At 44.9% G+C, this 144,179-nt stretch overlaps 4 protein-coding genes and 2 pseudogenes across 6 annotated transcripts; 3 read left to right on the top strand and 3 right to left on the bottom strand.

Moving 5' to 3' along the window:
- Positions 1-36,002: 36,002 nt before the first annotated feature.
- Positions 36,003-66,981, bottom strand: nuak1b (NUAK family, SNF1-like kinase, 1b). The gene is made up of 7 exons (XM_055934514.1): positions 65,629-66,981; positions 49,768-49,888; positions 45,746-45,897; positions 44,422-44,487; positions 44,079-44,198; positions 42,408-42,540; positions 36,003-41,001 (listed from the first exon to the last, which is right to left on the bottom strand). The coding sequence occupies exons 1-7, from the start codon at positions 65,917-65,919 to the stop codon at positions 39,893-39,895; spliced, it is 1,992 nt and encodes a 663-aa protein (XP_055790489.1). The 5' UTR covers positions 65,920-66,981; the 3' UTR covers positions 36,003-39,892.
- Positions 66,982-87,479: 20,498 nt separating this feature from the next.
- On the top strand, positions 87,480-110,844 carry mov10l1 (Mov10 like RISC complex RNA helicase 1). Of its 3 annotated transcripts, XM_055934511.1 has the most exons (25): positions 87,480-87,690; positions 88,022-88,149; positions 90,517-90,704; positions 93,146-93,308; positions 93,460-93,572; positions 93,989-94,176; positions 94,951-95,094; positions 103,438-103,842; positions 103,987-104,181; positions 104,478-104,592; positions 104,782-104,959; positions 105,109-105,179; positions 105,286-105,377; positions 106,523-106,581; positions 106,734-106,886; positions 107,081-107,262; positions 107,717-107,863; positions 107,960-108,081; positions 108,190-108,289; positions 108,463-108,609; positions 108,925-109,098; positions 109,484-109,633; positions 109,861-109,968; positions 110,207-110,439; positions 110,559-110,844. In XM_055934511.1, the coding sequence occupies exons 2-25, from the start codon at positions 88,056-88,058 to the stop codon at positions 110,581-110,583; spliced, it is 3,546 nt and encodes a 1,181-aa protein (XP_055790486.1). In that variant the 5' UTR covers positions 87,480-87,690; positions 88,022-88,055; the 3' UTR covers positions 110,584-110,844. The 3 variants fall into 3 exon arrangements, with proteins under 3 accessions (XP_055790486.1, XP_055790488.1, XP_055790487.1); XM_055934513.1 differs by lacking the exon at positions 88,022-88,149; XM_055934512.1 differs by lacking the exon at positions 87,480-87,690 and having other exon boundaries at positions 87,701-88,149.
- Positions 110,845-118,650: 7,806 nt separating this feature from the next.
- Positions 118,651-120,525, top strand: szl (sizzled). Its single transcript, XM_055932940.1, has 3 exons — positions 118,651-118,991; positions 119,371-119,636; positions 119,812-120,525. Exons 1-3 carry the CDS (start codon positions 118,708-118,710, stop codon positions 120,120-120,122), a joined length of 861 nt encoding a protein of 286 aa, XP_055788915.1. The 5' UTR covers positions 118,651-118,707; the 3' UTR covers positions 120,123-120,525.
- Positions 120,526-120,641: 116 nt separating this feature from the next.
- On the top strand, positions 120,642-129,205 carry LOC129861835 (prolactin-like; annotated as a pseudogene).
- A 293-nt stretch (positions 129,206-129,498) lies between these two features.
- On the bottom strand, positions 129,499-134,822 carry LOC129861789 (homeobox protein DBX2-like). The gene is made up of 4 exons (XM_055932939.1): positions 134,332-134,822; positions 133,039-133,128; positions 130,770-130,954; positions 129,499-130,433 (listed from the first exon to the last, which is right to left on the bottom strand). Exons 1-4 carry the CDS (start codon positions 134,639-134,641, stop codon positions 130,158-130,160), a joined length of 861 nt encoding a protein of 286 aa, XP_055788914.1. The 5' UTR covers positions 134,642-134,822; the 3' UTR covers positions 129,499-130,157.
- Positions 134,823-139,691: 4,869 nt separating this feature from the next.
- LOC129861834 (collagen alpha-1(VIII) chain-like) lies at positions 139,692-142,765 on the bottom strand (annotated as a pseudogene).
- Positions 142,766-144,179: the final 1,414 nt, after the last annotated feature.

Raw genomic sequence — 144,179 nt, 5'->3', positions numbered from 1 at the left:
ACTAACATAACAAGAGCAAAACTTGTGATGCAGAGCCAAATTTTGAAATTCCACCTTGTGTATTCTACTATTCTAACGCTCAACAGTATTTTCTTATTTTAAAAAAATGGTCAGTGTCCCCCTAGTGGCACCTATGTTGCTTAGGCCTGAGGAGACCACCACCCACAGGGCTCTGTTTATAAACACACATACTATACATTAAATTAGATCATTCTCCATCCATCTGGCATCATTGGAGTCAAAAATATCCAGTATCATCTGCGTTATGCAACTCAGTCGTAGAAGATCACCTCAGAGTAACTCGCACTGTGGGAGATCTCTAGTACTGTGAGTACACCTTGGAATATTGTATTGTATCCTCATTATAGGGTTAGGGAGTAAACCTAGTTATAATGTATCCTCATTACAGGGCTAGGATGTACACCTAGTTACATTGTATCCTCATTACAGGGTAAGCTCCAAGGTCAGACATCACACAGTCAACAACATCCCTATTGTCAAGCAGTGAGGTGGCTGAGATAGCTGTATCGTGTTATAGGAATGCTTAAGATCAGCAAAGACTGGGGAGTTCTTCAGACTCAAGATCAAGTGGGGAAAGGGTGTGTGTGGGACTGGAGAGGTCTGGGGGTCTCAAATCTACCAGGTTTCCCCATGGTCAAGTCCACAGGACATGGTCAGAGGTTAGGGGTCCGGTTGGGTCCGGGGTCCAGGATCCATCCCAGTGTCTGGGCTCTGCTCTGCGTTTGGCTACGCTCCTTCTCCCTGGGCCTCAGGAAACGGCAGAAGAGGGAGTTTTGTTTTCGGTCTGAAATTAGCTCTTCCTGAGCTGCAGTGGGTTTATTGTTATAGGGAAAGGGAAGAAGGTTGATGCCTATAGGTAGCTGGGGAGGGCGGTGTGCGGCTGAAAGGTCTGGAATGCATTACACGTCCATCTCCCATTCGAAAATACCTCACCTCATAACATCTCACTCCCCATGTGGCCCGGCAGCTAAACCAGCCTCATGTTTCAAGCATTGCACGCTAACAGACACAGTCCCTCACAGTGCCCAAGGCAGTGCCCAATTTGGCTCTGCTCAACTCTGTGGTGGTATATTTAAACAATAAGGCCCGAGGGGGGCGTGGTACTGTATATGGCCAATATACCACGGCTAAGGGCTGTTCTTTGCACGATGTAACGTGTAGTGCCTAGAAACAGCTAATAGCCATGGCATATTGGCCATATTCCACAAACCCGTGAGGTACCTTATTGCTGTTATAAACTGGCTACCAACGTAATTAGAAGAGTAAAAATACATGTTTTGTCATACCTGTGGTATAGGGTCTGATATACCATGGTTTCAGCAAATCAGCATTCCTGGCTAGATCCATCCGGTTTATAATATACTGTACATTTTTGAGACTGTTCCATTGGTTCCATTGCACCAGGCTAGCTCAATCAAGTACAGGTCAAGTATTTGAAAGAAAACCAATTCAATTTGAACTCTAGTATGTCAATATGGTCTGCGGTGGTGCTGATGCTCCCCAGGCCAGGCTGGTTGTGTGTGTCAGTAATTCTGAAAGGAGAGCTGGAGGAGAGGATCAGCCAGGTCCACTGTCTGATATATGCAGCCATATAGGAGAATGAAAAGTGAAGAGAAGGAGAAGGAGAAGGAGACGGAGAGGAGAAGGAGAAGGAGGAGAAGGAGAAGGAGGAGGAGGAGGAGGAGGAGAAGGAGAAGGAGGAGGAGGAGGAGAAGGAGAAGGAGGAGGAGGAGGAGGAGGAGGAGGAGGAGGAGGAGGAGGAGGAGAAGAAGGAGGAGGGGAAGGAGGAGGAGAAGGAGGGGGAGGGGGGAGAAGGAGGAGGAGGAGGAGGAGAAGGAGGAGGAGAATGAGAAGGAGAAGGAGGAGGTGGAGGAGGAGAAGGAGAAGAAGGCGAAGGAGGAGGAGAAGGAGGAGATGGAGGAGAAGGAGGAGGGCCTTTAGAAATCAGATTCAGACAGCCATTTCCTCCACCATCCATCCAGCACTGTCTACCCGCAGCCCGCCTCTCTTTGCCCTCGATGCCCTGGCCCTGACCTGCTGCAGCTCTATGCTCTGGCATGGCTGGTGCCAGCGTGTACTGGAGTCTTTGATGTGGGCCGTTGACCGCTTGGCTCGCGTGAGCCGTAGTCGCCTGCTGCCTTTGATCGTTGGCCGCATGGACCTTCTTCATGTAATTGATGGAGGGAAGTCTCCTGTAGTAGCTTAGCACTCCACCCTCCACCCCCTTTCACTCACTCACAGCTGGCCAGCTAGCCCCCCACAGTTTCCTGTTTAACTCTCACACCTGGGTATGGGGCGGCTCTGTCCTCTGACAGGTAAATCAGTGCTTTGATCGCCTCGTATGGACAGCTAGCACTAAATACACTCGCTTCGCCTGTATGAAGTTCAGTCTACTGTACTGTATCCCACATATCCTCCATGTCTGTCTGTCGCCACCAGCCCATGCAGCCTGGACGAATCTAACAATACTGCTGGCGATGAAACGGACCACTTCTCCATTATACAGGCAGCTATTGGGGGAATGAGGGTGGGATGGTGTGTGTGTGCGTGTGTGTGTGTGTGTGTGTGTACGCGTGTGCGTGCATGCATGTGTCTTCGTGTGTATCTGCGTGTGTGTTTGTGTGTGTCTGCGTGTGTGTCTGTCTGCGTGTGTCAGTGTGCCTGTGTGTGTTGCCAGGAGCACACTCTATTTGCCCCCTGCCTGCCAGACAAGCTGTGTTTACATGTGGGGGACATGAAAACATACATGTGCATTGACAAGTGGGACTTTCATGTTGTGATGTGTTAATGACATAATCAAGCCATTTGGGCTACAAAGGGAGGGGACACATGCATGGCTCACTAAGCTGCCTGCCTGTCAAATGACAATGGGAAAACACACAGGCGCGTATAGGGATAGGAGTGAATCATACACACACACAGAGTTCACATGCTGACACATTCTCCAGCTATAGAGTCATGTCTTTACTGAATTAGGAGAGGTCAAGTGCACACCTGTGTTATGGCCCACTAGACTTTGCAGTCACCTTCTCATTGGTCACCCCTACCATTGCCTCTGTTGAGTGAGACAACATAGGAGATTAGATACACAGTGGGGAAGTACAAAGGTCTTGTAGGCTACAGTCAGTAGGTGGGAGGCGAAAGGCTTTTGCGTGCAAAGCTTCTATTCATCATTGTCAATAGCTTTGCGTTTTCCGGCCATAGAAGCCTGCTTTAGTTCTTCCTCTGAAAATGCTTTTGGGATGAACCGCTGGCTGGCTCCTGTAAAAGGGGTCTTTCCACTGTGCCACTCAGCCAGAGAGCCATAAAGCGGGTCAGCGCAGCTCAGAGTACTGTTAATCACCGAAGTGTAACTGGAGTGTGACCGGTGTTGGTGTTAACCCAGCTCTAATGGACTGTCACCACCACGAATACATGACAACAACGGTGTTGTTGTCCACACATTGAGATGAGGCTGAGGTTTACATCCACCTCCTTTTGAGATGAGCTCAGTTGTTTTACTTTGATAATAATGACAACAAAAACACGCTCTTGGATGGGATGTAATTACCAGACAGTCTCTTCTCCTTAAAACCTCCTCACATTCTCTCTCTAGTAACGAGGACTTGATGTTTTAACGAGTCTTCAAACAAACAAAGAGCATGAGAGTGTTTGAGAGAGTGTGTTTGTGTTTGGGTGTGCAGATGCAATTGCACGCAGCACTCATCCAGTGCTCTCTCAGGTCATATAAACACATAAACATGGTCTAAGGGCCAAACAGTCAGGCTCTGGAACTCTGACTCACTTCTGAACGAGACGTCGCCGTTGGTCATTACCTATCAAGGGCATCGGTGCACCACGTTTATAGGTCCACCTAGAGGTGTGTGTGTGTGTGTGTGTGTGTGTGTGTGTGTGTGTGTGTGTGTGTGTGTGTGTGTGTGTGTGTGTGTGTGTGTGTGTGTGTGTGTGTGTGTGTGTGTGTGTGTGTGTGCGCGCGTGCGTGCGTGCGGGGATCTGCGTGTGTGTGTTGCTGTATCAGAGACAGATGAGGAGTATTTATTGGGTAACTGAGAAAACAGTCAGTTGACGTATCTTACTTTCTGCTCAGGTGGAACGTGTGTGGCCTTGAGAATGATGTAGCGGCTAGAGTACTATTGCAGGAGAAAAATGCTGGAGTCAAATTCAATTACCTTAAGTGGACCAGACTGAAAATTAGTGGGTCTGTTTCAAATTGGGCCCATTTTTTGGCTCACAAAAACACCCATTTAACTGAACTAAACTTAATATGAGCACAATCTAAATGCCACAATGATTAAGATGTTTACAGACAAAAGGGCTATCAACAACAATGTCTATAACTCAACACAGTGTTGGAGGGAGGTTACAGCATATGGCAAATTATCACCAACTGTCAATGCCCCACATTTTTAAGGTTGATAGTTTTTATGGTAGTTAGCCTATACGGTAGTTCCATGTACAGTAGGAGATCCTTTCAACTCCATTGGACAAAGACTGTGGTATCCCCTCTGAACTCCTTAGTGTCATCGTTCCTGAATATTCAGAAACGTCTGAACTTCCTTTGTTCTGTCCTCCACCAATAGCCATCCATCTGCAACACATCGGCCAATGACAGCCATGGGAAGTACATTACTATGCACCAGTGCATAGTAATATCCTCTCTATCAGTATAATGATTCACTTCACAACGGCACTGTCTGTCTGCCAGCCAAATGATTCCCACATGAAAAACGCTCTCTGTCTCATATAAGAGCGTTTTCTAATTCCCACATCTGCAAACAGGCTTCTTCAGAAAGAGAGAGAGACAGTCCAGCCTTGTCTGATCAGTTGCCGGTGAAGATCTACCTTTGTGGCGAAGAGAGGGAGGGAGCGCGTCTAAATTGCATAATGAAATCAAGGGTTGGGTGTGTTTGAGTGACCTAGTTGGAGACAGAGCAGTAAGCAGAGCCGGCCTGAGACTCATTATACACCGACAGGTCCAAATTAATGGGCCATTTCTCAAATATGGAGCAGCGACGGGGGCCTCGGATACTTCAAATGTTTCAAATTCAGCCAAACAGTGACCTCCCTCTGGAGGTTTTCGAGAAGAAATCCCCAGTCACACAGTCAAAGCACTGGAAGAAGACGGATGGACCCTGTCTGCATGGCCCAGGCGCTCCGACTAACATGTGAGACAAAGGGATCAAGTATGTTGCATGTTTTGTGTGTGGTAGCTCAACGTGTGTGCGTGCATGTGCACTATTGTGATATGTACATGTGTGTACGGTTGTAGCCATATGTCTGTTTTCTCCATTTGCTAATTTCATATTCCTTACTGCCTCTCTATGTATTGTCTGCTTCTGTCAGTCAAAGCCTCTGGAAGAAAGCCTCAGGGGGGCCAGTCTCTGGATCCAATGTCATGCACTGACAAATCCCCACCTGACCTCGACAGACTCAACAGACGACCAAGTTCATCAAGGGAAAAAAGGAAAAAACCTTAACAGAACCGATAAGAATCATCACAACCCAAACTTATGCTAACTTCACTAAACACCGAATGACCAAATGTTTCCGAGCACATGTCACTTCTTTTCCCCATGAAGCTCCCCTGCAGATAGGAGGAAACCTGTAAAACAAGCAGTGCATTCCTTTCGTCAGACACGTTTTCTCTCAGAGAGGTTTTTATCGTTTGGAGCAGTAGTTCTGGGTCCTGGTCTGGAACGGAGGTGGCAGACAGGCAGGAGGAACTGTGGGGTGATGGAGAGGGCCACCTGAACAAACCTGCGTGCTTCTAAAGACTAAGATTTATTGATCTTTCCCCCAGGCTGGGGCCCGTCTCTGGGGCCGCTCAGTCAGGGTAAAGAGGGTTCCCTCTCTCTTGTTTTCTCTCATGTTCTCTCTCTCTCTCTCTCTCTCTCTCTCTCTCTCTCTCTCTCTCTCTCTCTCTCTCTCTCTCTCTCTCTCTCTCTCTCTCTCTCTCTCTCGCTCTCCCTTCCCAGACGGGTAGGTGGGTGTTTGCTGTCTGGCCCTTGCCTCAAGGGTGGAACTCCTGTCTTTCCCAACACTTCTTCTGTCTCCTCTTACTCACTGACTGACTGAGTCGCTGCAGCATCACTGACCTTCACGCCACCTCCGCTACTCGTAGCTACATACAGTGTACATGTCACCCACGTGTTACAGACCAGACGGACTGGCGGTCAGTTACCCATACATGATTAGTGGATTACTGCGTACCGTGTAGTGTGCTTTGTGCACCCAAACTAAAATAGACTACACTCAAACATACCCACGTCATTCAAAAGAACAGTATGCTAACAGTTCTAAACTATCGCTGGGTCGTTAAAGAGGATTTCTCCACCCTAGCAACAGGGAAATCTTGGCAGAGGCAACCATCGCCCCAAGTAAAAGTAAAATCACTGACTACAGACATTCAGTAAATGTGTAAAGAATTCCCTTGACGGTGGTAAATTCAGTTATACACCTCTTGAGATGCAAGGTAGTAAAATCAAATGAAGTGTGCGGCAAATTTGTCCTGCTTTGCTGCAGATATTGCAATAATTAATCCAGGCCTTGCACGCTTTTCTGCCATGGTATTCCACTCTACTAGCCAAGTCCATGGGGGAGTTAAAGAACTCATTCTCATTCATTTACCAGATTTCTAAGTCTTGGAGCAGCAGTTTGCTGTGAAAAAGTTTTTGATATAAAATTGTCTCGTCTCAGAGATTCAAATATCTGTTCTATTGTTTTTGCTCAAACTCAGAGGTAGTTTCCAAGTTAGTAAAAAAAAAATATTTTCAAGGCTACAAGAATGCATACTTGGATTGGTAAAATCAACAAGACGACGATTAAACCGTGAAACAAAATAAAACTCCATCTACACCTAAAGTCAAACATGCATTCAGTCACAGAATCACGTGAATAGAATGTGGTTTTATCGTCCCCTGGAGACCTGGCTATTGCTTGGGATTGAATAGAGCCTCCAGCCAGATAGTTTCTTTCTGCTGGTCATTACAGTACACGTAGTTACCAACGAGGAGAGGCTGGCTGGCCCCTGTGATGGATGTGTTTACCCTAGATCTAATCGCCATGTCTGATGCGGCTTCTCTGGACGTGTGAGGGGGAAATGCCGGCTAAATGCAGTCACCGCCGTCTAATGAGGTGGTTTAGCTAGCGGCCGCGGCTTCCCTCTTCCTTCTACCCAGCCTGTAATTCAGCCACTAGCCACCCTACCTTTCTTGGCCTGCTTGCGTCACAAGTGCGTCCGTCCATATTTTCGATCTCTGTGAAACATTTTGAAATGCTGTGCTGTACTAAAGGTTGAACCCGAAGGGCTGCCTGTCACTCAAAGCTGCATGAGTGGTTTTGTTAATGGATGAAATGGGAATGGTAAGAGGAAATTACTTTTAGATGGCAGCTAAACTGTGTGTCCTAGATCCACGGAGTCTCATACACACTCACTCGCACACACACATCCCCCCAACACACACGTAGGCCTCTCTTGGTCTCTGTGTGTCCTCGTCGCAGTGCTGCTCTTGGCAGTACTCTGTAGGTCTTCTCCTAATGGTTAAACAGCATGCTCATGCCATGCTGCCTAATGACAGACTTGGGTAATCCCACCGAAGTGGCAGTTTTCAGCGTCAGCGGGCAGAGTGATGGCACTGCACCTCCTTATGCTCAGAGGTGATGTGAGGACAACGTCTACACACTGCACGCTGGTATGTACATTTACACACAGGCACACACCATCGGCAGGCATGCAGTTACATACGCAGACACACGCACACACACACGCACACACACAGTTACGCAGGCACGCAGGCACGCAGGCACGCACACACACACACACACACACACACACACACACACACACACACACACACACACACACACACACACACACACACACACACACACACACACACACACACACACACACACACACACACACACACACACACAGCCCAGTGATACTGCACATAAAGGTCTGGAGGTTTGTTGGCTTGAGTCATCTTCCAACAGTTCCTCAAAAGATGGGAATGTTTGATAATACTGTTAGGGGGGTAATACTGTTCTCATTCCAGTTCAGAATCCTATTTTACACAAGATCAAAAAAGATTAAGCTGAGCACATTTTGCTCTCACGAGGGTTTCACATGGCTGTCACTTCCCGTTTGAAAGCATGACCATGTTTTCGCTAGCATCGGCCCCATTCAAGTCAATTGGAGATTCTGAGCACCCATCCTTGTTGCTACTGATATTATATAATGGCATTATATAAGTGGCCGTGAATGAACCATGTCTGTCTGGTAGTGATACAAAACATCCTACATCTCTGGCTATCTCTCTGTGTCTGACAGGGAAGGATGTTTAACTAAATGGAGAGGGTCTCACGCTCCTGAGACAGAGCTCCTGGCCCACTTTTGACCATGGCCCATGGTGCTCTGGTTTAAAAGTATTGCCTTATGTAGGGAATGGGGTGCCACTTGGGACGCAACCCATATCTCTAGTCTGCACTTAGACACACACTCCACCAGACAGTGTACAGAAGAGGGAGAAAGAGTGTGGGTCTTTGTCTTTGAAAACACAGGGGTGGTTATGACCGCTTCAGTTCTGCCTTGGCGTTTGTTTAGCCAAATGGCCCGTTATTAGGATAGCAAACTTCCGAGCTGCATCGGTATGTAGCCATATGTTTGTCTTTTAAATTTCGTCTGAGACAGGGTGAAAGGGGCAGACCAGTGGAGGTGAGCCGAGGGTCTTCAGAGTGGAGGAAAATCCATCATCTCAACACCACTTGGCCTGGCTCAATTAGACATTCCCGAGGGGCTGCATGGGGCTAAAGCTAGGCTAGGTCACATTCGCATGGGCCTGTATGACTTTAACGCTAGGCTACACTAGGCTACTCTATCTCACTCCCAGGGGCCTGTATGATGCTAATGCTAGGCTGCACTTTCCCTGGCTGCGTCTGCCTGCAGGCTCAAGTTCTGCCCCGTGGCTACAGCTGACTTCCACTCGCATCAGCAAGGTGGGAAAAAGAAAAAGAAGAATGGGCCTTTTCTTCAAGCGGGACTGGCGCTACATTTATATTTCAAACAGGCAACATGATTCCAGAGTGCCAACCTAGACAAAGGCGAATTAGGTGGGTGAGGAGGAGAGGTGAGGAAGCGAGGGGGTTAGAAGAGCAGGGAGCGTGGGAGACTGGGAGCTGAGGTTTCGCCTTGAGGTACCACCTACTGGAATCCACAGGCAGCCTTGTGGTTTTGGTTTGTTCAATGACAGGATTGATGGCAGATTGGTAGAACCCTATCTGACCATGTCTGCCTGTAGCGAGCGGTGCCAGCCAGCCATTAAGCTGATGAGCCAATGTCCCCTCTCCTGTGGAAAGATGAAGACCTAGAGCGAGCTCTGGCTTGCGCTCTGAGTTTTTTGTCTAGTTTTGTGGAAGTGAAGGGTGTGCCTCTGGACATACCAGGCATTCCAGGTCGGCATTAAACCCAAATTAAAGGGGGATAAAGAAGTGATGTGTTGAGTGATACCTGGGCAGCTGGGCCAGGGGGTGGGGACCAGCGTAACGGGGTGGGTTTAGCAGATGAGAGGTGCTGATGTTGCCTAGTGTGACGACTGGAGACAGATTGAGAGTGAATACTTTACTGGCTGCTCCCAGTCCCGCCCTCTACGCCAATTTGGGCGCAGGTTATAGCAAAGTGTTTTAGAGTAACACTGTGGTCTGACTAAGATGCAACGGTACTGCTGTTATTTGTTCCTATTGCCACATCATTCTGGCAGTTGATGCTGTTAGAATAGTTTACCAGACAGACATGCACCAAAAGTTTCAGTACAAAAGTTTTAGTTTTTTGTTGTATGTTAAGATTGTTTTACTATACAATACTATACACAAATACGATACAATACAATACAATACAATACAATATAAATGGCCACTCCCATCAGTGGGTGCTCTGGTCAGTGAGTATTGATTTTCATACAACAGCTCTGCCAACTACCTGTCATCTTGTTATTGTACATGTCCGTGGTGGCGACCCTCAGTGTCATAATGGTATGATAGCTTACAGTCGTTTGGGTTTACTTTAAACCTGGTCCTAACCCAGCCTAACCCAGGCTCCACAGACCCTGAACAGAGAAAAGATCCATGATGAGATAAAGGCGATGCATGATACAAAACACCAGCTTTTCAAATATCGGGTACACAATGTACTTTTCTGTTACTATATTCTACGCAGCTTTCACCACTTTCTTGTATAACAATACTTCAAAACAGCAGGTCATTTTCTTTTAAAACTTTTATAGACAATTTACCAGTTGTACATTTGAATCTTAGAAAAGCATGAAGAATATTGTAAACCTGTGGTGGTACTGTGGACTTGCACGTCACCTAACACTTGTGGAGTGTTGTCCAATTCAAATGCCTGGCTGTTAACTCAGTCAACATCACATCTTTACACATTTCTCAGAGCAGCTTGGCTATAGTACCGGTCGGTCAGTTGGGACACGTGATTGAGATTGACACGGCTTCAGAGCCTTGTGCTGCAGGGCGACAGAGCACGGAGTAGTCTCAGCCTGTCACGGCTCATTACACAGGAACACTGGACCAATTACACCCAATTAACAACCCCAATGGACCCCCCCCAGAGAGAGGGCCTGTAACATGCCACCAGGGAAAACGGAGGAGGTCGAGGACTGAACACAACCCCTGTTATCCACACATCCTCTGTTAACACTCACACTGTTAGAGAAGCATACAGAACTAACGTGGCTGAAGAACCAAAATGCGCTCCATTGTTCAGGCAATGTATTCCACCTCTCAGGCACGCAATCTCTGTTGTGGCTAGAAGACATGGGAATCAACCGAAGCCAAAAATAACCCTAACCCTAGATTTAATAACAAGACTATTTCCCGACCGAGCAGACTGAACGGCCACAGTTATAGTTGAACATGACTCTCAGACGGTCCTGTAGACATCTGGATGCTTTTTAAAAAGCCGGTTTCGTTTTTCAGAATGGCCAGCATTTTGAAATGCAACAGAGGGAGCTTTTGTCTTTGAGAGTAACTGACTTCCAGGCAACATGTGGAAAGATGGGCCAGCCATTTCATCCTGAAGGTATGTCCGTCTGGGTTGCAGCGGGTCGCAATGCAGGCAGCAGAGCTCTACCCCGTCCGGGAAAGCCTAACGCCCAGATTGCCCGTCCTTTCGGGGAGAATAATATAAATCTCATAATTAGCAACAATTGACCAATTGATTTGAGACCTCGTTTGACATTGCGTCTGCGTGTGCAGCTGCATTTGTGAGTTGTGAGTTTTATGTGTTTGTAGTCCAGATCTGTCATGGAATAATAAATCAAAGGAAGCTTGTAGCCCGTAGATCGCCTTGAGCCTCTCATTTCAGAGAAATTGGCACACAACTTGAACATTGATTGAGCGACAGCAGGGTGGAAGGCGCATGGAGACTGAGGGTTTTAATTTGAGTGAAACATAGTCCGTCCAACAGCCAGAGTATTGTAGGGCAGGGCGGTTGGTTTGTGAGTCTCACTGGCCTCAGTGGACGAGGCATAACAGCAGTGGGCCTGCCCAGCACGTGTGGACGGCTGTAATCCAAAGCAATAGGGTCAACTGGTGAACAATTAAATGCCAGGCTTGGCTGTGATCACTGAACTCTGGAATGGAAGTTTTAGCCCAGAAAGCTTTAAATGGGCCGTCATAAAGTCTTCTGAGAGAGAGAGAGAGAGAGAGAGAGAGAGAGAGAGAGAGAGAGAGATGGGGAATAGGGCAGCATTACTGGCTGCAGATGAAGTGGTTGTATACAAAGGGATTCCATGCATGCCAAGAAGGGAGATGGAGAGGAGTCTGCCCATGGCCAGGTAGCCCCCCCACAACACCCTCGTTCCCAAATAATGGAGCTTATCACAGCTGGCACACAGTTGCTTCTCCCCAGCAGAACTCTCCCTCTTTAACCCACTGGCACAGGTATTTATGATGGCCAATAAAAGCCTGTGTGTGCGTGTGTGTGTATGTGAGTGTGTGCGTTCGTGCATGCGTGCGTGCATGTGTGTATGTGAATGCAATGTGCATGTGTGTGAGCAGTATTCACAGCCTATGTGTGTACAATATCTCACTGTATTACCCTAAACAAACTACATCTTTAGATTCATTCAGCATCTGTTCAGTAACAGTTTGTCCCAAACGTATTCAACATAAACAGGGAGGTGATGGCTTGGAGTCTGTGGATGACATAACTGTTTCCCCCTTGGGTGTCACATGGTCTTGGTTAGGGAGCGGAGCGCTCATTTCCCCTGTCATCCTCCCCATCTGGTGCCCATAGGGGCTTCCGGGATCAGACCCATCCCAGGAAGGGGGCCACACGCTAGGCTATCGGACCCATCCCAGGGTGGGGACCACACGCTAGGCTATCGGAACCATCCCAGGGAGGGGGCCACACGCTAGGCTATCGGACCCATCCCAGGGTGGGGACCACACGCTAGGCTATCGGAACCATCCCAGGGAGGGGGCCACACGCTAGGCTATCGGACCCATCCCAGGGTGGGGACCACACGCTAGGCTATCGGACCCATCCCAGGGAGGGGGCCACACGCTAGGCTATCGGACCCATCCCAGGGTGGGGACCGCACGCTAGGCTATCGGACCCATCCCAGGGAGGGGGCCGCACGCTAGGCTATCGGACCCATCCCAGGGAGGGGGCCACACGGTAGGCTATCGGACTCATCCCAGGGAGGGGACCGCACGCTAGGCTATCGGACCCATCCCAGGGAGGGGGCCACACGCTAGGCTATCGGACCTATCCCAGGGAGGGGGCCACACGCATTGCTATCGGACCCATCCCAGGGAGGGGGCCGCACGCTAGGCTATCGGACCTATCCCAGGGAGGGGGCCACACGCTAGGCTATCGGACCCATCCCAGGGAGGGGGCCACACGCTAGGCTATCGGACCCATCCCAGGGAGGGGGCCACACGCATTGCTATCGGACCCATCCCAGGGAGGGGGCCACACGCTAGGCTATCGGACCCATCCCAGGGAGGGGGGCCACACGCTAGGCTATCGGACCCATCCCAGGGAGGGGACCGCACGCTAGGCTATCGGACTCATCCCAGGGTGGGGGCCACACGCATGGCTATCGGACCCATCCCAGGGTGGGGGCCACACGCATGGCTATCGGACTCATCCCAGGGTGGGGGCCACACGCATGGCTATCGGACCCATCCCAGGGTGGGGGCCACACGCTAGGCTATCGGACCCATCCCAGGGAGGGGGCCACACGCATGGCTATCGGACACATCCCAGGGTGGGGGCCGCACGCATGGCTATCGGACACATCCCAGGGTGGGGGCCGCACGCAAGGCTACAACCACCACACAAAACCCACCACAGGAAGAATGGGTGAGGAACTGGTGAATTTGGACAAAGATTAAAGCAGAGTAAAGAGGAGGAAGGCAGCATTAGAAAGAAGACGGAGGTCACATATGGTTGCGGAGGGGGAAGAAAGTTGCCCCGAGATCACAAGCAGAGAAATAATTTATCACTGTTTACCCTATCATTTCTAGTGGCAGAGACAGATGGCCTGAAGTCAGATTGGATCCGTGATGTATTACTTGGGGTTTGCAAACACATGCACGCAGGCTCGCACGCACCATATGTTGGTTTTATGTAAACATTATGGGAATGCTATATTGATGTTCTGGGAACATTATCTGAATGTTACATTGATGTTATGGGAACACTACAGGGATGTTATGGGAACGGGGGAATATTATGGGGACATTATATTTATGTTATGGGAACACTATGGGGATGTTACATTGATGATATGGGAACACTATGGGGATGTTATATTGATGTTATTGGAACACTATGGGGATGTTATATTGATGTTATGGGAACACTTTGGGCACGTTATATTGATGTTATGGAAGCATTATGGGGACGTTTTATGGGACCCTTATGGGGATGTTATGGGAACGGGGGAACGTTATGGGGACATTATATTGATGTTATGGGAACATTAAGGGGACGTTATGTTGATGTTTTGGGGACATTATTGTTGAGTGAGTGTCAGATATAAGTGACATGTTTTCATCTTTGAAGATACTAGTATTAAATGTTAATGTGTGATTTGGGAATCCGGTGAGCGAGCAGCCACCATCTCGTAAACACACAAACAGGGTGTAAATAAGACTAAAAACTTACGTAAGGTCAATTTAATTTACCGTCCTAAAGTATCCAAACGAAGCATCCATGGTATTAGCTAGGGTTGCGAAGGGAGGGTATATTACCGGAAACTATTGAAGTTTATTAGTAAACTACCAGAATGTTTTATCTTTCAAGGATTTTATGTAATCTATCACAAGACATCTAGTGGCCCTTTTGGGTACTTCAGATTATCACAGGTGTCTGTAATTATCTCCGGCCATCTGTGTGGCCTTATTACATGTAAAAGTATGCTTTATTCATTAATTAGGCTATTTTCTCTTGAACAATGTGGTTTATCTACTAGATACTCATGGACAATATGGACACAGATATAAAACAAATTCTATAATATATATGAATAAAACATAGTTATTCAAGTATAAATTACCAAAGTTAGGATAGATGTCACGGCCGTCAAAAGAAGTGGACCAAAGTGCAGCGTGGTGAGCGTACATATTCCTTTTATTTGAGAAAATGACGCCAACAAAACAACAAATGAAGAAAACAACCGTGAAGCTTACAGGGCAATAGTGCCACAAACAAAGTTAACTACAGTGGGGCAAAAAAGTATTTAGTCAGCCACCAATTGTGCAAGTTCTCCCACTTAAAAAGATGAGAGAGGCCTGTAATTTTCATCATAGGTACACTTCAACTATGACAGACAAAATGAGAAAAAAAATCCAGAAAATCACATTGCAGGATTTTTAATGAATTTATTCGCAAATTGTGGTGGAAAATAAGTATTTGGTCACCTACAAACAAGCAAGATTTCTGGCTCTCACAGACCTGTAACTTCTTCTTTAAGAGGCTCCTCTGTCCTCCACTCGTTACCTGTATTAAGGGCACCTGTTTGAACTTGTTATCAGTATAAAAGACACCTGTCCACAACCTCAAACAGTCACACTCCAAACTCCACTATGGCCAAGACCAAAGAGCTGTCAAAGGACACCAGAAGCAAAATTGTAGACCTGCACCAGGCTGGGAAGACTGAATCTGCAATAGGTAAGCAGCTTGGTTTGAAGAAATCAACTGTGGGAGCAATTATTAGGAAATGGAAGACATACAAGACCACTGATAATCTCCTTCGATCTGGGGCTCCACGCAAGATCTCACCCCGTGGGGTCAAAATGATCACAAGAACAGTGAGCAAAAATCCCAGAACCACACGGGGGGACCTAGTGAATGACCTGCAGAGAGCTGGGACCAAAGTAACAAAGCCTACCATCAGTAACACACTACGCCGCCAGGGACTCAAATCCTGCAGTGCCAGACGTGTCCCCCTGCTTAAGCCAGTACATGTCCAGGCCCGTCTGAAGTTTGCTAGAGAGCATTTGGATGATCCAGAAGAAGATTGGGAGAATGTCATATGGTCAGATGAAACCAAAATATAACTTTTTGGTACAAACTCAACCTGTCGTGTTTGGAGGACAAAGAATGCTGAGTTGCATCCAAAGAACACCATACCTACTGTGAAGCATGGGGGTGGAAACATCATGCTTTGGGGCTGTTTTTCTGCAAAGGGACCAGGACGACTGATCCGTGTAAAGGAAAGAATGAATGGGGCCATGTATCGTGAAATTTTGAGTGAAAACCTCCTTCCATCAGCAAGGGCATTGAAGATGAAACGTGGCTGGGTCTTTCAGCATGACAATGATCCCAAACACACCGCCCGGGCAACGAAGGAGTGGCTTCGTAAGAAGCATTTCAAGGTCCTGGAGTGGCCTAGCCTGTCTCCAGATCTCAACCCCATAGAAAATCTTTGGAGGGAGTTGAAAGTCCGTGTTGCCCAGCAACAGCCCCAAAACATCACTGCTCTAGAGGAGATCTGCATGGAGGAATGGGCCAAAATACCAGCAACAGTGTGTGTGAACCTTGTGAAGACTTACAGAAAACGTTTGACCTCTGTCATTGCCAACAAAGGGTATATAACAAAGTATTGAGAAACTTTTGTTATTGACCAAATACTTATTTTCCACCATAATTTGCAAATAAATTCATTAAAAATCTTACAATGTGATTTTCTGAATTTTTTTTTCTCATTTTGTCTGTCATAGTTGAAGTGTACCTATGATGAAAATTACAGGCCTCTCTCATCTTTTTAAGTGGGAGAACTTGCACAATTGGTGGCTGACTAAATACTTTTTTGCCCCACTGTACCCACCCTGAAAGGAGGGAAAAAGGGCTACCTAAGTATGATTCCCAATCAGAGACAACGATAGACACCTGTCCCTAATTGAGAACCATATCCTGCCAAAACATAGAAATAAAGAAACATAGAAAACAAAACATAGAATGCCCACCCCAAATCACACCCTGACCAAACCAACTAGAGACATAAAAAGGCTCTCTAAGGTCAGGGCGTGACAATAGATTGCTGTCGACTTTCTGTTAATGACCAAAATAACCGAAGATTTCAGTAACTTTGGTAAACTACCGGTAGCTTTGCAACCCTAGTATTAGCCTATCATTGCGGACGTGAGATTGGACCAGAGATGACGCCATTGTTCATTTGGCATTATAGCATTACTATGATTACTATTGGAAATGTGGCTTGTCAGTCCTGTGAACATTTCACATACTACCATCAGACCTGGGTTCAAATACTAAGTATTTTATATATTTTTATTTGAAAACACAAGTAGTTGAATGTTGGAATGTACAGTATTTGGAAATACATTTGGAAAGTATCAGCACGTATTTGAAATACTCAAATATACAGTATTTATACAAATATTTAAAGTTATACACATTCAAAAGGTCTGTTTGACATTTGAAATCATTTATTTGGAAATAAGTATTTAAAAATATTTTCAAATAGTAGGCTATTTGTAGTGAATTATCTGAAAATACTTTCAAATACTTTCAAATAGAAGTAGTTGATTCGGGCCACATTATTTGAAAATACTCAAATACACAGAATAATAACTATTTCAATAACAAATAATCAAATACACATGTATTTGAACCCAGGTCTGACTACCATGAACAATAACATAGTCCTTCCGATCCTTCATACATTATAAGTACAGTAGACTTTTCAGATACTGACACACAACTCCCTTCCATCACAGATACTACAGTAATGCCCTGGAGACCCAAATGACCCCCAGTGCAGGTGTCCTCTACTCTCTCCCATCGTGTATGTCAACATCAATGGTTTGACTCTCATTCTAGCGAAGCTGAGAAGGATGTTTTGGGAATGCTGGGAGGCTTGTTGTTGCCCTAATTCCTCCATGGTCTCCTGACTGTGGAGACAGGGATCTCAGGGAAGGATGTCCAGGGCCGATGCCAACAGACATTGGAGCGGGGAAGACTGGCGTGAATGAGTCGGGAATGGGTGTACGGGTGGAAAAATACCCTGGGAGAAGTCAATCAGTCATGGCTGCTGGAGCATGGATCAGGGATCAGATAGGAAGATGGGATATGAAGAGGCATGGCAGATGGTTCATTTGAGGGCCTCAAACACCTGTGCGCTCCAGTGCTTATCACGTGAGAAAGTTTTCTAAAAACAGAGTTTGTTTTGCTCATGCCTCAACAATTGACTTGTGTGCCAATATTTTTCAGTGCTTTGTTTTTGGCCATGCACACACGCATGCCCACACAACAAAATGCATGCATGCAAGTGCGTGCATACACACACACACACACACACACACACACACACACACACACACACACACACACACACACACACACACACACACACACACACACACACACACACACACACACACACACACACACACACACACACACACACACACACACACACACACACACACACACAGACACACACACACACACACACACACACACGCAGACAGTCGTCCCCTCTGTGTTGGAGTAATGAGTAGAATGTGAGATAGTCCCAGGTCTATAATCTCACTGATGACACATTACTGTAATTCTCACCTGACACACTTTACTGTCTTATCTCCGCTCTAGTGTGGCTGGTCTAGGCACGCTACGCCAATAAATATGCATTCCTATGCTCACTTTCAGAGATAGATTGAGCACCTTGTTTTTCTGTCTGTCTGTCTGTCTGTCTGTCTGTCTGTCTGTCTGTCTGTCTGTCTGTCTGTCTGTGTGTGTGTGTGTGTGTGTGTGTGTGTGTGTGTGTGTGTGTGTGTGTGTGTGTGTGTGTGTGTGTGTGTGTGTGTGTGTGTGTGTGTGTGTGTGTGTGTGTGTGTGTGTGTGTGTGTGTGTGTGTGTGTGTGTGTGTGTGTGTGTGTGTGTGTGTGTGTGTGTCAGTGAGTGCATGTGTTTGTGATTTAGTTTCCCATGGCGTTTTCTATATAGAAAAATAGTTAGTAGTGTCAGTTATGTCTACAATATATGAAACATAAAACCCACAGCAAACTGACGTAAGCCCTTCAGTTTCAATGGCGTCAGCCTATTCAGTAATGCTGTGACTGGCTTAGCTTCGTGATGCTAAGCATGCTGTGATTGTTTGCAAATGAGCCCCCTCCGTCTCTGTGTTCTTATCACAGTGATCCAGGGATGGTGCTTCCCGAAAACAGGCCAATGTGCCAGTAAGTCTCCCACCGCCTTCCACCCTTCCCCCACCCGGCTCTACGGCCCAGAAACCTTATCTGGACAGTAAATAAGGGCTCCTGTCTTCATCTGCACCGGGCTCCATCCACAACGCATCCTGGGAGGATGGTCGCAAAGAGCGGTAGGGAATATAGCACTTCATGGCAGACCCCTAACATTGTCTATGTACTGTAGGCCTATATACAGTTACATCACACATCCTTATGGATTGTGACGACTAACCAGCCAGGAGAATAGAATGAGCAGCTTCAAGTATTGTGTTGTTATTATTGTTTCATTACTCCATTCTAAGTCCTCCCATGAGACATGATTCTTGGGAGTTGATCTTGAGAAAGTCAATGCTTCAGGCAAAATTTGAGAAATTTCACACACATTTCTGTTGATACACGTTCAGCGACAGACAGTACACACATTTCTGTTGATACACGTTCACAGACAGACAGTACACACATTTCTGTTGATACACGTTCACAGACAGGCAGTACACACATTTCTGTTGATACACGTTCAGCGACAGACAGTACACACATTTCTGTTGATACACGGTCACAGACAGACAGTACACACATTTCTGTTGATACACGTTCACAAACAGGCAGTACACACATTTCTGTTGATACACGTTCAGCGACAGACAGTACACACATTTCTGTTGATACACAGTCACAGACAGACAGTACACACATTTCTGTTGATACACGTTCACAGACAGGCAGTACACACATTTCTGTTTATACACGTTCAGCGACAGACAGTACACACATTTCTGTTGATACACGTTCACAGACAGGCAGTACACACATTTCTGTTGTTACACGATCAGCGACAGACAGTACACACATTTCTGTTGATACCCGTTCACAGACAGACAGTACACACATTTCTGTTGATACACGTTCACAGACAGACAGTACACACATTTCTGTTGATACACGTTCACAGACAGACAGTACACACATTTCTGTTGATACACGTTCACAGACAGGCAGTACACACATTTCTGTTGATACACGTTCACCGACAGACAGTACACACATTTCTGTTGATACACGTTCAGAGACAGACAGTACACACTTTTCTGTTGATACACATTCACAGACAGGCAGTACACACATTTCTGTTGACACACGTTCACAGACAGAGAGTACAGACATTTCTGTTGATACACATTCACAGACAGAGTACAGACATTTCTGTTGATACACATTCACAGACAGACACTACAGACATTTCTGTCGATACACATTCACAGACAGAGAGTAAAGACATTTCTGTTGACACACATTCACAGACAGAGAGTACAGACATTTCTGTTGATACACATTCACAGACAGACAGTACAGACATTTCTGTCGATACACATTCACAGACAGAGAGTACAGACATTTCTGTTGATACACATTCACAGACAGACAGTACAGACCTTTCTGTCGATACACATTCACAGACAGAGAGTACAGACATTTCTGTCGATACACATTCACAGACAGACAGTACAGACATTTCTGTCGATATACATTCACAGACAGAGAGTACAGACATTTCTGTTGATACACATTCACAGACAGACAGTACAGACATGTCTGTTGATACACATTCACAGACAGAGAGTACAGACATTTCTGTTGATACACATTCACAGACAGAGAGTACAGACATTTCTGTTGATACACATTCACAGACAGACAGTACACACACAACAGCCACCAACGCCACAACAGGAGTTAATGAAAACAGCCCCATGTGATAATAGTCAGAGTAGTGAGACTTTGATGTGTTTGTTTTGAAGGAGCTGTTCATAGCTCCTAGACTGTAATGTCTGCTCTTTTGTTTTTCTAGCAGGGGTTGAAGAGGCAAAGCAAAACACAGAGCCTATTTGAGTTGCCAACTGGAGAAATGAACTGTAAACACTCCGCATACCTCCCATTTCTCCACATTGAGGAGAGTAAGGACACCAGAAAACGGTCCTCCGAGAGCAGAGTGGAGGGAATGAGGAGCCCTTTATAGTGCAGTACCTTTAACCAGGGCCCTATATAGTGCAGTACCTTTAACCAGGGCCCTATATAGTGCAGTACCTTTAACCAGAACACTATGTAGTGCAGTACCTTTAACTAAGGCCCTATATAGTGCAGTACCTTTAACCAGAACACTATATAGTGCAGTACCTTTAACCAGAACACTATATAGTGCAGTACCTTTAACCAGGGCCCTATATAGTGCAGTACCTTTAACCAGAACACTATATAGTGCAGTACCTTTAACCAGGGCCCTATATAGTGCAGTACCTTTAACCAGAACACTATATAGTGCAGTACCTTTAACCAGGGCCCTATATAGTGCAGTACCTTTAACCAGGGCCCTATATAGTGCAGTACCTTTAACCAGGGCCCTATATAGTGCAGTACCTTTAACCAGGGCCCTATATAGTGCAGTACCTTTAACCAGGGCCCTATATAGTGCAGTACCTTTAACCAGGGCCCTATATATTGCAGTACCTTTAACCAGGGCCCTATATAGTGCAGTACCTTTAACCAGGGCCCTATATAGTGCAGTACCTTTAACCAGGGCCCTATATAGTGCAGTACCTTTAACCAGGGCCCTATATAGTGCAGTACCTTTAACCAGGGCCCGATATAGTGCAGTACCTTTAACCAGGGCCCTATATAGTGCAGTACCTTTAACCAGGGCCCTATATAGTGCAGTATCTTTAACCAGGGCCCTATATAGTGCAGTACCTTTAACCAGGGCCCTATATAGTGCAGTACCTTTAACCAGAACACTATGTAGTGCAGTACCTTTAACTAAGGCCCTATATAGTGCAGTACCTTTAACCAGAACACTATATAGTGCAGTACCTTTAACCAGAACACTATATAGTGCAGTACCTTTAACCAGGGCCCTATATAGTGCAGTACCTTTAACCAGAACACTATATAGTGCAGTACCTTTAACCAGGGCCCTATATAGTGCAGTACCTTTAACCAGAACACTATATAGTGCAGTACCTTTAACCAGGGCCCTATATAGTGCAGTACCTTTAACCAGGGCCCTATATAGTGCAGTACCTTTAACCAGGGCCCTATATAGTGCAGTACCTTTAACCAGGGCCCTATATAGTGCAGTACCTTTAACCAGGGCCCTATATAGTGCAGTACCTTTAACCAGGGCCCTATATATTGCAGTACCTTTAACCAGGGCCCTATATAGTGCAGTACCTTTAACCAGGGCCCTATATAGTGCAGTACCTTTAACCAGGGCCCTATATAGTGCAGTACCTTTAACCAGGGCCCTATATAGTGCAGTACCTTTAACCAGGGCCCGATATAGTGCAGTACCTTTAACCAGGGCCCTATATAGTGCAGTACCTTTAACCAGGGCCCTATATAGTGCAGTATCTTTAACCAGGGCCCTATATAGTGCAGTACCTTTAACCAGGGCCCTATATAGTGCAGTACCTTTAACCAGAACACTATATAGTGCAGTACCTTTAACCAGGGCCCTATATAGTGCAGTACCTTTAACCAGGGCCCTATATAGTGCAGTACCTTTAACCAGGGCCCAGAGTGTGAAAAGTAATGTACTATATGGAGAGTACGGTGTCATTTGGGAGGTGAACACTGTTCTGCTGTTAAGAGAGAGAGGAGAAATCAGCCTGGGATACAAACATTGATACACCTACCTGTTCTCTACCTGTGTAGGATGGATGGGCTGGATGGTTGGGTTGAATGGAAACGTGCCCCAGACAGAAGCCACACTGACTGCCTACCACAGAGCAGAGCAGAGGAGAGGAGAGGAGGCTCCAAATAAACATCCTAGTGACATGCCGCAACACAGTGGCTGGCTGGCTGGCTGGCTGGCTGGCTGGCTGGCTGGCTCGCTGTTCTTTGTTGATTAATTGTAGAAAAAAGTGTCTATTAGTGAAGGAGATGGAGAGAGAGAGAGAGAGAAAGTGTGTGTGTGTGTGTGTGTGTGTGTGTGTGTGTGTGTGTGTGTGTGTGTGTGTGTGTGTGTGTGTGTGTGTGTGTGTGTGTGTGTGTGTGTGTGTGTGTGTGTGTGTGTGTGTGTGTGTGTGTGTGTGTGTGTGTGTGTGCGTGCCTGTTTGTGTGTAGAAGTTGGGGGGTGTTGGAAGTGTTGTGTCCATTTCAGATGAAAGTCCTCCTGTGTTTTGACTTGTTTCCAGATGCTGTGGGATTGGTCCTATTTGTTATAGTAGATGGGGGGGGGCCTGCCCCTTTCACCAGCCCAAACCCTGCACCAACCCAAAACCAATTTGAAATGTACTGTCAACATTTAACCATATTAAGAAGTTTGCTGAGTATCATAGGGTTCCTGTTACGAAAGTAGAAACCGGTTTTTGTTGCCGTGGTTACGGCTTGTTTTCCATCATAACAGCTTACATGTAGACTTACTTATTGTGTGTGTAAAGAGCCGTGACACTGTGATGTCACCACATCTTGGTAAATTACAAGTTGTTACAACCATAAACTAAACAGTCATACAGCCTGTCCTTCAAAATGCAATATCCACCGGCCATAATTCTCATGCTAAATTCTAAGCATTACAATGTAATAACATTTGAAAACTGATCTCCAGATGAAACGTTTAAGGCGCACCTTTCATTTCCAACGTAAAATGTTCAACTTGGATCGTTAAAAGTAAACCAAGGTAAAAATAGTACATGGTAAAAATAACACATTCCAATGGCATGATATTGTGACAGATTGACATTTACCCATTTAGTCCAAATGTTGCTGTACTCCCTGGGCTGTTTGGAGTAGAAATATGTGTGTGTGTGTGTGTGGGGTGGGGGGGGGGGGGGGGGGGGGGGGGGGGGCATGTTCCCAGAATAAAGTCTTTCTGTGTGGTGAAAAGGATAATTGCTCATCTGAACTCACCCAAGAGGACTTATTCTCTCTCTCCTTTTCCAACGGCAATATAAACTTCTGTTGCATTCTTGAGGGAAAGAGTTATGTTGACCTCTCTCTCTTTCACAGTGATAGGAGCGTCTGTACCTCAGAGAGATGGGGGGGGGGGGGGTCTGGACTGAGAGACTGAGAGCTTAGCTGGTGTGGGTGGATTGCGTGGATGGGGGTCAGGCGATGGGGGGGCGGGGGTTAGTTCTCTGGCTCTCTGGTCGTTTGAACGTTGTGAGTGAGGGCTCAGAAATGACGGAGTCGGCATGAATGGTCCTGGCTGTTTGTTATGTGGGTCAGTGGACTCCACTTTAACCTTTCAGCTTCACCTCTTTCTCTTTCCTACAGGAAGTGACCAATAGACCCGAGCCGTGCGTCTGGCCGTGCCTGAATGAAAGACAAGTAATGTGTGCAGCCGGGCCCCGGGAAAAGAAGTCAAACACAGTTACAGTGCTAGATAAATCCTTTTGTAGTGTATCAATGCAGGGGGGGGGGGGGGGGGGGTATGTAAAGAGCACCAATCATTGTGCTGTTTACCCAAGGGACACAAGGCAAGTGTTTGGTTGGATGGGGGGACGTGCTGCACCAGGGTTAAATCAGTAGGACCACAACGCAGATGTTAATGTGAGGTTATCTGCTCTCCTTCTCTCCTCGCCGTCTCTCTATCAGTGGAGGCTTCTCAGAGGAGGAAGGGGAGGACCATCCTACTCAGTGAATCTCAGAAATTTTTTAATAGTGGAACATTCAGAAATGTATCATTTTTACATAAAACTATACTAAATATATTCACGTCACCAGATTAAAACACACTGTTTTACAATGAAGGTTTACAGTGGCCTCAACAGCACCCTCTAGGGGAGCAACATGGTGTAGCCAGAGGACAGATATTTTTCGTCATCTTCTGGGTATGTTGACTTCAATACAAAACCTAGGAGGCTCATGGACTTACACAGTATTATGAGGACTTCAGGAAGGCGTCCTCCAACCTATCAGAGCTGCTAAACTGCTTGCTGTACACTGTAATACCTGATTGTACACATTGTACACCTGATTGTACACACATGGATTGTGGGTTTACTAGCACGTTAGTTCTAATTTGTTGACTATAACGTTAATATGGTGACAGTGATGTCGGCTGTGTAGCAGTTAGGGCTTATAGTGTGAAGGTCTTGCTTGAAGAGGTTTTTTTGCGACTGGTCATAGACAGCTGTTGTGCTGTGCACTGAAGTCCACAAGTGAAGGGAAAAGTTGAGAGGAGCCCGTAGATCCGAGAAGGAATTATACAACAAGCAAAGTGATGATGCTGTATGTGGCTCCTATGAAAGTGAACTGTGTGTGCGGGTGATCAGGGGTGTATTCATTCCGCCAATTCTGTTGCAAAACGTTTCTTAAACAGAATCAAATAAAACGGGGTGGGACTTACCTGAATTTGTCCAATAGAAACGCTTGCTTTGACTAATGATTACACCTCAGATCAGCTAGATGCAGGCAAGAATGTGCAAGGCGGTGTGGAATGTGTCACTGTCTGTCACCTTCGTTACCACAATTTGTCTCTCGACCTGTAAAGTTGTAGCAACCTCATGATGGTTATAGGGCAAATTAAATATATAATGCCTTAACCTATCAATGTTACATTGGGTGAATGGAATCTGAATGACAGTCATCCAATATCCAGTAACAGAAATAAGGCCATCCTCCTTAATCTTAAATGTCGCCGACCGCCACTGCTCTCTCTCCCTCTCTCCTGCTCTCTCTCCCTCTGTCCTGCTCTCTCTCCCTCCCTTCTGCTCTCTCTCTCTCTCCTGCTCTCTCTCCCTCTCTCCTACTCTCTCTCCCTCTCTCCTCCTCTCTCTCCCTCTCTCTTGCTCTCTCTCTCTCTTTCTCCTGCTCTCTCTCTCTCCTGCTCTCTCTCTCCTGCTCTTTCTCTCTCTTGCTCTCTCTCTCTCTCTTGCTCTCTCTCTCTCTCTCCTGCTCTCTCTCTCTCCTGCTGTCTCTCCCTCTCTCCTGCGCTCTCTCTCTTTCTTGCTCTCTCTCTCTCTTTCTCCTGCTCTCTCTCTCTCCTGCTCTCTCTCTCCTGCTCTTTCTCTCTCTTGCTCTCTCTCTCTCTCTCTTGCTCTCTCTCTCTCCTGCTCTCTCCTGCTCTCTCTCTCTCTTGCTCTCTCGCTCTTTCTCTCTCTCTCCTGCTCTCCCTCTCTCCTGCTATCTCTCCCTATCTCTTGCTCTCTCTCTCTCTCTAGGATGTGGGAAAGGAGAACAATCTAAAAGCACAATCCTGCAGACCACAGTAGCCTACAAAACAGTAGTTTGTTCCCCTGCTCACTCCCCCATCTCTTGCCTGTGAACTGGGTCTCTCTCTCTCCCTCTCTCTCTCGCTCTCTCTCTCAGGGTGTAAGGTGACATCTGTCCACAGCAGGCCTAAGGGACCTCACCTGACTGACTGGGGCCAGAATGTCAGGAATGCGAGTTCAATACTTGGTCAATCGGCCAGAGCGGTCGGCCAGTCTACCAGCCATCCATCGGAGGCATCCCAGGTCAGAAGAACTCACACCCTCAGTTTCTCTCGGCCCAGACTGAGGAATGTCCTGCTAGGAGTTTTGTTATTGCCCCTTGAGACCTGGTAGAGAGAAGGAGAGGGAGACAGAGGGAGACAGAGAGAGAGAGAGAGAGAGAGAGAGAGAGAGAGAGAGAGAGAGAGAGAGAGAGAGAGAGAGAGAGAGATAGGGAGACCACCCTGCTCCAACCCAACAGCCCATCTCTCACATTGTACAGAAGGTTATATTTTGGTTTGTAAGGGCATATTGAGCATACACTCCTGATACTGTGTTGACATCAGTTGTTAGGAATGTCTGTCAATGCACTAATCTTTCCCACCCGGCTCAACACATAGTTGAGTGTAGCATATCACTCTGTTTCGAAAAGGGGACATGTGTGGTAGGTGTGTATTACTTCCTTTGATGTTTGTCAGGTCCTGAATACCACTGCAGAAATATATTAGAGTGGTCAGAAAGAGAAGCAAGATATGGCAGCTCTTGACTGGCCAATCATACAGTCGTCATGTTGCCAAAGTGATGATGAGGAATTGTAGTTTTAAACACAGTGGTTTGAAGAGAAGCAACACTTCAGCAACTAGGAAATGGGATGGAATCTCTCCTCTGTGAATGTAAACACAGTCTCTCTCTCTCTCTCTCTCTGTTCTCCAATGTTTACCATTGTCTTTCTCTTCTCACTCTCCTCAAACCACATGGATGTGCCGTGCACCCCTCTCCTCTGTTGAGCTCTTCCACAACCTCTGCCTCTCTACCACCTGAAGCCCCTGGCACTCAAACGGTTTGAGCCCTCTAATATTCTTCAGCTGTCCAGAACAAAGACCCCTTTCCCCAACTCTATCCCGCTCTCTATCCCGCTCTCTACCGCTCTCTCTACCTCTCTCTATCCCGCTCTCTATCCCGCTCTCTACCGCTCTCTCTACCCCTCTCTATCCCGCTCTCTATCCCGCTCTCTATCCCGCTCTCTATCCCGCTCTCTACCGCTCTCTCTACCTCTCTCTCTACCGCTCTCTCTACCTCTCTCTATCCCGCTCTCTATCCCGCTCTCTACCGCTCTCTCTACCTCTCTCTCTACCGCTCTCTCTACCTCTCTCTATCCCGCTCTCTATCCCGCTCTCTCTACCTCTCTCTATCCCGCTCTCTATCCCGCTCTCTATCCCGCTCTCTATCCCGCTCTCTACTGCTCTCTCTATCCCGCTCTATCCCGCTCTCTCTACCTCTCTCTATCCCGCTCTCTATCCCTCTCTCTACCTCTCTCTATCCCGCTCTCTCTACCTCTCTCTATCCCGCTCTCTATCCCGCTCTCTATCCCGCTCTCTATCCCGCTCTTTATCCCGCTCTCTATCCCGCTCTCTACCGCTCTTTATCCTGCTCTCTATCCCGCTCTCTACAGCTCTTTATCCCGCTCTCTATCCCGCTCTCTATCCCGCTCTCTATCCCGCTCTTTATCGCGCTTTATCCCGCTCTCTATCCCGCTCTCTACAGCTCTTTATCCCGCTCTCTATCACGCTCTTTATCCCGCTCTCTATCACGCTCTTTATCCCGCTCTCTATCACGCTCTTTATCCCGCTCTCTATCACGCTCTTTATCCCGCTCTCTATCCCGCTCTCTATCCCGCTCTCTATCCCGCTCTCTATCCCGCTCTCTATCCCGCTCTCTATCTCGCTCTCTATCCCGCTCACTCTACCTCTCTCTATCCCGCTCTCTATCCCGCTCTCTATCCCGCTCACTCTACCTCTCTCTATCCCGCTCTCTATCCCGCTCTCTATCCCGCTCACTCTACCTCTCTCTATCCCGCTCTCTATCTTGCTCTCTACCGCTCTCTCTACCTCTCTCTATCCCGCTCTCTATCCCGCTCTCTATCCCGCTCTCTATCCCGTTCTCTACCGCTCTCTATCCCGCTCTCTATCCCGCTCTCTCTACCGCTCTCTCTACCTCTCTCTATCCCTCCATCATATGCCCCCTTTGTTTTCCCTCTGTCCCACCTCAATTTACATCCAGTCCAGACTACTCAACTGCATTTCTCCCCCTCCCCATATGCATCATCCTCTCTCGTGACATCCTTCCATTCACATCTCCTTCCCCCCTCCTACCCCAACCAATCCCCAGACCAGTTTGGAGCGTCGCGTGAGACGGGTAAAGTGTAGTCTTTCGTCAAGCCCGCCCGTGCAAGTGAAAAGAGTGGGTCAGAATGAGGGGAGGGAGGGAAAGAGGGAAAGAGGAAAGGGGGAGCAGCGGGATCGAGGGGGGGGCTGCTGGGACAGATCCATTTTCAAAGGGCTGTCTCTTCATTTGTTTTCCTTCAACATTTCACTGCTATTTAAAAGGGGAAGAAAAAAAGTGGAAAAAAACTCCCAGAAATGGTCCAGATGGCCATCAGTCATAAAAGGAATCTTTCAGGGACGACTCACCCTCTGCATTAGGAGAAGACGTTCCCCATGCATATGGCTGCCAGGGAAGGGGCAGATAGTACAGTATCTGTGCCCAAACAGCAAAGCGTCTCTCCCTTTCCAGCTGTCACCTTAAGCGAGCGTCAAACGGGCCTCACCTGAAGTTGCTGAGTGGTTGCTTTTGATTGAAACCTGACACCCCCAGAAGAACTCCTCCACCCCGTCTTGGCAGCCATTAGCAGGGCTAGATATCTGTCTGAGACACTACCTCCTTCAAATGTAACCAGAATGTATGAATAGATCACCTGAGGGCTGCTTTAATCTGCCATCATCAGAACAACCACAAAGCCACAAATATACCTTCCCACAAGCCTGCTTAGGACAAAAGGAACATTTTAATTAATTTATCTGAAGGGATCTTATATCATTTGACATTGACATACGGTCGTGGCAGAGAGAGAGAGAGAGAGAGAGAGCGAGAGAGAAAGAAACTCCACACCCCTACTATTATTATTTACTGTTGGTCCCCCCATTTATTTATATATAAATATATATACATTTTGTATATATATACATATATATTTTATTTTTATTTTTCGATATGTGTACTTTGACAATGTAAGTAATAATGAACTTGCCATGTCAATAAAGTCAATTGAATTGAATTGAATTTAGAGAGAGAGAGAGAGAGAGAGAGAGAGAGAGAGAGAGAGAGAGAGAGAGAGAGAGAGAGAGAGAGAGAGAGAGAGAGAGAGAGAGAGAGAGAGAGAGAGACAGAGAGACACACACAGAGAGAGAGAGATTGTCTCAGTGTGTAGCACTCCATTACCTTGTGTCTCACATTGTTTTATGTGAACTGCCGTGTCTTTGGTCGGCTGTAACAGGATAGTGGATGTCAGGCCCCACACATTCACTCTTGTTCCTGAGACACCGTAGACCACCCTGATGTCAGGCAACCTGGAGCCGCTAGCTCAGGCGTTTCTGCAAGCCAGCTATCTATTGTCCCCGGTTCAAAGAGGTCAGATTACAGTGTAGGCTAGAAAGTGGTCTCAGTTGCTATTCAGATGATTTGGTCTGAGTGGATTTGCAAACCTGCTCATGCTGAAGCTGACAGCCGAAGCATATCTGTTTACTTACAGACTGGTAAATTAATTTACCAGCAAGTGAAATCAAAGTCAGTGTGTTGCTAACAGTATAGGTTCCTCCACTGTCCCTGTCCCATACCGGGCTCCAACTCGTGATCCTCTGATTGCAAACACACGTACTGCACTCCTTGACAACGTACCAAACCAATTGAGCTATTGAAAATAACCCATTTTCGATAGCTCCACTGGCAACATTTTCAAGCTGTCTGTGGAGTGAGCTCGCGGCACATTATTTCCTCCGTTACACAAGCTTAACTGATGCTTTAGAGTAGACAGTTGTCTTGGAATGGACGGGTCTGGCTAACATGCTAACATGCTAACATGCTAAACTAAACCTGCGTTTCGTAGCAGCTAACAAGCAAATCATCGACACTTAGTAGGTCCTTTCATCTGCCAAAACACTAACCTGTTTGTGTCTGCTGTTATTCTCCTTCTCCAAAGCAGGAACCTCCACCTATCTCTGTCTGTCGGTGGGTCATATCAGAGCCCTGGCTGTAACCAGACCCCCCTCCGTGTGAATGGCTACTTCTGAAGAACAGAGAGGAAGAGGAAGTGAGACAAGGAGGCCACAGCCCTGGACTGGTCACATCAGTCATAATCATGTCATTTTGAAGACGTGCAGTCTGTTGCCCTGGGTGATAAGGGCATGTGACAAGAGCCATTGTGTCAGGAACAAGATGGTAAGAAAGAGTGTCAGTGATGGAGGATGGAGGAATGAGGCAATGCAGTACTGTACACCATGACATAGACACTTAAATCCTCATCTTAATGTGAATTGTGCTACAGAAAATCTAGGAACTAAAAGATGAACAAAGCTGCCACTTTTACAGATGTTTCTGATCTCCACTACTACGTAACGAGCCTATTACCAATCCGAAGTGTTGCAGGCCTGTCCTTTCTTGTCATATTTTAGGCCTATAGTATATTGAGTTTCCTTCACCAGTTTTGAGACAATTTAAACTTTATATGAAAAATGGTTCGTCAGAGAGGAAAATGTCAGCAAGCGGAAAGAGAGGGAAAAGAAGAAAAAAATTAAATAAACTTTAATCACAGAAACACTGACCCAGAAAAAAGGAGAGGAAGACACAAATGGAAACCAGAGGAATTCGATCCAGCTGGGGGATGCATCCAGCCCGTCCAGCCATCCAGCCCATTCTGCTGCATTTGTACCTAGACGGGAGGCAGGGGTGAGCTGGAGGATGGTGGTGGGGGGAAGGGAAAGGTCCGGAAACAAAAACCAAATTGAAGGAAGAGCTAAAACCAGCACCGCTAAAACCCTGTGGCCGGGACTGAGTCCCAGAGCTGCAGAGCTGCAGGTCTGCTGGCCACACATCTCTGGACCCTGGCCAAGACTCCTTCCCCTTTCTCAGCCCTCCCTCTAGTCTTCACACCCTGGGGAGAAGAGGAGAGGAGAGGAGAGGAGAGGAGAGGAGAGGAGAGGAGAGAAAAGGAGAGGAGAGGAGAAGAGAAGAGAAGAGAGGAGAAGAGAAGAGAAGAGAAGAGAAGAGAGGAGAAGAGAAGAGAAGAGAAGAGAGGAGAGGAGAGGAGAGGAGAGAAGGGAAGAGAAAAGGAGAGGAGAGGAGAAAATAAAAGGTGAGAGGAGAGGAGATGAGAGGAGAGGAGAGGAGAGAAGGGAAGAGAAAGGGAGAGGAGAGGAGAGAAAAGGAGAGGAGAGGAGAGGAGAGGAGAGAATGGAAGAGAAAAGGAGAGGAGAGGGGGGAAGAGACAAGGAGAGGAGAGGAGAGGAGAGGAGGGAAGAGAAAAGGAGAGGAGAAGAGAGGAGTGGAGAGGAGGAAAGAGAAAAGGAGAGGAGAGGAGGGAAGAGAAAAGGAGAGGAGAGGAGGGGAGATAAAAGGAGAGGAGAGGAGGGAAGAAAAAAGGAGAGGAGAGCAGAGGAGAGGAGGGAGGGAGGGAGGGAAGAGAAAAGGAGAGGAGAGAATAAAAGGTGAGAGGAGAGGAGAGGAGAGGAGAGGAGAGGAGAGGAGAGGAGAGGAGAGGAGAGGAGAGGAGAGGAGAGGAGAGGAGAGGAGAGGAGAGGAGAGGAGAGGAGAGGAGAGGAGAGGAGAGGAGAGAAGGTGAGAGGAGAGGAGAGGCGGGAACAGGCAGACAGCAGGGCTGTTTAATTATCGGCCACAGCAGCGTCTGTCTGACAGGCTTCCTCCCTCCTGGCCCAGGCCGGTCTCCACACCCCAGTTGCATACTAAATCTAACCACATCCCCTTCTGTACTGGGAGCCAGGCCCACTGATACACACACTGGAGGCTACATGCTAACAGAGCACACTATTCACATTTCATGCTCTCTTACTGTAAGCACACGCTACGTTAACAAGAGGAATATGGATGGAATTGAAAAAAGAAACCCTTTCTCTTTCTCATCAGCTTGCACAGGCCTAGAATGCATTGACACTGCAATTCAAATCAAAGTGTTCTCTGCTGCTATGTTATTCCATCGTCAGCTCCAGAAGAAGTGAAAGCTCCAGGTAACCCTTCTTTGCGAGCTTGGCTGTGTGTCACTTCATCATTGTTTTGCACGCCCAAACCACTCGCACTCGGGGGGAATCCCAATTCACTTTTCAAACCGGATTAACTTTTTCAATGCCATTCTAAAGGGCTGGTTCATGTCATTAAATACGCAAGACAAGCATGTAGTATACGCCCCTTGGCTTTTGATTTGGCCCGAGGGAGAGAGTTTCTATCAAAATGATCTGCTGTTGACACTGAGTCCTTGTGTTCTGTGAGAGCTTGTCAGATGTGCCAATGAAATGTGGAAAAATCTAAAGGAGGGACCAAAACAAATTGTCTGCTATTTTAATTTCTCCTTCAATCAACTGCTGTACATTTCTTCTTCTTGCAAAGTCCCCTTGAAACAACTGACCTACTGTCCCCAACAGAAACTGTTTGTTTAATCTGTTAATCAAGGATGCCTGCCCTACGTTCCCTATCCTTGTAGAGCACCATCCTCTATGTTTTACTAGCCTTGTGGAAAAGATTTGGTCCGATGATGTAGTTGAGTGGCATGCAGTGTGCCTCTCTGCACAGAGAGCAGCTCCAGCGGATCTGAGTAATCATGAACAACAGGTGTGCTGGATGCCGTTACTTCCACTGCAAACAATTTGCTTTGAAACCCAAAAAGCCGATCCAAGACAGGGAAAACGTCCCATTAGTGCTGCTTATTTTCTTTTCATGGACCACACAAGCGTGCGCATGTACGCATATATATACATATACACACACACACACACACACACACGCACGCACGCACGCACGCACGCACGCACGCACGCACATGGCACATCCTCTTCGGAAGTCAATCATAATAAACAACATGAAATCATACAAGCATGTGTCTCCTTAAACACACACACACAAACTGGATCCAGAGACAGAAAAACCGACTCATCTGCACTTTCTCCTTTCCTTTCTTCTGGGTCTGTAGCTCTGCTCTGGTGGAGAGAGAGGGCAGAGCAGAACAGAGCTAGGGTCTGTAATCAATGCCCCGGGCCGTCCGCCGTGCCCTGGGGCCAGACATTCCTGAAGAGATCGCCGCCCAGACATCCAGCAGCAGCCAGTCAGCACCGAATTCCAGAATAGCAGTGCCCCAGCTAAAAATGTTCCTCTAGACAGGAGAGCCAGGGTGCGAGGGGGACAGGACCGGGTGCAGGATGGGGGGACAAAAGAGGAGAGAGGAAAGGAGAGGAGAGAGGAAAGTAGAGGAGATGGAAAGGAGAGGAGATGGAAAGGAGAGAGGAAAGGAGAGGAGAGAGGAAAGGAGAGGAGATGGAAAGGAGAGGAGAGAGGAAAGGAGAGGAGATGGAAAGGAGAGGAGAGAGGAAAGGAGAGGAGAGAGGAAAGGAGAGGAGATGGAAAGGAGAGGAGATGGAAATGAGAGGAGATGGAAAAGAGAGGAGAGAGGAAAGGAGAGGAGATGGAAAAGAGAGGAAATGGAAAGGAGAGGAGAGAGGAAAGGAGAGGAGAGAGGAAAGGAGAGGAGATGGAAAGGGATGGTTTATTCCATCTCCATTCACCATGTTATCACAGTGGCTCAGAGGGAAAGGAACACTGGGGAGATCTGAACTTGTGACCGGCGTGTATACATAGTGGCCTTCACTCACACACAGCCCCTAGCTCCTTTTAAAACAACGTGTCAGCTATCTGAGGAACACACGCTCCCCTGTACTCAGGCCTGCTCTGGGCCCGACCCTGTGTTTATTTTTCCGGCTATGAACGGGCAGCTCGGTTTACAACACCCACCCTAAAACCCTCAATGTGGAATATCCTGACGGCTGCTTGCAGCAGCAGCCAAACGTGCCAAGGCAGCACTGACTAGGCCAGATCTCAACTGCTGTTCTTGCTCTATTTGCAGAAATTCTCCTAATTGGCTCTCATTTAAAACCGTTTTTTCTTCAGCCTAAAGACTAGTCATCTGAACAGAAGTATTATTTGCATTTTATATAGATTCTCTACCCCGTACGCAGCAAATTCCTCTCTACGGGTTGTCTTTTGTCCATTGCAGCTTAGTTAAATAGAATGGAAAAAGCAGAGGTCCCTTTTGACTGGACGCTCCAAGGCAAGCTGTAGTAGGATCCAAACCCTAATGTATAGTATGTCGACTTCCATGTCTCCCAGGCAGAATCAGGGTCAAAATATAGGACCGGATGGGGGATTTGAGTCTGGGTATCGGGTCTAACCCCCTCCCCTCTCCTTCCCATCTATGGATAAACTCACAGGCTTACCTTCAACAGAAAGGGGGGGGGGGGGGGGGGTGAAGGGAGGTAGTTCAGAAGGTCTGGCAGCTGCATTCTATTTGAGGGTCAAAAAGTGAAACAGTTTTTTCTGAAGAAGCCAGAAGAAAAAAACATTATTTGAAACTCGGGTCAAATCAATGTCAGGAGTGTAGTTATAGTGTGCAGTTCTGATTTGAACATAGCAGTTTTAATCCATGCTATTGCTGACTGTCTGCATTATTTGACCTAGATGATGACAGACATCAGATTTATTACATAAGTGCCGTATTATTCCTTTGTACCTAGCTGCAGTGTTTTGTAACTTCCTATCGCTGTTCTGACCTGCTATTCAGTTCGGGAAACTGTTGGCTGAAGACTGATCTTAGTGCAGCACTGAGGTAAACCTGGCTCATAGCCCAACCTCACTAAAACTACGAATCCCAAAGAGCTGCTCACTCTAGTTCCTTATTTCATCCTGTTCATTCACCTCTGATATTCTCCCTCCGAGGCTTTTCCAAACAGACGTTATGGAAACTCAATGCCAGGAATCTAGTTACAAATTAAAAAGACTGATTCATAGTGGTGTGTAATGAATGGTTGAATTGGTTAGTGTTTTCAGGACCCAACAGTTTATGAAGCACAACACGTATAACAGTAATTATGTTTGAGACTAAAAACTGCTGCAGGTGCAGTAGTTGTCCTGTAGATATAAACACGTGACAGATTATACCCTATATCATGTAGATATTGAGTAAGCTAGCTACCTAGCATGATATTTGGTGAGAAGTTTGTAGATCACTTTAGATATACCATGTTTCTCTTCCTGGGCTTGTTGCCCTGTCTGGTCTGGACAGCACGAGCCAGGGGTGCCGCCCCACACATCAGCACCAAAGCCCAAAGACTCCTTAGCTACAGCCAGACCAGCCAGCCTGCCAGCCAGACCAGCCTGCCAGCCAGCCAGCCAGCAAGCCATCCACTCCCTCTTAAAGTGGATCAAATGAACCTCACAGCAGAAATGTTCTCCAATGACAACCAACCGATTCTCAGTTCTGCTCTCACAAATAGAAACTATTCTTTCTCCAAGACACACACACTCACTCACTTTCTTGTCTGACCTTGAAGTTTCTCGGAGAGATCCCACTGGGCACAGACGTCAGTTCAACGTCTAGCTTTGATTTACATTTGGTTGAGTTGTCAGCTAATGTGAATTCAATGTGAAATCAACCACAAATGTCACCCTGTCAGTGGACTTAGGTTAGTTGGGTGAAGAAAAGATGAAATTCCCCGACGTTGATGACAGTCAGTTTCCCACGTTGATTCAACATCACCACGTTGAATGTTTTGGTTGAAATGACATGGAAACAGCGTTGTTTCAACCAGTTTTCCCCAGTCAGATTCTACCAATTCTACCAATTTGCAAGTAGATTACAGTAGGACTTAAATGCCAAGAGAAGCAAGACAGACAAAAAAAATGAACAACACATTACACAGAAAGACAGACGCGAAACACAACTTCTTTGACGTGATCCATTTATTTGAGTTGGTACAGTACTACAGTAGACGGTTTGTAGCAGAGGGACACATGAAGTTTGGTTCCTCACCAGAAAATGTCTTAAGACTTATTCATATATGATGAAATCAGATTGTAACTCCCAAAACACATACTCGACCAATGCTTTCACAATGAAATGAGACATCATCACTCCCTTAAGGCTGTATCCCAGACAATGATATCTCTCCATTTACGTTCTGAACACATCTCCAAGCAGGCCAAAGCATGGACACAGTAGCTTTATACATCACATGAAATGGCTTAATCACCAATAAATACAAGTATAAAAAACACCTTGATAATAATTAGCATTATCAACAAAGAAATACCTGGATCATAAAAGATAGAAAGGGCATTGAACTTAAACCACCTTGGCAGTCCAGGTTCACCAACTGATACCAAATCAAAATCCGAACCATGGCAAAAGCCAAGAAAAAGAATGAGCCGTAACAAAAATAATACTTAAATAACATAATAATACTATTATTATTATTGTCTTAATACCATTATCCAGTCAAGTTTTCCTATGATTAGACTTTCTGCTACTAACGGATATGCACCAGTTAATTCCAGTTTGGCAGATAGAGTTTAATCAGATTCTTTCCTTTGTTTTTCCTGATATCACTCCCTTAGTTTAGGAATTCCCTGCTTTGGCACAGATGGAGTCTTACCATGACTTGTTTGGGGTCAAACAAGTGGTTGTCAATGTGATGGCACCTACAAGTATGTGTTTATCCCTGTGTTATGCTATGTGTTAGCATTTTAGAGAGGTCACGGTCATAATAAGAGGCCATGGATTTCCCCTTTGGGGGGTGTCAATGGGCACCTCTTTCTTTGGAAGTGTACAAATGTACAAGGCCCTGTTCTCTGTGGTTGGGTCACCAGGCTCTATAACACAGTTGGTTCTCTATCTAGGTGATGTCAGTTCACAGGTACAGCACCGCAACATGACTGAACCTAGGTCAGCTGCTCTCACCCCTCAGGTGTACCAAAACAGAGGAAATATGCAGATCCCACTGATGTCAGATCAGTCCTCTGATCTCTTACGGCCAAACTCAGGGAAGAAATACTTTCTGCCATAACATAAAGCAATATAAAGTTTCTATATTTTGGAGAATCAAAAACAGAAGCGTAATGAAACAAAATACTAACATAGTATAATTTTATCACTGTAAATCCAGTTGACAATAAAAGGCAATACAAAGGGCAATAAAATGCAATATAATACAGAAGGGGTCTGTCGTTTCAATCATTACCCAGGACTTTGCACCAGCGGACCTTTGACAACATTCAACATGTTCATTCTGCTGCTTGGGGGTTGCTATAGTTTCCCATACACATGTTCTGATAATATATCGGAAGTATCAGTCACAGATCTGACGCCCCATCCCAGGGTTGAAAAGGTGTTGCACACTAAGGCCATTCTAAACACGCCACACAAACACATTCCACAGAACACACTCAGCCTATAACACAACTTGCTTTAACAGCCTCTAGCGTTTGGCTTAAAACAATTTCTTAACACTGAAGTACAAATATAACAAACGCCTGCCAGACTATTATTGTTGTAAAATGAATTCATTTTCATATGGGGTTTCCCATCTATGGTTAAAAGTTCCAGGGGCACATACAGTACCCAATCCATTTCATCCCCTGAATCATTGAAGCTTCTTCTCATCTTTGGTTTAAAAAATAATAATACAAAAAAAAGTTCAATTTCCTTTCGTTTTACTCAAACTCACTTTCTCTATGTCACTTTCACTAGTCTACATATCTGTTTCCTTCAACTCTTTCGCCCTTTCCAACAGGAAAGGCCTCTCAAATCTCATCACCAGGAACATTTCTCTTTCCTTCCAACACTTGTTCCCCACTCAAACCTCTACTACACTCTACCTCTCACTTTCACTCCACCATCCTTTTCCTCTCTGCTACACGCTACTTTCCTCTAATAGAAACAATAGCTGGCTAATTATGCTAAGTTGACATAATTGCCCTGTACACACAGCTGGAGGCCTGACAGCACACACACCACAGAATCCCCCCCTGCCAGGTGCCGATAACATCTCCCGCACCAACACGTCTCCAGCCATTGTCTGTGGAATGTGCTGTGTCATCAGAGCACTGAAACAAATCCTCCTGCTTAGCCCTTTGTGGAGTGGGAGGGGGCACCTGGGTTAAAAATGAACTAGGCTATAACATCCACAAATATCAACCTGAGCATTGTGTGGGTCTACACATGACATGTACACTCTTAGAAAAAATAAACGGTGCTATCTAGAACCTAAAAGGGTTCTTCGGCTGTCCCCATAGGAGAACCCTTTGAAGAGCCCTTTTCGGTTCCAAAAGGGTTCTACTTAGAGCCAAAAAAGGTTCTACATAGAGACAAAAACGTTTATCCTTTGGGGACAGCTGAAGAACCAATTTGGAAACCTTTTTTCTAAGAGTGTAGGGTTTCTTTGCCATTTCCAGCTGGTATGACTCTGTAGCCAAGTTATGCCAATTGAGAGAGAAGTCCTCAAACCAGAGGCAACTCCAGCACTATAAACAGACAGACAAAACAACCACAGACATGGCTGTTTATTTGCCAAGGACATTCCAGGGCTATGAGAGGGCATCTGAGCCATCTACCTTCACTAAGGTGAGCAGCTCCAGACCCCTCCAGCTCGCCTGGCCAGGCCGTGTGTTTAAACCAAATCCCCAAACTGCTGACACATCTATGGGGGAACAAAAAAACAAGCAAGCACTGCACGAAAAGGCTGGTCATCTCTCTGGGCTTGGTTCTTGTTCCTGACAGTGTTTTATGGGGGATGGAGACGGGACTGTTTCATCTCAACTGCTGTTTTAGGTCTGTGTGGCCCCTGACCTGTGACTGTGTAAGGCTATAGGCTGCTGTGGGTTCCATTAAGGTCCTGGGTCTCTCTCACCACATTCACATGTATATGAATCAAAACAGCACAACTGGTTACAGGTTGGCCTGGCAACCATCTCTCTCCACTTTCAGGAAATGACATACATAATTTTATATGGATCTAAAAGGCACTTCCTACATATTCCCTAATACCATATGCTAATTTATAGGACATGCGCTTTTATGGTGATATACATAGCTGCATGTTTTACATATGCGGCCATATTAATATATCATGTATACATGTTTCATTTTAATGGGTAACATAATAATTATATATGTCAATCCACACAAAGGGTTGGAGACAATGAGCTTTGGACTCTTCCAGTACTGCCAGAACCCACCAGTTTTCTATTCAACTAAAATCTACACAAATATGAATAAATAATTAACATTGTCAGTTATTATGGAGCAAGACCCTGGTTTGTTTTTTACAGGAAGTAAAAGATCACAAAAACATGTGCTCTGTTTGAGTTTTAAGGTGCTTTTTTAAACTCCAACTCAATTCATGGCTTCGAGAGCCAACCAGTTTCTGGTTGCTGCAATTGTGATTCTAACTTGCCTTTTGCTGAATATGTAAACATTTGAATACAGCAAAGTCTACGGGCGGATGGAGGAGGCAGGCTGGGTGGCATTCTCTCGTGCCAGTGGTTTTTCGCTCTACATCATTTGAAAACTCTGCTAACTGAATTTCCTTTGACTGAGAAGTGCATAATAGTGTATGTATGAGTGTGTGTATGATATAGTTTCTAACAAGGATTCAATTCTTGGTAAGAAAATGATAACCTCCCAAAAAGTGTAGGCAGGCTATCCCAGCCACACACTGGACAATGGTTGTCAATGACATACACATTCATGTACATACACACCAACAGAGACAGATGTTATAGCCTCAGCCTGGCCAGCTGGCTGCCTCTTCTCTTCCCCCCCGGGCCCTCCCCGGCTAGGTGAGGTTGCTGCTGATGTCCAGAGCTTGCTGGTACACCTGAGTCATGTCGTCCAGGTCCCCCAGCAGGGAGAAGCTGCCGTTGTCCCCCGGGGACCCCAGCTCTCTGGGGGTCCGGCTGAACTTTGACCCGTGGAGCGGTGGGGCCGCCTGGAAGCCCTTGAAGCTGGCCAGTTGCAGCAGGTTTTCGGCTGACACGCAGGCCCTGATGTTGGGGCGGTGTGGGGCGGTGGGGGGCCAGTCAGGGGACAGTCTGGGGGACACGACGTCGTCCTCCAACACCATGCTGGACGGACGGCTCTGGCTACGGGACAGGCCTGAGTCAACCCCCGAGGAAGGCTCCCCGAGAGCACCAGCTGAGGGAGGACCGCTGTAGGTGGAATACTTCCCGTTGCGCTTCAAGATGCCCTTCCTCCCCACCACTCTCCTAGGAGGGGAGCTGCAGGCGGTGACCAGGGACATGGTGGCGCCCCCTAGCAGCTCGGAGGACTCGCTGCGCTCCGGGGAGGAGTAGTACCCTGATTCCCGTTGTTGGTTGTTCTTCAGGATGCCCTTCTTGGGGAGGGTGGGCACCATCTTAGCTGGCGAGCCCCCTGCCAGGGCAGGCTCCTCCTCCTCCTCCTCCTCCTCCTCCTCCTCCTCCTCTCTATCGGGGCTAGAGCAGCTTCCTTCTCCCTTGGCTGGCCTGAGCCCCATCATCGCTCCACCACTCCCCAGCTCCACCTCCTCCAGGCTGGGCGAGCGCTGCTCCTCCGTCACCCTGGTCTTGAGAATCCCCTTGGGCCTCTTCAGCCCTGGCTTGTCCCCCTCCCCTCCACCGTGGGGTCCATCCCCCACTTCATTCTCCTTCTTGGACTTCTTGGGACGCTGGCGGAGGAGCAGGGGCAGCAGGGTGGTGGGTTTTCCTGGCCGGGGCTCGGTGCGGTTCTGCCAGTCAATGAAGCGGGCCAGCATGGGAGAGGAGGTGCCGCTGTCCCGCTGTGTCTCACAGTCGCACACGCTGCTCTTCCAGCCCCAGTTGACCCACCAGTGGTTGGCGATGTCTTCCACCGTGGCCCGCCGCTCTGGGTTCACCATCATCATCCAACGGATCAGACCGCGGGCATCTGGGAGGGGCAACATGAGGGGAGCATAGACTGTGATTCTGGATATGAGCACAGCAGAAGGCATGTATGAGCCGGGTTACACTTCAGTGTTTTATTGTTGCTACAGTATTATCTAATAATAGTTCTACTTAGACCAGGGACGGCAACGTTAGTGGCCTCTGTCTTTACAGCGCAGAGAAATGTACTGTACGTTTTAGAGTCTATTTTGTGCAATTCTACTCATTTTGCCATGGGGCAGAGAGGAAACTGAGTTGTTTTACAGCCAATTTCATGCAATTCTACATGTTTTGCTTTAGATGAATGCTCGCAGTTTTTAATATGATATCTGAGTGAGACTCACAATGAAAGATCAACGGGGGCCCCCCGTATTTTACCCCTTTTTTCTTCACAATTTTATGGTATCCAATTGGTAGTAGTTATTATCTTGTCTCATCGCTGCAACTCCCGTACGGACTCGGGAGAGGCGAAGGTCGAGATCCATGCGTCCTCCGAAACACAACCCAACCAAGCCGCACTGCTTCTTGACACAACGCACATCCAACACGGAAGCCAGCTGCACCAATGTGTCGGAGGAAACACCATACACCTGGCGACCTGGTCAGCGTGCACTGTGCCCGGCCTGACCCAGGAGTCGCTAGTGCGCGATGAGACAAGGATATCCCTGCCGGCCAAACCCTCCCTAACCCGGACGACGCTGGGCCAATTGTACGCCGCCCCATGGGCCTCCCGGTCGTGGCCGGCTGCGACAGAGCCTGAGCTCGAACCCAGAATCTCTGGTGGCACAGCTAGCACTGCGATGGAGTGCCTTAGACCACTGCGCCACCCGGGAGCCCGGCCGGTAATTTGACCATGATAACAAGTTTAGATAGCTGGCTGCTAAACTACTTTAGCAATCTAACAAATGTTAGCTGACACGGGCTAATTGACTGACTGTCAGTGACTGACATAACAAGAGAGAAACTGCTGATGCACAACCACATTTCCAAATTGCACCTTGTGTATTCTACTATTCTAACTCGCAACAGTAAGTTGAGGGGGCGATTGATCCGAGGGCCTTCAAAAGGGGGGCTGTGGGCCGCACTTAGACAGTGTACTTACTGTATACAGTCTTACAAAAGTGCTATCTTGACCCTAAAATGTTTCATTGGTTGTCCCCATAGGAAAACCCTTTGAAGAACCCTTTTTGGTTCCAGTAAGAACCACTTTTTGGTGCCAGGTAGAAAACTCTTTTGGGTTCCACATAGAACCCTTTTCACAGAGGGAACCTGGAACCAAAAATGGTTCTCCTATGGGGACAGCCATAGAATCCTTTTGGAACCCTTTTCTCTAGGAGTGTAGAGTAGAGAGTGTATAGATAGAGGGAGACTAGATCTTCGACTGTGTAGGTTGAGGGTTTTGTTCTGCACCTGAGGACTGGGTGGGCTCTCTGTACTCTCCATTGCTGATCTGGCGAATGAGGTTCTTGTGGTCTCCTCCATCGAACGGCATGGTCCCATAGACCAGGGTGTACAGCAGCACCCCTAGAGCCCAGCTGTCCACCTACAGCAATACAAACACACGTGTCAATAGTCAGGTCTCTACACAGATCAGGATCAGATAGACTGAACGTGAGAGATCAGTCAGTTAAAACAGTCACCGGAGACGCAGTTGAAAAGGAATCTCACATTTCCCTTTTCCAATTTCCAGTAACTGATAAATGAGGCTCAATGCCATTACTGAGTTAGCAACAGATTATCAAAACATTAACAAGGAGCGCACTGTGTCTGAACTGGATCAACGTAGCTGTGGTGTAGCAACAGCTGAAACACTGTAAGCACCGCACAGCTATACCATATTGCTCTTGGCCCTACTTTCCTTCTCCATCCCCTCAGCCATAGAAACAGTGATAAACACCAGAGTGTGGAGTCGGGAGTGTGCCAGTTTGTTTCCATGTAGATAGAACTCTCCAGTTCTCCCTCTGTCTTACTTTCTGTCTCTGTCTGTGTGTCAGCCAGAAGCCTGCACTTTGTGACCACTAACCTAATGCAATGTGGCTTTCTTAGTAAACGGGTTATGTAAGACCAGTGTCTGGGGCATGGAGGGTGAAGGGGGGGTGGAGGGTGGTTAATGAGTCCAGCAGAGATGGCAGAGCTGTGATATCCTGGCCCTGACAGATCTCAGGAGACACACTGCCAGCCACTGATTAGCCAGACGGCAGGCTTGGGAAGGGAAGGACAAGACTCCTGGAGGAATGTGGCTGGCTGTTGATGGCCACAGGGTTATAGCCAGCCCAGCGCTGGGACTGAGGTCTGGGACTGACTGTCAGGGCACAGGAAATTAGATAGGGCTGCCCCAGCAGCTCCATACTGACTGGACTTCCTCTAGGGCCAAAGCCAGGAATAACTCACCCTGGAACCGCTCTGTCATTGGTTAACTGACTGAGACCTCTCCTCTGTCATTGGTCGGCTGGCAAGGCCACTGGGAGGGTGAGACAAAGCGAGTGCCATTGTTGTGTTCTGTTTTTGTGTTAGCTGTAATTTGTGGATTTTCAGCAACTGGGTTCTGCCATTTTAATTACAATCTCTGTTGGGTTTTTTTGCACAGTGAATTATATAAAATTACGACTTTATTTTATAAAGCACAACTCTTCTTGCAATTCGGGAAACGCCCTGAAGAACAATTACTTTGGAATTAGTCAATAAATAGTTTGGGGCTATTTTGTCACTCTCTCTCCCTTTTTCTCAACCAAACAATTTCTCAGTCCCACCCATCCTTGGCAGTGAAGTTACTGGGCCTGTCTGTGTAACTCCTAAAGTCTGGAAATGTAAAGTCTTCAAAGGGAGCTGAGACACCATCTGAGGCCTCCCACTGAGGATGTGAGCGTTGCTGGGAGTAGTAACTGACTGGGGAGTAATCCCATCAAAGAGGAGACCTAATGCCTCTCTCTCTCTCTCTCGCTCTCTCTCTATTAGCTCTGGGACTCCAACTCCACAGTGCCAGGTCCAGGAGATTAGTAATAACTTCTCCCAGGGACAAAAGATACCCAGTATCATTGTGTCCGTCTGTGACCTCTGACCTGTGTGGTGCCTAGTCCCTACCTCTGGGCCGTGGTAGGGTCTTCCGTTGACTATCTCCGGTGATGCGTAGAGCGGGCTGCCACAAAACGTCTGCAGCAGTTTGTCCTTATGGTAGAGGTTGGATAGCCCAAAGTCAGCAATCTGGCGGGGAGATGGAGACAGAACATCATAGTGGTTTGGTAAAACATCATAACAAAGGTCATTCTAAGTCTCATGGCACTGACAAGGTGACAGAAAGGACTCCTTCAAGCACCGGCCTATCTAAACTCCATTCAAAGTTACAGACTCTGTTAAACATTTACAGACTCTGTTCCAAGGTCACAAGCAAGGTTTGTAGAGCTGATTAAAAATGACTCTTTCTTACCTTAATGTTACAGTTTTCATCCAGTAGCACATTTTCCAGCTTCAGATCCCTGTGCACCACGCCGTTCTGTGAAAGACAAACAGTCCATCGGTTGGCTCTAGGTCGGTACAGTAGAGGGCCATTCGTTCGCAGTTCAATCTGCTTGCTGACGGTGTGGTGATTTACAGAGAACAAACTCCTGTGTTGCTCTCAGGGGATAGAGTCAGAGTGGGCCAATTGGTCTTAGTGCTGTTTAATTTCCCTGCCTCACACTCTATCGTCGTTGTGTTGACATCTGCTGAGATTTTCCCTCGAACGTGTCACAATAAAAAAAAGAGCCTGTAATTACGGACCCAGATAAATCATGTTCTCACAACAGCCCCGGATTAAAAACAACTGTGTAGTTAGTGACCCTTTCAAGGCAGGCACTAACATGTGGTACACACAGGGACAGGAAACACATGCAGCCATTTCAGATCTGGAAGTGATGGGGTGACTTCATTACAACTGTGGCCGGGTTCTGTGTTGTGCTGTGCGTCTTCAATTGGTTAGCAGTGACAGGGAACACTTGTTCACATGCTTCTGATTGGAGAGTGGGGGAGGTGTCTCTAATCAGCCCTCTCACAGTGCACTTCCTTCCTGTGTCAGTCAACCACACTATATCATCCCACCCCACGCTACTTCAACCCCCCCCCCCCCCAGTGCGGTTGCCACTCGTGACTCATCCCAATACACTGTGATTGCTGTCTCCACTCCCCCTATCTAAGCTGGGGAGATGACATCATCCTATCCCAGCTGTAGAGATGATAACTATGGGGGGGGGGAGCCAGACATCCACCCTCTCTGGAGGACCATGGTCGAGGGGAGAGGAGGAGAGGGTGTGGGCCAGGATCCATTCTATGGGGGGGGAGAGATGATGGAGTGTCCCGGTTTGAGCGAGGGGGTGATCCAGGGACATGGAGACATGACCGCAGATGAGGACCCAGGGAACCACGGCAGAGACTGGGTCTGCTCAGCGCACTATGGGTGACACTGGCTTGCATTGAATCTGTCCTCCCGAACACCAAGAGGCCAAGGAAAGCATAGCTAATACATCAGACTGCTTGACAATGTGAGGGATATATACGGTTATAGGCACACGGTTCTGATATTTCGCCCTGCGCCTGATGATTAGCAGAAGTGTGTGTGTGTGTGTGTGTGTGTGTGTGTGTGTGTGTGTGTGTGTGTGTGTGTGTGTGTGTGTGTGTGTGTGTGTGTGTGTGTGTGTGTGTGTGTGTGTGTGTGTGTGTGTGTGTGTGTGTGTGTGTGTGTGTGTGTGTGTGTGTGTTTCTCTACAGAATCTTACCTTATGACAGTGGTGCACAGCAGAGACTATCTGTCTAAAGAAGTGTCGTGTCTCTCTCTCGCTCAGCCGCCGGCGCTCACTGATGTAGTCGTACAGCTCGCCCTTACTGGCGTACTCCATCACGATCACGATCTTGTCCTTGTTCTCAAACACTGGAAGAGGCAGAAACAGTGGAATGGACACGGTCAGCGTGGACACACAGACAGATACCATCTGTTTCAGTCAGCATGGACACACAGACAGATACCATCTGTTTCAGTCAGCATGGACACACAGACAGATACCATCTGTTTCAGTCAGCGCGGACACACAGACAGATACCATCTGTTTCAGTCAGCGTGGACACACAGACAGATACCATCTGTTTCAGTCAGCGCGGACACAGAGACAGATACCATCTGTTTCAGTCAGCGTGGACACACAGACAGATACCATCTGTTTCAGTCAGCATGGACACACAGACAGTTACCATCTGTTTCAGTCAGCGTGGACACACAGACAGATACCATCTGTTTCAGTCAGCGTGGACACACAGACAGATACCATCTGTTTCAGTCAGCGTGGACACACAGACAGATACCATCTGTTTCAGTCAGCATGGACACACAGACAGATACCATCTGTTTCAGTCAGCGTGGACACACAGACAGATACCATCTGTTTCAGTCAGCATGGACACACAGACAGTTACCATCTGTTTCAGTCAGCGTGGACAGACAGTTACCATCTGTTTCAGTCAGCGTGGACACACAGACAGTTACCATCTGTTTCAGTCAGCGTGGACACACAGACAGTTACCATCTGTTTCAGTCAGCGTGGACAGACAGTTACCATCTGTTTCAGTCAGCGTGGACACACAGACAGTTACCATCTGTTTCAGTCAGCGTGGACACACAGACAGATACCATCTGTTTCAAAGCAGAGGTTTCATCACAAAACATTTGTGGAAAAATCTACTTCATCTTCTCAGTGGACATGTTGAATATCATCTAGATGAGAACCTCTGCCAGATTCACAGCAAACTGGTTGTGTTCAAACTCCAGAGCACGTTGCATCTCTGATTACATTACATCACCACCAACCCCACCTCATGTGTCTGACTTGAGTCTTAACAACACTTCTGGGAGGGAGGGGGTGTTTAAGCAATCAGCCAAACGCCTTGGAGAGGAGAGGACATGAGAGGAGAGGACCTAGGAGGAGAGGAGAGGAGAAGAGAGGAGGGAGGAGAGAAGAGGACATGACAGGAGAGGAGAGGACATGAGAGGAGAGGAGAAGAGAGGAGAGAAGAGGACATGAGAGGGGAGGACATAAGAGGAGAGGAGAAGAGCAGAGAGAAGAGGACATGAGAGAGGACATAAGAGACTAGAATAAACTAGTAGAGAAAGGAAGAGAAGGGAAGAAGTTCAATAGAAGATAAATACAGGAGGGGGCCTAGTTAACAGAAGGTCCATAGTGTCTTCTTGCCTTGACCTGGACAGTAAATCATCAACTTCTCATCATGCCACTAACTTTCACCACTCTCTCCCACATTCCAAGCCCCCACACTAAGCCCTATTCACATGAAGAAGAGATAGGAAGCCTCAACGCCCTACAGACTAGACACAGGACAACCTGTTCCACCACTATCTATCTAGCCTCCCATGTATCATTACGTCTACCGCCAGGGCATGTTGCCGTGCCAACAGCAGTGCACCATGTGAGGGATGAGAACTGTCAATGTATTTTCACACACAACAGGAGCTCCAAGGGTGGAGACCTAGTCACCCATGAGCGAGCACCTTCACAGGCCCACCCCTCCCCTCTTCTTCCCCCTCCCCTCCAAAGAATAATCCTGTGGTAAAAACATGTTGATGCTGATTGATGGTAACCCTCCCTGATTGTGGCTGTTCCGCCGGGCAGGGCAGGCAGCACGGAAACCGGGCCAGCTGTCCTGGGGGTCGGATCTGATTGGCTGACAAAGCTTCGACCCGGGACGACCCTTCCGGCGAGCCGTGGCGGGGGTCCGATTGAGAGCCAGCCCCCCAAGATTCACAGGGATAATTACCTGGTTTACATAACGGAGGCGTGTTATCCACGGCCCGCTAGGATGGGTAGCTAGCTAGCTGCCCCCTCCGTCTGTCACTCATTGTTTCTTTGTTCCGCGGCCAGCAGGTCTCAGATCAAACTAATTAGCACCTATTGTCCCACTGCCCTGGACATTGCTTGGTCAGCTTAGGGCCTAGCCCTCTGAGCTGTTGACATGAGAGTCACGCTAAATCGCTACTTCAGCGGAGAGCAGAGGACAATGGAGTTACAAAGAACATTTACTTTGTGTGTTTAAATGTGTGTTGTCTGACAGAGGCCTTTAACATGGACATTTAGTGCTTTGTCATATTTCACAAGGAGGGCAATGTACAGTACTCATAATGCAGAGCTGTTTCCATTCAAACCAGAGAATGAGTAGGACAAATCTCTCTTCTTAAAGTCCTGTCTTTTCTAAACCAGAGGGAGGTGCTTGTCACTGTCACACCAGGCTTGTTTCACAGACTTTAAGTTTGCTAGGGAACAAAACACAAAACACTACACAAATAGCCGTTGTGAATACCATTTAAACGGAATGGACCATATTGACTGCTTCAGGAAGACTTGTCTTGAAATTGTTCCTTTAAAATTGAGTTATGAGGTTATGAATTATGCTCGAAGCGACAAGCAAATGTGCTTTAATTGCTCGCAGGCCTGCTGATGGATGCAGAAAAACATATTTTTCAAAAAAATCAATCAACACTGCACATCTGGTTCAGCTTTGTTTCACACAAGCAGTTAGCTGTTGACACTGGTGTTGCCGGATACACATGTGTGTGTCTATACATTTGCAATGCTATTCTGGTCGGAGGCCAGCCCACAACAGTAAACAAGAGAAACACCAGAAACCAGGCAACCTCTCCAAAGAAACGACTGGCACGGGTTGGTAGCAGACAGTGGGTCTGACTGCACGGCACACGCATAGGAGGGAGCAGCACCCCGTCTCCTTATAAGCTAGTTTATAGAAGTGTTCTCCTAATCAGCCTCTCAGACACACACAAACTTGGTTAAAAAACAATAACCACAACACTCACAGACGACTGGCCCGTTCCCATGACAAATGTCTCTGTTTGACTGTTCGTCACCAACACGTGGGGTTTGGTAGACTTTGAACCCAATCAGAACAGTCATAGTCAACCGGTTTAGGCACTGTTGTTAGGCAATGTGGCACAACAGTTCTGACGTGGCAGAGAAAACTGTTTTTGAACGACTTGGGATATAGAAATAGGTACTAGGCAATTGTCTGATGTTGACTCATTGTTTAACTGCCCTTTGAAATGGCGGTTCATTTGTGGTTCAAACTTGGATTGAAAATGTAAGGTAATGTCAGCTGCATCAACATTCTCTGTTGATCAGAATTCCCCTCTCAAACGGAGGTGTGGGGTCAAGTCAAATGAGCGAATGTGCAACACAAGACATGAGCGAAGCCTTTGTCTCTTGGATGGGACAGATACACTGTATGAATGTGGCGTTAGCGTGAGCTCAGGGCCTCTCCTCCCTGTGCATATCTGTGGAGTCAGGCTCAGGGCTAGCCTCCTCTCTGTCTTTCTCTCTCGCCCGCTCTCCCTCCTACTCTCCTCAGTCTCAGTCTGGTTCCCAGCTGGAGATCTCTCTAAGCACTAACAGATGTATGGCCCTGAGACCGCGGAAGACACAAGAGGAGACCTCTCAGATGTGGGAGAGAGGGGCAAAACCTCACGGACACCCCCCCCCCCCCCGACACACACACGTGCACGCACGTGTACACACACTCTCTGAAAGACACTGGGCTCAGACAGAGAAGAAAAAGATGAATAACATCTCAAAACCTGAGGTCCAGATTGTATTATGACATCTGCCTGCCATAACATGACAATCCTAGAGCAGCACCAGGCAGGGGGAAGGAGGAAGAGATTGAAAGCTGTGTGTGTGTGTGTGTGCGAGCATGTGTGTGAGCGTGCGCATATAGACAGACACCCTACCTTCATAAATAGAGATGATGTGGGGGTGTTTCAGGGATGACATGATCTCTATCTCCCTGCGGATGTGAACCATGTCCTGCTCATCCTTGATCTTCTCCTTCCGGATGGACTTGATAGCCACCTGAGGACAGAGAGGACAGACACGTGTTCTTGTCAGTTGACGTGGACTAATGTGAAAATTAGTGGGCAGGTCAAATCAAACCCACAAAGAGTTTGTGATGATAAACCAACGCAGGTCAAACCGCGAGTCGACACACCCACATAGCATATCACAGACACCTCGTTGCACGTACATCAGCAAAGACATTTGGACAGCCAGAATGCTTGCTCTGTTGACCTTTGCAAAATACAGTATGTCTTACATAACATAATCTAAATGAACACTCTTTGACCCTCCTTCCCAGAGCCCCATAGTGACCCACCCGTTGTGACCTCTGCTCTCCACTCAGCCAGTCAACACAGACAGGAGAGGCACTGAGACTCGGTCATCAGAGGCTCCTGCTGTGTAATTCCCCGTCTCTTTAGAGGAGAAAAGGAAGGTGCTCTCGGTGGAAAGAAACAGCGTTGGCGCGTGGTGCAGTAATGAGGACTCCATTGTACGGAGTGTTCACCCTGGTATTAACAGACAGCTGGTGCTAGGGGCTTGGTCTATCTAGTCTGTGATGTGTGTGGAGTGGGGCGGGGGCGACTCCCTCTAGCCTGACTCTGGTCTAATGGACATATCAGGTAGAACATCAAGGAGAATAGGGAGTTTCTGGGCTGTGGGTTTCCATGGCAACTGCAGCTCGGGGGCGGTGTGTGTGCCTGCCAGCAGGGGGAGTGGATTGATGAAGCTGAACCTTCTCAACTAGCCTGTGAAGACATTACAGTAGATGCAAGTGCCAAACGAACACACTTTCAGGCCAACGTATCGTGTTGATTTACACCATGCCGCTCACAAACACTTATACACGTCGTACAGTATGTAGGCCTACACCCACATCTGTTGTAAAAACTACAAACCAGAGGTCTAAGGTCAAGGGTGGCAGGTAGCCTAGCGGTTAAGAGCATTGGGCCAGTAACCGAAAGGTCGCTGGTTCGAATCCCCAAGCAGACTAGGTCGATGTACCTTGAGCAAGGCACTTAAACCAAATTGTTCTGGATAAGAGTAAAACAATTAAAGTCAACAGAGACTTCCCCCTACTTGGCCTCCCCCTGGTCTCTGTTAGCTAGCCTATAGGGACGACAAAAGCTTTCCTTACTAAGAGAGAGGTCCATTACAGTGGAGGCCAATTCTACTCCAGAGCCAGGCAGCAGTACAAACCACACACTCAGTGTGCCAAGCTAATTACTGTGTAAATTCATAAAAATAACCCGACCAGAATAACTCTCCTCATCCAGAGCACGACTTGATTACAGAGAATAAAAAAAAGATGTAAATATAAACAAGGAAAGGCCCTGTTTTGTTTCCACACGCTGAGTGGTAGTCTTTAGGTCTTAGTTAGTTGCTGGTCTCTATTGGTGAAGTGTTGTACCTCCACTGTTATCAACAGCATTAGTACTGTATTCACTTCATGCCAAATCCTAAACCATGAATGGGAACGTAAGTCCCCAGTCTGTCTCTATGTGAAGCAGCACACTGTCTGCACTGCTGGTCCGTTTTTCACTGGTGCTGTTTTTTATTGAAGGCCGGGATCTGTCAGTTCCTATAGAAGTACAATACAGGACACACTCTACTTGGAGATGGTGATGTAGAAATAGGGTTGCAAAGGGTCGGAAACTTTCCAGTAAATTTCCAGATTTTTGGGGGAAATTTTCAATGAGAAGTTAAGCCCGGGATTTTGGGGAATTTTGCTTAAATTCGTCAAAAACTGTAGCTTATAACAATGAACCTTTTTGGTGGGATACACATAAGGCAATTCTAGGTATTTTGGCATATTTTGGTTCAACTATCCCCAATTCAATGGAATTGCAACCCTCTACATGCACAGTGCATTATTCCATCACATGTGCAGTGCACTCTTCCATCACATGTACAGCTGATTGTCAAGATCTTGCACACTAATGAGATGCTATTGAGCCCACACTACTACATTGTCTGAGCCAAGAACTACATGCTTTCTGGTATATTTTTATTACAATACTGGGTGAATATACACTGCTCAAAAAAATAAAGGGAACACTTAAACAACACAATGTAACTCCAAGTCAATCACACTTCTGTGAAATCAAACTGTCCACTTAGGAAGCAACAAAGACAACAGGTGGAAATTATAGGCAATTAGCAAGACACCCCCAATAAAGGAGTGGTTCTGCAGGTGGTGACCACAGACCACTTCTCAGTTCCTATGCTTCCTGGCTGATGTTTTAGTCACTTTTGAATGCTGGCGGTGCTTTCACTCTAGTGGTAGCATGAGACGGAGTCGACAACCCACACAAGTGGCTCAGGTAGTGCAGCTCATCCAGGATGGCACATCAATGCGAGCTGTGGCAAGAAGGTTTGCTGTGTCTGTCAGCGTAGTGTCCAGAGCATGGAGGCGCTACCAGGAGACAGGCCAGTACATCAGGAGACGTGGAGGAGGCCGTAGGAGGGCAACAACCCAACAGCAGGACCGCTACCTCCGCCTTTGTGCAAGGAGGAGCACTACCAGAGCCCTGCAAAATGACTTCCAGCAGGCCACAAATGTGCATGTGTCTGCTCAAACGGTCAGAAACAGACTCCATGAGGGTGGTATGAGGGCCCGACGTCCACAGGTGGGGGTTGTGCTTACAGCCCAACACTGTGCAGGACCTTTGGCATTTGCCAGAGAACACCAAGATTGGCAAATTCGCCACTGGCGCCCTGTGCTCTTCACAGATGAAAGCAGGTTCACACTGAGCACATGTGACAGACGTGCCAGAGTCTGGAGACGCCGTGGAGAACGTTCTGCTGCCTGCAACATCCTCCAGCATGACCGGTTTGGCGGTGGGTCAGTCATGGTGTGGGGTGGCATTTCTTTGGGGGGCCGCACAGCCCTCCATGTGCTCACCAGAGGTAGCCTGACTGCCATTAGGTACCGAGATGAGATCCCCAGACCCCTTGTGAGACCATATGCTGGTGCGGTTGGCCCTGGGGTCCTCCTAATGCAAGACAATGCTAGACCTCATGTGGCTGGAGTGTGTCAGCAGTTCCTGCAAGAGGAAGGCATTGATGCTATGGACTGGCCCGCCCGTTCCCCAAACCTGAATCCAATTGAGCACATCTGGGACATCATGTCTTGCTCCATCCACCAACGCCACGTTGCACCACAGACTGTCCAGGAGTTGGCGGATGCTTTAGTCCAGGTCTCAGGAGACCATCCGCCACCTCATCAGGAGCATGCCCAGGCGTTGTAGGGAGGTCATACAGGCACGTGGAGGCAACACACACTACTGAGCCTCATTTTGACTTGTTTTAAGGACATTACATCAAAGTTGGATCAGCCTGTAGTGTGGTTTTCCACTTTAATTTTGAGTGTGACTCCAAATCCAGACCTCCATGGGTTGATAAATTTGATTTCCATTGATCATTTTTGTGTGATTTTGTTGTCAGCACATTCAACTATGTAAAGAAAAAAGTATTTAATAAGAATATTTCATTCATTCAGATCTAGGATGTGTTATTTTAGTGTTCCCTTTATTTTTTTGAGCAGTGTATTTTATATGACATACATCATTTTTTGTTAACTAGTAAATAGTAGCCTACAGCAAAGTATGTTTTAATCATTTCTAACTTGTTAACAATTTCTGCTAGTTAGTTTTTGCTACCATGTGGGTTTTAACTTGCTTGAGCCTGCTAACTGAGGAGTGTTAATTCACCTGTTTCCAAACATGTTTCGTTTAAAAACATGTATCTTACAAAGGAGTTGTTTAATCTAACTGCTTAACTATTTATATGTACATGGAATTGTATTAGGTTTTTTTCCTTTTTTTCCCTAATCTTTACAGGAAAATGCCACGGGCATTATCTGATGTGTGGGGACATTTCACTGCAGCTAATGTAGAAGGAAATGCTGTGTACATTTGCAAATACTGTGCTAAATCATATGTGAAGAATGCAACAGATGCAGAATAATCTGGCCAAGTGCATAAAGTTCCCTCAGCACTCACAACAAGCAACCTCTGACAAAATTCCCTCTTCGTCTATTCAAGGTGAAAATGATGAAGCAGACACCTTATCGATAGCAACAGCTCATGGTCCTCCTGGAATGAGAAGTTTTTTTGACTCAATGGAGGAACGTAGTCAGAGAAATGCTGATGAATGTCTTGCTTGAGCTGTGTATACAACTGGTTCATCTCTGATGCTCACAGGCAATGTGTATTGGAAGAGATTTCTGAATGATCTTCAACCAGCATACACCCCTCCAACCAGACATGCTTTATCTACTCATTTGCTGAATGCAGAGTTCAACAGTGTTCAAGTGAAGGTCAAGCAAATCATTGAGAAAGCAGACTGTATTGTAATCATCTCTGATGGGTGGTCGAATGTTTTTGGGCAAGGAATAATTAACTACATCCTCTCCATCCCTCAACCAGTATTGTACAAGAGCACAGGCACAAGGGACAACAGACACACCGGTCTCGACATCAATGACCTTGGACCACAGAAGGTATTTGCACTGGTGACAGACAATGCTGCGAACATGATTCACTGTGTGGATAGTGTTCTCGGGGTGATGAGAGGTGGTGGGTTTGCGCCAGACATAGCATTTTCCTTGATGGCCAAAAAACTAAATTGACCGGAGTACCTTCTTCCATATGTTTGGGGAGTCTCCCACATGCCTTTTGGCAAACACCAAACATGTTTGCTTATTTTTTTCATTAGGCAATGGCTTTTTTTCTGTCCACTCTTTCGTAAAGCCCAGCTCTGTGGAGTGTACGGCTTAAAGTGGTCCTATGGACAGATACTCCAATCTCCGCTGTGGAGCTTTGCAGCTCCTTCAGGGTTATCTTTGGTCTCTTTGTTGCCTCTCTGATTAATGCCCTCCTTGCCTGGTCTGTGAGTTTTGGTGGGCGTCCCTCTCTTGGCAGGTTTGTTGTGGTGCCATATTCTTTCCATTTTTTAATAATGGATTTAATGGTGCTCCGTGGGATGTTCAAAGTTTCAGATATTTTTTTATAACCCAACCCTGATCTGTACTTCTCCACAACTTTGTCCCTGACCTGTTTGGAGAGCTCCTTTGTCTTCATGGTGCCGCTCGCTTGGTGGTGCCCCTTGCTTAGTGGTGCTGCAGACTCTGAGGCCTTTCAGAACAGGTGTATATATACTGAGATCATGTGACAGATCATGTGACACTTAGATTGCACACAAGTGGACTTTATTTAACTAATTATGTCACTTCTGAAGGTAATTGGTTGCACCAGATCTTATTTAGGGACTTCAGAGCAAAGGGGGTGAATACATATGCACTTTTCAATTTTTAATTTTTTAGAATTATTTTTAACATGTAACATGTCAACATTTCACCAATTTGAACTTTGAATTTTTTTCTTTATTTTTTTACCCCCTTTTCTCCCCAAATTTCGTGGTATCCAATCGCTAGTAATTACTATCTTGTCTCATCGCTGCAACTCCCGTACGGACTCGGGAGAGACAAAGGTCGAAAGCCATGCGTCCTCCGAAGCACAACCCAACCAAGCCGCACTGCTTCTTAAAACAGCGCGCCTCCAACCCGGAAGCCAGCCGCACCAATGTGTCAGAGGAAACACCGTGCACCTGGCCCCCTTGGTTAGCGCGCACTGCGCCCGGCCCGCCACAGGAGTCGCTGGAGCGCGATGAGACAAGGATATCCCTACCGGCCAAACCCTCCCTAACCCGGACGACGCTAGGCCAATTGTGCGTCGCCCCACGGACCTCCCGGTCGCGGCCGGCTGCGACAGAGCCTGGGCGCGAACCCAGAGACTCTGGTGGTGCAGCTAGCACTGCGATGCAGTGCCCTAGACCACTGCGCCACCCGGGAGGCCCTCAATTTGAACTATTTTGTGTATGTCCATTACATAAAATCCAAATAAAAATCTATTTAAATTACAGGTTGTAATGCAACAAATTAGGAAAAACGTCAAGGGGGATGAATACTTTTGCAGGGCACTGTATGCTGGCAAGTGCATCCTGTCTGGTGCAGAGATTAACAAGGCCTATGGTGTCATCAAAACCGTGTCTCGCCACCTTGGCCTGGATGAGGGCAAGGTTCTTGGCAGTCTGGCGAAGTACACTTCCAAGCAAGGGCTTTGGGATGGAGATGCAATATGGCAGTCATGCCAACATATCTCATCAGCCACCTGGTGGAAGGGACTTTGTGGATCTGAGGCTCTTTCACCTCCTGCCTCCATCATCCTCCAAATCCCAACAACATCAGCCGCCTCAGAGTGCAACTGGTCCTTGTTTGGGAACACACACCAAAGCACGCAACAGGCTGACCAATACAAGGGTTGAAAAATTGGTGGCCATCCGGGCAGATTTGAGGCTTTTTGAGCCTGACAACGAGCCATCCTCAACCAGGTTGGAAAGTGACAGTGAAGATGAGGCCTCAGAGTCTGATGTTCAAGAGGTGGACATTGAGGAGGTCCAGGGAGAAGACATGGAAGCCTGAGCGGAAGACAACCAAAGCTTTAGTTTCTAGACTATCATTTTACAGATGTATGTTGAAAACGTTTTTGGGAGATGCGATGGATCATTGGGGATCATTCAATATTCCCTTTCTTTTGTTGTTCGGTGAAATCATCCCATGTGAAAAGTCAACTCATTTAATTAAAGTTAAATTCGTAACTAAATTGTTTTTTAAAATTTCTATTGGAAGGATTTAATAATTTGCAATTGTCTACTTATGATAAAGTAAAATGTTTCTTTCATTCTTCATTTGATATGGTAAATATATCCAATGCAATAAACATCTACATTTAAATGGTATTAATATTCATTTGCATATATTTTGTAACGTTCGTTCTCCTCCTCGTCTGAGGTGGAACAAGGATCGGACCAATATGCAGCGAGGTATGAAGACATAATGATTTATTTAAATGAAGACGAAAAACACTTGAACAAACTACAAAATAACAAAACGACGTAAACTGTCACGTTCCTGACCTGTTTTCATTTTTCTTGTATTTATTTAGTTGGTCAGGGCGTGAGTTGGGTGGGTTTGTCTATGTTTGATTTTCTATGTTGGGATGTTTGTGTTCGGCCGGGTATGATTCTCAATCAGAGACAGCTGTCAATCGTTGTCCCTGATTGAGAATCATACTGAGGCAGCCTGGGTTTCATGTGTGTTTTGTGGGTGTTTGTTTCCGTGTCTGTGTTGGTTGCACCACACAGTACTGTATCGGTTTATGCACTTCGTTTATTTGTTTTGTAAGTCAGTTATGAACCCTAACCACTCTGCGTATTGGTCCGATCCGTCTCGCCTCTCCTCGTCCGAGGAGGAGGAAGAATATGACGATAGCCGTTACAGAAACACCCACCCCAAAAGGATCAAGCCGAGGACACAGGACTCGTGGACTTGGGAAGAGATCCTGGACGGCAAAGGACCCTGGGCTCAGCCAGGGGAATATCGCCGTCCCAAGGCGGAGTTGGAGGCAGCGAAGGCAGAGAGGCGCTGGTATGAGGAGGCAGCGCGGCGACGCGGTTGGGTGCCCGAGAGTCAGACACAAAAATGTATTGGGGGGGGGGGGGGGGCACACGCTGAGTGTGGCAAAGCCGGGTAGGATACCTGAGCCAACTCCCCGTGCTTACCGTGGAGTGAGAGGGCGTCGTACTGGTCAGACACCGTGTTATGCGGTAAAGCGCACGGTGTCCCCAGTACGCGTGCTTAGCCCAGTGCGGGCTATTCCACCTCGCTGCACTGGTAGGGCTAGGTTGGGCATCGAGCCGGGTGCCATGAAGCGTACATGGCACCAGCCTTACAGATGGTGTCCCCGGTTCGCCAGCATAGCCCAGTGCGGGCTATTCCACCTCGCCGCACTGGCAGGGCTACGGGGACCATTCAACCTGGTAGGGTTGGGGAGGCTCGGTACTCAAGAGCGTGTGTCCTCCTTCACGGTCCGGTATACCCGGTGCCACCTCCACGTACCAGTCCTCCGGTGGCAGCCCCCCGCACCAGGCTGTCTCTCCGGGTTCTCTCTCCAGCTGCTCCCACCTGTCCAGCGCTGTCAGAGCCTTCCTCCTCTCCAGCGCAGCCTGAGTCTGAACTGCCTGCCTTCCCAGCGCTGTCTGAACTGCCTGCCTTCCCAGCGCTGTCTGAACTGCCTGCCTTCCCAGCGCTGTTTGAACTGCCTGCCTTCCCAGCGCTGTCTGAACTGCCTGCCTTCTCAGCGCTGTCTAAACTGTCTGCCTGCCCAGCGCTGTCTGAACTGTCTGCCTGCCCAGCGCTGTCCGTCTGTCCCGAGCCGCCAGAGCCGTCCAGCCAGGACCAGCCAGAGCCGTCCAGCCAGGACCAGCCGGAGCCGTCCAGCCAGGAGCCGCCAGAGCCGTCCAGCCAGGATCCGCCAGAGCCGGCCAGCCAGGATCCGCCAGAGCCGTCCAGCCAGGATCCGCCAGAGCCGTCCAGCCAGGATCCGCCAGAGCCGGCCAGCCAGGATCCGCCAGAGCCGGCCAGCCAGGATCCACCAGAGCCAGCCAGCCAGGATCCGCCCCTCAGTCCGGTGCTGCCCCTCAGTCCGGAGCTGCCCCTCAGTCCGGTGCTGCCCTTTGGTATAGTGGGATTGACATGGAGGGTGGCCATTGGGAGGAGGCCACGGAAGCGGGGTTTGACTATGGTGGGGTGGGGACCACGACCAGCGCCAGAGCCGCCACCGTGGACAGACGCCCACCCAGACCCTCCCCTAGAGTTTATGCTGGTGCGCTCGGAGTTCGCACCTTAAGGGGGGGGGCTATGTCACGTTCCTGACCTGTTTTCCTTTTTCTTGTATTTATTTAGTTGGTCAGGGCGTGAGTTGGGTGGGTTTGTCTATGTTTGATTTTCTATGTTGGGATGTTTGTGTTCGGCCGGGTATGATTCTCAATCAGAGACAGCTGTCAATCGTTGTCCCTGATTGAGAATCATACTTAGGCAGCCTGGGTTTCACGTGTGTTTTGTGGGTGTTTGTTTCCGTGTCTGTGTTGGTTACACCACACGGTACTGTATCGGTTTATGCACTTCGTTTATTTGTTTTGTAAGTCAGTTTCAGTTTCGTTATAATAAATCATTATGAACCCTAACCACTCTGCGTATTGGTCCGATCCGTCTCGCCTCTCCTCGTCCGTGGAGGAGGAAGAATATGACGATAGCCGTTACATAAACAGACCTGAACTTGAGAACATATAACAATGAACGCACGAACAGGAAAGAATGAACGAAACGAAACGAGACAGTACCGTGTGGTGCAACAAACACAAACACAGCAACAATCACCCACAAACAAACGGTGTGAACAGCCTACCTTAATATGGTTCTCATAGGAAACGTAAAACACCTGCCCCTAATTGAGAACCATATCAGGCTAATACATTGAACCCAACATAGAAACACATAACATAGAATGCCCACCCAAACTCACGCCCTGACCATACTAAATAAAGACAAAATAAAGGAAATAAGGTCAGGAACGTGACATATTTCCATTAATTCCCATATATTCCTGTTAATTCCCATATATTCCCGTTAATTCCCACAAAGTTTACACCTCTGAATATTCCCCAAAATGTGCAACCCTCTGTATAAATACACAAAGGTCTTACTGTGGTGTGTGTGGTTGAATTTTTAGAGAGATTTGTAGACGACTGTGCTGCATGTATTGCAGATAGTACAGTATCAATATACACTGCCCTTTGACCCTCATTATACTGTGAGTTATGTTTTTAATGTCACATGTACGAGTACAGTGAAATGCCTTTCTTACAAACGTAAAACCCAACAATGCAATAATCAACAACAAAAAACACACGAGAAATAAGAAGAAATATGTCAGCCTATTAGAAACAGTATTCCAACAATACAGAGAGCAGAAAAAAATCCATCCATCCCACCGGGCTCGTCTCTTACTCCCCTGGGACCCTGGAGTGGGTGGGGTCATTAAACACGCAGGCCTGTGTATCATCCACCTGCCAGCTGGCTGACTGGCTACAGTACTGCAGCCCTGCTTTTGTCTTTAAGTGTTGGGCTATTACTGTCAGTCACACAGATGGCTGCCCTGCCGGCCTTGCCCAGCCACCCTGTGCCAGGTATAGTCCTCCTCTACAGGCTGTAGGCTGAAGTGTGTTTGATGCGAGAGGCCGCGCTCCGCTCCACTAGAGCCTGACAACGACCGGCGGTTTCTCAGCCCCTTAAAATTGATGAGGTATCCATCACTAGTTCCCCCTTTCTCTCTGAAGATCATGTTCATTTGTATGGATGGAGAGACTGTGTGTGTGTGTGTGTGTGTGTGTGTGTGTGTGTGTGTGTGTGTGTGTGTGTGTGTGTGTGTGTGTGTGTGTGTGTGTGTGTGTGTGTGTGTGTGTGTGTGTGTGTGTGTGTGTGTGTGTGTGTGTGTGTGTGTGTGTGTGTGTGTGTGTGTCAGGGGAGTTAACAATAGCAGGGAGGACCCTATGATTGATTGAGAGAGCTGAGCCATCTTTTTACCACAGTGCCAGAGTGAAGAAGAAAAACTGCTGAAAACTGCACAACTACAGCCCATAACAGTGAATCTCAGTAATTTTCTCCTCCCAGTTAATCCCCAGTGAATCCATTGTTTGGGGGTGAGGTAATCTAGTGCTTTAAACTCATATGAATGTGACTTTCTAACCCCTAAACTAAAGCCCACCCCTCCCATTATGATGGGGTCCCCTATCTTTAAACTGCTCCCCTCCTCCCATCTCCCTCTCTCCCTTCTCCTCCCCCATCCCTCCCTCACTCTTTCCCTCCCTCCCTCCCTCCCTGTGCTTTGGACCCCCCCACAGGATAATAACTTTCCATTTGTGTCTTATTTCCAGCTGGGGACGGCCTTTCATGTGTCAATGCCCACTGCTGTCACCACAACCTTTTCCCTTTGCGTAAGGCATCTCCTCCCTCACACACACTAAAACGGACACGCATACACGCATGTAAGCACACACATGCACCTTTTATTAAAAAATATATGTTTATTTAACAAGGCAAGTCAGTTAATAACAAATTCTTATTTACAATGACAGCCTAGCCCGGCCAAACCCTAACCTAGACGACACTGGGCCAATTGTGCGCCACCCTATGGGACTCCAAATCACGGCCGGTTGTGATACAGCCTGGAATCGAACCAGAGTCTGTAGTGACGCCTATAGCACTGAGATGCAGTGCCTTAGACCACTGTGCCACTCGTGAGCCCTTATGCACCCAAACACACTGACACAAACACACAGAATTGCATACACATTGACCTTTGCACATCCAAGCCCATGCACACATACAGTAGTCAAATCAAACCACACATACAGTAGTCAAATCAAACCACACATACAGTAGTCAAATCAAACCACACATACAGTAGTCAAATCAAACCACACATACAGTAGTCAAATCAAACCACACATACAGTAGTCAAATCAAACCACACATACAGTAGTCAAATCAAACCACACATACAGTAGTCAAATCAAACCACACATACAGTAGTCAAATCAAACCACACATACAGTAGTCAAATCAAACCACACATACAGTAGTCAAATCAAACCACATATACAGTATTCAAATCAAACCACACATACAGTAGTCAAATCAAACCACACATACAGTAGTCAAATCAAACCACACATACAGTAGTCAAATCAAACCACACATACAGTAGTCAAATCAAACCACACATACAGTAGTCAAATCAAACCACACATACAGTAGTCAAATCAAACCACACATACAGTAGTCAAATCAAACCACACATACAGTAGTCAAATCAAACCACACATACAGTAGTCAAATCAAACCACACATACAGTAGTCAAATCAAACCACACATACAGTAGTCAAATCAAACCACACATACAGTAGTCAAATCAAACCACACATACAGTAGTCAAATCAAACCACACATACAGTAGTCAAATCAAACCACACATACAGTAGTCAAATCAAACCACACATACAGTAGTCAAATCAAACCACACATACAGTAGTCAAATCAAACCACACATACAGTATGAGGACACAGACACACTGACTTTCCATCCAAAGTGAGCAGCCGACAAACACAACAGAAGGTTGTGCAGATTCTATGTCTACAGGCTGTCACACTTGAACACATGCTCTCATGCACCCCGACATCTAATCAATCTCTCTTCAATGATAAACCCACAAACACAAGTCATCAGTCTCTTCTCTTTGCCCTTTTGCTCTTCTCATTTAGTCTAGCTGCAAAGGAAGCCGGGGCATGCCAGGGAAAGTAATACGGGCAGGGCCAGCAGAGGGATTCCATAACGATCTCTCACCCTGTTGCTATCTCTATCGTATGGACACCAGGGGCTCTTTAGGTCAGGGGTCATGTACACTTTCACAGCACCATGCCAGACACAAGTGCCCTGGGGCCACAGTCTGCACACCCTCTCTATCTCTGTCTGGGTGCCTCTGAACTGAATGTACTCAAGTGTTGATTTACAAAGGGCCCATGGCCACTTGTACTGGTAATAATGTTGTGACACATTCAACGGCAACAGTTCAGGTTGATTTATAATTAGCTACCACCTACACACTGTTCCAGAGTCAGCTCTGCTGCCTGCTATTTGAAGTGGAATCATTAAGGGCTGAAGAACTAAGCCAGGCCAGGCTAACTGATAGAGGAGGAATGCATGGGGATCAGGCATTACCATCACTCCATAAATCTCTAGAATGATGTCAGGGCATGTGGAGATGGCAATGACATACAAAGTGGTGAAACTGCGGTTATTAATGGGATATAACATAATAGCCTTAAACATTTCACCAAATGTGACTAGGCTTTTAAAAACAGACCCAAACAGATCCTGATTTTCACTTGAACCAAGCACCCTGTCTGTTTAATGAGTTGGAAAACTTGCAATAAGGCGTTGATGCCATAAAGCATTGGCAACAGCCAGGCAGGTCATGTGAGGGTGCTATTTGAGCTACGGGTTTATGGTGCCTCCACCAAGCATGCATGTGCCAGGAGCTATGGAACACAGAGGGACATGTTGACCCGACTGAGTTTCCCCCCTGGCATTCTGAATCTGAACACACGTAAGGAAATTTCCTCTCGTTCTGCCAAAAGGGGATCATGGGTAAAATGATGCAGCACATAGAAATATCTGAAGAGGTGAGGTGCATGGGTCTCCAAATATGGTGCATGGGGGCAGATGACGAGCATGCAATGACATGCTGCTGTTCTCCAAGTCATGGAGAAACTCCAGGATATTGTTGACCAACACCAAGACACAAACAAAAACAAAAAAGTTGAGGGACATTGGTCAAAGGGACACAGTCATAGGGGCGGTAGGTAGCCTAGTGGTTAAAGCATTGGGCCAGTAACCGAAAGCTCGGTGGATTGAATCCCTGAGCTGACAAGGTAAAAATATGTAGATCTGCCTCTAAACAAGGCAGTTAACCCACTGTTCCCCAGGTGGGCCGTCATTGTAAGAATTTGTTCTTAACTGACTTGCCTAGTTGAAGTCTGAAGTTTACATACACCTTAGCCAAATACATTTAAACTCAGTTTTTCACAATTCCTGACATTTAATCCGAGTAAAAATTCCCTGTCTTAGGTCAGTTAGGATCACCACTTTATTTTAAGAATGTGAAATGTCAGAATAACAGTAGAGAGAATTATTTATTTAAGCTTTTACTTCTTTCATCACATTCCCAGTGGGTCAGAAGTTTACATACACTCAATTAGTATTTGGTAGCATTGTTTTTAAATTGTTTAACTTAGGTCAAACGTTTTGGGTAGCCTTCCACAAGCTTCCCACAATAAGTTGGGTTAATTTTGGTCCATTCCTCCTGACAGAGCTGGTGTAACTGAGTCAGGTTTGTAGGCCTCCTTGCTCGCACACGCTTTTTCAGTTTTGCCCACAAATGTTCTATAGGATTGAGGTCAGGGCTATGTGATGGCCACTCCAATACCTTGACTTTACTGTCCTGAAGCCATTTTGCCACAACTTTGGAAGTATGCTTGGGGTCATTGTCCATTTGGAAGACCCATTTACGAACAAGTTTTAACTTCCTGAGATGTTGCTTCAATATATCCACATCATTTTCCTCCCTCATGATGCCATCTTTTTTGTGAAGTGCACCAGTCCCTCCTGCAGCAAAGCACCCTCACAACATGATGCTGCCACCCCCGTGCTTCACGGTTGGGATGGTGTTCTTCAGCTAGCAAGCAGCCCCCTTTTTCCTCCAAACATAACGATGGTCATTATGGCCAAACAGTTGTATTTTTGTTTCATCAGACCAGAGGATATTTCTCCAAAAAGTACTATCTTTGCCCCCAAGTGCAGTTGCAAACCGTAGTCTGGCTTTTTTATGGTGGTTTTAGAGCAGTTGCTTCTTCCTTGCTGAGCGGCCTTTCAGGTTAGGTCGATATAGGAATTGTTTTACTGTGGATACAGATACTTTTGTATCTGTTTCCCCCAGCATCTTCACAAGGTCCTTTGCTGTTGTTCTGGGATTGATTTGCACTTTTCACATCAAAGTACGTTCATCTCTAGGAGACAACGCGTCTCCTTCCTGAGCGGTATGACGGCTGCGTGGTCCCATGGTGTTTATACTTGCGTACTATAATTTGTACAGATGAACGTGGTACCTTCAGGCGTTTGGAAATTGCTCCCGAGGATGAACCAGACTTGAGGAGGTTGACAATTTTTTTTCTGAGGTCTTGGATGATTTCTTTAGATTTTTCCATGATGTCAAGCAAAGAGGTACTGAGTTTGAAGGTAGACCTTGAACTACATCCACAGGTACGCCTCCAATTGACTCAAATGATGTCAATTAGCCTATCAGAAGCTTCTAAAGCCATGACATCATTTTCTGGAATTTTCCAAGCTGTTTAAAGGCACAGTCAACTTAGTGTATGTAAACTTCTGACCCACTGGAATTGTGATTCAGTGAATTTCAAGTGAAATAATCTGTCTGGAAACAATTGTTGGAAAAATTACTTGTGTCATGTACAAAGTAGATGTCCTAACCGACTTGCCAAAAAAATAGTTTGTTAACAAGAAATGTGTGGAGTGGTTGAAAAACGAGTTTTAATGATTCCAACATAAGTGTATGTAAACTTCCGACTTCAACTGTAAATAAAGGTTACATTAAAAAATATAGATATATTCTTTTAACATGCAGTTCAATTACTTCAACAACATCAAAAAGAGGTGTTATTCTAGGCCAGCTCTCAAGTTTGAGTTTGCCAAACTAGAAACCTCTTAACCTTACAGCAATAAATGGCACATTCCAGCCCATTCAATGTGAGTAGGCTGAAGTATCTTGGAGGAGTGTTGGCCTGTTTCAATGATGTGTATCGTTGAGGACAGCGCGTGCTGAAGATATTCCCAGGGCCTCTAGAGCCTTATGAGCACGGGGGAATTCCCAGAGGGGAAAAAGACACACATGTCTAGAGCACAGCAAAGTAGCTATTTGGGGCCTCTTTGTTGTAGCTATGTTTTCTATGACTCAGGATTGGGCGTCTCAGGTCTGTAGACTTAAATTACACAGGCAGCCCAATTCTGATCTTTTTCCCGCTAATTGGTATTTTGGTCAATTACATCAGATATTTTCCGGATCTGATTGGTCAAAAGATCAATTAGTGAAAAATAGATCGGAATTGGCTACCTGTGTAAACGCAAGAATAACTTTTACAGATGTCTCAGGCATACATGGTTCTTGAAATCCCTATACATAAAGAGTTTTGAAAATCCCTATGCATAAATAAATGTCTCACCTCTCTGCCGGAGTGTCGTTCAATTGCCTTCTTGACTTTGCCATAGGTCCCTCTTCCGAGAGTCTCGAGCAATTCGTAGCGGTGTTTCAGGTTATGCTTGTGGTGGTGTTTCTTGAAGCCTGAATTTCTCCCGCTGCCATCGCTAGCTGCCGGTGTTTCTGCCATTGAATGACCGGCAGGTAGCGATGGAGGGGACAGGTCACCCCTAGATGGTTTACCCACTGCGGTGGGGGGTTGTTTGGCCTCAGGACGGGTCAGCCCTCGGTGGGCCGAGAGACAAGCTGTTTCCATCTCTAGGGAAGTATTCAAACTAACTTCCCACGGTTAAATATCTTAAACTAAGCTATTTGTTACAAATATTTATACTATAGTTATACTTATTATAGGCCTAATAATAGTCGTAATAAATAAAATAAATTACAAGGAATAATGCGTAAATATTATAGTAATAAACATAGAAATTATTCCGATTGTCTAATGATCACTCCCTTTGTTCATTATTTTCTGATCAAAGAATTCTCTCCACACCTTGTCATCCCTTTGTCGGCTTATAAGAGTGAGTCATTATTATACGATTAAATAAAAAAGCAAAAGGTTATAAAGGAGACATGTGACATCACCTGTCTTTACGCGCCTGATACATAATGCAATGCATATTATACATGTTTTACTCTGAAGGTATATTCTATGGCTACAGTCCTCTAAATATGTATTCAGAATTCGACAGACGAATGCATGTCGGAAGCTGAATCCACTTTCGATTGTATGTCTCCTCGGGTATGAACAATGGTGCTCAAAATTTAGCAATCCAGAAAGATTTTTTTTTTTTTTAGGTTATTTAAACATCGGGCTATTCTATTCTCGTTATCCGTGTAGTAGCCTATACTGGCATTATTATCTCATAGTCTTTCGTTTATTCTAGGCCGTTCACATAATCTACCGTAAAAATGCTGCCAACATCGTTAACTCACAACTAACAGGCGAAACCGTCAGCGTCATTGCCTCCCGAGAAAGCAGCGACGAAACCGGCGTTCTGGATGAAGATGACCCTCATTTTGTCCTCAAACCAGGTGTAACGTCATTCAGCTGAGCTCTGTGTATGGCGCGAGTGCTCCATGCCCAAGTCGACGTTGCAGATGCGCTATGATCGGATATGTCAAGCTCAGACGTTTTGATTATTGCCATTGTCGTTTTGCTCTCCTTCTTCTTGTGCCCTTCTTCTCCCTTTCTCTATATTCTCTAACGTGAGGGGCTGTGAATAAGGAATGTGAAATGATCGAGTCCGGAGGCGGAGTTTACAGTCCTCCTTCCTTCTCTCCCGCTGTGCTCTCTGCCTCTCTCTGGATTTTGGACTGCTGCTGACTGCTTTTCCCTTGACAGAGGCTGTGGAAGTACAGCCCTGTTTTTGGCAAGCTATAGTCATTTTACTATAGCCTAATGACTAAACTGTGTTTCAGACACAAAATACAATATAAAGTCATAATAAAACCTAAAATCGTAATAACCTGTCAAGGAATATCATCATGCCTGTCATTCATTATTTTAGCTGTGTCAAAGTTATTAGAGTGCAAGAGAACATATAGTTTTGAATGGCAACTCAGGTTGAGGCAGTTTAATTATGAATATTGCTGAAACCTTTATGAAGTCACAGGAGGTCCTTTACTTTCACAGGAGGTCCTTCACTTTCAAACCAATATTTTTTCCATGAACAATACAATCACTACTGTTAGTGTGGGCGAGTCTATAAGAGCCAACGATACTTATGAATCAGGAAGCAAAAACAGAAACAGGTATCCAATGTTAGGTTTATCACTAAAATAAATGTTATGCATTCATACTCTGGCATGACAGTGACGGATGACATGCAGTAAGACACATTGAGAACCTGGCTGCGCAGAATTCACAATCTATCTCAGTGTTGCTGTCATTCCCTGGGGATACCACAGTATGTATGTTATCATTATGCAACATGAATTCATGTTTGCATCTGGTTCTTATAATGGAAAGGAACGCAACATAATATCATAAGGGATTTTCTAATTAAGGCCTACCAATTTGCTGAAGGCTACATTGTATAACACTACTGATCACTGTGTGCAAGAATACCACGTTACTGTCTGTAGGTTTCTACAGAGTGGATACAGGGGCCATTTACTGTGGAATAATAGATTGGCATGGAAATATTCTTGAAATATGACATTTATTTTTAAGCAGCAGAGGTCACAAGGATGCCATAGCTGTTGTCGATATTTAATTAAGATCATATTAACTCTAACACTAATCCACATAAATGTATTAATTTGATTTATTACTTATAGATTAAATATTGAAAGATTATTCTGAGTGAGTCCAGGTTTTATCCCTCTTCTGGAGAAAAAAAAGAGCCCTCTACTGTAAGATATCACTTGCCTTTAGTAGCCAGGGAAGGAGAATAGCATAGTGAATTCTTCCCCCCTGGGCTCATCCTGCTCCAGCTAGCTGCAGTATCAGATGGCCCAGTGCCATTCTGATCAGGGAGCCTCACCTCACCTCTGGTCCTAAACTGGTTTGTATTTAGTGAAACATTCAGAATGTTGCAGCTAGAAATTCAATCTACTTTCAATTCTACTCGGCAGACGATCATAGTTCTACACAATACATTTCGATCGGAGGGTTCTGTAATGTTGCATACCTCTGAACAGACATACTATGCCTAGAGAGACTCACCTCACTTCTGGTCCTAATCTAGACCCAGACTCTGAGACGTTACCAGGAGATGACCTGATACAGCCTGCAGCTCATTGGGTTTACTGCAATTGCTCTTGTTAACGTTGGGTTGTGTATGGTGTAATTTATACACTAATTAGAGAGAGGGGAAGTTTATGTCAAACATCATCTGATTAGAGTGACCTGTTTTCCTCTATGATCTATACGATAGCAGAATACATGCAGAACATTTGTGTTATTTTCTTTCTCTAAACAAGGTCATTGGGGTCTCCATTTATAGCAACACTGACTCAAAGATTTGTATTTGATATGATGCAAAGTTGGCCTTATTTGCACTCGGGCAAATATTTGTTCTTGGACAAATATAATGTACATACTGCCCTCTAGTGTGGAGAGATATGGAAATGTCCCCTCAAATCAAATCAAATCAAATTGTATTTGTCACATGCGCCGAATACAACAGGTGTAGACCTTACAGTGAAATGCTTACTTATAAGCTTTTATTAACCAACAACGCAGTTTTAAGAAAAATACCAACAAAAAATGTAAATAAAGTAACAACTAATTAAAGAGCAGCAGTAAAATAACAATAGTGAGGCTTTATACAGGGGGTACCGGTACAGAATGTGTGGGGGCACTGGTTAGTCGAGGTAATTGAGGTAATATATACATGTGGTAGAGTTATTGAAGTGACTTATGCATAGATAATAACAGAGAGTAGCAGCAGCGTAAAAGAGGAGGGGCAATGCAAGTAGTCTGGGTAGCCATTTGATTAGATGTTCAGTAGTCTTATGGCTTGAGGGTAGAAGCTGTTTAGAAGCCTCTTGGACCTAGATTTGGCACTCCGGTACCGCTTGCCGTGCGGTAGCAGAGAGAACAGTCTATGACTAGCGTGGCTGGAGTCTTTGACAATTTTTAGGGCCTTCCTCTGACACCGCCTGGTATAGAGGTCCTGGATGGCAGGAAGCTTGGCCCCGATGATGTACTGGGCTGTACGCACTACCCTCTGTAGTGCCTTGCGATCGCAGGCTGAGCAGTTGCCATATCAGTCAGTGATGCAACCAGTCAGGATGCTTTCGATGGTGCAGCTGTAGAACCTTTTGAGGATCTGAGGACCCATGCCAAATCTTGGTGTGCTTGGACCATGTTAGTTTGTTGGTGATGTGGACACCAAGGAACTTGAAGCTCTCAACCTGCTCCACTACAGCCCCGTCGATGAGAATGGGGGAATGCTCGGTCCTCCTTTTCCTGTAGTCCACAATCGTCTCTTTAGTCTTGATCACGTTGAGGGAGAGGTTGTTGTCCTGGCACCACACGGCCAGGTCTCTGACCTCCTCCCTATACGCTGTCTCGTCGTTTATCAGGTCTAAAGCTTTACCAAGTCAACCAAGAGGACAGTCTTAACAGTCACATTATTCTACTAACGCAATTTATTTCCAAACAATAGCAGCAGTTCCAAATAAAAATGTTTTCCTCTCCACTAAGGTTTTTAATTTATGAATTTATGATTTTAGAGTTCCCAGCTAGCCAGAACCCAATGAGTTAACCATTAGACAGACGATGATTGCTGCCAAATGGCCATAAAAGTGGATTCTGGGCAGCACCTGCGGAAATAAATCGATTGGCTTCTACATAAAAGAGATGTTAATCTGCTTGTATTTGTCACAGTCGCCTCTAGGAACATATTGACCCCTATGTCATATTTTTGAAATAATAATCTCTAATCAATAAACTTGTATTTTGTAGATTACCCCATGTAGGTTCAAATCAAATCAAATGTATAGCCCTTCTTAGATCAGCTGATATCCCAAAGTGCAGTACAGAAACTCAGCCTAAAACCCCAAACAGCAAGCAATGCAGGTGTAGAAGCACGGTGACTAGGGAAAACTCCCTAGAAAGGCCAGAACCTAGGAAGAAACCTAGAGAGGAGCCAGGCTATGAGGGGTGGCCAGTCCTCTTCTGTCTGTGCCGGGTGACGATAAGTTACAGCCTATGACAGTCAGTGACAGATGTCACTATAGATCATTTCCAAAACAGTGGAACCTGATATAGAACGTCTTTTATGTTTCCATGTCAGTGTGTTCAATAATATTAGGCCTCAGCTATAACACTATACATAGCCATGTCCCAAATGTCAATTTCCATTCTCTGCAATGTACCCAACCGAAAAGTTATAAAATATATTTATAAAAAGAGGTTATGTAACTTTATGGTTACAAAACACTGAATAAAACATCTGAGTAATAATTCACAAACTACAATTTCACGTTGTGCTCTTGGTGAATCCGAAAAACATCTCTGAACTCTGGATCGGTGATTTCCGTGAAATGCATTGCCACGTCCCCAATGGCACCCTATTCTCTATATAGTGCACTACTTTGAACTGAGACCTATGGGTACTCTGGTCAAAAGTAACGCACTATATAGGGAATAGGGTGCCATTTGGGACATAGCCTATGTGTTTCTGCCAGGTATTCAGAACCTCTGGGTCACTGGCAGAGGTAACTCACAATAACAACTTCAAGATCAACAAAACTATTTGGGCACACGGTGGGCATCCAAAATAGAATATTTCTCATATGACATAAGAAACTAGGCCACTATAAAGAGAAAACAATACTGCTCTATTTAGAATGCCCAAAATAGGGACTGATCCACACTTCAAGAATTCAGACAAACTTTGAGATTACATTAGATATCTGGGATACAGTCATAAAAAAAACACAATAATTAAGAAACAATGTAAACATTACAGGTGAATAGGCCTACTGCTTCTATTCTAAAAATAGAAACAAAAAAAAGAGGTGGGGGTCAGCCTAATTGGGCGTAGTTTCATCCCAATGTCAACAGATCATTCCATCTTTCTTGACTCACACTGACTTACCAAATCACCTCATCATAAAGTGTATATAGTGAGTGTTCCACCTGTCTGAGATGGAAAGTTGTGTTAACTGCCAATAGACCAGGAATGACCTGAGGAAACATGGACAGAGGTGAAACAAGGACACGCTGTATCCAAATATATGTATATATATTTTTTACATAAACTGATTTAACTTGTATACTGTGACTTATACAAAACACAACCACAAGGAACCACGTTTGACTGGAAAGTCACTGCACATCCACTGTGACGCCTACCTCACATGGACCAACATCCAAGCAAAGGTGTCGTCCAAGGTCAAAACAAGGTTATTTTCAGTCTGGGAGGTGGACAGAAATGTTGTCAACCATGATGGAGGGGTCTTGAGGCTGGCAGGCCTTCCTAAGGATAGAATAGCAATGCTGGTGGACCAACATCCAAGGAGAGATGTCTGCACGACACACAGAGATCATATGTTTCATGGGGGTTGGGTGAAAGATAGTTGAGTGCCATCAGCATAAAAGTAATAAGAGAAACCATGTGAGGATGTGAAAAAAAAACAAGTGACTTTGTGTACAGAGAGAACCAACACCAGGGAAGGGATAAGGTGCGGACACTGATACTTTCCATGAGAGAGTGCAGAACCGGAGACATATTTTGAATAAAATGAATATTACAGGTACAACTTATCTGTGATTCGGCATGTGTTGCATTACCAGCTCTCTCTGCATCGGTCTCATAAATCTCCAGAACTGCCAACACAGAGAGAGAGCAGAGCAAGGGTAAGGAGTAGATCATTCTGCCTAAAATCATTCTAACAATCGCCCAGGCCAGGAATCAGCATATGCTTTTACCATTTTTAGTTTGAGGCTGATATATAGGGTTTGTTTACAATGATATTCTTGACAAACAATTGAGTAAAACAAGCATATATTTTGAGTTCTGATGGGGTATGACAGGTGAACTAAGTTCATAAAGTATTTATACATGTTTCACTCTTCAAGAATCAATAGGCCTAGCTATTTCATTGATTAAACATTGTCATTTTTCAGTCTGTTCTATTGGCAACTGAAGAGGAACTATTTTGCACTGTCTCTCGAGGCTATGATGTCCCCTGATCAGGGGTACAGCAAGTCTGTTTTGAAGGTAAAGTAAACAAGAACAAGCAGTAGAAATGTAGCTACTAGCTGGGTCCCCAGGAAATAACACCTCTTATTTAGTGTAAAATGTGTATTCTAAAGGGCTTTGAATATAAAATTAGGTGTTGTTTAAAAACGTAGAGATATAGATCTCGAAGTGAATTTGATGTATTTTGTTTTTAGTGGATGTGTCACGATCGTGTGGCGGATTAACGGACCAAAATGCAGCAGTTGGAAAATATGCCATCTTCTTTTATTTTAACACGAACGAAGATGAACACGACACAAAAACACTTTACAAACTAACAAAATGACCGTGAAGCTACAAACGTTGTGCACAAACATACAGGCTACTAACGTTCTTACATAGACAATTACCCACCATCAATGAGAGCCTATGGCTACCCTAAATAAGGCTCCCAATCAGAGACAACCGAAATCAGCTGTCTCTAATTGGGAACTCATTCAGGTAACCATAGACTCTCCTAGATAACTAACCAACATAGACAATGCTAAACATCTACACTCAACACAAAACCATATACTACACCCATTAACCCCTTTACCAAATAAACACCCAAAACCAACAAAACATAAACATTACCCATGTCACACCCTGACCTAACTAAAATAATAAAGAAAACAAAGAATAATAAGGCCAGGGCGTGACAGGATGTAGGGTTTTTGCCATGTCTCTGTGTGCTACTAATACACTTCTATGAGAAAAATAAGTAATTAAATATTTAAAATCTTTCTTCATTATTTTATAATCCTACATAAAATCTCTCATCAAATTGTTTTTTTTCATGATTATTGTATTTATTATTATTATATTTAAGGTGCTCTGTGTGTCCCTGATTTCACTTTCCACTCTATTGTTTGTAGTAATCCCCCTTTAAAAAAACAGCCACTTCCCACAATGACATCACATTCAGGAAGTGTCCACATTTTGGGGGTGGGAAAACAATGGTCTGAAGCTAAATAAATACAAACACTTAGTTTTATTAAATGTTCCATGTTTCATGATGTTAGTTTGTTTGTCTCACTCAAACATTTCCACCCTGTTGGGCTAAATTATAGAGAAAATGTATCAAATTTGCACATTTAAAATGTATACTCTTCCTAGATTGATTGAGGGGGGAAAAACTATTTAATCAATTTTAGAATAAGGCTGTAACCTAACAAAATGTGGAAAAAGTCAAGTGGTTGGCCTCAGTGAAATCCATGAGCGGTTTCTTTCCTCTTCAGCAACTGTAGTGACTGGGTGTATTGATACGCCATCCAAAGTGTAATTAATAACTTCCCCATGCTCAAATGGATATTCAATGTCTGCTTTTTTTTCATTTTTACCCATCTACCAATAGGTGCCCATCTTTACGAGGCATTGGAAAAACTACCTGGTCTTTGTGGTTGGAATCTATGTTTGAAATTCACTGATCGACTCAGGGACCTTACAGATAATTGTATGTGTGGGGTACAGAGATGAGGTAGTCATTAAAAAATCACGTTAAACATTATTATTGCACACAGAGTCAGTCCATGGAACTTATTATGTAACTGTTAAGATCATTTTGACTCCTGAACTTACACTACATGACCAAAAGTATGTGGACTGACTCATTCCAAAATAATGGGCATTATTAATATAGAGTGGGTCCCCCTTTGCTGCTATAACAGCATCCACTCTTCTGAAAAGGCCTTCAACTAGATGTTCAAACATGGCTGCGGGGACTAGCCACAAGAGCATTAGTGAGGTCGGCACTGATGTTGGGCAATTTGGCCTGGCTTGCGGTCGGCGTTCTAATTCATCCCAAAGGTGTTCGATGGGGTTGAGGTCAGTGCTCTGGGCAGGCCAGTCAAGTTCTTCACACCGATCTCGACAAACCATTTTTATATGGACCTCGTTTTGGGCACGGGGGAATTGTCATGCTGAAACAGGAAAGGGCCTTCCCTAAACTGTTGCCACAAAGTTGGAAGCACAGAATCGTCTAGAATGTCACTGTATGCTGTAGCGTTAAGATTTCCCTTCACTAGAACTAAGGGGTCTAGTCTGAACCACAAAAAACAGCCCCAGATCATTATTCCTCCTCCAACAAACTTTACAGTTGGCACTATGCATTGGGGCAGGTAGCGTTCTCCTGGCATCCGCCAAACCCAGATTCATCCGTCGAACTGCCAGATGGTGAAGCGTGATTCATCACTCCAGAGAACTTTACACCACTGCAGCAGACACTTGGCATTGCGCACTGTAATCTTAGGCTTGTGTGTGGCTGCTCGGCCACGGAAACCCATTTCATGAAGCTCCCAGCGAACAGTTATTGTGCTAACATTGCTTCCAGAGGCAGTTTGGAACTCGGTAGTGAGTGTTACAACCGAGGACAGACTACTTTTACGTGCTACGCGCTTCAGCACTCGCTGGTCCCATTCTGTGAGCTTGTGTGGTCTACCACTTCGCGGCTGAGCTGTTGTTTCTCCTAGATTTTTCCACTTCACAATAACAGCACTTACAGTTGAGCGGGGCAGCTCTCGCATGGCATAAATTTGACGAACTGACTTGTTGGAAAGGTGGCATCCTATGACGATGCCACATTAGAGTCACTGATCTCTTCAGTAAGGCCATTCTACTGCCAATGTTTGTCTATGGAGATTACATGGCTGTGTGCTCAATTTTATACACCTGTCAGAAACGGGTGTGGTTGAAAAAGCCTAATCCACTAATTTGAAGGGGTGTCCACATACTTTTGTATATACACTGCTCAAAAAAATAAAGGGAACACTTAAACAACACAATGTAACTCCAAGTCAATCACACTTCTGTGAAATCAAACTGTCCACTTAGGAAGCAACACTGATTGACAATAAATTTCACATGCTGTTGTGCAAATGGAATAGACAAAAGGTGGAAATTATAGGCAATTAGCAAGACACCCCCCAAAACAGGAGTGATTCTGCAGGTGGTGACCACAGACCACTTCTCAGTTCGTATGCTTCCTGGCTGATGTTTTGGTCACTTTTGAATGCTGGCGGTGCTCTCACTCTAGTGGTAGCATGAGACGGAGTCTACAACCCACACAAGTGGCTCAGGTAGTGCAGCTCATCCAGGATGGCACATCAATGCGAACTGTGGCAAAAAGGTTTGCTGTGTCTGTCAGCGTAGTGTCCAGAGCATGCAGGCGCTACCAGGAGACACGCCAGTACATCAGGAGACGTGGAGGAGGCCGTAGGAGGGCAACAACCCAGCAGCAGGACCGCTACCTCCGCCTTTGTGCAAGGAGGTGCACTGTCAGCGCCCTGCAAAATGACCTCCAGCAGGCCACAAATGTGCATGTGTCAGCATATGGTCTCACAAGGGGTCTGAGGATCTCATCTCGGTACCTAATGGCAGTCAGGCTACCTCTGGCGAGCACATGGAGGGCTGTGCGGCCCCAAAAAGAAATGCCACCCCACACCATGACTGACCCATCGCCAAACCGGTCATGCTGGAGGATGTTGCAGGCAGCAGAACGTTCTCCACGGCGTCTCCAGACTCTGTCACGTCTGTCACGTGCTCATGTGCTCAGTGTGAACCTGCTTTCATCTGTGAAGAGCACAGGGCGCCAGTGGCGAATTTGCCAATCTTGGTGTTCTCTGGCAAATGCCAAACGTCCTGCACGGTGTTGGGCTGTAAGCACAACCCCCACCTGTGGACGTCGGGCCCTCATACCACCCTCATGGAGTCTGTTTCTGACCGTTTGAGCAGACACATGCACATTTGTGGCCTGCTGGAGGTCATTTTGCAGGGCGCTGGCAGTGCACCTCCTTGCACAAAGGCGGAGGTAGCGGTCCTGCTGCTGGGTTGTTGCCCTCCTACGGCCTCCTCCACGTCTCCTGATGTACTGGCGTGTCTCCTGGTAGCGCCTGCATGCTCTGGACACTACGCTGACAGACACAGCAAACCTTTTTGCCACAGTTCGCATTGATGTGCCATCCTGGATGAGCTGCACTACCTGAGCCACTTGTGTGGGTTGTAGACTCCGTCTCATGCTACCACTAGAGTGAGAGCACCGCCAGCATTCAAAAGTGACCAAAACATCAGCCAGGAAGCATACGAACTGAGAAGTGGTCTGTGGTCACCACCTGCAGAATCACTCCTGTTTTGGGGGGTGTCTTGCTAATTGCCTATAATTTCCACCTTTTGTCTATTCCATTTGCACAACAGCATGTGAAATTTATTGTCAATCAGTGTTGCTTCCTAAGTGGACAGTTTGATTTCACAGAAGTGTGATTGACTTGGAGTTACATTGTGTTGTTTAAGTGTTCCCTTTATTTTTTTGAGCAGTGTATATAGTTTATTTAGGCTTCCCATAACAAAGGGATTGAATAGTTGTTGACTCAAGACATTTCAGTTTTTCATTTTTTTGTATTTTGTAAAAAATTCTAAAAACATAATTCCACTTTGACATTATTGTAACGGTCCTGACCTGTTTTATGTTGTTTTGTATGTGTTTATGGTCAGGGCGTGTGTTTTGGGTGGGCAGTCTATGTTTTCTGTTTCTATGTTGGTTTTGGGTTGCCTGGTATGGCTCTTAATTAGAGGCAGGTGGTTTGCGTTTTCCTCTAATTAAGAGTCATATTTAGGTAGGGTGTTCTCACTGTTTGTTTGTGGGTGATTGTCTTCCGTATCTGTGTTATGTTTGCACCATACGGGACTGTTCGGTTGTTCGTTTCGTTTTGATGTAGTCTGTTCCTGTCCGTGAGTTTTACGTTAGTTATGTATGTTCATGTTCAGGTTTTTCGTCTACATCGTTTTCTTGTTTTGTAATTTTGAAAGTGTTTTGTTTTTCGTGTTGCCATCGTCGTGTTTAAATAAAAGATGGCTTATTTTCCTAATGCTGCGTTTTGGTCTGATGATCCTTCTCTCCTCTCCTCGTCCGAGGATGAGGAGAACGATAGCCCTTACAATTATGGGCTATTGTGTTTAGGCCAGTGAAAAAAATGATGTTACACAACATGGAAAAAGTCAAGGGGTGTGAATACTTTCTGAAGGCACTGTATGTTTTTCTGAAAGTCAAACGTCCTTTTCTGAAAGAACACAAAAAATGTAAATTATGACATCCAAAATGTGCAACATAGTAGGAATGTCCCAGCTAGCTAAGTTTGAACAATGACCTGTTGAAAAGCACATTATCCCTGCAGATTAACTGAGAGGGATAACACCACTTCATGCTTCATCCAGCGATGTTGCTCCGTCTTCGCTTCTTCTTCTTCAAGGTTTTATGGCAGACTACACCTACTGTGCGGGGTATTGAAACAAAGAATATTCCATTGCGGGATGGGGTGGGATGCCCGACATAATACAAAAGGTTTTGTTTAAAAACACCCCACTCCTTCAGTCACAGTTCAAATTCCATCCCTAAACAGACTCAGATGCCTGTGAAGTCAGAGCATTCATCAACACGATCCTCTGCTGTAAAATCCCTGTCACATAAAAATCTCAGCGGTACTCACAATGATGCATATTTTCTCAGATTTCCTCTCTGTTTGCGCTGTGCAGTTGATAACCAAAGTAATAAACCCTACATAGTCCACCTTCCTAACATGCAACACGTCAGGATCCCTCTGTTGACAAGGAATATTCTCTGTTGTCTCTACTCCGACTACCATTGTTTCTTCAACTTCACTCATTTCTTCCACTCTTCTCACCGCCTCCGCATAGGAGACATGGACAGCCCTGATTCTTACCACCTCCATCTCCTTCACCCTAACAGGACACTTCAGAAACTCGGGTACATGTTCATAACCACAATTGTAGCATTTAGGCTCAGCTGGCATAGGAAACCCCTGCCATGTACATACACATGACCAATACATTTGCATTTATTACACTGCATGGGTTTGGGCATGAAGACTCTCACAGGGTACCTCATAAAACCCAAATATATGTGAGAAGGGAGAGACACTTCAGCAAAAAATTATCGAATGGATGGAGTGAGCTTCCACCATGCAGGTCAGTTGGTGTGCACCGACCACTTGATCCAATTCTTCACATGCTGTATTCTTTGCATTTACTTCTAGTGCCACCCCAGATATAACACCCTTGATAGGCGCCCTGCTTCGAAGAGCAACACATGACACATTCCAATCCGATATCTTCTTGAGGCGTAGAACACGCGCTTTCTGTTCCATAGATACACAAAAAAATTAAAAATAATAAGCCCACTTTTCGTTACTCTCATCAACAGCCACTTCATCCAACGCGCCACAATTTTTATAGAGACTTCAATCGGATCTCCCAGGTAACAACATTAATACAAAACACTTACTCCAACCAACAAAATGTCAGAACTAGGCTTGGATTGACTAGATTCCACTACCAATTTACTTCTCTTATTTCCTTTTGCATTCGCCACTGTAATCCAATTCTTCTCACGCTCTTCTGCACTTGACATGCTATCTGATTCAAACATAACATTACACCATATTCCTCAGTGTAACTTGCTTTTTCCTTCAGCTGACATTTGTGGCCTGCTATCTCTTTCTTCCCTTTCAAATATCGTGCGATTGATGACGTTTCCCATTTCAACCAATCAAAATATCCAACTTTTATATCGATTTTTTTGCCCTTCATACATTATTCGCTTTGGTCGCGTTCCCCTGCTCAGACGTTGCATACATAAACCAATGGTTGCATGCCACTTCATTGACTGATTGACAGATTGGGCTTGTTTGACACTGCAGCCGATGGTGCATGCGACTGCCGACTGACTGGTCTACAAATCAACTTGCATTATAATAAATAACGACTCATTATTATTTGTATATCAGTCAGTCAGTCACAATCAGACCTATGATACGTCATGGTTTTGATGCTCTCAAACACAGACATAGTTATAGGGGGCACACTCTTTTCATGCCACTTCAATATAAAGTGATTTTCATAGCAGGTTAGGAGAGCATTTTCCCAAACCCTAACCCTTTCCTAACTTTAATCTCAGTCTCCTAACCTGCTACGTTAATTCTCCTAACCTGCTACGAAAAAGTGGTGTGAAAAGCATGTTTCCCACAGCTATAGAGCTTGTAGTCCTAAAACCTGGAAATGAGTTACCTCTGGTTCGTTCAGCCATTCCTCGGGGGACAAATGAACAGGGAAAGAACAGGGTTATAGAGATTTTATAGGCTACGTTTTGTTCTATGAGATAATATTAGTCAGTTAAAGCTGCAATATGTAACTTTTTGGGCGACCAGACAAATTAAAATAGAAATATGTGTTATAGGGCTGTTGTTCTCTTTGAAAGCAAGTTTAAGAAGTGGTAGATACGTTCTATGTGCGCTATTTCTATGCTTCCCGTTCTTATGTTTCGTTTTTGTGCCATTTACTTTCGGTTTTGTACACCAGCTTCATTCAGCTGAAAATACAATATGTTGGGTTATGGGAAATTTGTGGCCTGCTGGAGGTCATTTTGCAGGGCGCTGGCAGTGCACCTCCTTGCACAAAGGCGGAGGTAGCGGTCCTGCTGCTGGGTTGTTGCCCTCCTACGGCCTCCTCCACGTCTCCTGATGTACTGGCCTGTCTCCTGGTAGCGCCTCCATGCTCTGGACACTACGCTGACAGACACAGCAAACCTTTTTGCCACAGCTCGCATTGATGTGCCATCCTGGATGAACTGCACTACCTGAGCCACTTGTGTGGGTTGTAGACTCCGTCTCATGCTACCACTAGAGTGAGAGCACCGCCAGCATTCAAAAGTGGCCAAAACATCAGCCAGGAAGCATAGGAAAGATGGTGCAATGATTCTCTCTTGTTTTGTCACATAAACTGGAAATAGAGGATCTATTAGAATTTTTGCAATCAGGAAATAGCGGACGATTTCTGCACAGTGCATTTTTAACATGCCCTTTATGAATGTTGAAGCCTTTATGTGCTTTATGTACTTGATTTGATTATGTAAATACTTCACAATTCACAAAAAGTGACATTAGCTGATGAAGATTATTTTATAGAACACAATATAATTGATCTCAAAAGGCTGTGTTTACAACATAATTTATTTTCGGCACCAGATTGCTATAACATTTGACGTGGTTAGCTGTTATGTAAAATACCTATCCAGGAATTGTTAGATTTGGCTTGCGTCCGCAAAGCCTGAGCAGTAGAACGCGCCCAGAGGCTGGAGGCAAACAGTAAGACAATTCTAACCAGGTCGCTAGCTACTTTGACACTATCTCCATTATTATACCCAATATCATTATTGTGAGTCAAATGTAATATTCAGTCAAATGAAAATGTTCCATTTTGAGCAATTTACATAAACCATCATAGCTGATTAAATAAATGTTGTTTCTACTTTTTAAATAAATGACAACCAGCAGCAGTTGGAGTCTGCATTTCAAGGCCGCTTGAAGAATAGTCTCCCTAGACCAGGGATTATCAACTAGATTTAGCCGCCGGACGATTTTTTCTTGAGCAGATGATCAGGGAGCCGATGTGGTGAAATAACTAGATCCATTGGAATATGGCGATAGAGCCCTTATAGAGCCCCACGGTAAAGGTGTCGTAATACCCATAAAACCTAGTGGTCAAACAGGGAAATGGTCCCAATCCTTTTCCACCATTCGTTTTTACATTGGGAATTTTATAAACACTTAAAATAAGGGCTGTGTTTTGTGTAGGCTATAGCTGGCAAGACGTTTTGATAACCATATATCAATCTTTCTCGGACAAGGTGACTTTTATGGGTATTATGACTCATAATGTGTAGTCAATTGCAGTTAATTTAGTCCTTGACTTAATAAGTCAAATATCTTTGAGTAGTTAACAGGGGAACAAAGAGTCCCAGGCAGTTTGAAATAAAACATACTAGAGAGGCGTATCGTTTACAAGGATACCTAAATTAGTGGGATCATTTGGTTATCGCTAGTGTTTGGAATACATTGAGTTTGTTGACAAAACAGACCATGGGACACCTTTTCACACGGAGATGTATTTGTCAAAGGTCCGCAGTGGGTCTGTGTAAACTATATGATTATATTGGAGACAGGTTAATAGCAGTGAATGCCATCTATTCATTTACTGTTATATTATTTCTAAGTAGCAATGCAGCCATATCAGCCAGGGAAACTAATTGTTTTCGTTTTGATAGAACATACAGATTTTTCTGCTGACTGTGGCGCTTTTTCCCTGAATTGTTAGGATTTTCTTGTGATAACAGCAAAAATACTTATTTTGCTCAAATAGAGATACAAATTAAATCGTTTTCTTTGAAAAGATGGGCATGGCTGAGAATGGAACATTCCGATTTCTGCCTGAGTGTGGCGCTGTTTACAGCAATTTTCTGGATTGTCTTGTGACCAGAACAAAAGGACTTATTTTACTCAACTAGAGATTTAAATGAATGGTGTTTCTTTAAAAAGATGACCTGGCTGACCTGGCCTGTTTCCTCACCTTATTCCCCTTGTAGTTATCCATGGTTGTTGGTTATTTACCAGGTAACAAGAAGTCAGCAGCATACCACCCTGCATACTACTGCTGGCTTGCTTCTGAAGCTAAGCAGGGTTGGTCTTGGTCAGTCCCTGGATGGGAGACCAGATGCTGCTGGAAGTGGTGTTGGAGGGCCAGTAGGTGGCACTCTTTCCTCTGGTCTAAAAAAAAAATATCCCAATGCCCCAGGGCAGTGATTGGGGACACTGTCCTGTGTAGGGTGCCGTCTTTCGGATGGGACGTTAAACGGGTGTCCTGACTCTCTGAGGTCATTAAAGATCCCATGGCACTTATCGTAAGAGTAGGGGTGTTAACCCCGGTGTCCTGGCTAAATTCCCAATCTGACCCTCAAACCATCATGGTCACCTAATAATCCCCAGTTTACAATTGGCTCATTCATCCCCCTCCTCTCCCCTGTAACTATTCCCCAGGTCGTTGCTGCAAATGAGAACGTGTTCTCAGTCAACTTACCTGGTAAAATAACGGTAAAAAATTAAAAAAAGTGAAAACTTAACAAGGACTGAAGCACTAATAGACTCATTATTTTACTCAACTAGAGACTAAAATAAATGGTGTTTCTTTGAAAAGATGGGCCTGGCTGACATGAAAAATACGTTAAGGGGAAAGGATTCACAGACACAGGGGCTGATTGTCTTTTCTTTATTTACAATGCTGGCTGCCGTGGTTTACATAAACACAGTACATTGAATGCTTTTATTTATTTGTATGTATTTTTTATTTAACCAGGCAAGTCAGTTAAGAACTAATTCTTATTTACAATGATGGCCTACCAAAAGGCAATAGGCCTCCTGCGGGGACGGTGGCTTGGGATTAAAAATTACAAATAAATGCAAAAAATATATAGGACAAAACACACATCACAACAAGAGAGACAACACTACATAAAGAGAGACCTAAGACAACAACGTAGCAAGGCAGCAACACATGACAACACAGCATGGTAGCAACACAACATGGTAGCAGCACAAAACATGGTACAAACATTATTGGGCACAGACAACAGCACAACGGGCAAGAAGGTAGAGACAACAATACATCACACAAAGCATCCACAACTGTCAGTAAGAGTGTCCATGATTGAATCTTTGAATGAAGAGATTGAGATAAAACTGTCCAGTTTGAGTGTTTGTTGCAGCTCGTTCCAGTCGCTAGCTGCAGCGAACTGAAAAGAGGAGCGACCCATGGATGTGTGTGCTTTGGGGACCTTTAACAGAATGTGACTGACAGAACGGGTGTTGTATGTGGAGGATGAGTGCTGCAGTAGATATCTCAGATAGGGGGGAGTGAGGCCTAAAAGGGTTTTATAAATAAGCATCAACCAGTGGGTCTTGCGACAGGTATACAGAGATGACAGTTTACAGAGGAGTATAGAGTGCAGTGTTGTGTCCTATAAGGAGCATTGGTGGCAAATCTGATGGCAGAATGGTAAAGAACATCTAGCTGCTCGAGAGCACCCTTATCTGCGATCTATAAATTACATCTCCGTAATCTAGCATGGGTAGGATGGTCATCTGAATCAGGATAAGTTTGGCAGTTGGAGTGAAAGAGGAGCGATTACGATAGAGGAAACCAAGTCTAGATTTAACTTTAGTCTGCAGCTTTGATGTGTGCTGAGAGAAGGACAGTGCACCGTCTAGCCATACTCCAAAGTACTTGTATGAGGTGATTACCTCAAGTTCTAAACCCTCCCAGGTAGTAATAACACCTGTGGGAGGAGGGGCATTCTTCTTACCAAACCACATGACCTTTGTTTTGGAGGTGTTCAGAACAAGGTTAAGGGTAGAGAAAGCTTGTTGGACACTAAGAAAGCTTTGTTGTAGAGCATTTAACACAAAATTCAGGGAGGGGCCAGCTGAGTATAAGACTGTATCATCAGCATATAAATGGATGAGAGAGCTTTCTACTGCCTGAGCTATGTTGTTGATGTAAATTAGGAAGAGCGTGAGGCCTAGGATTGAGCCTTGGGGTACTCCCTTGGTGACAGGCAGTGGCTGAGACAGCAGATTTCCTGACTTTATACACTGCACTCTTTGAGAGAGGTAGTTAGCAAACCAGCCCAAAGACCCCTCAGAGACACCAATACTCCTTAGCCGGCCAACAAGAATGGATTGGTCTACTGTATCAAAAGCTTTGACCAAGTCAATAAAAATAGCAGCACAATATTGCTTAGAATCAAGGGCAATGGTGACATCATTGAGGACCTTTAAGGTTGCAGTGACACATCCATAACCTGAGCAGAAACCAGATTGCATACCCGAGAGAATACTATAGACATCAAGAAAGTCAGTCAGTTGATTATTGACAAGTTTTTCCAACACTTTTGATAAACAGGATAAAATAGAAATAGGCCTATAACAGTTAGGATCAGCTTTATCTCCCCCTTTAAATAAAGGGCAAACAGTGGCTGCCTCCCAAGAAATGAGAACCTCCCTAGAAAGGAGAGACAGGTTAAAAAGGTTGAAGATAGGCCTGGAGATGATAGGGGCAGCAACCTTAAAGAAGAAAGATGTTTTTTGGGGTTAAGTTTAAGGAGCTCCTTTAGCACCTCGGACTCAGTGACTGCCTGCAGGGATAAACTTTGTAGCGGGGCAGGGGAAAAAAAGAGAGAGAAGCATCAGGGATAGTCGCATTAGAAGGGTGGGAGATGAGGAAATGCTGGACTGGCAAGGAGGCATGGCTGAGTCAAATAGGAATCCTGACTTAATGAAATGGCAATTAAAGAGCTCAGCCATGTGCTCCTTGTCAGTAACAACCACATCATCAACATTAAGGGACACGGGCAGCTGTGACGAGGAGAGTTTATTCTCCAGGTCTTTAACCGTTTTCCAGAACTTCTTGTTGTTAGACCCACAGAGAGAGAACTGCTCCTTAAAGTAACTAACGTTGCGCTTCCGGATAGTCTGAGTGCACTTATTTCTCGTTTGCCTGAACGAAAGCCAGTATGCGTGTGCCGAGCCTTTCACCAAATGCAATTCTTGAGGTGGAGTAACTCTGCAAGATCACGGTCGAACCAGGGGCGGTGTTTGTTAACAATACCACTGAAATTATCAAAAAAGAAGGTCCAAGCGTCTTGGACAGAGGGGATCAAGCTGATTCTATACCATTTTACAGAGGCCAGTTCATGAAGGAAGGCTTGCTCATGAAAGTTTTTTAGCAAGCGTCTATGACAAATCAGGACAGGTCGTTTCACTGAGCAGCCATTACGAACACAGGCTGTAAAACAGTGATTACTAAGGTCATTACAGAAAACACCAGACTGATACCTATCAGGATTATTTTTGAGGATAACATTGAGAAGAGTAGCCTTTTCTGGGTGTTTGGAGTCATACCTTGTGGGATTGGTAATAATCTGAGAAAGATTTAGGGATTCACATTGCTTTAGGACTTGGTCTCGACTTGGTAAAAGTGTAAGAATAGGATACAATGTCTAACCCAAATTATAAGCTTGTTTTACTCCATTGTTTGTAAACAATATAATTGTACATAGCAATTCTTAGTTGGTTGCATAAATAATTATGATTAACTACACTAAACAAAAATATAAATGCAACATGCAACATTGAAATAAAAAAAATCAGAGTTACAGTTCCTATAAGGAAATCAGTCAGTTTAAATTAAATAATTAGGCTCTAATCTATGGATTTCACATGACTGGGAATAGAGATATGCATCTGTTAGTCACAGGTACCTTTAAAAAAAAAAGTAGGGGCGTCAATTAGAAAACCAGTCAGTATCTTGTGTGATCATCTTTTTCCTCATGCAGCGCGACACATCTCCTTCGCTTAGAGTTGACCAGGCTGTTGATTGTAGCGTGTGGAATGTTGTCCCACTCCTCTTCAATGGCTCAGTGAAGTTGCTGGATATTGGCGGGAACTGGAACACGCTGTCATACACGTCGATTCGGAGCATCACAAACATGATCAATGGGTGATATGTCTGGTGAGAATGCAGGCCATGGAAGAACTGGAACATTTTCAGCTTCCAGGAATTGTGTACAGATTCTTGCGACATAGGTCTGTGCATTATCATGCTGAAACATGAGGTGATGGTGGAGGATGCATGCCACGACAATGGGCCTCAGGACAAATGCAATTGTGTTCGTTGTCTGTAGCGTATGCTTGCCCATATCATAGCCCCACCTCCACGATGGGGCAGTGCTAGATGTGCCATTAGAGATCCAGGTTCAATTCCAGGCTCTGTCGCAGACAGCCGCGCCTGGGAGACCCATGGGGCGGCGCACAATTTGCCCAGCATCGTCCGGGTTAGGGGAGGGTTTGGCCAGCAGAGATGTACTTGTCCCGTCGAGCACTAGCGACTCCTGTGGCAGGCCGAGCGCAGTGCACGCTGACACTAGCCAGGTGTACGGTGTTTCCTCCGACACATTGGTGCGCTTTTGGGTTAAGCGGGCATTGTGTCAAGAAACAGTGCGGCTTGGCTGGGTTGTGTTTCAGAGGATGCACGGCTCTCTACCTTCTCCTCTCCCGAGTCCGTACGGGAGTTGCAGCGATGGGACAAGACTTTAACTACCAATTGGATACAACGAATTTGGGGAGAAAAAGGAGTAAAAAAAAGAAAATATAAAAGATCCTGGTGGGGACGATGAGCACGCAGGTGAGCTTCCCTGAGACGGTGTCTGACAGTTTGTGCAGAGATTCTTCTGCTGTCCGGGTGACTGGTTTCAGATGATCCTGCAGGTGAAGAAGCCGGATGTGGAGGTCCTGGGCTGGCATGGTTACACATGGTCGGAGGTTGTGAGGCCGGTTGGATGTACTGCCAAATTCTGTAAAACGACATTGGAGGTGACATATAACTACAAACAGCTCTGGTGGACATTCCTGCAGTCAGCATGCCAATTGTATGCTCCCTCAAAACTTGGGCCATCTGTGGGATTGTGTTTTGTGACAAAACTGCACATTTTAGAGTTGCCTTTTATTGTCCCCAGCACAAGGTGCACCTGTGTAATGACCATGCTGTTAAATCAGCTTCATGACATGTCACACTTGTCAGGTGGATGGATTATCTTGGCAAAGGACAAGAGAAATAAGCTTTTTGTGCATGTGGAACATTTCTGGGATCTTTTAGCTCAGCTCATGAAACATGGGACTAAGACTTTACATGTTGAGTTTATATTTTTGTTCAGTGGCAATGTTACATGAAATGTAAATATGAAATATCAAAACAGAATGGAAACCAATTTGTTAATATGTATTGGCAATAAATTAATGGTGAGGCATGGAATAAATAAAAATGTATATTTTGTCACGCTGGATGTTTGAAATATGAGTAGGTTATTAATGCTTATTCAGTAGTGGAATACAGTTAATTAGCACTTGAATGTTGCAAATCAATTGTGATGTATGATTGTTAATAAAATTGTTCATAGACCAATTTCTGATACTGTGCACATGTGTATGCAAATACATTGAAATTATGTTGTTTTCAATTTATAATGTCAACCAAAACCGAACGTCTATTGGACGCCTGGCACATTCGTCTTTTCAACGACATGTTGCTAGGTGGGATAGTTCTCTATATTATGCGGGGAATACTTTGGAACAGATTTCCAAAATTGAAATCACTTGGAGCTGATATCATGGTGTTAATAGTTTTTTTTTTTTTTTTTTTACTGTATGCCCCCCACCCCAAAAAATGTTTTGCTCAGAAAACTTGGGGGGGAATCGAATCAACCGCGGGACGCCAGATAGGGACAGACCTGTTGTTTCAATGCTCTTGTTTACGGTCGGGTTGACGACACTATTTTAAGAAAGGTGTCCTTGCGCGCACGCAATTGCATCTTTTTAGTCGCGCGCTGTCTATCATAATGTGAGAAAGCAGCACGTGAACACATTTACGAAGAGCAATTTGCTGCAACAGAGGTATGTTGCCTTGTACAATAATTTCTCAGGAATAAAGCTATATTTCATTAGTTAGGTTATGCACCGTGTTGTATTTTCATCACGTTTACATAGCTACAAACCTGCAATAAAGACGAGTTTTGGAAGCATAATGTCAGTCAACTAGCTACCGTTCGCATAGCTGGCAACATTAGCGTGCTAATAAATTAGATGCAACGGCAATTGTATTTGCTATCAAGTGCACTGCATGACAGATAAAGCAATCACGTGCAAGAGTGGCCACACTTATGTAAATGAATTTGATAAACCACCAGTCACATTGTTTTGTTTTCCCCTCTGCCCTCATTAACAGTAGCACCACTTTCAGCATCTAGCTACTTGCAGACATGGTAACAGCAGTGCAGTGTGTGATAGCCAAGTTGTTGGCCCCACTGTGGAGAAAGGTAGAGGAGGATGAAGTGGATGGGTTATTTGGCGCGGGTAAGTCTACAAATGAGCTCACCAAGCAGCCTGACAGCTTCTCAATGCACCTGACCTTTTTCAGTCGACAGCAAATGAGTGCTATAAATCCCAGAATGAGAGTGATCCAACACTGCCAGTGGCTACAACCCACCTGTTCTCAAAGTAATTTTAAGTACTTTTGTGTCAAACCTCTGATTTAGTCAAAACCGTTGACCGTAACAAGAAAAAGTATGTGAACCCTTTGGTTCTGGATTTGTGTGTAAATTGGTCATAAAATGTCATAACTTCATCTAGGTCACAACAATATACAAACACTGTGTGCCTTTAAACTAATAACACAAAGAATTATATGTTTGTCTTTATTGAACACAGCGTGTAAACATTTCCAGTGCAGAGTGGAAAAAGTATGTGAACCCTTGGATTTAATAACTGGTTGACCCTCCTTTGGCAGCAATAACCTCAACCAAATGTTTTCTGTAGTTGTGGATCAGACCTGCACAACGGTCAGGAGGAATTTTGGACCATTCCTCTTATCAAAACTGTTTCAGTTCAGCAATATTCTTGGGATGTCTGGTGGGAACCGCTCTCTTGAGGTCATGCCACAGCATCTCAATCGCGTTGAGGTCAGGTCTCTGACTGGGCCACTCCAGAAGGGGTATTTTCATCTGAAGACATTCTGTTGTTGATTTACTTCTGTGTTTTGGGTTGTTGTCCTGTTACATCACCTAACTTCTGTTGAGCTTCAATTGGTGGACAGATAGCCTTACGTTCTCCTGCAAAATGTCTTGATAAACTTGAATTAATTTTCCCGTCGATGATAGCAAGCTGTCCAGGCCCTGAGGCAGCAAAGCAGCCCCAGACCATGATGCTCCCTCCACCATACTTTACAGTTGGGATGAAGTTTTGCTGTTGTGTTGTGCCATTTTTTTCTCCATACATAGTGTTTTGTGTTCCTTCCAAACAACTCCACTGTAGTTTAAATCTGTCCACAGAATATTTTGGCAGTAGCGCTGTGGAAAATCCAGGTGCATTTTTGCAAACTTCAGACATGCAGCAAAGTTTTTTTGGACAGCAGTGGCTTCTTCTGTGGTGTCCTCCCATGAACACCATTCTTGTTTAGTGTTTTACGTATCGTAGACTCATCAACAGAAATGTTAGCATGTTCTAGAGATGCCCAGTCTTTACCTGACACTCTAGGATTCTTCTTAACCTCATTGAGCATTCGGCACTGTGCTCTTTGCAGGATGGCCAGAGAGTAGCGACAGTGCTGAACTTTCTCCATTTGTATACAATTTGTCTTATCGTGGACTGATAAACATCAAGGCTTTTAGAGATACTTTTGTAACCCTTTCCAGCTGTTTGCCAGACAATTCTTACTCTTAGGTCTTCTGAGATCTCTTTTGTTCGAGGCATGGTTCACATCAGGTAATGCTTCTTGTGAATAGCAAACTCAAATTTTGTGAGTTTTTTTTATAAGGCTAGGCAGCTCTAACCAACATCTCCAATCTCGTCTCATTGATTGGACTCCAGGTTAGCTGACTCCTGACTCCAATTAGCATTTGGAGAACTCATTAGCCTAGGACAGGGGTGGGCAACCTTGGTCTCGAGGGCCACATCGGGATTTTGAAAGTCAATGGAGGGCTGCATTTTTGAGGGACCAATTGTTTGTTAAAATCAATTTGCGGGGGCCTCCCGAGTGGCGCAGTGGTCTAAGGCTCTGCATCGCGTCACTACAGACCTAGGCTTGATCCCAGTCTGTGTCACAGGTCGTGACTGGGAGACCCATGAGGCTGTGCATAATTGGCCCAGCGTCGTGAGGGTTTGGCGGGCAGAGATTTCCTTGTCCCATCGCGCTCTAACGGTGACACCAGGTGTATAGTGTTTCCTCCAACATATTGGTGTGGCTGGCTTCCAGGTTAAGCGGGCATTGTGTCAAGAAGCAGTGCGTCTTGGCTGGTTTGTGTTTTGGAGGACGCATAGCTCTCGACCTTCGCCTCTCCTGAGTCCGTACGGGAGTTGCAGGGATGGGACAAGACTGTAACAACCAATTTGGATACCACGCAATTGGGGAGAAAAGAGGTAAAAAACAGTCTTGTGGGCCGGATTGAAGGGCCGTACTGTGCCCCCAAGGGGCCTATACTTTTTACAACCTACACTGAATGTTTAAATGACGTATTCAATATACACAAGAAAAATACAATAATTTGTCTGTTATTAGTTTAAGCACACTGTTTGTCTATTGTTTTGACTTAGATGAAGATCAGATCAAATTTGATGACCAATTTATGCAGAAATCCAGGTAATTCCAAAGTGTTCACATACTTTTTCTTGCCACCAAGTTTTTCAATGCACTGATCAATGACCAGTCATAATCTTTTGTGTCAGCGATGGAGGAGGTCCGCAACCTGCGCTGCGGCGTGGTGACCTTACTGTGTCAGGACTACGGCATGATCGACGACGATGTCTACTTCACCACAGGAGAGGTGCTGGGTGGCGTGCCGCTCAGGGTCGGGGATGCAGTCAACGGCCTTGCAGTACGAGACAGTGCCCAAGGAGGGTGGAAAGCACTGAGGGTAAGACACTTTGACCAAGACCTCACTTTAACCAGTATGTTTTTGTTATCTACGAAGATGAGACCTGGCCTTTATTACAATTGCCAGGTGAAATGACTAGAGCCCGACTGATATGAGATTTTTGGTCAGATTTTAGAGTGGAAATATAATATACAATATATGCAGATATTTTTTATTATAGTTTTAATAATAAAATAAAAATGCCTGTATGGATTGTGCTTAAAACAGCCCGACAAAGATACTCAGAAAGCTGATTTCTTAAATTTGAGGAAAGAACATTAATGTGAATGGCGTCAAGTACACTCACAGGTAGTTAGCTGGCTAACTAGCCAGCACTCGTCATGGAAACGGGGTTGGCGAAAAGGGAATTTGCACCAGTCCCTGACAAGTGACAAAACATGCATCCAAGCGTCGCTATGAAGCACTACTTTGTAACCTTCAATGTTAGTGTCTCTGAAAACATTTGAATGACAGAGCTTGAGGAATACCCTTGGCAAAGAGCAAATACACTGCTCAAAAAAATAAAGGGAACACTTAAACAACACAATGTAACTCCAAGTCAATCACACTTCTGTGAAATCAAACTGTCCACTTAGGAAGCAACACTGATTGACAATAAATGTCACATGCTGTTGTGCAAATGGAGTAGACAAAAGGTGGAAATTATAGGCAATTAGCAAGACACCCCCCAAAACAGGAGTGATTCTGCAGGTGGTCTCCACGTCTCCTGATGTACTGGCCTGCAGAATGCACATTTGTGGCCTGCTGGAGGTCATTTTGCAGGGCGCTGGCAGTGCACCTCCTTGCACAAAGGCGGAGGTAGCGGTCCTGCTGCTGGGTTGTTGCCCTCCTACGGCCTCCTCCACTTCTCCTGATGTACTGGCCTGTCTCCTAGTAGCGCCTGCATGCTCTGGACACTACGCTGACAGACACAGCAAACCTTTTTGCCACAGTTCACATTGATGTGCCATCCTGGATGAACTTCACTACCTGAGCCACTTGTGTGGGTTGTAGACTCCGTCTCATGCTACCACTAGAGTGAGAGCACCGTCAGCATTCAAAAGTGACCAAAACATCAGCCAGGAAGCATAGGAACTGAGAAGTGGTCTGTGGTCACCACCTGCAGAATCACTCCTGTTTTGGGGGGTGTCTTGCTAATTGCCTATAATTTCCACCTTTTGTCTATTCCATTTGCACAACAGCATGTGAAATTTACTGTCAATCAGTGTTGCTTCCTAAGTGGACAGTTTGATTTCACAGAAGTGTGATTGACTTGGAGTTACATTGTATTGTTTAAGTGTTCCCTTTATTTTTTTGAGCAACACTCCAGATTTCGTGGGATTCACTCGTGGGCTGCAACGATAATGTTACCGCAGAGTAGAACATTCTGCTTGCTTTACATTTGGGCATAGCATCCATTGTTTGTCACAACACCCTACCATGACACTTTACGTAACAGCCAGTGTGTATGTTTTGCACTTTGTTGAGCTGGCAAGCTTCTATCTACTCAGCACTCACTGTAGAAGCAGTAACTTCACTCTCCTCTCTGACTGGTGTAGTTGCGTTGGAGAATAGTGTTGAGTCTTGCTGTAGCACGCCAAGGCAAGATAGGCTTATAGCCATGTAAAGAGCGCCCTCTCCAGGACAAATAATGAGATACAAAAAAAAGTCAGTCTATGATGGGGGAGGGGGATTTTGGTGCATTTTCTCTGCATCTTGTATCGGTCCTTTTCGGGTGATTTAAATATATCTGATACAAATACATCTGTAAAAGGCTAATATCAGCCGATTTAATATCGGTCAACCGATAAATAGGTTGGGCTCTAGAAATGACAAGGTTTCAACAATGTATTTTTTTACAATATGTTATTTTTTATTCAAAGATTCAATCATGGACACTCTTACTGACAGTTGTGGCTGCTTCGCGTGATGTATTGTTGTCTCCACCTTCTTGCCCTTTGTGCTGTTGTCTGTGCCCAATAATGTTTCTCTCATGTTTTGTGCTGCTGACATGGTAGCAAAACAACAAGTTGTTGTCATGTTGTGTTGCTACCATGCTGTGTTGTTGTCTTAAGTCTCTCTTTGTCTAGTGTTGTGTTGTCTCTTTTGTTGTGATGTGTGTTTTGTCGTATTTTTTTATTTTTAATCCCAGCCCCCGTCTCCGCATGAGGCCTTTTGCCTTCTGGTAGGCTGTCACTGTAAATAAGAATTTGTTCTTAACTGACTTGCCTGGTTAAATAAAGTTTTTTATTTTTTATTTTATTTTTATTTTTCTTTCTAAAATTGGAGACACTTCAAATCATTGGTTGTGAAGGAATGGAGAAAGGAGTTAATTGAAGAGTATTGGGACACATCCCCCTTGTTTGTCTTGTATGTTGCAACCATAGAGATACATACATACTATGTTCTGTGCTTACAACTGTGGCCATTCCGTTCCTCAGGTGGAGAAGAATGCTGATGCCTGGGAGGAAGGAGGGGGAGGAGCCTCCCTGGAGGCAGACAGGAACCAGCTCCGTCCTCTGATTGGTACTGTGACGTCATGTGACCGGGACGGTGGCTTCATCAATCAGACCACTTTTTTTCCACGACAAGCTCTTTGTGATGGTACTGTCAACGATCAAAATAGATTTACTTCTATTTATGTTCTACTATTCTATTTCTAAGCTGCCAAGCTGTCCCAGATGCTATACCCGTTTAGGCTTTAATTTTCTATTCTATGCTTCCTTTTTTTCAATTCCTTGCTCCTGTCTATCAGGTTTTGAACCCATGAAAGGGGACTGGGTCCAGGCCCAGTACTTCATTAGTCCCACCCAGTGGAGCAGCCAGGCCCGGTCTGTGTCCCCCTTACGCTACCGCCGCATGGACCAGGTCAGTCCCTCCTCTAGAACCTCATTCATTCCTTGCAAATGGCATTTCAACTTTACCTGACTGAAAACATGGCAACATACAGTACCTACATGTTTCCTGCCCATGGACGTTGATCTGTAGTCCAATTATCACCGTCAAGTCCACATTAATGTGATGACACAAACTTTTAGTCTCACCCCCTTCTGATTTGGAAAGGCACACACCTGTCTATATAAGGTCCCACAGTTGGCAGTGCATGTCAGAGCAAAAAACAAGCCATAAGGTCGAAGGAATTGTCCGTGGAGCTCCGAGACAGGATTGTGTCGAGGCACAGATCTGGGGAAGGGTACTAAAAACATTTCTGCAGCATTGAAGGTCTAGTCTCACCCCCTTCTCTGCACACACACACACACGCACACTCCCCCCACCCTACCCAGGTGCGTGTGTCCAGTGTGTTTGGCAGCAGCGGCGTGGTGGAGGACAGTGTGTTCTTCAGCCTGGACAACCTGCTACTCCCGGCCGGATACCGTCCCTCCCCTGGGGACATGGTCAGCCTGGTGGTGGTGGAGAGCAGCCAGTCCTTCTACTGCTGGAGGGCTCTGTGCATGGCTACCAGCGAACACAGGTAAATAACCACAAACCGTTCTGCTGGAGGGCTCTGTGCATGGCTACCAGCGAACACAGGTAAATAACCACAAACCGTTCTGCTGGAGGGCTCTGTGCATGGCTACCAGCGAACACAGGTAAATAACCACAAACCGTTCTGCTGGAGGGCTCTGTGCATGGCTACCAGCGAACACAGGTAAATAACCACAAACCGTTCTGCTGGAGGGCTCTGTGCATGGCCCTCAGCGAACACAGGTAAATAACCACAAACCGTTCTGCTGGAGGGCTCTGTGCATGGCTACCAGCGAACACAGGTAAATAACCACAAACCGTTCTGCTGGAGGGCTCTGTGCATGGCTCCCAGCGAACACAGGTAAATAACTACTAACAGTTCTGCTGCAGGGCTCTGTGCATGGCTACCAGCGAACACAGGTAAATAACCACTAACCGTTCTGCTGCAGGGCTCTGTGCATGGCTACCAGCGAACACAGGTAAATAACCACTAACAGTTCTGCTGCAGGGCTCTGTGCATGGCTACCAGCGAACACAGGTAGCTACAAAAATAGACCCTAGACAATGATCAGTGAATTAATACATTTTCCACTGCTACCCACACACCCTTGTATCAATTAAATGACCTATGATGGTCTCATGGCATTATCAGAAATTCCACCATGTATTTTGTGTTGGGTGAAATCTCAGGAAGAATTCACATGGTATTAAAGGCTGATAATGAATTAGGACTCGGGCCTCTGACCTACACCATTACTCTCTGGTCTTTTTCCTCAAACAGTATGAATACTGTCAATAACAGGTCCATCCCAGAGGCGGAGATCAATAGTCTCCTGGAGGACAAGGGGGGCCTGGTGGTTGGCGACAAGACACACTTTGGGGTTCTGCTGCTGGGAGAAAGCCGGGAGCTGGTTGTCTGGATACAGTGAGTCAGCCATGGAGTGTCTACTTGTCTTAAATGACAGAGAACTACACTGTAAATCTGTAAATACCCTGATGAAGGCTTTTGTTGAAATGTGTTAATTTTACAGTGCATTCAGAAGGTACTCAGATCCCTTCCTTTTTCCCCACATTTTGTTACAGTACAGCCTTATTATAAAAATCATTAAATATATATTTTTTACTTATCAGTCTACACACAATACCCAATAATGACAAAGCGAAAACAGGTTTAGACATTTTTGATAATTTATTCCCCCCAAAAATCAAAGGCCTTATTTACATAAGTATTCAGACCCTTTGCTATGAGACTCGAAATTGAGCTCAGGTGCATCCTGTTTCCATTGATCATCCTTGAGATGTTTCTACAACTTGATTGGAGTCCACCTGTGGTAAATTCAATTGATTGGACATGATTTGGAAAGGCACACACCTGTCTATATAAGGTCCCACAGTTGACAGTGCATGTCAGAGCAAAAACCAAGCCATGAGGTCGAAGAAATTGTCCGTAGAGCTCCGAGACAGGATTGTGTTGAGGCACAGATCTGGGGAAGTGTACCAAAAAAATTCTGCAGCATTGAAGGTCCCCAAGAACACAGTGGCCTCCATCATTCTTAAATGGAAGAAGTTTGGAACCACTAAGACTCTTCCTAGATCTGGCCGCCCGGCCAAACTGAGCAATCGGTGGAGAAGTGCTTTGGTCAGGGAGGTGACCAAGAACCCGATAGTCACTCTGACAGAGCTCCAGAGGTTTTCTGGGGATGGGAGAACCATCCAGAAAGACAACCATCTCTGCAGCACTCCAACAAGTATGCCTTTATGGTACAGTGGCCAGACGGAAACCACTCCTCAGTAAAAGGCACATGACAGGCCCGCTTGGAGTTTGCCAAAAGGCACCTAAAGGACTCTGACCATGAGAAACAAGATTCTCTGGTCTGATGAAGTGAAGATTGAACTATTTGGCCTGAATGCCAAGCGTCACGTCCGGAGGTAATCTGGCACCATCCCTACGGTGAAGCATGGTGGTGGCAGCATCATGCTGTGGAGATGTTTTTCAGCGGGCAGGGACTTGGAGACTAGTCAGGATCTAGGGAAAGATGAACGGAGCAAAGTACAGAGGTCCTTGATGAAAACCTGCTCAGGACCTCAGACTGGGGCGACGGTTCACCTTCCAACAGGACGATGACCCTAAGCACATAGCCAAGACAACGCAGAAGTGCCTTTAGGACAAGTCTCAATGTCCTTGAGTGGCCCAGCCAGAGCCCGGATTTGAACCTGATCTAACATCTCTGGAGAGACCTGAAAATAGCTGTGCAGTGACACTCCCCATCCAACCTGACAGAGCTTGAGAGGATCTGCAGAGAAGAATGGGAGAAACTCCCCAAATACAAGTGTGCCAAGCTTGTAGCATCATACCCAAGAAGACTCAAGGCTGTAATCGCTGCCAAAGGTGCTTCAAATTAGATATTTCCGTTTTATTTGTATATTTTTTTTATATATAAATATGCAAACATTTCTAAACCTGTTTTTGTTTTGTCATTATTGGGTATAGTGTGTAGATTGAGGGTGTGGTAAACCATGGGGTGTTGGGTTTGAGCACACAGATGGACACATACAAGGAGGTTCTAGTCAAACATGCCTTTACTGGGCAACATAGAATAAACGTAACAACAAAATAACTTTGGGTTGGCTCGGTCCTTCTTCTGAGCCACCGCCTCGCATTCGGTTCCGTCCCCCGGGAGCTTTGTTCCCTTCTGTAGGTTCACTCCCTGCCTCCCTTTTTCTCTCCCGTGGTCTTTACGGCTGGTTGGCACTCCCCCTAATTCAGTGGTACTCATTGCGCTGTGGTTTTCCATTCATAATGCATAACAATGATTCAACTCAATGTGTTGTAATGTAGGCCTGGATCACTTCATTGAATATATCTATTGTTCCCTGGACGGCAGATAGATGGCAACATAGCGTAGCTGGTTGAACAGAAAGGCCGAAATAGAATGTTTGCCTAAACAGAACGCAATTGCTCAGCTCCAGCGACCGACACATCAGTTTGCTACTTGATGATTTTGCAGTCTGGCTGACATGGATCGATTTATTGTAAAAAAGAAACGTAAATCTATTGACAAGGAAAACGAGGGGGAAGAGCTGGAGAGCAACGTGACAGCTATGAACGGACAACCACCGGAGAATCAGGAAGATGGAGGCGGGGAAATGCAGCTAGCTAATGTGGCTCTGGTGGCTAAGAGAAGGATACGGACAATTCAAGAAGAACACAAAGTTCCAGGAGAAATGAACAGAAGTGGGGGTTTTTTGTACTGCATAATGGGACTAGTTCACTTTGTCTTATTTGCCAGAAGGCAGTCAATTGTTTTAAACAAGCAAAATTAGTGCGACATTTCCAGTCACACCATGCCCACTTTGACAAAACATATCCACCACAAAGCAACCTCAGAAACAACAAAATAGCACGCACAACTCAAAAGGACAGCTCAATGGACAACAACAAATGGACAGATCTAGCACTGTTGCAGAGAAAATGACAGAGGCAACATATGAGATTGCTTGTCGACTCGCTAGAAACAAGAAGGCCTTCAGACTCAGATTGTCAAAGATGTTAGGTTGTGAATTTGAACATGAATTATGTGCCTATTTAAGAATACTCTGATGATTTTCGTACGATGTACCCAATGACTAATGAAAACTTGCTATGTCCTCATTGTGGTTTTACAGATGTGTTTTAATACGTCTTATAACACTTGTAATATTTATGAAATGCATATTGTTATATTTGGTAGCACTTATTTGTTTTTCCTTCGCCTCCAACCCCCTTCGATATGTGGAACGGACGTGGGTGGGGCTAGGTTTACATAAGGGTGCAAATGTAAAAAAAATTCACAAAAGCTCTGACGAAGGCCGTGAGGCCGATACGTAAGCTTATTAAATATCAGTGATACTATCAAGAGCAGTGTGCGGTTTCCTTTTTCCTTCATCAGTATTGCGTTTGACGAAGGCACTGATGTGTCATTACCCATTTATGTGTTTGGGGCCGTTTCCCTCAAAACGAGTCGTTCAGAGAGGAACTTGTAAGTTTAATGCCCCTTCAGGAACAAACACGAGGAGAGGATATTCTGAAAGCCCTTGTTACATTTTTTGCTGAAAGTAATATTGACCGGTCAAATCTGTCATCTGTGTGGACTGAAGGAGAAGGGACTCATAGGTCTGATGAGAAAGAGAGAGGATGTTCCCGAATTTGTTACGTTTCATTGTATCATTCATCAGGAAGCACTAGTGGCTAAACTCAGACTGTGACTTACAGAATGTGATGCAGCAAGTTGTGCTCGTGGTGAACATTATTATTGCAAGGGCACTGAATCACCGGCAATTCCACCAGTTACTGGTGGAATACCAGACAGAATACGACAACTTGATATTTCACAATGAGGTTAGATGGCTGTCTCGTGGCAGAGTTTTTGAAAGATTTTCTTTTCTCCTCCCTCAAATCCGTGAATTTGTTGCAAGCAAGGGGAGAGAGGAGCCAGAGCTAGATGATCCACAGTGGATATTAAAGCTGGCAATTTTTTAAAAACTGACATCACCTGCCACCTGAACACAGTGTATCTCCAGCTCCAAGGGAAAGATAAAACTCTGGGCAAAATGCTGCGTGTGGTCACAGCGTTTCAACATAAAAACACCACGCTGTTCATACCTGACCGTTTGTTCATTTCCCAAACCTCAGAGCAGTCACCACATCCAACCCTGACATACTGCCACATTTTAGCTATGATGCATTTGTGCGTGTGTTGTAGGAGTAGAATTTTGAGTTTGAGTAAAGATTCATGGATATCATGGAGTACAACATCATTGAGAACCCCTTTTCATGTGCTAGTGTCATCTCTGACCCCAGTCATCACAGCCCTCTGTCCTGACCGTGCTGGAATAGAGAATGAGATAGTGGAGCTGCAGGCAAATGACACATTGCAAGGTGAACTAAGATCAGGTGTTACCCATTTCTGTATCCTTGTCAGACACAGAGTATCCACTTCTGAAGCCGTGTGAGAAAGGTGACAATTTTTTGTCAGCACTTATTCTTGTGAAGCAACATTATCAACAATGAACATTGTGGAACAAAAACAGAGAAACAGACTGACCAATGCACACCTGGATCGCCTCACAAGGATAGCAACAACAGACTATACATTTAGAAAGAATTCAGTCAAGGAGCAGAAAGGACATTTTCGTTCATCCAACTACTGAGGTAACCCTTAATATGGGTCTTATACATATGATGTAGCCTATGTGATGTGTGTATGTTTATATTTGTGATGTGCTGTACATCAAATCAATTGCATGTGCTCTGAATTTGCTCTCAATTGATAATATTGGAATAAAAAGTACAACAAATTAAAGATCTGTGCGGCCCTCTGTCTCATCTCAAAGTGGTCCCCTTACAAAAAATTGTGAATAACACTACCCCTAATTGTTGCCGTCGGGGTGCCCAGCACGGGTACTCCCAGCAGAGGGAGTCAACGTCGCGGCATGTACCTCCCCCTCTATCACAAACCCCCAGGGTAGACCTCCCGGGATGCCGCGAGGGGAAAAAACTATTTAATCCATTTTAGAACAAGGCTGTAATATAACAAAATGTAGAAAAAGTAAAGGGGTCTGAATACTTTCCAAACGCACTGTAATAACATTTAAGCACAATTACTAGCACGATTGTCCTACCAAGACTCTGAATATCATTTTATTGTGAGACTTATTTAACCTTTTATTTCATCAGGTGAGCCCTGAATTAGAAAAATCACAGAAATAAACACATCAAAATGCAAATGCAAGCAGAAAGAAAATACGGTTGTAAAAAAACAAAGCCATTCATCAGTAATAAGGTCCTCAATGAGCTTTCTGAATTGAGCTAGAGGCACCAGAACATTTAACATTTTGAAGATTTTACCCCAAAAACAGTGCAGAAAAAGCTAAACGCTGATTTGACCTAACTCTGTAGAGACTGAATGAATTTCCAGAGTTGGCCATTCCTGAGACCGGGTGTGGTAACTAGTATGTCTAAAGGTTAGAAATTATGTTTGATACAGTGGGACTTTTTTCTAAAAGGGCTTTGTAAATGCAACCATAGCAATGTATCAACCTACGTGACATCAGAGGGCCAACCATGCAGTGATGAGTACTAAACCTAATGACCCTGCTGTTTTAATCAAACACAATTTGAGAGAAATAAGCTTTTGGTGCTTATGGAACATTTCTGAAATCTTTTATTTCAGCTCATGAAATTTGGTACCAAGACTTTACATGCTGAGTTTATATTTTTGTTCAGTATAGATGCCCAGATATTTGTAAGCAGGGACACGATCAATATGGGCACCATTTTTAAAGTACATGTGCTTAAATAATCAGTTATTTGTATGCGCTCTAGAGAACAACATATACTTAGTTTTAACTGCATTCAATACTAATTTCAGGTCAATAAAGTTTTTCTGCAAAACAATGAAGGCAGGCTGTGGTTCAGATAGAGCCTGTTCAACCGTGGTGGCAATACCATACACAACAGTATTATCGGTATACAAGTGGTTACATTTTCTTTTACAGACAAGTCAATATTGCTAATGTAAACAGGGTAAAGTACAGGACTAGGGTTAGGCAATATGGCCTAAAAATCATATCTCGATTATTTTTTTCAAACTTGTGGGCAATTCAGGATATGTCTCTCAATTATAAAATAATGATTGTTCTCTAAGCGGCGTTGTACAATTAAAGGTCAAATACACTGCATATCAAATTAATTCAGGACTTGTGAAGTTATACCCAGGTTAATATAAGCCTTCCACAACCATAAGACCCACTAATAACTTTATTTTATCAAAATAGTTTAACATTTGTAGGAAAAAATGCATCTAGAACCATGCATAATGCACGTTCACTAATAATGACTAAGTTCTTGTAGCAGACATTAGGCTATCGAAAATGTAACTGCTTGTCAGAGGAAGATGTGATCTCAACTTTGTTGGCGTGTGAGGCAGGGGGAGGGGCTTGATTTGTGTGTAAACCATAGAGGATAAGGCGACGCGAGATGTTTCACTCACACTAAAATCGGTCCAAAATAAGCCTGATGTGTTTCAATGGGCTTATTTTGGATCTAAGCTTGTTGCCTGCCTTTGTGACCACTCCCATTGTTAGGGGCGGAGGCGTGCATCTCGTCATTATATATAGCTCTCTGGCGTAAATGGTAAGGTGCACACAGCACAGAAGGAGCGAAAGAGACGACCAAAAATACAAGACGAGAACAAGCGGACATAAACGCTCATAAAATCGATACCGGCATTTGGAATATTGCTCAAAAACATACATTTAATTAATCCGATCATCCAGCCCTATGCAGGACCCAGAATCGACACCTTTCGTTTAATCCAGAAAACCTGACTTAACAACAGGATGGGCAACTTTGATGGGGGTGGGGGCCCCAAAAAATCTGAACTCATGAGTCTGTGTACTTACATCCATACCCGCTGTCATAGCTGACCCTAGCTTTTTGGGTGCTTTAAGCAAAAATTGTCTCCCCCCACACACACCTTGCGAGCTAAACATTTTAGTGGCCTACCTTTTGACAGCAGCGAAAAATTGAATGTTTTAAAGTACATTTCCTGAATAATGCACATAGTGCCATGGGCATAGAGAAAATGTTGCAGTTTTTTATAGCAAGTCTGCGGCAATTCTACACATTTTCCGATTGGGTGGAGAGAAACGTTTGCCGTTTTTAATATTCTATCTGAGTGAGAGTGACTAACAATCAATGCCCCCCCCCCTCCCGGTCGTTAATTTGACCATGATTACTATATGTTTAGATAGCTGGCCGCTTATCTACTTTACCAATCTAAAAAATGTTAGCTGACATGGGCTAATTGAGTTACTGTCAGTGACTGACATAACGAGAGAAACTGCTGATGCGCAACCAAATTTCGAAGTTGCACCTTGTGCAATTTTCCATCCCTGAGCTGCAGATACATACAGCCTGTTCTAGGCCAATTTGAGGAACGCCTCTGAATTAGTAGTGAGTGATCAATAGTATCGAAGGCCTTTGACAGGTAATGAAGAGGGCAGAACAATGTTGCCTTTTATCCATACAGTTAACCACTTTTATAACTAGGGATGCAGTGCAATGACCTGCTCTAAAACCTAACTGATGTACATTTAGCTATGAAATGTGTTCTAAGAAAGATTTGATAACTAGTCAAGGATTCTAATATTTTAGCTAGGTAAGGAAGTTTTGAAATAGGGCAATTTTGGTTACCAGCTTTGAAGGGGAGTACATGAGCCGCCTTCCAAACCTTGGGGATAGCACCAGACAGTGGAGGCTGCTGACGGGAGGACGATTGTTAATAATGGCTGGAACGGAGCGAATGGCATAAAACATATGGAAACGATGTGTTTGATCTTGTTGATACCTTTCCTCCTGTGGTACCAGATATACAGGGCCTTCGGAAAGTCTTCAGACCCCTTTACTTTTTCCACATTTTGTTACGTTACAGCCTTATTCTAAAATTGATTATATATACACTGCTCAAAAATAAAGAACACTTAAACAACACAATGTAACTGTCTCATGCTACCACTAGAGTGAAAGCACCGCCAGCATTCAAAAGTGACCAAAACATCAGCCAGGAAGCATAGGAACTGAGAAGTGGTCTGTGGTCACCACCTGCAGAACCACTCCTTTATTGGGGGTGTCTTGCTAATTGCCTATAATTTCCACCTGTTGTCTATTCCATTTGCACAACAGCAAACACAGTATTGTCAATCAGTGTTGCTTCCTACGTGGACAGTTTGATTTCACAGAAGTGTGATTGACTTGGAGTTACATTGTGTTGTTTAAGTGTTCCCTTTATTTTTTTCAGCAGTGTATTTTATTCTCAGCAATCTACACACAATACCACATAATGCCAAAGTGAAAACAGGTTTAGACATTTTTGCTAATTTATTTAAAAAATAAATAAAAGTGAAATACCTTAAGTATTCAGAGGCCACTGTGTTCAACTTGTAGAAACATCTCAAGGATGATCGATGGAAACAGGATGCACCTGAGCTCAAATTCGATTCTCATAGCAAAGGGTCTGTACTTTTTTAAATAAGGTATCAGTTTATTTTTAATACATTTGCAAGCATGTCTAAAAACCTGTTTTCGTTTTGTTATTGTGGTATAGTATGTAGATTAGAGATTTTTATTTAATCCATTTTAGAATAAGGCTGTAACGTAACAAAATCTGGAAAAAGAGAAGGCGTCTGAATACTTTCCGAAGCACTGTATTCTCTTTTCTCTTGACAGGAACCAAGGCTCTGAGACCCATAGACTGAAGTGCTGTGAGTTTGCTGGCTGGGACTCAGAGGAGCAGTTCAACCTAGGGACTGTGACAGACCCACCGGGACAGAGAAAGGGGGTTGTACAGCTTCCTGCTCTAACACAGATCCTCTATCGGGGTATTCGGGGCCTATCCAGCAAGCGCACTCCCATGGTGGGTCCCGCTCTCTACCCGCAGTCCGGGTCTGCTGGGCCTACTGCACTGCTCAATGGTGATGGGAAGGAGATGAGTGAGATAGATGGAGATGTGGTTGGAGAAAATGGTGAGGCACATCAGGACACTGTTCACAAGCTTGCCATACGGACAGATGAGCGAGACGTGGAGATTGCACCAGGGGAGAAGGTATCTGTGAAAGTGGGCTGCCGAGCCAAGTAAGTCATGCTTAGCTAGCTGCTATACAAGTCTGGTATAGTTGTCTATTTCTGGTGGTGTCACTGTTATCTGACTGAATCAATTTCTTCTGAAGATTCAGGTTTTTAAAACACTGATTTATGTATCCCTCCATCTTACCCTAGGAACTTGGGGCGTTGTGCTGAGCTGCTGCTCCTGCACTTCCCCTCTTTCAGCATCGGGAGGCGTCTGGAGGTCACAGTAGGCTGTAAAGAGGAAAGTCTTCTCCAGCCCTTTGCTCCCTACTGCCCGGCAGCCCCACTGCCCCTTCCTCAGGCTGCCCAGGTGGTCACTGTAATGGCTGCTCATCCACCTCAACGGTAAACTACACCCTGATAGTGTCTCTGTGCTGTATTATGTAGTGAAGTATGTTCGGCATACCTTCGAACCACATTTCCCTATAGAATAAGGAAGATTATCTTGACTAGTTGGTGATACTGTCCACCAACGTTCTCTCTCTAATCAAATGTTTTTTTCCTCTAACCTAGTTACTCTAACCATGTTGGACATGTTGAATGATGACAGTTTGGTCCACATTGTTGAATTACACCACTCCTGTGTAGTTAGATAAAGTCGCTAGCCTATGACTTTCTATTCTTATTTTTTTATTTCACAGGCTGACTAAGCGCCACCTGCCTAACTTCCTGAGTAACTACCCGGTGCCCCAGGCTCTACGGGACTGTATGGAGGCCGACCGTGACGTTTTGGTGGCCCAGCCATGTCTAGGAGAGGTAAGGGAACCGCAAGTTAACTTAGAAGGAAGTCTTCTATAGTCAATTAAATGCTTTGTTCCCGCCAGCATACAGGAATTTGGCACCAATTTGGTTTTGATTGAAAAGTCGCTCTGGATTTTGATATGGGGGCCTTCGCACCTCCACTGTAAAATAATGGATTAGTTAATCTCCCTCTATTTCTGACAGACTCTGTCGGCGGCCAACATGCGTCTCCGTTTCTCGTCCCTGCTGTGGCTGGAGGAGCTACAAGCTGAGAACGAGCTCAGGGAGTTCAACATCAGTGGAGCCCTCCTCAGGAGAGGTGCCATCTATCTGCACCTAGAGGTGCTTGGCCTGGCTGAGGGCAGGCCCAGTCTCTTCATAGGTATCTGTTGAGTCTTAATTTGGCCATGTATTAATAATAGGACGTTTGATTGTCTCACACTCCAGATAGGTACAATGAAATGTGTCGTTTCACAGAGTCAGCCATACTTGAATTGAGATGTTTGACATAGTGTTTTGTCTGCTCTACAGGTGACAGAGTGGCACTGAAGAAGCCAATCAGTGGAGGCGTGGTGATGGAGTACATCGGTTACGTCACAGAGGTACTCGGAGGTTTTGATCTTCTTAGCGTTTTGCTTGCCTCTCTGATATTTCTCCTTGTGCTTTGTTCACACTGACCTGAACACTGTTTGTGGACCATATCCACAGATCAGTGACGAGGACGTGAGTCTGAGGGTGAACACTGAGTTTCAGCATGGCTACCTGGGAGAGCCTCTAGATGTTGAGTTCACCTTCAACAGGTACCTGCCTTGTCCTGGTTCTGGGAAGGATCCTTTCTGTGTCACTAAGTGTTGATCTCTGTTCCTTTAGCATAGATAACGTGTGACAGGTTGACAGTATACAGGTTGACAGTATATGAATTATGTATGATGATGTTTGCGTTGACAGTATATGGATTATGTATGATGTTTGTGTTGACAGTATATGAATTATGTATAATGATGTTTAGGTTGACAGTATATGAATTATGTATGATGATGTTTGTGTTGACAGTATATGGATTATGTATGATGATGTTTGTTGACAGTATATGGATTATGTGTGATGATGTTGGTGTTGACAGTATATGAATTATGTATGATGATGTTTGCGTTGACAGTATATAAATGATGTATGATGATGTTTGCGTTGACAGTATATGGATTATGTATGATGATGTTTGTGTTGACAGTATATGGATTATGTATGATGATGTTTGCGTTGACAGTATATGGATTATGTATAATGATGTTTGTGTTGACAGTATATGGATTATGTATGATGATGTTTGCGTTGACAGTATATGGATTATGTATGATGATGTTTGTGTTGACAGTATATGGATAATGTATGATGATGTTTGCGTTGACAGTATATGGATAATGTATGATGATGTTTGTGTTGACAGTATATGGATTATGTGTGATGATGTTTGCATTGACAGTATATGGATTATGTGTGATGATGTTTGCATTGACAGTATATGGATTATGTATGATGATGTTTGCGTTGACAGTATATGAATTATGTATGAAGATGTTTGCGTTGACAGTATATGGATTATGTGTGATGATGTTTGCGTTGACAGTATATGAATTATGTATGATGACGTTTGCGTTGACAGTATATGAATTATGTATGATGATGTTTGCGTTGACAGTATATGGATTATGTATGATGATGTTTGTGTTGACAGTATATGGATTATGTATGATGATGTTTGTGTTGACAGTATATGGATTATGTATGATGTTTGTGTTGACAGTATATGGATAATGTATGATGATGTTTGTGTTGACAGTATATGGATTATGTATGATGTTTGTGTTGACAGTATATGGATAATGTATGATGATGTTTGCGTTGACAGTATATGGATTATGTATGATGATGTTTGCGTTGACAGGTTGTCCATGAGGCGATGCCACTTAGCACTGGACCAGAACAAGCACTTTGAAGAGAATGGTGATCTTGGCTTTTTTTTCTCAATCCCATTTCCAAAATGTGTTGTATTTAGTCAACTATTTCTTCTCTTGTCTCTCCCTATCCCCAACCCCTGGTAAGTTTATTTCCTGTCTGGTCCACTCCTGATTGTGCGTCCTCTCCTCTCTTCCCAGTGTTCTTCCCTAAAGCTGTGACGCTTCAGGCCCCTTTATGGACGGGAGAGTGGGGTCCAGAGGAGGTGAAAGAGGGCACCCTCACAACCGATGGGGTGAAGCTGTCAAGCGTCTCCGTTGACATGGTCTCAAAGGCCACACAAACCAAACCAGGTGATATAAGCATTGGGACTCCTTCATTCTGACAGCACAGAGATTCTCTGTATACTACAGCTGCTGAAGTGTCATAAACCTGAAGGGCATTCGAACTCGTGTCCTAACTAGGACAGTTCAGTATATTTGTGAGACCGAATGAATGATCAGTGAAGGAGAGGGGAACGAGTATTGAGCCTCTTTAATTCTCTCAGATTCCAGGCTGCCATCTAAACCCATCCCTAACCCAGGCCAGTTATTCAACCAGCAGCTGAACCCGTCTCAGAGGGAGGCAGTGAAGCGTATCCTGGCAGGGGAGTGTCGGCCCACTCCGTACATCCTGTTTGGACCCCCAGGGACAGGAAAGACTATCACCCTCATAGAGTCCATACTACAGGTAGACACCCCTCAACCTGGGAGGTATCCTAGTGGTTAAGAGCGTTGGGCCAGTAACCAAAAGTTCGCTGGTTTGAATCCCTGAGCCGACTAAGTGTAAAATCTGTCAACGTGCCATTGAGGAAGGCAATTAACCCCAATGGATATCAAATGTTATTTATCACATGCGTCATAAACAACAGGTGTAGACAAACAGTGAAACTTACGGACCCTTCCCAACAATGCAGAGAGAAAAATAAACAACCAAACCCCGAGTTCAAATAGGATTGGTTTTCTTTCAAATGTTTTGACTGTTTGGGTCAGCCTGCCTAATGAGTAGGGTTTGCACTTGTAGTATGTTCCATCGATTCCATTGCACCTGGCAAGCTCTATCAAGTTTCTTCTATTTGGTTATTTACAGCAGTTTCCCTCCATTTTTGTTCCCTGAATAAAATAATAGTGGCCTCCTCCCATAGGTGTATCACCGCCTGCCCAGTAGTCGTGTGCTGGTGTGCACTCCCTCCAACAGTGCTGCAGACCTCGTCTGTATCCGTCTCCATGAAAGTGGGTACCTGAACGCTGCCAGCCTGGCCCGCGTCAACGCCTCCTGTCGACAGGAAGAGGTACTGCACCCATTGTCTCCGCAGGAATTTCATCAGTCCTATTTTTTTCCGACCAGTTCGTGCCTCTGTCTGTATCGCATTTCCCTCTATCCATAGGCCATCCCGGAGGTTCTAAGGCAGTACTCTCAGGCTGGGGAGGACATTCGACACGCCTCCTTTCACAGGATTGTGGTCAGCACCTGTTCCAGCGCTGGCATGTTCTACCAGATTGGACTGCGGTGAGGGAGGGTAATAGGGTTCAGTGTTAACCTTCCTCACCAGGGGAAACGTAACTGTAGTAAACCTGATCTAACTAAGGTCATTGTCTCTTTGCTGCGTTTCCTCAGTGTGGGTCATTTCACCCATGTGTTTCTGGATGAGGCTGGCCAAGCCACGGAGCCAGAGGCACTGATACCTCTGGGGCTTCTGTCAGAGAGAGACGGACAGGTTAGATTGAACACTGAGTATTACAACCACAGTACAACCCTTACTACAGTGGCGCAACTGTGAAGAAAGCAACCCATTGCCCGTAACTGACAGAATTCATAATTGACACTGCATTCTGTAGCCTCCTGATCATGAAGTGAGTCATATTTTCTGTTGCTCTCACCATCCTTTAGATAGTTCTGGCCGGAGACCCCCGGCAGCTGGGTCCAATTGTGAAGTCGAAGCTTGCGCAAGCGTTCGGCCTGGGGATGTCCCTGCTGGAGAGACTGATGGCCAACCCTCTGTACTCCAGAGAGAATGGCGGATACAACCCAGTGCTGGTGAGTAGACACGCACAATCCCTGTCAGTGCCATGATCACTAAAACCCTGCTTAGTGAATCCACCAACTAGGAATGCAAATTCTGCATATTTTTCTACAAAATGTTTTGCCCTTGCATTGTAATATAATGTATGCCATTTAGCAGACTTGTTTTATAACCTACAGTCATGTGTGCAAGCATTTTACTCATGGATATCACCAGCGGGGTGTTGCAATCACCAAGCTCTACGTACTGAGCCACACAGGTCTGCGTGGTAAATAGATGCCACCACTGTTGATGCATTCTCCCGGTGGCCTTTCTTCTTCCTATTCCAGGTGACCAAGCTAGTGTACAACTACCGTTCCCACGAGGCCCTCCTGGCCCTGCCCTCTAAACTGTTCTACAACGGGGAGCTGTGTGTCAGGGCCCAGAGGTTCGTAGTGGACTCCCTCTGTCACTGGAGCCGTCTGCCAACCAAGGGATTCCCCCTAATCTTCCACGGAGTCAGGGTAAGGACCCTGTCTCTTACTCCCTGTTCAATCAATCAATCGAATGTGTTTTTTAAAGCCCTTTTTATATCAGCAGTTGTAAAAGAGGAGGGGGGTGGGGCGGACAGCAGGTCAGGGACAAGGTAGCATGACCTGTGTCCCATAGTCACAGGCAGAACTTTCCCAAAATGAACTCAAGACATGGCCTCTTTCTAAATAGTCTCATCTTTACATACTCATATCCTCCTGTCCTCTTCCAGCCTCTTTCTCAAACAATCAGCGTTTCCTCTCCTTGCTTACCACTGACATTTTTTGAACATTTTGACAAATATGGGTTTTCCTCTTTGGTTGGAGCAGAACCTAGACGTCGAAAACCAATAATGCCAGTCATCATTCCCCCTCTCAGGGCACAGAGATGAGGGAGGGCAACAACCCGTCGTGGTTCAACCCTGGAGAGGCGGTACAGGTGATGCTGTACTCCTGCCAGCTGGCCAAGAAGCTCTACAATCCTGTAGCTGCTAGTGACATTGGCATCATCGCCCCCTACAGGAAACAGGTTAGTAGTGCACATTTCGGCCATCAACAGTTGGTCCTATTCTGTTAGTTTTATCTGCTAGTTTTGATGTTAACCCCAGAGCCTAATCCTCTAGAAGGCGATATCTACTAAGCTAACATTTAAAATGCCTCAAAAAATCATAAGTGACTCATTCTGTCACAGTAGTACAGTTTTCCCTTAACTGAACACCGGTCTGAACCCCTGATCCATGAACCTCTCCTCTCCAGTCGGAGAAGATCCGTGTGCTGCTCCACCGGGTGGGCCTGTCTGACATCAAGGTGGGCTCTGTGGAGGAGTTCCAGGGACAGGAGTTTCTGGTTATCATCTTGTCCACGGTAACGTTCCAATCCTTCCTCTGTCCTACTCATTATTGAACTCTGACTAATTTCTCCCTTTACAGGGTCTCGGTTCCATTCCTTTTCAATTAAGGGAATCAATTCTGAAATTGAAAAATATTAAATAATGTGTCACTTTTGTATGAGCTGAATATCACTTTGCTGAAATTGACTGAATTGACGTTGTAATTCACCCCTACCCTAAAACATCTAAATAAATGACCTCTTGTTGTTCCAGGTGAGGGCAAATGAGTCGGTGCAGGGCAACGACCTGCAAAGCATACTGGGATTCCTGTCCAACCCTAAGCGCTTTAATGTAGCCATCACGCGGCCCAAAGCCCTGCTCATCGTCGTGGGCAACCCGCACATCCTCGTCAAGGACCCATGCTTCACCGCTTTACTCCAGTACTGTTTTGAGAACGGGGCCTACCTGGGCTGTGACCCCCCAACCTGTCTCAGGGCAGCACACCAGTGTGTTTAGAGTGTATTATGCACCACATACACACCATTTAATTTGAGTAAAATCAAGACGCTTCACGGTGTGGCTTTAATTTGTCTGTAATAACACACATTCATCGCTTTCTCCTCAGAGCTGCCAGTGAGAAAGAGGAGTGAGTTCACCGCTGTCCAACACTCCACTACTACCTGTATTATTATGTTCAAATAGAAGTTTCTTCTTTCATTCTTTACATTACGATGACTTAGCTCTCTGCGTTTGTTATTATACACTGTCGGCTGCATATGTCTTAATCGGTGAGAAATGGAGAAATGGTTTGTAAAAGACGTATTAAGAGAATGCACTTAATTTCTTAACTGCTGTATGTTGCTGTTATCATGCCGTCCACTTGGTGGCAGTAATAAATGACACAAACCTTTGGTGTTTTTTCTTACTGGGTTATTGTACTTTGACACCAGTTTCAATGATGCATTATACCTGTATGTGTGCTTAAGACTCATACAGGTATAAGGACTGGTACCAGGGACTACCTGTGAGAAACCTAGCATGAATTAGAGGGGGACTGGGACTGGTACCATGGCACCTGAATCCCACATCAAAGAGCTCATGTAGAAGGGGGGGTTTTGAGTGAGGCTCGTTGGCAACTCATTAAAGTTCTATTGAGTGATTGAGCCCCCCCACCCCCTTTTCTCTCCAGCTCCCCCTACTCTCACTGGGCTCCATCGGGGCTGACTGTCACTGGAGATTGACTGTCAGTTGCCACATCCAGTCTCTGTGTGGACCTACAGACAGACGCTGCCCGTCTGCCACACAGGTGTTCAGACACGCTGTCTCCTGCAGCCCAGTGTATCCCATTCCTCACATTGCTAAAAAATGTCTAAGATGCTTAAAAATAGTCACTCATTAGAAAGGTTATGATTTTCTAAATCCAATGGTTGGCATATGTGACATGCTTGGATTTTTAACCTTTTAAAGCTTTTTCATAAAACTGTCCCTTTTTTTAAGTCTGGTAGTCCACCATCCTCAGACAAATGCTTTCATTTTTTGTTTAAGTCTTATTTCTGGATAAGGATAAATTCTTGCTATGTCATGTGATTGTGCAAAACACAGGCCTCTGGCCTATGCTAAGTCAACTCTCTCCTTCACTGTCAGAAGATGCTGTGTTGACTACTTACGGGTATCTTAGTTAAGAGCATTGGGTCAGAACCGAAAGGTTGCTGGTTCGAATTCCCGAGCCAACTGTGCCCTTGAGCAAGGCACTTAACCCTAATCCTGTAAGTCCCTCTGGATAAGAGCGTCTGCTAAATTACTAAAAATATATATATATATTTTTTTAATGTACAATGAAAAGACGTTTCAGTTCCTTACTCCCATGGTTTAGGAATTTTGTATGGTAGAGGCAACATGAGTGACTACTCATGAAAGTCAAGCTAACAGACCTACAAGTGATCTACGGCTCCAAATACCATAGTATCTAAATATAAACAATGGAGTCTTAAGTGAGAACTTGATGACATGGACCGGTTTAATTGTAGAGCAATGGTTGGTAACTTTACAGAGCTCCCTCGGCTATTGTGGTACTGGTTCAATGACCAGTTTGTCTGGACCCCTATTGTACACTGAAACCAGGTGTTCACACACTACACTTATGGTATAGGTAGATGCACCTACAAGATGACCAAAAACACAAATACTTGTATGCTAGCTAGTCCAACTGTGGTTTTACAGTGAACATACTGGATATGTGAGTGTGCTGTTCCTGTGCATCCCCGCTAGACGTTTGATGGACAGGTGCCCAACAAAACAATAGTCTCCATTATTAGCAGGCAGCTTAGGGCAGTCCACACATTATCAACACAAACACAGTGTCTACAGATGGGCAGGGGGGCCGTTAGAAAGAAAAACAGCTCCCTGCTGGGATAATGGCAGAGGGAGCTTGTTAAACGTGTGGCCTCATTGTTCTGACAAATTGGTCTGTGGCTCTAATTGCCCCTTAGTAGCACTCCTTCGTCTGAACCCAGGCCCCCAGCTCAGATCAGACGGGCTGGGCAAGCAGTAATCCTTTAGAAGGGGGCTGCATAGCTAGGGCCGGTGGAGCTCTGACTGGAGACTGAAGGCTGTGGGAAAGTAAGGGGCCAGACCGACTGGGCCTGTATTCATAAATCATCTCAGAGTAAGAGTACTGCTCTCAGTTTTGCCTTTAATATCATAAGGAATAAGATAGGGGGATCTAGGATCAGGGGGATCTAGGATCAGGGGGACCTGATCCTAGATCAGCACTCCTACTCTGAGACGCTTTATGAATACGGGCCCCGGGGCTTAGCTTGGCTAGCCTGGCATGTCTTCAGCCTCAGCCACTATTCCTTGTGTGTGCGACAGCAAGACTCAGCCCTATTACTGACTTTAAGCCTTCTGGGCACAAACCCATCGAAGATACACATTGGAACATAGTTGTGGAGACAGGCATAATCCACACAACAATTGCATTGAGTTACTTATCAACTGTACTTTCATTTTCTGCTGCCATTAGAAGCTAAAGTCCTGACAGACGGAGGGAGTGAGAGAGCCAGACCGTCATTAGAAGCTAAAGTCCTGAGAGACGGAGGGAGTGAGAGAGCCAGACCGCCATTAGAAGCTAAAGTCCTGAGAGACGGAGGGAGTGAGAGAGCCAGACCGTCATTAGAAGCTAATGTCCTGACAGACGGAGGGAGTGAGAGAGCCAGACCGTCATTAGAAGCTAAAGTCCTGAGAGACGGAGGGAGTGAGAGAGCCAGACCGTCATTAGAAGCTAAAGTCCCGAGAGACGGAGGGAGTGGGAGAGCCAGACCGTCATTAGAAGCTAATGTCCTGAGAGACGGAGGCAGTGGGAGAGCCAGACCGTCATTAGAAGCTACTGTCCTGAGAGACGGAGGGAGTGGGAGAGCCAGACCGTCATTAGAAGTTAAAGTCCTGAGAGACGGAGGGAGTGAGAGAGCCAGACCGCCATTAGAAGCTAAAGTCCTGAGAGACGGAGGGAGTGGGAGAGCCAGACCGTCATTAGAAGCTAATGTCCTGACAGACGGAGGGAGTGAGAGAGCCAGACCGTCATTAGAAGCTAAAGTCCTGAGAGACGGAGGGAGTGAGAGAGCCAGACCGTCATTAGAAGCTAAAGTCCTGAGAGACAGAGGGAGTGAGAGAGCCAGACCGTCATTAGAAGCTAAAGTCCTGAGAGACGGAGGGAGTGGGAGAGCCAGACCGTCATTAGAAGCTAAAGTCCTGAGAGATGGAGGGAGTGAGAGAGCCAGACCGTCATTAGAAGCTAAAGTCCTGAGAGACGGAGGGAGTGGGAGAGCCAGACCGTCATTAGAAGCTAATGTCCTGAGAGACAGAGGGAGTGGGAGAGCCAGACCGTCATTAGAAGTTAAAGTCCTGAGAGACGGAGGGAGTGAGAGAGCCAGACCGCCATTAGAAGCTAAAGTCCTGAGAGACGGAGGGAGTGAGAGAGCCAGACCGTCATTAGAAGCTAAAGTCCTGAGAGACGGAGGGAGTGAGAGAGCCAGACCGTCATTAGAAGCTAAAGTCCTGAGAGACGGAGGGAGTGGGAGAGCCAGACCGTCATTAGAAGCTAATGTCCTGAGAGACGGAGGCAGTGGGAGAGCCAGACCGTCATTAGAAGCTACTGTCCTGAGAGATGGAGGGAGTGGGAGAGCCAGACCGTCATTAGAAGTTAAAGTCCTGAGAGACGGAGGGAGTGAGAGAGCCAGACCGCCATTAGAAGCTAAAGTCCTGAGAGACGGAGGGAGTGGGAGAGCCAGACCGTCATTAGAAGCTAATGTCCTGACAGGCGGAGGGAGTGAGAGAGCCAGACCGTCATTAGAAGCTAAAGTCCTGAGAGACGGAGGGAGTGAGAGAGCCAGACCGTCATTAGAAGCTAAAGTCCTGAGAGACAGAGGGAGTGAGAGAGCCAGACCGTCATTAGAAGCTAAAGTCCTGAGAGACGGAGGGAGTGGGAGAGCCAGACCGTCATTAGAAGCTAAAGTCCTGAGAGATGGAGGGAGTGAGAGAGCCAGACCGTCATTAGAAGCTAAAGTCCTGAGAGACGGAGGGAGTGGGAGAGCCAGACCGTCATTAGAAGCTAATGTCCTGAGAGACGGAGGCAGTGGGAGAGCCAGACCGTCATTAGAAGCTAAAGTCCTGAGAGACGGAGGGAGTGGGAGAGCCAGACCGTCATTAGAAGCTAAAGTCCTGAGAGACGGAGTGAGTGAGAGAGCCAGACCGTCATTAGAAGTTAAAGTCCTGAGAGACGGAAGGAGTGAGAGAGGCAGACCGTCATTAGAAGCTAAAGTCCTGAGAGACGGAGGGAGTGGGAGAGCCAGACCGTCATTAGAAGCTAAAGTCCGGAGAGATGGAGGGAGTGAGAGAGCCAGACCGTCATTAGAAGCTAAAGTCCTGAGAGACGGAGGGAGTGGGAGAGCCAGACCGTCATTAGAAGCTAATGTCCTGAGAGACGGAGGCAGTGGGAGAGCCAGACCGTCATTAGAAGCTAATGTCCTGAGAGACGGAGGGAGTGAGAGAGCCAGACCGTCATTAGAAGCTAAAGTCCTGAGAGACGGAGGGAGTGGAAGAGCCAGACCGTCATTAGAAGCTAAAGTCCTGAGAGACGGAGTGAGTGAGAGAGCCAGACCGTCATTAGAAGTTAAAGTCCTGAGAGACGGAAGGAGTGAGAGAGGCAGACCGTCATTAGAAGCTAAAGTCCTGAGAGACAGAGGGAGTGGGAGAGCCAGACCGTCATTAGAAGCTAAAGTCCTGGGAGACAGAGGGAGTGAGAGAGCCAGACCGTCATTAGAAGCTAAAGTCCTGAGAGACAGAGGGAGTGAGAGAGCCAGACCGTCATTAGAAGCGGAGCATCTAATGTGAGATCGCATCGCAGTGTGAGATCTCTTCTAGTTGTCTGAGATGGTAGGAGCATCCTGTGGCTGTCTGACGATAATATGACTGTGTTCCTCCAGAACTGCATTGAAATACTTTTTCTGTTACGATCAATATAATCCATCTTGTCTCTTTTCCCCGGAATATCTGGAATCTTTTTTGTACCCTTTGCCTAATTACTTATTTGCACAAGCTTTAAAAGAGGTGAAGTTGGCTCTATGATTTAAACGTGTAAATAATTGCCAAGAGAAATCCCACTTGCACAAGCTGGTTGAATCAACGTTGTTTCATAACAATTTGTCAGCATATTGTGATATGGTATCTATGTGGAAAATACAATGATTCTGACATATCATATTTCAGGATTGTCATCAGTAGCTAGGTTTCCATCCAATTTGTGAGAGATTTCCATGTGAATATTCTAAAATCTGCATAAAATAATATGCCCATATTCAGAGGTGGAAAAATGACTCAGTTGTCACACTTGAGTAAAAGTAAAGATAGCGTAATATTAAATGACTCAAGTAAAGGTGAAAGTAACCCAGTAAAATGCTACTTGAGTAAAAGTCTAAAAGTATCAGATTTTAAATGTACTTAAGTACAGTATTGTAAAAAGTACTCAATTGTCATACTTGAGTGAAAGTACAAAGTAAATGTAAACGCTATACATCAAATTCCTTATATTTAGCAAACCAGACAGCAAAATGTCCTTTTTTATTACTTGTTTTGACAGCCAGGGGCACACTCCAACACTCAGACATAATTTACAAAGGAAGCGTTTATGTTTAGTGAGTCCACCAGATCAGATCAGATGCAGTAGGGATGACCCAGGATGTTTTCTTGATAAATTAGTGAATTTGACCTTTTTCCTGTATTGCTAAGCATTCAAATTGTAACTAGTACTTTGGGGTTTCAGGGAAAATGTATGGAGTAAAAAGTACATAATTTTCTTTAGGAATGTAGTGAAGTAAAAGTAGTCAAAAATATAAATAGTAAAGTACAGATACCCCAAAAAACTACTTAATTAGTACTTTAACTTAGTACTTTTTAGTACTTTACAGCACTGTGCATATTCCCACCAGAGATGTACATCAAAACTGACGTTTGCGGATAAAAGTCTGTGCGTGATGACTTCCTGCACATACAAATAACGTTTGCGGTTAATTTCCTATGTACCGAATGAAAAATACAAGTTAAATGGGTTTCCATGGCATTTTCTACTCCATCGTTTTGTCATAAAAAAACGGTTGCTATGTGCCCACTGTTCTTGGCACGTGCGCTCTAGGCAACAGCTGGCAGATACAGTGCGGGTAGGCTAGTCTATATATTGAGATTATTATGAACAAGAGCTGTGTTATTTGTATTTGTCAAACGGCAGTCAAATATCGATCATCATGTCACCAGAATAAGACCATCGATATTTATTTGAAAGGAGCATCACCCTCATCACGTGCATTTTCACCACTTGGTGAAGTTGATCATTATTTATTTCATCTGTAGCCTAATAAACTGCATGGTTTCGCGAGTCGTAGTGGGAGGACAACACACTTCATCGCGTGACTCCCAAATTTACTTCGATATGATGGTTATTATATCAAAATTGCGTTTCCACCGCAATTTCTCGCATAATTAATTTTCCCGGAACAACAAGATCCCTCCATGTCGAACATATATATATATATAAAATTGAACGGGCAAATCCTGTCCCCTTCAGCCCAGTTATTACTTTTTTAATGTGAGATAATACATCTGCATGAAATGGTTGGATGGAAACCTGGTTAGTGTAACCAATTTTCTACATAGACAAACCGTGTATGAAATATGCTGGATTTGTACCTTTGAAACCATTAAAGAATAATGGGCAAATATTGTCCAGGTGCGCAAAACTCTTAGAGATTTACCCAGAAAGACTCACAGCTGTAATTGCTACCAAAAGTGATTCTAACATGGATTGACTCAGGGGTGTGAATACTTATGAAAATTTAAATATCTTTATTTCATTTTCAATAAATTTGATAACATTCTAAAAACATGTTTTCACTTTGACATTATGGGATAATGTGTGTAGATGGGTGATATAAAAAAAAAAGTAATCCATTTTGAATTCAGGCTGTAACACATGACAATGTGGAATAAGTCAAGGGGTATGAATACTTTCTGAAGGCACTGTATAAATGTCTTCTTACGTAATCATAGAAAGCATACATGTTCATGATAGCATGCAAAGGTCGCAGGTCTGTGGAGATCTTGACATTTGCCATAATAATCTGCACAGAATCTTGAAAAGCATTGATCACTTACACTATGTACTTTTAATGTAATCTCAACTGCCATCCAGGTCATTTGGTTGTGCTATTAAATGAAGCACAGTGATAATACATGAAGTTCTTGTATAAATACTAAATATCTGACATTGTATTCCCATTTTAACTTTGTTGTGCCTTTAAATACTTGAAATTATCACTTTAAAATGACATGGTGTGACCAATGGGATTTTATGTTTTTTTTGCAACATAGAGACTCATAGCTTCATATGACTGTTTGTTTCTGTCTATGCTGCAGTCGAGTATGATCAGATAGCTACAGTAGGTAGCCAGCTGGAGCTTGCTGTTGTTTAGCATTTGACAAAGAGAGTAATCTAGTATCACATCAAAGCCAGGTGAGAGAGCTGGAAACACTGTCCTGCTAATGGGAGTGTGATCTGTCTGATCAGGACCCTTCTCAGGAAACCCTTTATGTTAGTAAAGGAGGAGACATGAAAGAGGCTCAATATTAAGGAGACTTCCTGTCTGTCTACACAACTCTCTAAAAGGAAATACACTTTTACTCCTGTGTAGAATATGAACTATAAACATTCTTCATCAAATTGTTTTTAGAAGAGTACACATTTGAGAATCTGTCATTACACTACTGTATTTGCCTCTCAAAACAATAAGCTCATAAGAAGAAAAAAAAGTGCAAAATGCATGAATACATAATGTCCAGCAAAGCAGCCTGTGTGAACTAAACAGTACGGTAGCTATGTCTAGTGTCTAGTGTGAAAGTCATGGATTTTCAATGGTGAAATGGACTGGGTAGAAACAAATATAATAGTTTGCTTTGGTTGTGATTGCTCTCATAATTCTCCCCCCCTTCCATCCACCTATTACCCCCCTCTCTGTCTACATTCATCACAAAACAAGCCATCGTCTCCTCTCACACGCCGTCTCAGTCTCTTTGATGGGTAGTTGATAACAGTCTGATTGGGCTGGGCTGACTGCATATATAGAGGAGACCACTGGTACAGAGAGACATTACCTCTCCTACAGAAACAAGCAACAGCAGCACCCACCTTCTCGTTTGGATTCTCACTCAGGACTTTGTTTCTCTTCACTATGGATCTCCTCACCGTAACCCTGGCTCTCTTGGTTCTCCTGACCCCAGCCTGGGGCTTCGACATGGGCCAGTCGACCCGGTGCGTGCCCATCCCCCACCAGATGAGTGTGTGCCAGGACGTGGGCTACTCAGAGATGAGGCTGCCAAACTTCCTGGGCCACAGCAGCCTGGAGAGCGAAGTGGTTCCCCGCTCGGAGGACTGGAGACCCCTGCTGCAGACTGGCTGCCATCCCCATGCCCAAGCCTTCCTCTGCTCCCTCATTGCCCCCGTCTGCCTCGACACGTACGTCTATAGCTTCTGTTAGCCTTTTACCTATTCATGTCCTCTTCTACCTTTGTATGTTCTTGCTGTGCGTCCGTCCGTCTGTCTGTCTGTCTGTTTGTCTGTCTGTCTGTCTGTCTGTCTGTCTGCATACTATGCCTCTCTCATCCTTCTCTGTCAATCTGGCTGTTCTTTCTCCTGTGTTTGAGTCGGTCTGCCTAGTTCCTTCCCACTTTCTCGTGCTAACTCCTTCTTAAGAGGAATCTATCCACTACTCAATTTTCACCAATTTTCACCCTCAAACTATTGAGGGTGTGTGTCTACAGTGTAATATTCCTTCAATTTCCAGAGAGTGCCCACTGCGTTCTTAAATGTAACCCCGTGTCTCTCCCATCTCCAGGTTTTTCCAGCCGTGCCGTAGCCTGTGCGTGGCCGTCAGGGACAGCTGTGCTCCAGTACTGGCCTGTCAGGGCCACGTCTGGCCAGAGGCGCTGGACTGTGACCGTTTCCCTGCCCAGGAGGACATGTGTCTGACCCCCCACCCCAAACACAGCAACAGCCACCTCGCCAAAGCATTGCCTCAGCCTGCATGCCAAGCCTGTCCTTCCGTGGAGGAGCACCCTACACTGAAGACAGTTCTGGACGCTCTGTGCCAGGATGACTTTGGTAAGCATGTGCAATAATGTACTTTATGCCTGCGCATGTTTCTATTGATTAGTGTGTTACGGAAGTGTATTAATGTTATTTTGTGTGTATATTTGTGTGTGTTTGTACTATACATATGTGTGTAACTCTGTCCAAGCTAGTGTACTCACCCTCTCTCCTCTTTCTCTTCCCCCAGCTGTAACAGCCAAGCTGTCTCGCCGGCGCCGGCCCTCGGGGGAGCCAGAGTTTGAGGTGGAGGGTCGGGTGGAGTTTATCCGCCAGGGCCCCCTGCTTCCCTACGACACCCAGCACCTCCTCCAGCAGTGGCTGCTTATTAACCTACGGTGTGCCAACGCCCTAGTCCGGCCCGGCCGCGCCCAGCTCTACCTGCTGACTGGGGCGGTGCAGCCAGAAGGCACCCTGGCCCTCACCCGCCTCTTCCCCTGGCACAAGAAGGACCACGGCATCGCAGTGGCCACACGCAAGTGGAAGCACCACAAGTGTTGAGTGCCTGGACGATGTATAGGAATGGAAAAACCTGAGCTCTGATGAATCTGTGTTGCTTAGAACGGCATCCTTACTCACACAAGCCAGGACTCGGCATAATATCAGTTTTCTTGGAAATAATTTGGTATATGGCCTAAGTATATGACGTTTTCTGATGTTACTGACTTGATGCAGAGGAGCGTGGAGTTGGAGCTGGACTCTCTCACTGACATGACCCTCTGCTTCCCTCTGCTGCTCCTTCACAGTAGCTCAGCTCCGTCGGAAAGCACACAGCAATAGAATGCACTCTAAAAACTGTACATAGGAAGAGCTAAATGTAAATGATTTCTAAAGAGTATTCTTTTCTATTTAGATAATGCCGTATTTATGTGTTTTGTATGTTCGATTTGTCTGTTAAGTCAGTGAAAAGGATATTATAATAAAATATTTACCGACCGTATTTCGACTGAAGTAGTGTTGGTTATTCTACTGTCTATGATTGATACATTTGATTTAAAATAGCCGAATAGCTGGACTCTTATGGCTAAGGTGAGTGCAGAATGTTTTTTTGTTTTTTTTACATGTGCACAATGTCCTTATAGTGTAAGATGTCCAATGGATGATGAAAATACCATAATATACTGTGTTATTATGTACAACAAACAAGTATTGCCCGAATACACTTTTCAAGTTAATACAATCAATCAATCAAATGTATTTATAGAGTCCTTTTTACAACACCAGTTGTCACAAAGTGCTTATACAGAAACCCAGCCTAAAACCCCAAACAGCAAGCAAAGCAGCTGTAGAAGCATGGTGGCTAGGAAAAGCTCCCTAGAAAGGCAGGAAACTAGGAAGAAACCTAGAGAGGAACCAGGCTCTAAGGGGTGGCCAGTCCTCTTCAAGTCTCCAGTCATCTAAAATGGTGTAGAATTGCATAAAATGTGTTTATAAAAGGTCACATTTTTGGGGGGAACCTAGGCAAATGTTTTTCTGCAAGCATCTCACGCTACTGCTCTATGCCAGTATGTAAAAGCGATGATAATGCATGCATTGTTTTATAATAAAGGTGATATTTTTTTTTGCATTTCGGTACCTCGGTGCCCTCCAGGTCACCTCCCTCTCGGGCTCACTTTTTGTTCTGGTACCTCCCAGTCTACAAATGAAGCACTGAATCTGTCACCTCCACTGTACCACCTTCAATTAGGTCATATGATGACACATAAGGTCACATTGGTATTAGGGATGGAGTGTTTCGAGACTCACACATGGACTTTGTTTGTTAAGGATTTGGAGGGATAGTGTGCAATGTGAGTTCTTTTAGAGTTCTTATGCAGTTCATACCAGGTCATACCAGACTGTGGAGGGCCAGTAAAACTTTATTTCAGGGCTCCATTAAAACACATTCATTAATTTCTGCTGACGCCATTGTGATCTGCCTGATTATCTGTCTCTCTCTTTTTTTCTCTGTCTCTCTTTTCTGATGCGATGCCATTCCGCCTGGTTTCCTTCTGTCCGCCCCAGGGTGTGAGGAGTGGATATGACAAACAGAGACAAAACCATAGCTTTATTACCCCCTCCTCATGTTTAATGAACAACGACGTCATCATACAGTCATAGTCATAGAGTCCAGTCATGTAGTCCAGACAGATGCCTGGAAGGTCAGTGACAGACCACTGCTGACCAACCACAACAAATGTTAACCCATCAACAGAACTGGCAACCAATCGGACAGACCATGAAGCACAGTAAGAGCTGGATGTAGTTTTAACTTGGATTTCCAGTTTACATTTGCTTATGATTTGGGTATCTCCAACTGACTTTTCCTCTTGCTGTTGCTTTCTCTTACATTGGCGTGGGTTGTTTTCCTTGTCCTGGTATATGTGGACCATAAGGCTGGCCGGGCCCCCATCTGTGCCCATAGACAGGTAGGGTGCCATGCACTGTCCCTGGCAGACCTTTTCGACAGGGTATTCAGCTGTATGCCAAAATGCATGGTATCTCCAGCGATCTACACTCAGAGTCGCTCCTCTATTTTAGTCTCCTCTGCCCTCCTTTCTCTTGCTCGTTCTCTCTTTCTCTCACTCTCCTCTCTCAACTTTGAGATTACATCATTACTTATTATGTACTTATTACCCCCTGTTCCTCATTTTTATCATCCTTTTCTGTTGTTTTACATCTCTTCCAAAGGAGCAATTTTTCCTCCCCATGAAAAACCACATTAGAAAACGGAAATGCCACAGCTTTCACAAACTTACACCAGATGACAAGGAGAATGCACAGAGACTAGCAGTGAGCCTAGCACTTAATAGTCTAAATGTTGTTTTGTCTGCATGTGTTTAAACTCCCTCTGCATGTCTCTTCTGCATGTTCATATCTGCACCCTTCTGTATCATGTTAATATAATGACAATTTTTTTTTTTTTTTTATTTCACCTTTATTTAACCAGGTAGGCCAGTTGAGAACAAGTTCTTCATTTACAAAGCGACCTGGCCAAGATAAAGCAAAGCAGTGCGACACAAACAACAACACAGAGTTACACATGGAATAAACAAACGTACAGTCAATAACACAATAGAAAAAATCTATATACTGTGTGTGCAAATGAGGTAAGATTGGGGAGGTAGGGCAATAAGTAGGCCGAAGTGGCGAAGTAATTACAATTTAGCAATTAAACACTGGAGTGATAGATGTGCAGAAGATGAATGTGCAAGTTGAGATACTGGGGTGCAAAGGAGCAAAAAAAAATTAACAATATGGGGATGAGGTAGTTGGATGGGCAATTTACAGATGGGCTATGTACAGGTGCAATGATCTGTGAGCTGCTCTGACAACTGATGTTTAAAGTTAGTGAGGGAGATATGAGTCTCCAGCTTCAGGGATTTTTGCAATTCGTTCCAGTCATTGGCAGCAGAGAACTGAAAAGCCCCGCCTTATCTCAGCTCACTGGTCACCATAGCAGCACCCACCCGTAGCACGCGCTCCAGCAGGTATATTTTACTGGTCACCCCCAAATCCTATTCCTCTTTGGCCACCTTTCCTTCCAGTTCTCTGCTGCCAATGACTGGAACGAATTGCAAAAATCACTGAAGCTGGAGAATCATATCTCCCTCAAAGACTTATAGATGACCTGGAGCCAGTGGGTTTGGCGACGAATATGAAGCGAGGACCAGCCAACGAGAGCATATAGGTCGCAGTGGTGGGTAGTATATGGGGCTTTGGTGACAAAACGGATGGCACTGTGATAGACTGCATCCAATTTGCTGAGTAGAGTGTTGGGGGCAGTCTATGACATCGCCGAAGTCAAGGATTGGTAGGATGGTCAGTTTTACGAGGGTATGTTTGGCAGCATGAGTGAAGGATGCTTTGTTGCGAAATAGGAAGCCGGTTCTAGATTTCATTTTGGATTGGAGATGCTTAATGTGAGTCTGGAAGGAGAGTTTACAGTCTAACAAGACACTTAGGTATTTGTAATTGTCCACATATTCTAAGTCAGAACCGTCCAGAGTAGTGATGCTGGAAGTGCGGGCAGGTGCCGGCAGCGATCGGTTGAAGAGTATGCATTTAGTTTTACTTGCATTTAAGAGCAGTTGGAGGCCACGGAAGGAGAGTTGTATGGCATTGAAGCTCGTCTGGAGGTTAGTTAACACAGTGTCCAAAGAATGGCCAGAAGTATACAAAATGGTGTCGTCTGCGTAGAGGTGGATCAGATTACCACCAGCAGCAAGAGCGACATCATTGATGTATACAGAGAAAAGAGTCAGCCCGAGGATTGAACCCTGTGGCACCCCCATAGAGAATGCCAGAGGTCCGGACAACAGGCCCTCCGATTTGACACACTGAACTCTGTCTGAGAAGTAGTTGGTGAACCAGGCGAGGCAGTCATTTGAGAATCCAAGACTGTTGAGTCTGCCGATAAGAATGTGGTGATTGACAGAGTCGAAAGCCTTGGCCAGGTCGATGAATACGGCTGCACAGTATTGTCTTTTATCGATGGCGGTTATGATATCGTTTAGGACCTTGAGCTTGGCTGAGGTGCACCCATGGCCAGCTCGGAAACCAGATTGCATAGCGCAGAAGGTACTGTGGGATTCGAAATGGTTGGTGATCTGTTTGTTAACTTTGCTTTCGAAGACCTTAGAAAGGCAGGGTAGGATAGATATAGGTCTGTAACAGTTTGGGTCTAGAATGTCTGCCCTTTTGAAGAGGGGAATGACCGCGGCAGCTTTCCAATCTTTGGGGATCTCAGACGATATGAAAGAGAGGTTGAACAGGCTAGTAATAGGGGTTGCAACAATTGCGGCAGATAATTTTAGAAAGAGAGGGTCCAGATTGTCTAGCCCAGCTGATAAGTACGGTTCCAGATTTTGCAACTCTTTCAGAACATCAGCTATCTGGATTTGGGTGAAGGAGAAATGGGGAGGTTTGGGCAAACTGCTGTGGGGGGTGCAGGGCTGTTGACCGGGTTATGGGTAGCCAGGTGGAAAGCATGGCCAGCCGTAGAAAAATGCTTTTTGAAATTCTCAATTATTGTGAATTTATCGGTGTTGACAGTGTTTCCTAGCCTCAGTGCAGTGGGCAGCTGGGAGGTGGTGCTCTTATTCTCCATGGACTTTACAGTGTCCCAGAACTTTTTGGAGTTTGTGCTGCAGGATGCAATTTTCTGTTTGAAAAGCTAGCCTTTGCTTTCCTAACTGCCTGTGTATATTGGTTCCTAACTTCCCTGAAAAGTTGCATATCGCGTGGGCTATTCGATGCTAATGCAGTATGCCACAGGATGTTTTTGTGCTGGTCAAGGGCAGTCAGGTCTGGAGTGAACCAAGGGCTATATCTGTTCCTGGTTCTACATTTTTTGAATGGGGCATGCTTATTTAAGATGGTGAGGAAAGCACTTTTAAAGAATAACCATGTATCCTCTACTGACGAAATGAGGTCAATATCCTTCCAGCATACCTGGGCCAGGTCGATTAGAAAGGCCTGCTCGCTGAAGTGTTTTAGGGAGCGTTTGACAGTGATGAGGGGTGGTCGTTTGACCGCAGACCCATTACGGACGCAGGCAATGAGGCAGTGATCGCTGAGATCCTGGTTGAAGACAGTAGAGGTGTATTTAGAGGGCAGGTTGGTTAGGATGATATCTATGAGGGTGCCCGTGTTTACAGATTTGGGGTGGTACCTGGTAGGTTCATTGATATAATTGATATAATGGCAACGGAAGGGATGGCTGCCGTTTTACGGGCTCCTAACCAACTGTGCCATTTTTATTTTTGCATTGTTTGTAACTTATTTTGTACATAAAGTTGCTGCTACTGTCATTTTTGACTGAAAAGAGCTTCTGGACAGCAGAACAACGATTACTCACCTCGAACTGGACAATGTTTTTTTCTTTAATGGGTCCGACGTGAAGGATATACTGCTTCCCGGAGACCAGGCCCAAATTACTTTAATTCATGTGAAGAAAAGACAGAGATACAGGGGACGAAGGTCGGGGTGCCTTCTGAAGATTTGTAGGTAAGTGAGTAAATTGCAATTACCATCGGTTCTATTGGCCAACATGCAATCACTGGAAAACAAACTGAATGATCTACGGTCGAGACTATCCTACTAACGGGACATTAAAAACAGCAATATTTTATGTTTCACCGAGTCGTGGCTGAATGACGACACAGATAATATAGGGCTGGCTGGGTTTTCCGTGTGTCGGCAAGAAAGAGCAGCTACGTCTGATAAGACGACAACTGGTGCGCAATGTTTACTATTAAAGAAGTCTCGAGGTATTGCTCGCCTGAGGTAGAGTACCTGATGATAAGCTGTAGACCACACTATCTACCAAGAGAGTTCTCATCTATGTTATTCATAGCCGTCTATTTACCCCCACAAATCGATGCTGGCACTAAGACCACACTCAAAGAGCTGTATAACGCCATAAGCAAAAGAAAATGCTCATCCAGAAGCGGCGCTCCTAGTGGCCGGCGACTTTAATGCAGGCAAACTTAAATCCTATTTTCTACCAGCATGTCATATATGCAACTAGAGGAAAAAACACTCTAGACCACCTTTACTTCACACACAGACATGCATACAAAGCTCTCCCTCGCCCTCCATTTGGTAAATCTGACCATAATTATATCCTCCTGATTCCTGCTTACAAGCAAAAACTAAAGCAGGAAGTACCAGTGACTCGCTCAATACGGAAGTGGTCAGATGACGCGGATGCTACGCTGCAGGACTGTTTTGCTAACAAAGACTGAAATATGTTCCGTGATTCATCCAATGGCATTGAGGAGTATACCACCTCAGTCACCCACTTCATCAATAAGTGCATTGACGACATCATCCCCACAGTGACCCACAGTACGCACATAATCCAACCAGAAGCCATGGATTACAGGCAACGTCCGCACTGAGGTAAAGGCTAGAGCTGCTGATTTCAAGGAGCGGGACACTAATCCGGACGCTTATAAGAAACCGCGCTATGCCCTTAGATGAACCATCAAACAGGCAAAGTGTCAATACAGGACTAAGATTGAATGTAAAGTACTTAAGTAAAAATACTATATAGTACTTCTTAAGTCATTTTTTTGAGTATCTGTACTTTACTTGTGTGATAGAAAAATGACATATTTACCGTATTTGTTTGATATTAATAGTTAGCGATTAATACTTAACAAATAGGACATTTCTGTTCTGTTTAATTGTGTGTTTCTGTAAAGAGATGGTTTCCACTCCAGCTTCCTGCAGTTAGTCTGCTAGAGATAGCTTGAGCTGACAATGACTTGGTGATACAAACCTAAAAGCTGGCATTCCATAGACAAGATGTGGTGTGTGTGACCCAATATAGAGATAGCCTGGAAGAGTTTAGAACAATGCCTCATTGTCTCATCTTCCTGGCGTCTGGGAAACTAAGCCGGGTTGGGGGTAAAACACCATCCTGTGTAGATAACCAAGGTGGCTTATGGGAGTTGGAACCAGTCTGACTTAGCATTTTTAAGTCTTATATAAGGTCTCTGTTTTATCTTTATCAGTTAGTCAAGACTGTTGGGTTGACAGTTTAATTATTGCAATAATTAATCGATATTGAATAAAGATGATTGTTTGAAGAAATGACAAAGTCTCTCTCACTTGAAAAGAATATTCCACCACACTTTACTATTTATATTTATAAATTATGTACTTTTTATTCCATACATTTTACCTGACACCAAAAAGTACTCGTAAGGGCAAACAACAACACATCTACCACACTGATCCTCAACACCGGGGCCCCTCACGGGTGCATGCTTAGTCCCCTCCTGTACTCCCTGTTCACCTACGACTGCGTGGCCAAGCAAGACTCCAACACCGTCATTAAGTTTGCTGACGACACAACAGTAGTAGGCCTGATCACCGAAAATGATGAGACAGCCTATAGGGAGGTCAGAGACCTGGCAGTGTGGTTCCAGGACAACAACCTCTCCCTCAATGTGAGCAAGACAAATGAGTTGATCGTGGACTACAGGAAAAGGAGGGCCAAAAATGCCCCCATTAACATCGACGGGGCTGTAGTGGAGCGGGTTGAGAGTTTCAAGTTCCTTAGTGTCCAGATCACCAACAAACTATCATGATCCAAACACACCAAGACAGTTGTGAAGAGGGCACGGCAGCACATTTTCCCCCTCAGGAGACCCAAAAGATTTGGCATGTGTCCCCAGATCCTCAAAAAGTTCTACAGCTGCACCATTGAGAGCATCCTGACCGGTTGCATCACCGCCTGGTATGGCAACTGCTCGGCATCTGACTGTAAGGTGCTACAGAGGATAGTGTGTACGGCCCAGTACATCACTGGGGCCAACCTTCCTGTAATCCATAACCTATATACTAGGCAGTGCCAGAGGAAGGCCCAAAAATCAAAGTCAAAGACTGGTCTCTCTCTGCTACAGCACGGCAAGCGGTACCGGGGGGCCAAGTCTAGGACCAAAAGCTCTTTAACAGCTTTTATCCCCTAGCCATAAGACTGCTGAACAATTAATCAAATGGCCACTCGGACTATTTACATTGACGCTCGCTATTTATTACCTATGCATAGTCACTACCCCTACCTAAATGTACAAATGTACGACTAACCTGTACCCCCGCACATTGACTTGGTACAGGTACCTTCTGTATATAGCCTCATTATTGTTATGTAATCTTATTGTGTAACTTTTTTGTATTTCTTTACTTTAGTTTATTTAGCAAATATTTTGAACTGTGTTGTTGGTTAAAGACCCGGTAACGTTGTTGGTTAAAGTCCCGGTAACGTCTACACCTTTTGTATTCACAGCATGTGACAAATAAAATTTGATTTGATTTGACAAGTGGTAGTCTCTTGTCTGCCTGCTCTGTATAGTACTGTAGAGTAAAGTTGAGCATAATTGATTCCAATGGTATAAGTGAGTAAAACTGACTTACCTGGACAGATGAAAGTGTAATAACTATCAATAAAAGTTATTGTCTGTATCTGATTTGGACCCAGCCGCCCCCCCCCTTCCTGCCAGAGAGAGGAGCTGACAGAGGTCATCCTGAAGCTTCTGGGGGCTTGGGGAGAACCCCTGTCCCAGCTCCACCACAGCATGGCTCACGGCCAAGCTCAGACTCAGCACCAGGACCAGGAGTTTAACCACTACAGCTCCAACAAGTCTCTGGCGATGAGCGACATGCTGCAGGAGTTACAGAACGGAGTGGAGAGAGTGGCTGAGAAGGTACGAGTCAGACACTGTGTGTGTGTGTGTGTGTGTGTGTGTGTGTGTGTGCGTGCGTGCGTGCGTGCGTGCGTGCGTGCGCGTGTGCGTGCGTGCAAAAGAGTGCGACTACTATGTGCATACAGTACTTCCATCTCTGCAGCCTGTTGTCTATAGTGATTTGTATCCCACAGACACGGTCTCTGTATGTTTATCTGCCTCAGATGCAGTTGATGGGAATGATCAGTAACTCTCTGAGGCCCTGGCTCTTCCCCCCTCCTCCTCCCCCCCACCTCGGAGATTGACCCCATGGACCACCAGTACCTCCTCTACTGCTTCAGACGAGACTCCAACAAGGTCCAGAGCCGCATCCTCAAGTATACCATCCTCCCTGAGCAGGGCTGTTGAGGTGTGTCCAGCCGTCCAAACCACAATCTATCATCCGCTCTGGTTGCACAGTTCCAGCATGTCATCTGACATTCGCTATGGTTGATTTGCATACGGTTACATTTATTGGGCATTTTATATTTGTAAAATCTGTCATTTATTTGATATTTTCCCTGAGGTCCTTGGTTAAAAGCACTATCTTTAGTGATGAAGTGTATTTTTGTAAATATTGAAGACTAACTTATTAAGTTTGTCTTGTACTACTATGGAATGCTCAGCGTCTTGAATATTAACATGGAATGAAGAAATCAGCATTTAATGAATCATTTTATTTACAGATTTTCTTTCAGTTAGGAGTAAAACAAACATTCTGAACACAATATTACATGTTAAAGCATTTACGCATGGTTGTGTGTAGCTGACTAACCTTCAATGTGTGTTAATATACAATGTATGGTCTAATAAATGTTTTGTTTTTGAGATTTGTATTGATCATTCAAAAACACTTTCCAAAAACACATTCAAAAACACTTTTAGTCAGTCTACAAAATGTTGCTACACAATAGCAACCCACACAATATTAAAATGACAAGTATTTTATTGTTATGGAGTGTTAGTCGTTTTATCCAATGCTCAGACACTCCCTTTTCAATCATGCCTCACAACACTGACCCTCATCTTCCCACTGGGCACAGACGTCATTTCAACTTGTAGTTTTGGTTTACATTTGGTTGAGTTGTCAACTAACATGAATTCAATGTAAAATCAACAAAAGAAATGACCATGCCGTTGGATTGAGGTAAAACGTTGGATGAAAAAAAAGACTAAATTGCCTTATGTTGAGGACTTTTTTCCAATCCAATCAGTTTCCACGTTGATTCAACATCATGTATAATTTTTGGTTGAAATGACGTGGAAACACCGTTGATTCAACCAGTTTTTGCCCAGTGGTTTCTCTCATTCTTTCATCTTCTCAGGGGTCAGAGGTCAAAGTGTGTCTGTGCAGACTCAGTGGCTGTATCAAAGTCACATGTTTCTTGCATGGCTCTTTCTCTATGGTAACTCCTGTTTCCCTGTCCCACTGCTGTGATGATGATCTGTCTAATGCCGTGCCCGTGCTTTCTGGTGCCTCCTCTTCCTGTTTGCAGCCCCGGGACATGAGCTCCTCCATGGGGGAGCGGCCGCTGTGGGCCTCCTTCTCCTTACAGTTTCTCCACTTCATCCTCCGGTTCTGGAACCAGATCTTCACCTACAGTAGACACACAGATCAGTGAGAGGTTCAGACTGAGGTGCCATTCATTTTGTTTAGTCAAATCTAAGTCTATGATACAGCAGAGAGCATGATCTATTTGATCTACTTACAATTATCACAGTAGTGAAAGTCGTACTGTAATAGCATTTTGAGATGAGGAACACTTACAATAGAAGTGGCTCTATATATTTACTAAATCTAGGCTGGAGCACCCAAATAATATGTGTTTGTATGCAATGAAGAGGTGAGATGAGATGGCCTATAATGTAGCATGTGATGTAAAATGAGGTTGTTATGGGCACCGACCTAGACAGGAGATATATGGTATCCTACCTGAGACTCCTTCAGGCTGAGATCTGCTGCCAGTTTGTTCCTGTCTGTCTTGCTGATGTACTTCTGTCTCTTGAACGTTTTCTCCAGCTCCTTCCTCTGTTCCTCAGAGAACACCGCCCTCCTCAGGATCCCTCGCCGGGATTTGGGGCTCGTATCCGGGGACCACATGGGAATGTTGGCTCCCTCTGGAAGGTCAGAGGTCAAAATCATTCATATTAATGTTTTTATTCCATCTAATAATAACCTGAAAGGGAAATGTCACAGGGTTATGGATGAGTTAACTCATTTGCATTGACGTATATTCTCTGTTGCATGAAGGCAATGGCACATTGCACTACTAGAGACAAGTACCAATTATTGAATATGGAAATGGGTCTAACTTAAATAAGGTCAATAACAAGCATGCATTTGAATAAGAAAATAAATGTATTATATTTCCATATCAAGCGTACCGAAATAGAAAATAATCCAAATAATAAATGGGGAAATTAACTGCAGCATTATTCTGGTTTATCATGTCCAGTCCAGTCCAAAGCACTGAATATATCCTCATACTGATGATAAAAGGCAGACTCACTCATCCACTAAATGGCTCACTTCCTGACTCACTATCTACATGGATTGTGCCCATCTACTGTAGCCAATCTTATACACGCTTACTCTCCACTTGCGTCAATCTGTCTAATTTAACAAAATGGGGGTGACTAAAGAGAGAATGGAGACCCGTTTTCACAGGGGAGAAAGGGATTTGGTGAACTCTGAGGAGCAATCCCACGCTGCCTCACTCACAGGTGCACGCACAACAAAAGTCAAGTGGAACAATTTACCAAATACCATTGAGCAATGCCTTTTTAATCTGTACGACAAATCTGCACACAGACCACCTCGGGGGAGCGAGTAACCGGTTTAGACATGCTCCTCAGGCCTCCATTGGGCCTCAATGGCTTCCACTTAAACGGACGATTAACAGGTCACTCCCGGGGGCTACGTGTGTGTCTGCCCCCTTGGTCTGAGCTCACAACCCTGAGGAACCCACCACAAAAGAGACTGTTTGTTGAAAGGCCACTACTCTTGCTGGCTCAGCGCTCCTCACTAAATCTTTTCTCTTGCAGGTATGGGCCCGGTTCTATGGGAAGATGAGCTCGAATAAGTCTATAAAAGTCACTTTCATTGAGTTCTTTATGTTCCATTAAGGGAACTTTAAATGGGCAGGAATGAGAGTGAGGTGACAGGAGAAAGGAGGGAGTCGGGAAACTGGGTTCTTTGGCCACACAAAGGGTTAGTGGGCTGTTCCCGGGCACAGCCCCCTTTCTGCAGAGGAATGGCTGTGTTTTCTGTGTTTTTGTGCTTCGCAGAATTCATTGCTGCGGGGAAAAATTGCAGCGGGGTCGCGTGTGGATGGTGGAGTGAAAGTGCCGATTGGTCACGGCCGGGCATGGCATTGTCCTGTTGCTGGGCACTGTGGGAAAGTGTCAGCCCACTAAGAGGGACCAGGGGGTATTTACTGAGGGATGCTATTTGCTGCCTCACTTGTCAGAAGTCACAGGACTTAGCAACTAGCATCACAACCCTGACAGAAGTTAGGATAAATCGATGTTGTCCACATAATGAGACTTTCCCTATGAAAAGGTTAGTACAGACTTCGCAACAAATGCAATTACATAATATAATTCAGATCCATATTCCAGGGGATATAGATTCTGGTTTGATCTACATTTGTCAGATAATCAGCTACAGGAAATCATCTTAAGAGCATCATTATAAACACAAACAATCCCTTCCTTTGGCAGGATCATAAACAGTTTCCTCAGACTGGACCAATTATCACAGTTGGATCAACTATCAGCCAAGCGTTCCTTTTTGCTGAGGCTGAGCTCAATGCCACTGAGAGGCAATAAAAATGTCACACCGAGACCAATAACAGAGTGTTACAGTGGCATCTCACTGATCATTACAGTCCTAATCTGACAGAGACAAAATGTTTATTAGCTCTGCATATTTGAGTGAGTCGGTGTGTGTATCTATATGAGTGCAAATGCAGGCCTCTACAGCCATAAAAGCCCCCCCACCACCGCTCCATAACCTCCTCCCCACCCTACTCCCTGGGTCTAAATAGCTGTGAATGGTCATGAATAGCAGTGCAGAGAGTTGAGTGGAGAATGAGCTCCCTGGCATTGCATCAGTAATTAGCCGTAGAGAGTATAGGAAACCCTGCTGCTAATGCTTAGAGAGGAGCTGAGGCATCGCTGATGAAGCATAAAACACTCACCGGAGAAGACAGACGGAGGGCTGGACCCACCACAGCACACTGCTGCCAGCAGATACTGAGGGCCCCGTAGAAACACACTGCTCAACAGGCCTGTAGAGAGGAGGGTGGGAGGGAGGGAGTTTCATTCAATTACACTGTAAATGTATAATAAATGCTGGCAGGTGAAAATCCATGAATGAACTGTGGTGGAAGTATATATATTTTTCTGCTAAACCATCCACTCAGTGTAAAAACAATTACATACATCATGTTTTGAGTAGCCAAATGATTATCGTCTGGAAATTAAATGTATTAAAAATAAATTAATGGCTGTAGTGAAATTAAATGTGGTAGAACATAACAGCATTTGGTTATACAGTATGTCATTAAAGGGACAATCTGTAGTTTGCTACATTCATTTTTGGACTAATAAATTAATGATACACACTCAATGATTCTTTAAGAATATTATATATGTCTCATGAGCTTAGTTCAACTGTTGTTCATCATCAGAAAACAAAATATAAGCTTGTCTTAGTCAAGTCTTTGTAAATAAAGCACTATATAGCCTCAAAAAATGGTTAAAACTATAATTTGATAGCATGGACGGTTAGTCCTTGCATCCATAGCTCTGTCTAGGAATTTGAGAGTGGTTACATTTCTCCAGACCTATCCCTCAGCTATTTACCAAAACAAGGGCGGGGATATTTCTTTGTTATTGTTTCAACTGTTGATTGCTGTTGTAATATTCTGCTTTGACTGGGATTAACATTGGGATTAGTGCTATGTTATGTCTTATTTCTTAGAATAGATCTTAAACATAAGCCTTCTTCTGTAAACGTTTTGATAAATACAATTTCTAATGTTTTAGAATTATATTTACAAAAAAGAAAGCAAATTAAGAAAAGTGCATACATTTTTATCTGATATTATGTTACTAAAAATAAATATTATATCTGAACTGAACACAGGAAAGACAAGTAAAGTAAGATATTGTAGTGTTCGCACTTCCTTAAAGTAGCTTTTTAATGATACATCTTTATAAAAATGTTTTATGTTATTTCTGGAAATACACTAAACTTGATTAACTCTGAATGATTCAGATTATGTTAAATAACTGGTTTGGTCAAATGGGAAGAACATCTTTTGTCATTAGACAAGATATATTCAAAGAAGTTTGTTACAAAATCAGAAACGTGCATTTTCCCCAAGTGTGGTTTCAAATGTCTACAGGCTAGATCTCACAATCAATAATATGATAGAATAGCATACATAATACTCATCATGATGTCTTGTATCATATGAGGCTTTTACCTGAGTGTGACCGAGGAGGAAGCCCCCTGTCTTTGACTCGTTTACAGTTCTGACTCTGGCCCTCGTAGACAACATGCTGAGGGCCCCAGGTTCTCCTGTGGTGGCCGGTCAGGGGACCCCTGAAGAACCCACCTGTTGGTCCATCTGAGTTGGGCGAGGATGAGGAAGAGGACGGCCCCGCCGAGCGCAGCAGATTGTCGATGAGGAAGCTCTTCCCTGATCTCCCAAAGCCTGGGTGAGTAGGTGAAACTGCCGCCATATTCATGCTCTTCTTCCCGCTCTGCTTCTGTCCTGCGATCATCCCCTTCATGTGACCCTAAGGAAAGCTCCCTCACTCACCTCACAGCACAGCAGTCACAGGGCCAAGTAACACAAGTGACTCCAGTCTGAGCTATAATCCCTCCAAGACTAAACAGGGCCAACTTCATTAAAGTACCAGGAAAACAAAAGTTCTCTCTAACTCTCTTCTTCTCTGCTGTCCTTCTCTTCTCCAGGGTCTGCAGTTTGCTCCGGGGCTGCCTTGTGATTGGCTAAGAGGCTCTAATGTGATTCTCAATTCAGATAAGACTGGGTCCGTTCTGGAGTGGCAGAAGGTGTGTCCGTCTCCATTCATTATGTCAACTTGCCTATTAAATGATAGACACCCGAGACAATGGACTGCTGGCCAAAGTTTAACGTGGACCAAATGTATTTCTCAGTCTTGCAGTAAATAGTTTTCTATTTTCTGCAGCCACCTTCAGAGCACCCATTGTGTCCCATAGAAAGGCATGGAGGCAATTAAATAGTTGCAGCTTCGTTCACACAGTGCATAATAATGTTATTTGGTTTGGTTTGATCTAGGTCACCGTTTGTGTTAAGTTTGTTGCACGACGACCAACGAGGAAAAAAAGTTAATTCCCACATAGAATGTGATTCTGCACATTGCGTTCTCATTAATACATTTTTCAAAAGTCAATAATTGTATAATTATTCTGATGGTGTAATACTGTCCAAGTGTGACATAGAACTGAAATATCCTTGACATTTAAATGAACATTTTTCCCCCTTTGTTTTCTAGTCAAATGTCAGACTTATCAGGTCATTCATATTCAACTTCTGACTCTATGAACTCAAACCAATTAATACCTCTTTCAGATTGCCTCTGTAATGGCCTAAGTGCTATTCCCCAGCCACTTCCCTCCTCTTTTCAGTGACTATTTGGACCACTCCACTATGGCTTGTCACTCACACATTTGACAGGCCTATTGGTTCCTGCTTGAGATAGAAAATTACTCTGCCCCCGGTTGCCAGATTCTGTCTGTTTAAAAAAAGACTTACTGTCCAGCTTGACAGAAATATGCACAAAGCTGATACAGTACTGTATGTGAAGGATCTACTGCAGTTAACGCCAGGATCTGATGTGGACGAAAGGGAGAGACTTTGTAAGAGATCAGAACTATAGACTCTACTCCTACTGTACTGTGGAGTTGAAATATCTAAGATCAAATTAAGTGGTTATGTGGGAAGAATTAGACTAGGGCTGCAGTTTATCACTGTATATAATATTGCCGTGAATTCCGGAGTAGCCAAACTGGGACTCAAACCCAGAACTGTTGTTATACATTCATTGAATTTCAGAGGCACAGTTGAAGCCTACAGACACACAAACACAGTGAGGTTGCGTGTGGTATATATTAGCCAATGGGCGGCTGGCGTCACGTGTAACCATGTAACCCTGATCTGACTGCTCCTGCTAATGATACTCAGCCTCATAATAGAGGAGCTGGGGAAAAGGAGGCCGACTGAAATGAAACAAAATTGGGGGACAGTAAACAAGCATGTCCGGGCAGGGAGAGGGGGGGTGCACGGTTCGGGGGACACCTCATGCTGGGCATGGAAATTGCTCCAGACAGCCGGGCCCATTGTCTGGCCACCAGGGAGCCAAAGGTTGCTTGTAATCAAATTTGAGGTTTTATATTCCCCAGACTAGTGGAGAAAGCGACTGTGGTGTCTCGTGTGAGGGGTGTTAGTGGGCTCAGGCTGTGCTATCTACCTCTGTGTGTACCTAATGCGGGTTTACATGCTCCACATGGGCCGCTGTTTGTGATACTGCCATAGGCTTTTGTCTGGTGCGGAAGGGAGCCATTTGTTCATGACACAGTGAAGCACAGGCTGAGCCACAGGCAGCAGTGTGAGACGATTAATCTCCACATAAATAGATACTGCAAAAGCAAAGTATTACATTCATAAAGCACACTGCAGCTCTTAGGATAATGGCTGCAAGATGAGTGCTATGTTGTTTGTGTAAGAGTGGTGTCATTTGAGAAGCTGATGATGTAACGTGCATGTTTCTTTGAGTTGTTCCATTTCAGCTCTGTACCAAAGAGGGTTATTTCCTTGATGATTTTGACTACACTTTGTGTGTGGCTTATAATCTTGTAAGACTTGATATTTGGTATGAAAAGCATCGTTAGGATTCACAACTTGTTAATGGGACAGACTCCGTAGGTAGCATTCCAAGGGAGGGAGGTATAATTGAGCCATTGGGAATGCAGTTCTTGAAAATACCCTGAAAGCAAGTTCATGTGAATTTATTTGATGTCCATTCTACTTTCTATTGGAGGGAAAAAGTGGGGTCCCCCATTCAGAGCTCCACAATGGTCCTGTTGAGATCCAGCACTGTGCAGACCAGCTGAGGTCCTTTCTGTCCCTGGCCTCTTAAAAAGATACCGGGCCATTACACACTCAATTGATATTCCACCACTCGAACTTAATATCATGAATGGAGGGCCAGACTCTATGAATCAGAAGACAATGCGCTTAGCTTAGCAGCAAACTGGCACTTTGTGTGGTGTCTGTGGCAGCAGCGAGGAAGTGTCTAATGTGAGGCTCACAATTGTGCTTCTATAGAGTTCTAATGAGCTTCAGCGTGGAGGATGAATGGTCAAGCCCATTCAGAGCCAGCTCTGTGCACACCCACACAATGGAACCCAGATGAGGGGAGGCAGGCAGGCACTGCACTGCAGGAACACTGCCAAGCAAAGCTATGACAGTCTGTAATATATAGCAAGACAACGAGAAAGAGATATATCAAATATAACCCCACGCTGAATACCCAGTGGGCACACCACGTCATTTCAACGTGGATAATTGGGTAATATCTGGTTGAGACGTTGATCAATGACATTACAACCTATATTCACCCACTCAAACAGGTGTTAGAATTAGATTAATTTAGATAAAAGTTGGACACATGTTCAATATGTTCTCACTATGCTTTCAACCATCTAAAAAGCACAGCCAAGTTCCAGTGCAAAAAAAATTATGTCTGATTTTTGGTTTAGTTGTCTCGCAAATGTCTATCACTGCGCCTTCAACCATTTAAAAGCAAAGTTCAAAAGGGAATACAATGTCAGATATTTAGTTTATTTATACAACAGATGAATGTGTTATTACTGTACCTCATCTAATAGCAGAACCAAATGACCCGGATTACAGTTGAGAATACCTTAAAAGTACACGGTGCAAGCTTTATTTGATTACATAAGAAGATATTTATAGTTACAGTAATGTCAAATGAATGATTTATATGTTGATTTCACATCTCCATCTCAACCAAAAAGCAAAGACAAAAATAGGACTAAATCAAATCAAACTTTAAATGTGCTTTAAATAAAGTTTGATGTGATTTAGTCCTATTCTTTAACTTACATTCTTGGTTGAGATGGAGACGTAAATCCAACATATCAATTATTATTATGTAGACAAACTGGAATTAAAGACAGGCTAAGTCAGTGGCACAGATGGAACTATCCAAGCAGACGTTTCAAATGTTGACATTTGTCTGTGTTGACAACCACAAACAATATCATTAAATATCATTGCATTTGAAATCAACCAGAGCTTGAAACCCTAGCCCTATTGTATTGTCTATTTTTAGTTGAATTCTGTGTTGAATTGAAACAAAAGCTGTTGATGACTTCCCAAATGCTATATAAAATAGCATCATTGATGATACATGAGTGAGAAAGTATGGTCACATTTCATTTGCTTTGTTATACCTACTCTTTGGAATGACTTTGCAACAGTGAATCTGTTTCGTTTTTAAGTGGTGATCTCTCAATGGTCACTCTCAAGATAGCACATTGGTAGTAGTCAGGTACAAATATCATTGCAGGGCTGGGCTTAGTTAAACCCTGGATGGGAGACCAGATGGTAGTGGTAGATACAGTAGATCAATTCTCCAGTAGGAGGACCTGCCCAGCCTATTGCTTGTTTTCTGATAGAAGATATAACGTTGACGATCTGAAAGTCACAATTTCAACATATTTTATGCAAGGTTTGTCTATGATGAAATGTGGTTACCATGATGACATAATCCTTTGGTTGAAATGTCACCCTCAAAACAACAGTTGATGAGGTTTTTCATTACCCGCGTAAATTCCTCGTCACAATATGTTGACGAAGGACATTGAAACAACATTGATTCAACCAGTTTGTGCCTAGTGGGTAAATGTGTGGTTTCATTGTTTTGACTGAGTTGAATGTACATATATTTAGCGTTACTGTCACTGGTAATATGTGTTATTATAGTAAACAAAGAACAATGTTATTTGTTTGAGCTTACCATGCAGGGAGCTCAGCCATGCACACCCTGATGTGACTGAGTCACTATTACAGACAGTAAGTAGCAGTTCCTGCCGTGTGTGTGTGTGTGTGTGTGTGTGTGTGTGTGTGTGTGTGTGTGTGTGTGTGTGTGTGTGTGTGTGTGTGTGTGTGTGTGTGTGTGTGTGTGTGTGTGTGTGTGTGTGTGTGTGTGTGTGTGTGTGTGTGTGTGTGTGCGTGTGTGTGTGTGTGTGTGTGCCTATCTGCTGTAACCCCATAGAGGGGTCATAATAGTTTGTAGACCTACAGACGATTTTGTGAGAGGACCAATTTTCAGGATGTCTCATGGTCTGACAAATATTGCTTGTGTGTGTGCGTGTGCGCGTCTGTGTGTCGGTCTATCTGCTGTAGCCCCAGAACATCACAACGACATAAGGCTCATGTCTCCTCAGACTCTCATGACTATCATTCACGAGTCTAAGGACCGGACATCATCGTCACAGCTGCATTCCGCTTCACAATCACCATGATTAAGTCTGTATCCAGCGGGTTTATCCAACTGAATGGGGTAAAAATGTATGGAAGTTGGAATAAAGACATGGGGGAAATCAATCGACTCAATGCTCTGAAGACATTCACCCTTCAAGAAAATAACACAACCACCAGTATTAGTAGCTTTTTAGTGATTATGAAGGAACATCTTAGCCCCAGAACTGCTCACATCAGAAAGCTTTTTGTTACGGCAGTTCATTGCAGCATACAGTATGGTGCTCCCCTCACATAGGGAAGAGTAGGAAGCCACTGTATGTGGTTTGGGAACCATTGCAATGGACTCCATGGTCTTTGGGGAGACGTATCGAGACCACATCGCCCTCCTCCAGCTCTAAAGACAATGTATTAGACACACGTGCATCCTATCCATTAGAATCATATATAGAATTATCCATAACTTTCTGATTATTGTGGTGGAGGAAAACGGTCATATAATGTATAGTGTGGTAATTATGGGCTGTACATCTGAAGTAGTATACCTTTTTTCACTGGTGCTGTGAAGATGCTTGCAGTTGGGTTGTAGGTCATGCCAGTGTTGAAGACTCTACTGTATACCAATATTCATTATTGAACGGTCCTACTTGTCCTAAATTAGCCCAACTAGCAGAGAAGGCCACCTTTGGTCTGACTGGGCTCTCTGCCTTTAGCTCCTCCACCTCCCTCTCACTGACTGTGACTCTGGCCTTCAAGGCTGTGTTCCCACTCTCACTGGCTGTCACTCTGGCCTCCATAGCTGACAGTTCATCAGCTTGGGCTGCATTTCCTGTCTTCAGCTCCTGCACATCCTCCTTGGTCAGCCTAAGCTAAAGTTGTTGCTCCTCCGCCTGGTCCTCCCTGTCCTTCAGTCTGGCTTCCGTGTTCCTCAGCTCTGTTCTCCATTCCACCACCATGTCTCTTAGTTCTTTCAGCTCGGTCCAGATGTCAGTGGTTGTAGTTGTCCTGCTGCTTGTCTGTTTGCAGGTCGTCTCTGTAGCTTTAGTCCGTTGGCTCTCGATCAAACTCTCTCTGATCCCTCTGCTCTCTCCCTGAGCCCATAATCCAGACAGACAGATTAGCAACACCAGCAGATCTACAGCACCCCTTATTCTAAAACAACACCGAGGTGTTCTATGAGCCGCAGTCCCCTTCTTGATATGCACTCAGAAAGTAGTGAGCCAACACGTAAGCTGTAATGTATTCTGATAAAGTGAAACACTGGGTGAGCTGCAGACCTCATAGCAGATTGTTTGAATCTGACAGTGCATAAAGCTGTGGGAGAACGCAACCCATTATTTGTTTGATGTTCTCTCCATCTCCATAAAGTCTGCACATGTTAGCCCTGGGTTTACAGCTTTTGTGGATTAGGTATACACTCCCGTCCGTATTTATTTGGAGAGTGAAGCTACGTTTTCTGATTTGGCTCTATACTACAGCATTTTGGAATTGAGATCAAATGTTTCATGAGGCGACAGTACCAAATGTCACCTTTAATTTGAATGTGAAAAAATTCAAATAAATCAATATCTGTTTTACTGTTTAAAAATGAAAGCACTTTATGTATCTAGCCCCCCCCCCCCCCCCCCCCATTTGAAGAAGTCATAAGTATTTGGCCAAATTCACTTAACCTCTACTGCGCACATTTAGGTTTTTAATGGAAAAACAATTCCATATGATTTTTTGGAAGATGAAGTATTTCTGATTGCAGACCCAGAATAGCCAAAGGAGGTGATAGGTGGGAATGAGGACCCATGATTGTACAAAAACAATACTTGAATTTATTACAGATGCAGGGTTTCAGGATACATGGCTTGTCTCCTTAGCACCAACATTCAGGATACAAAAACGGACAAAAATGACAGCGAGTCTAAAGCTCAGCCCCTCAATAGGGTTCCTGCTGCAGCTAAGACAAGGCCTAAATGCTAAACATCATAACAAGGAATTACCCCTTTCCAGCTCTCGCCCACTGGGAAGCCAGGCCTAGCCAATCAGAATTCGTTTTTCCCCTCTAAAAGGGCTTTATTACAGACAGAAAGACTCCTCAGCACCCGCCTCCTCCTCAGACGATCCTGCAGATGAAGAAGTCGGATGTGGAGGTCCTGGGCTGGCGTGGTGCACGTGCTCTGTGGTTGTAAGGCTGGTTGAATGTACTTCCAAATTCTCTGAAACAACGTTGGAGGCGGCTTATGGTAGATCAATTAACAATCTTATTATCTGGCAACAGCTCTGTTGGACATTCCTGCCGTCAGCATGCCAATTGCACGCTCCCTCAAAACTTGAGATATCTGTGGCATTGTGTTGTGTGACAAAACTGCACATTTTAGAGAGGCCTTTTATTTTCCACAGCACAAGCCACACCTCTCAGGTGGATGGATTATCTTGGCAAAGGAGAAATGCTCACTAAAAGGGATGTAAAACAAATGTAAACACAAAATATGAGAGAAATAAGCTTTTTGTGCATATGGAACATTTCTGGGATTTTTTTAAATTTAAGCTCATGAAATAGCGGGACCAACACTTTACATGTTGCATTTATATTTTTGTTCAGTGTACATAAGACCAAAGTATCAACTCTCCCCAGCCTCCATACAGTGGAACCACAGTGACGCCACCTGTTCTGATCCAGTATTTCTACTAATATATTGGTCAAATCTCTGTAATTCCCAAACACGCTCACTAGATGGCACCAAGAAATAGAACTCAGACCAATATCAAGTGTTCCACTGCAAAAGCAGGATTTTTACTTACCATTGAGCTGTATTGTTAACTTGAAGCTTGTAGGTAACAAGTCCATAGGCTTATTAATAACTCACCATAATATGAATGAATGTATCTTAGCAATAGGAGCATTGTCTGTATTTATATGATCTCTCACCATTTTGGATAATGCCAGACTTGGAATTCTTCAGGCTTAAAATCATAAGTCTTATCCCAATTATTCAAATATATGTTTTCCAGACAAGTCAATTGTCATGGCTCCTGCACAGGACACATGAAGATTGTATAATCACAACAAGTCTAGTATTAGAAGTGATTTATGTAACAGTCAAGGAGAACTGTCACTACGAAGCTTGTACAGTATCAGGTTACAGTATAATATCCCATAGGAGCTGAACGGAGCACTGGGGGCCGAGAATAGCCATTTCCCCAAGCTAGTTTCAAACACAAATACCCTGAAGTAGCTACCAACACTGACTATGACTGCTTAATGCCGTAGCCTTTTTGATATTTGTATTGCTAGTTGCCAAGATTATAGAGAGTGGGTGAGTTCCCAAATGAACGGCTGGCTATGCATCCTCCATCTGCCTACTCTCTCTGTCATTGTCATAAGAGGCTGTTTGCATTGTTGTTTATTTTTGGCTGCACGGCCACATGTTTGAATTACTTTATTTTCCTGACAGCACTTTAGGAAATGATGACATGTGGGCATTACAAAGTAATTACATTTCCTGTGCCTTGACCCAGATGAGATTCAGTATTAATAATGAATTGAGAGTTGGAAGCTCTCTCATACAGCAGATGTGCTTCCTTGGCACGGTTGTCGTATTGGAAACAATAACTTGGTTTTATTCACAATGGCTGCCCAGTGTTACCAAAGATAGGTTGAAGAGTAGATATCTAAGTTGAATAAAGACAGACAGCTAAAAGTTGGAGTATGGAGAGTATTCGCCATAGATTCACAACAAAGTTCAAAACATAACTGTGAAGCAACAATTCCAATCAAGACAGTAGCAATGAATTGTTAAAACAATTATAATAAATACAACAGTTGGACAATGGATGAAGATTTCTTTGAATTTTTATAATCCATCAGATATTGACTAAATTATAGCACATAAAACATTTTTCTGGCGCAGACAAATCATGAATGGAGTTCAGGGATTTTGGTGGGAATTATATGTGCTTAATTTGCTAAATATGGCAGGTGTATTTGCATATATGAATCAATAAAAAATAAAGGGGTGGAGCAGAGCTGCAAACACCAAACATTTGCTCTGTCTACCCTACCTGCTCTGTCTACCCTACCTGTTCTGTCTACCCTACCTGCTCTGTCTACCCTACCTGCTCTGTCTACCCTACCTGCTCTGTCTACCCTACCTGCTCTGTCTACCCTACCTGTTCTGTCTACCCTACCTGCTCTGTCTACCCTACCTGCTCTGTCTACCCTACCTGCTCTGTCTACTCTACCTGTTCTGTCTACCCTCCCTGCTCTGTCTACCCTACCTGCTCTGTCTACCCTACCTCCTCTGTCTACCCTACCTGCTCTGTCAACCCTACCTGCTCTGTCTACCCTCCCTTCTCTGTCTACCCTACCTGCTCTGTCAACCCTACCTGCTCTGTCTACCCTACCTGCTCTGTCTACCCTACCTTCTCTGTCTACCCTACATGCTCTGTCTACACTACCTGCTCTGTCAACCCTACCTGCTATGTCTACCCTACCTGCTCTGTCAACCCTACCTTCTCTGTCTACCCGACCTGCTCTGTCTACCCTACCTGCTCTGTCTACCCTACCTGTTCTGTCTACCCTACCTGTTCTGTCTACCCTACCTGCTCTGTCTACCCTCCCTGCTCTGTCTACCCTCCCTGCTCTGTCTACCCTACCTGCTCTGTCTACCCTACCTGCTCTGTCTACCCTACCTGCTCTGTCTACCCTCCCTGCTCTGTCTACCCTACCTGCTCTGTCTACCCTACCTGCTCTGTCTACCCTACCTGCTCTGTCAACCCTACCTTCTCTG

Source organism: Salvelinus fontinalis, chromosome 9, assembly GCF_029448725.1.
Source record: "Salvelinus fontinalis isolate EN_2023a chromosome 9, ASM2944872v1, whole genome shotgun sequence".
In the NCBI taxonomy this organism is placed as follows: domain Eukaryota; kingdom Metazoa; phylum Chordata; class Actinopteri; order Salmoniformes; family Salmonidae; genus Salvelinus; species Salvelinus fontinalis.
This window is presented reverse-complemented; position numbering and strand designations above follow the sequence as displayed.

What these genes read in the sequence shown, in the direction of transcription:
- nuak1b (XM_055934514.1), bottom strand. Translation starts at nt 65,919, where the DNA reads ATGGAAACAGCTTGTCTCTCGGCCCACCGAGGGCTGACCCGTCCTGAG. An exon ending in CATCATCTCTATTTATGAAG is followed by an intron (nt 45,898 to 49,767) that starts GTAGGGTGTCTG and finishes TGCCTCTTCCAG; the next exon opens with TGTTTGAGAACAAGGACAAG. An exon ending in GACCCTACCACGGCCCAGAG is followed by an intron (nt 42,541 to 44,078) that starts GTAGGGACTAGG and finishes GTATTGCTGTAG; the next exon opens with GTGGACAGCTGGGCTCTAGG.
- mov10l1 (XM_055934511.1), top strand. Translation starts at nt 88,056, where the DNA reads ATGGTAACAGCAGTGCAGTGTGTGATAGCCAAGTTGTTGGCCCCACTG. An exon ending in ATGGCTACCAGCGAACACAG is followed by an intron (nt 94,177 to 94,950) that starts GTAAATAACCAC and finishes TTCCTCAAACAG; the next exon opens with TATGAATACTGTCAATAACA. An exon ending in CAAGCACTTTGAAGAGAATG is followed by an intron (nt 106,582 to 106,733) that starts GTGATCTTGGCT and finishes CTCTCTTCCCAG; the next exon opens with TGTTCTTCCCTAAAGCTGTG.
- szl (XM_055932940.1), top strand. Translation starts at nt 118,708, where the DNA reads ATGGATCTCCTCACCGTAACCCTGGCTCTCTTGGTTCTCCTGACCCCA. An exon ending in GCCCCCGTCTGCCTCGACAC is followed by an intron (nt 118,992 to 119,370) that starts GTACGTCTATAG and finishes TCCCATCTCCAG; the next exon opens with GTTTTTCCAGCCGTGCCGTA. An exon ending in TCTGTGCCAGGATGACTTTG is followed by an intron (nt 119,637 to 119,811) that starts GTAAGCATGTGC and finishes CTCTTCCCCCAG; the next exon opens with CTGTAACAGCCAAGCTGTCT.
- LOC129861789 (XM_055932939.1), bottom strand. Translation starts at nt 134,641, where the DNA reads ATGAAGGGGATGATCGCAGGACAGAAGCAGAGCGGGAAGAAGAGCATG. An exon ending in TCCTCCTCGGTCACACTCAG is followed by an intron (nt 133,129 to 134,331) that starts GTAAAAGCCTCA and finishes TCCTCTCTACAG; the next exon opens with GCCTGTTGAGCAGTGTGTTT. An exon ending in CCCTCCGTCTGTCTTCTCCG is followed by an intron (nt 130,955 to 133,038) that starts GTGAGTGTTTTA and finishes CTGACCTTCCAG; the next exon opens with AGGGAGCCAACATTCCCATG.